Source organism: Numenius arquata, chromosome 6 (genome assembly GCF_964106895.1).
Source record: "Numenius arquata chromosome 6, bNumArq3.hap1.1, whole genome shotgun sequence".
In the NCBI taxonomy this organism is placed as follows: Eukaryota; Metazoa; Chordata; class Aves; order Charadriiformes; family Scolopacidae; genus Numenius; species Numenius arquata.
In genome coordinates, this window is record NC_133581.1 from 65,916,767 (window position 1) to 66,022,887 (window position 106,121).

The window sequence follows — 106,121 nt, forward strand, 5'->3', positions numbered from 1 at the left end:
AGCACTTTGCCACTAATGTTTTATTGCTTTTAAAGCACTTCACAGCCTCCCTCTCTCCGTGTCTCCCCCCCCACCTTCTTTTTCATGTACCGAGATGTTCTGCAACTTCCAGCCAGGGGCTGAGGCAAACCTGCCGTCCAGCCCTCAATCCTCCAGAGCCGAGCTTCACAGGGGCTTGGCATGAAGTGAGACTGGTCAGCCCATCGCAGGAGCAGGGCTTGAAGAGATTAAAGACCAAAAGGCAGCTCCTGGGGAAATCGTTCCTCTGCTTTCCATCATCTCCTGGGTCGAATTCAGCTCTGCCGCTCTAAGCATCCGTCAGTAACGGAGCAAGCCCCAGCCTCACTCTCCACAGGGAATTATTTCCCTGTCCTGTGTTAATTTTCCATCTATTTTCTGGGGTTTTCCAAAAGCAAGGAATTCTTTTTTTTCCCCCAGGTGAAAGACTAGAGGAGATTTCCCAGGGAAATCTTGCGGCCGTTGCAGGATGCCCACCCCCAGCAACAGCCATCCCAGCACTGCCTCCCCACAACACCCACCCAACTGAAAAGTCACTAGGGTTTACCTTCTAAAGGCAAAATAAAAAACAAATATTCCTTAATCAAGCAATAGTATTAACCAAAAAGACCATTGTCATGGGATAACGCTATCCCTGACTCCCCATAAATGCAGGGAGGCGCAAGGTGTTTATTTCCGAAGGCAGAAGAAACGAACCCTCCAAAGGCTTCTATCACAATGACATAATTTCCATTATACCCTGCGACTGGCGGAGATGTAATCGTGTCACTTGATGGATGGCGGCGTACGAGAGTGCCAATTGTATTATTGACCCGCTGAGCCCGGGCTGCTCCTGAGCATCACTTCCCTTGGCCAAGGAGGGATGGGAACATCGGATCCACACAAGCGCCTTTTGAAGGTGCATGAGGCTTTTTCGAGCCTATTTCTGGTGGAGGAAGGTTTCTTTTCACGGCAGCAGCCCTGCCGGCTGGGGCCCATCGATCTTTAACGCCCCGTTAAAACGTGCCCTTTCTGAAAGGACATGTGGCAGGCACAGAAATTGCAAATGAGGTTGTTGCCACCTGCTCCCGCAAAATGCAAATTATATTAATGCAGGACAAAGGGACACCTCCACCGCAGCCGGCTGATGCCGGGAGCCCCTGGGCTGAACCAGCGCAGCACCGATGCTCCCACCAGCCCACGGTGACCGGGGAACAGCATCGCTCCTGAGCACGTTCGGGTCCTGCTGGGATAATCCCTCAAGGTGGTCCTTCCATGGGATGCATTCGCCTGTCCCGTTGCTTGGGCTGTACAAACTCATTAGCAAATAAAAAAAAAAAAAAAAAAATTTAAAAAAAGTTCAAACTAAGATATTTACAGAATCGTAGAATTGTCTAGGTTGGAAGGGACCTTTCGTATCATCAAGTCCAACCATAATATTTATATGTCACTGAAATTGCTCTTGTTGACGTAGGAGCAGCTGGCGTTGCCACCGTGAGGATGGCTCTTCCAGGCATCGAGTAGCACGGTCAGCACCCAACTCTGCTCCACCAAGCCCTACAATCAGGCAAAGCATTAGGATATGTTTTAAACCCCTCGTTTATGACTGCTGCACGGTCAAGGAAACGTGGCAGTGGTTTGGCTATTTCTGGGGAAGGAAAAAAAAAAAGTCCCCATCATTACATGGGCACTCCAGCAGAAATCACCTCCGAGCAGGGCTCAGCCTCCCCTCCTGCAAACCATCCGTCCCTCAGCACATGGGGTCACTGCCCAAACTTTTCAGGCCGGCCAAAGTCCATCACCGACTTCACTCATCCACCTCCTCAAAGAGGAGAAAGAGCCAACGGTGACCTGCGTCCCCGGGACCGCACCGGTCACGTGCGGGGCAGAAAAATGCAAAGCACAGTAATTATCTGTTGCAGAGCCCTGTTAATGATTAAGTTTGGGAGACGCTAACAATCAAGCCTATTGAAAAGACTACAAGGGTTTCAAAGTGTTTCCTCCGAACCATGTGACGGCAAATTGTTCGGAGTAGACGGCTCTTAATTCAAATGCTCGTTGTCATGGGGACGGGATAACACCCCTCCTATTCAAGGATGCCACACAAGAAGCCTACTATTTGCTACAATAGGCTTTTTAGTTCAAGCTACACTTTATAAATAGCCAAAAAAAAAAAAAAAAAAGAAATGGAGAGATTAATATCGGCGCTGACCTTCAGTAGCCCAACCAAGCCCAAGGGCCAGAGGGTACCAGGGCCAGAGAAGAGCTGCGAGCAGCACACGGATGGATGGACAGACGCGGGAAGGGGGTCGCTGTGGCCCGTGGTCTCATGGCGTTGATGGGGCTCAGCCATGCGCACGTGGGCGGGGAGTTTCTTTTTAATCCCAAAATGTCACCAGCGAGGTCGCCTCCTCTTTGTGCTGGAGCCGAAAAGCAGCCTAGACACTGCCAGGCATCAGCAGCCGCCAGCTCCTGAAGACCTTCATGAGGGCAGGAGCCCAGCCCCAGCAGGGAAACTCAGCTGTCACCAAGGACCCTGAATCTGGAGCAAAATGCCATGAGGGTGTTCGTACCAGCGCAGCCTGTTTCATGCATCAAAACGGTGTAGGTCTTGCTGATAAAACATCTGCTCTCTCACTAGTGTTATGGATGGGAGCAGAGGCCTGGAGGTGGAAAAGCAGCTCCATGGTGCAAGGGGAGGAGGAGACAGATTGGATCTTCATATGGTCTTCACATGGAACTGGGGTTACACCAAAAAAGATCTTGGGAAAATCAAAGAAAAACAACAGCCAAGCGCATCTCTTAACGGCATCCTGAGCAGTGTCCTGGACTTGCTGGAGCTGTGTGTGACTTGTGTTTCTATCACGTTATCTTGTAGCCCTACTCCCCTCTGCAGAACCCACTGTACCCTTCTGCCTGTCCCTTCTCTCTTACATGGATGACATCTCTGCCATGGATTACAGCCAGGCACCAACCAAAGTGCTACCAAATTCCAGGATGGGGCCAAGGACAACCACTGCCAGCTGACATTTGAAGGAAAGGCAACGTTCCTCCTCATTGCTCCCACACATTCGTGAACAGAGACCCACCTTATTCCCTGAGTGCAAACAGGACTCTTGCACCACCTGAACCTGCCACCAGCCTCCCCTTCCGGCCCTTGCCCTCTTCCACGCTCCCACAACCTCTGAAAGACTTCTCTCCCCAAAACCCTTGCGTGACAACTACTTGTCCTGAAGACATGAAGGCCCATGAAAGAACTGGCTCAGCTCCTTCCAAAGCTAAGCATCATCAGACCAGTTCTCATCACCCATTCCATCGCATCTCTTCCCTTCCCGCATGTAGCCCTTTGGAGGGCTCTCAAATAGCTTACAAAAAGCCAACTTCACCCAACGCCTATAATTGTTGGGACAACCGACTGAAGCAGCACACACGAGCCCCGAGAAGATTTCTTGGTGTCTGCTAACAACAACCTGCTTCAAACTCCTTAGGACCCAGAGCGGTGCCTGAACCCAGCTCCCAGCAGGGAAAAAAGCAGCGCTCACTCGCCCAAATCAAACCCTGCCACAGGGAAATCGCGAAGCTGAAGCCTTCAGGCAGGTTCTGCTCATTTGCTCAGAGCTGCCGAATTTAGGGCTAAAAAAATCAGCTGTGGCATCAGCAGCTGCTGCATGAGCCCTTCGCTCGCCTTCTGCTCACAGGGGCCAGGGAAACATTTGTACTAAATATGAAATCAGTTCCCAGGAGCTGCTAAAACATGCTAGGAATTTCTGGAACAAATCTTGCCGGCTTTAAGAGCTTTGTTCGCGTTTGGGGTTGCAAACACAGGGCCAGTGGTTGCACAGGATTTAACGGTGGTTCGCTACAAACGCGTGTGTTTAATCAGTGCCTCTCCTTGCCTTGGGACACCAAAGTTAGGTGGGCTCCAGGAAGGACTGGATAAGCTCATGGATGGTGAGTTAATACATGGAAACCACATGTGGCTGAGGACATCCCATGCTGCAGATGGCCACAGCTGGGAGAGCATTGCGACAACCTTGCCCAGCCCTTGCCCTGTGCTGGGGCAAAGGACTTGGAGGGCTTTGGTTCCCACCCTGCCTGAAATGCCCTTTTTTTTCCCCTTAGGTGAAGCACGAAGCCACAAATCTCCTTGGGGCTGGGAGATGCGGAGGCTGAAGGCATCTCTGAAAGCAACCGGGGCTTTACGCTGCAGGAGACCACAGGCTACGACAGCTTTATTGTTTCCCCTGATGAGGAAGGAGGAAAAACCACCACCTTCTTGCGTGGGAGCAGCGCTGAAGGGGGGAGAAGAGACCTGCCAGACAGATGACTCATTTCCATCGCCACCTCCTCCTCTAGTGCTAAGCGTCCTCAGAAAAGGAGAACAGGAGGCAATCCTTCCCCTTCAGGCTCCCACTTTGCCTGCGAGAGGAGAGGAAAAAAAAAAAAAAAGAAAACACAGAAACGTAGCCAAACCCCCATCCCTGCGGCCACCAAGGACCCGTGCTGCTCCCCAGACTGAGCAGTGACGGGGCAAAATCTCTCAGAGCATCACCTACACGCACCAGCGTCACCCTCAGGTGCAGGCTTGGACCACATCAGCTACCATGTAGCCACCCCCGTGAACTTATTTCCTCCACAGCAGCATCCCAAACCACGAGGATGTGGGGACAACCCTGCTCGTGAGAAGCACCATGCCCCAGCCCCCCAAAACCAGCTCGGTAGCGACACGTGCTACAGCAGCCTCCAGTGCGGGCTCCATGCCGTGATGCATCTCCAAGCTGCTGCGGGTCGGCTGTTGACAAGGAAAATCTTTATGCTCGTTACCAAAACAACTGGAAAAGGCAAGAGGAAGGGTCACGCTTGCTTCATCTCGCAGCCCCAAGCCACCGAAGAGCAGACCTGACCACGCAGGCAGAAGGCTCCCGCAAAGCCAAGGCTGCCCTCACCGCCTGCTCCCACATCTGGTAACCAAGCAACTTAAAGGCAGGTAGGAAGAGATGCGAATCATCCAAACCCGCCTAAAACTGGCAGGACACACGCCACCGGCCCTGCCTTGGCTCTGTGCAACCTGTAAATACTTCAGACGCACGATATTAATTAAGATGCTCTTCGCTAAGTGTCTACGCTGCAGCTCTGGGAGACAAGAGGTAGGAAATTGCGCAATTGAGGTGCAGCATTTTTAATCGCCCACAGGACCCACCGTGAGCCATCATGGACAGAAGAACCACATGTACACAGTCTGGAATGTTTTCTTCTGTCCAGTACCAACCCATTTTAAAAGTCTTCCTACCGACAGGACACCTCATTCTCCCCAGTCAGCAGCAACAAGAAGAGACTCCCATAAAAGAGGGGGGTTTTTTTTAGTGGGAGAAAAATGATGGAAGTGGGGAAAAAAATAAATGAGAGGGAAAGACTGAATAAAGTCAGGATGTAGCAGTTCGAAGCCTGTGTGGTCTATGCAAGTTTGGCTGCCTTAATCTGAGGAGTCTTCTCCGTTCCACGAGGCGCCCATCCCTCTGCTCACAATGTACACAGTGCGTTTATTATGCAGCCGGTGAGCAAATGGTAACGGAACATTTTAATCAGATTTTAACAAAATTAAAGTCCTCGCTACCCGAGTGGGAGAGCAAGCTAAACACCAGAAAGGAAGGTCTAACCTGCCTTTCCAGCCTGCTAAATTCAGGTTTGCTACGTGAACAGGCGGCGCTGGCCCTGCTCCGGTTTAGACGGCAAAACGATGTGTCCCCATGTCCTCATCCCTGCATCCGTCCCGGCACGGCCCGATGGCCAGCAGCGAAGGGTTTCTGCCAAGAAGGATCCCCTCCATCACCGCACACTCCCAAAGCCCACACCTCCCACCGCTGAGGGTTGCCCCCAACACTTAATCCCCCTTTCTCTCTCTATTATTCCATCCCAACGAAGGCGTTTGGCGCTGGGGGAACGGGGGGGAGCGGAGGAGGAGCCTCCCATTTCCAAGGGGAGTGATTAGTGAAAGGTTTTTCTATTACTGGGTTATCCCTCCCCATTTTTTTTTCTTAATTGAGGCGGTGCACCTCCATCCTCTAAACTTCAAGGATGGCAATAATTAGCACAGCTAGTTCTTTATTACTCTCATCATCTCGCCCCTTCAGGAAGTACAAGATCTAACGCACCAGCGATGAATACGAAAACCGGCTTCACCAGGCACAGGCTTAGGGACCCCACGAGCCGCCCCGCGATCCTGTAATGAGCGGATTAGCACAGAATACATATGTGGCCCTTTAAAAGAGGATATTTATTAAAAATACATCAATATATCACTGCTGTGGCATACAGGCAGCTTATTAACAAGAGACACCCCCCCCCCCGAGCTGGCTTTTGTCAGCAGCAAACAGAGCCGCGGAGATCAATAGCGGCTCCCGTAATTAAGGGTAGACCTCTCGTTAACGCTGGGTGCTATTACAGCAGCCTATTGCCAGCCACGGGGCCAGGAGAGCCGAGACAACGGCAAAGGCCGATCCCGAAATGTGGATTTAGGCAGTAAAAGGTGAGCCTGTAATATGGATCTCAGGCAGAAAGTAAGAAAAAAAAAAAAGTCACGCTCGGGAATGTTAACGGCTAATTAGGAACTGGCGTTCCTCATCTTACGGGTTAAATACATACATATATCATAGGATCATAGAATGGTTTGGGTGGGAAGGGACCTTTAAAGCCCGTCTAGTCCAGCCCCCCTGCCATGAGCAGGGACATCTTCAACTAGACCAGGTTGCTCAAAGCCCCATCCAACCTGGTCTTGAACCCCTCCAGGGATGGAGCAGCCACAGCTTCTCTGGGCAACCTGGGCCAGGGTCTCACCACACTTAGCCTAAAAAAAATTCTTCCCTATATCTAGTTTAAATCTGTCCTCTTTTAGTTTAAATCCATTCCCCCTCTTCCTATGGCTCCCCTTCCTGATCAAGAGTCCTTCCCCAGATTTCCTGGAGCCCCTTTAGGGACTGGAAGGGGCTCTAAGGTCTCCCCAAAGCCTTCTCTTCTCCAGGCTGAACCCCCCCAGCTCTCTCACAGCCTGTCCTCACAGCAGAGGGGCTCCAGCCCTCCCAGCATCTCCGTGGCCTCCTCTGGATCCCATCCAACAGGTCCATGTCTCTCCTGCACTGAGGGCTGCAGAGCTGCTGTACTCCAGGTGGGGTCTCATAGATGATGCATTTGATGTATATGTGTATATATATCAGATCAGAGCCCCAGTTGGCACACGATGTGCATAACACACACTCACGGTGGGACCCTCTCCTCATCTCAGTCCCAGAGCGTTTGCCCCTTTCCCCATCTGTAAGGGATGAAATTCCTTCAGCTTCCAAAAAGGAACCGAGACACCGGTTACACAACCCTGCAAACAGAGACTTGCCAAAAAACCATCAAATACCGTAAAGATTTACGATAAACTCGCCCCAACCGGCAACAACAGGAATCCGAGAGCAAAGAAAATTTGGGGACGGTTTTGTCTTTCTGCCTGTACAGCCCCCCCAGTGCCTGGCAGAAACAGGTATATATGTATTTAATACCCCTGTGTGCTGCAAAGCTCCTCACAAGACACCTCTGGTGGAGCGGGCAGGGAGCCAGACCGAGAGCACTCTGCCACACGTTGCTTGGGGACACGGTGACAAAGCCACACGCCGGGCCCCCTTTCCACCCAAAATCAGCACAGAATCCAGCTGCCCTCCCCAGCAAAGTAGGGGGAAAGACAACGTGGGGTGTGTGCACGCGTATATATATATATATATATATATATAAAGATAGACATAATAATCAAATATACATATTATACACATATATACACACATATATAGAAATTTGCCTTCCCCAGAAGTTACATTTTCAGGCTTTTTCCCTACAAACACTTATTAAAAAGAGGATTCTCCCCCCGTGCCAACAACAAGTTGCTCTTGCTGGTTTTCCCCATGAGGTATCAAAAGCGCTTTGGGAGGAGGGAGGTATCGGTTTCTCCTCCTTTCAGCTGGGGAAAGGTGAAGCTCAGGGTTACGGAATGCCTTGCTGGGTTGGGAACGGGGACAGATCCCGCTGCTGTCGGTGCAGCCACCGGGTTGCACGGTCTCCTTAATCCGAGGTTATCACTCCACCGCAGGAGCAAACTGGAGACTTAGGAAAAACATCCTATAGGGAACAACTTACTGTTCAGGAGTCAAAGTCCTGCTGTATAAAACTAGGGACAAAGGACATAGACTGGGCAGCTTGCACAACAACTATTTTTTGCCAGGTTTAACAACTGGTTGAAGGCTGGTGGTCCCATTCAGACTCGCTGAAGATCCAGCAAAACACCTCAGCGAGGCTGGTGGGGGGGGGGGGAAGCAGCATGTGAAATTTCGGCTGTGGTTCTTCCTCGGCCAATTTACAACTGCATCCATTGAATTAATAATGACCGGCCAGGACCAGCGTTGCTGACACCAACCCACTCCCACTGCTCCTGAAATATTTATTGTTTTTAAAAGAACTATATCCCAACGCCTGGTGCAGCTCAGGTTGTTTTCTACAGGGTTGGATTAGGACAAGCCTAGTTGCTTAAGCAAGAGATCAGGTCTTCAAGAATGGCCCCAGGCAGCATTAACGTACCGTAGAAACACATCTGGCACTGAATATAAGCTTTGAAACGGTCTCAGGCTATTTCTTCTCTGTGCTTTAAGCCCGCTTGAGGAGGTGCTGGTTTTTTTACCTAAACAGGTCCTGCAAGAACATCATGAGAGTAAAACCCATGAACTTCCCCAGGCCTTCATCAATCTCACGGCTTTTAGTCCCACAGCAATATCAACGGGACCCACGGCTGTATTTCATAGAATCACAGAACAGCAGGTGGGAAGGGACCTCCAGGATCATCTGGTCCAACCTTTCTTGGCAAAAGCACGGTCTAGACAGGATGGTCCAGCACCCTGTCCAGCTGAATCTTAAAAGTGTCCTGTGATGTATCCGAGGGTGACTTTGGCAGTAGAAAGAAATGCTGACGGCCAACCTGGAAAGCAAAAGCCCACTGGGACCTCTCGGCACATCTGAGCTGGGTACCTACCCTAGACCTCTAGAAATTAATAGGATGAGATCTAATAGAGCCTAAGCTGTTTGCTGGGACCCCATCCCTTGTCCAGCCGAGCATGGAACGGGACTGCAGCCAGCGCTGCTCATGGGGGGGGTCATACGGTGGTTCCAGGGGGGGTGAGGCTGAAGTTTAGGGGTTTGGGGACGGCAAAGCTACACAAAAGCAAGCGTTAATGCCCAGGGACACGGGGTGTGAGCCTGCCCTTTCTGCAGAGGAAGGGTAAACGTCTGGCCTTCGCCCCTGCGGTGCAAGAACAACGCGGATCATTGCAAAAAAAGGAAAAAAAAAACCATCTTCAGCAACACAGAACAGGCCCCGCTCAAAGGCCCACGTCTCCCCTCAGTTTAATTAGCTCCTCAACCATGCAGAGCCAGCTTCCCCAGGCGCCTAAAGATGTATTTTTAGGTGCAACCGCTCCAAAAATAGAAGCATCCCTGCAGGAAGCTGAGATCAGCCACGGAGGAGCCCCGTGCAGGTTCCACCATGGGTGCACCAGCCGAAAGCACAACCCCTGCCCATCCCAAGCACGGGGGAGATCAAAAAACGGGTTCCCTTCCAGCAGGGACCTCAGGACCTTCTCAAACATACACTTGCAGAAATAAAAATGTAAAAATAATCAGTCCTTTGTAGGGATCTGGGTCACATCCCACCTGATCCACCCCAGAAGGACCACGGTTTCTTTCTCCTGGACATCTGCTGGATGTCACACACCAGCGCTGACACCCAGCAGGCAGGAGGTGCCCGGCAAAGGCTGTGGGCAGCAGCAGGACATCCCTCATCTCCGTGAATGATGGAGACAGGCTGAGAGAGGAAAATGGTCACGGCTGCCGGGTTCGGGTTCTTTGGCAAAACTGTTATAAATAGTCATTGCAGGTATTTATCAGAAAGAAAGTGTGTTTTTTTTTCTTTCCTAGAAAGAACATCAGACAGGAAGGAAAAAAAAAAAAAGAAATATAGAACTTTTTTCCTCCTCTTCCAACAGAAAAGGGGAATTCAATTTTTTGAAGGGCTGGGGATGGTCTAGGTGTTTTGGCAGAGTCATTTGTCATTTACAATGATTTTCAGTTGACTTTTCTTTAAAACAACCTCACCCTGAGTAAAAACCACGTGGGTAAGTTCTTTGGTCCCGACTCTGGCTTTTGTTTCTTCCATAAAAAAAAAAAAAGAAAAAAAGAAAATGGGTTTTGGGGAGACAGAGTTTCGGGGGAAAAAAGCCATTCCAGCAAGCTGTGGCATGATTTCTTTCCCAGCTGCTGCGCCCAGGGATGGTGGTGACACCTGCCCCTTGCCAGGGTTTTGCCACTGGTTTGGCGCCATGCGCTTGGTTTGGGGGAATGGCTGGTGGCTGGGAACAAGGAGAGGTGGGTTTTAGAAGGGGACACACCATGGACAACTTCCTCCAGTGCTCACCTGAGCAAGTCCTGGCATTCCCATGGGTTGTCCCTGTATTTCTGTTCCCTCACATAGACTTAGAAAACTCCTCAAGGCCTTTACTGACCTGTTTGTTATGGTGGAGACTCACAGAAGACAACATCCAGATGAAGCTCCGACTGGCTGAGGGCCACCTCTCAGTTCTCTATTTCCTGCCCCGGCAACAGACAGAGCTCTTAGCAAAATCAGCATCATTTGTACCTTCAGAAGCTAGTTTAGGCTTATTTTAAGCAAGTCTGGGAGAGAAGATGCCCTCCATGAAGACACTTGACTAAACCTCCTCCCTCCAAGGAGCACCCATCACTCCCCCCTGGCCACCCCAGGACACTATGGCAGAGGAGCCCAGCCAGGGTTGATGTGGGATCCACAGGGATTTGTTGGAGCAAGAGAGATCTCCAAAAGGAAGTGAAAAAATACTACTTTTTCAGCATTCAAGCTATGTCCGTTTCATTTTTAAAGCTTTTGGAGACTTAGCATCCCATAGCATCACCAGAGGCTCTTTGTCCTCAAGACCTATCCTCTCCAGCCAGGGCACAGGCACGCTCTGGACCCACGGATAAGAAGAGTTCGCAGGAAGATGACGTTTAACAAAACAAATCTGAGCATATCAAAGGGTCCAGGCGATGAAGCTCCTGCATGGTGCCGCCCTCACTTACCTCAGAGCTGGATTGCCTCCTGGTTTTGCATCCTGGCTAAGTTTAGCCAACAAAGCAGGCAGAAATGGTGTTTCTCCCCTTCTGGATGCACCCTCAGTAACTTCCACCTGGCCAGCAGCAGCTCTCCCCACTCACAGCTTCCACCAAGACCTGCAGAAGAACCCCCAGTAGGTCCCCCAGAAGACCTTTCGCGTTGGATCCCCTATTGCCCAATGCGAGAGGCAGAACCAGAAGAAGATGCTTAGGAGACTAGAACATCTCTCTTAGGAGGAAAGGCTGAGGGACTTGGGTCTTGATAGTCTGGGGAAGAGAAGGCTGAGGGGGGATCTGATCAACTCCTATAAATACTTAAAGGGAGGGTGTCAGGAGGATGGGGCCAGTCTTTTTTCAGTGGTACCTGGTGACAGGACAAGAGGTAACGGGTACAAACTAGGACTTAGGGAAGTTCCATTTAAACATGAGGAGGAACTTCTTCACTTTGAGGGTGGCAGAGCCCTGGGACAGGCTGCCCAGAGAGGTGGTGGAGTCTCCTTCTCTGGAGACATTCAAAACCCACCTGGACACGTTCCTGTGCAACCTGCTCTGGGTGACCCTGCTTTGGCAGGGGGGTTGGACTAGATGATCTCCAGAGGTCCCTTCCAAGCCCTTTTCATTCTGTGAACTCTTCCAAAACCAGCCTGGCAAGAGCCTGGGAGCCCAGCAAACGATTCAAGGAGATCCCCAGCTGACTGCGAAGGGCACTGCCAGCGCTGCAGAAAAGGGCCAAGATCACACACCGGGCAAAGGGGACATGGGGACCACGGTGGCGCAGACCCCCAGCAGCCCCGGGGAGAAAACACCGCCTCGTCACTGCAAAGGGGTTTTAATAGCAAAATCATTTGAATGACGCGGGGTTGAATTAAAGTTGCATGAGATTTCTTTTTTTAATCACAATAATAAACAGCCGAGTGAGTCACTGCCCGAGAAAACCCAACAGCAGCCACGAGATGAACAACTCGCTGCTGGCGTCCGCTGGATCCAGCTGGGGAAGGGTGGGAGGTTCGTGCTTGGGGAGGAGGGAAGGAGGCAGCCCAACTTCAGCGGGAGTAAAACAGACAGCTCAGAGCCTTCCCCCCCCCCCGGCACCTTCTCATTTCCATTTCGGGGGGTGTGGGGGGGGTGATGAAGGGCAGGAAGCAAGAGAAGCCCCTTCCGCAGGCAACTCAGGCTCAGCCACACCACGGCGCAGGAAGCTTCGCCTGGCGCAAATCACACCCTGGCCTTGCAATTAAAAAATAAAAATAAAGAAATAATATCCCTTGCCGGCATCCGAGCATCTCCGTTTGGGCTTTTTTCCAAGAAAAGCGTCTCTGTATCCATTAGCTATTGTCTCCCTCTAGCGCGGGCAGAGACCGAGCTGCCTCCTGCCACGGCTCCCGGCCTGGCTGGAAACCAAGGGCTGAAGCTCTGCGGAGAAGGGGGGGCTTGTGGTGGGGTGGGAAAACACGCCACGTACCAGCTCTACCCTTGCTTTGATGAATCAGCTTCCCACACACACACACTTTTTTTTTTTTTCCCTCTCCTTTTTTCCAATCTTTACACTGTCTCAGCAGATGCTCAGAGCAGGAGGGATCTTTTAGTGACCAAATGGGCGAGCTAAAGCCTTCCGAATTTGAGAGGTGACTCCCAGCTCACGGGCTGGAGAGGACACCGAGACGGAACAGCATCCGCGCCCCTTCCCGCTGCTCCAGAGGAACCATCCTAACCTCTCTTCAGCCTTCGGAGAGGGGATCAGGGTTTGCTCAGCTGGGCTTTTCAGGGGATCTTTTTTACAGCTGCCTTTAACGCCTCCCTGTATCTCCTAAAGCAAAATAAAAAACCTGCACTTAAATTTCGAAGTGCAAGGTCTCGCGTCCTCTCCTGTGAGGATTTCTTCCAGGAGAGAAAGGGAATGATGCCGCAAACCTCTCCCCTTTCAAACGAAACGCTGCAGCAGCACCTTCACCCCCTGCTCTGAAGCTTAATCCCCTGAAAATCCAGAGCCCGGAGACACGGCCAGGTTTCCATCTCCATGCTCACCCCACCTTCGCTCCTCCGAAGGCTGCACCCAGAGGCTCTGCCATCCCTTCCAGAAGCGTTTCTTCCTTGTACAAGGCACCATCAGCATTGGAAAACCCAATTTTTAAGGAAAAAGAGACATTCCTTTACCTAGAGACCCCAGTTTTCACTGGGCATCACCCATGCCAAGCTCCAGCTGGGCTGTTGGAGACAGAGGCAGGATGAACACAGCAGCTCCCAAATCTGCTCTGCCTTCATGGCACCACACCGGGGACAGACACAACCCTGCTCCACTCAGTACCTATGGAACCTGTGTCCCACCACCAGCTTTTTCAGGGTCTGGCAAAGCAACTCCCCCACCCAAACACAAGGAAGGAGGTCCACCATGGAGGGAAGTCACCAGTGCCCATCTCTGCACGCTCTCCAACCAGCAACGCACACAGCAAGACAACGTGCAGGAAGGTCCCAAGCACCCCTAGAGCAGTTTACCCACAGATATTGGGAGCGTTGTCATCTGGTGAGCCCAGGGAGGATGAGAAACAGCTCTTTGTGAAGATTCCCTGCTGTCCATTGCCCTTATCCAGCAGGAAAAACGAGAGAAGCAAAAAACACAGCCCAGACCAAGATGCACAGAGGAGCCAAAGGACAGTATCTGATCCAGGAGAAGGTTGAGCTTCCACCCCATCACACACTAGAACGCAGATACTACAGCAGGAACTCAGGTCTGCTCTCCCACACAACCACCACCTGCCCCCCCCACCACGTATTTCACTAAGTGACAGAGCTTCAAAGAGGAGCTTCCCAGCTGGGGTGGCCACAAGGACTCTCCAGACGGGCAGGAGCCCATCAGAGCAACACCACAACACCCCCAGCCCAAAGTGCCACCCCTGAAGCTCCTGGGTTATGTTTACAAACAGTTTCCAAACGGTCAAACCTGCACGGATCCATTAAGCTGCTACTTACCCAAAAAACAGGGGTCCAGAGATCTGCCAAAGGATCAGCCTCCAACCATAACCCAGGCAAGTGAGGAGATCCTCCAGGGTTCAGGTTTTCCATGTTGCAGGAAACGTCCCTGGCACTAGAAATGTTTCCTACTTCACCTATAAAAGTTAGACTAACAGCATTTGAGTTTTTACTCGATGAAGTCACATCTCCAAGGAACATGACAGTTTTAACGGCTGCTGTTGGAACCCAGGGGTTTTAGCTTTTGTGACGAAACACGGGTTTTTCGGTTTTCTCTCCTTCTTCTGAGCTATTTCATAGCTCTCAGCAGGACTCGCATCATCCAGGAAACCACCGCGTCCATGCAAGGAAGAAAATTCTTCTCTTCGCCTCCAGGCTGGCCAAGGGTAGGTGGGTGACAAAGGACAAGAATATTAACAAAAATCCCACAAAGGCGAGTGTGAAAAGCTGAGAGTGAGCAGTTTGAACCATTTTACTTCTACAATCAATTCACTTTGGCCCCTGTTTTGTTGCCTTCCCTCAGACAATCATGTCCTCAAGTGTTATCAAGAACTGAGCAACATCATCTCACCTGGCTTATTGGAGACTCTCCAACAGAACTGAAGGGTTCCTTAAAAACCCAAAGCAGAGGAGGGCCCACCTGACCTCCCCAAGCCCCCAGAAGAATCCCTGTCCCATCGAAGACCATCCCTAGATTTGTTTCCACTGAAGAACCCAGTAACAGAGCACCCAACCCCACACCCACAAACCTCTTTCCACCACAGACTGGTGGCCAGGCAGGCTGGTCCAACCCAATCCAACATTTCTAACTGTTCCTCCCTGATTTTTTCCCCCCAAAGACGATACATGACATGGAACCACAGTTCACGTGATGGTTTGCTGGGGATTTCTTGTGCTTTTTTTTTTTTTTTAAAACCTTAGTGCCTTTTCTTTAGAAGGAAGACTTGCTCTGAAGTTTTCAAACACCCCGCTTTGCCTCTTCTCAAGCTGGTACCTCCTCCTCCGCCCAAAACCAAGAACAACCTGATGCTCCTTTCAGGGAAGGCAGAGGTGGAAATCTCACCTGAGTCATCCACATGCAGTTAAAAGAAGAGAGCAGGAACACCTTGAATAATAGCATCCCTTTATTTGCTGACACCATTACAAAAACTGATTACATTAGCAACCAAAAAAAAAAACCAAAAAAAAAAAAAAGAAAAACAAAAAAAAAAAGGAGTGTTTACTTGAGGTTGAAGTCAGAGGCAGCTAATCCCAAAAATGTAATTAAGTAAAACAGTGTACAACATCAGTATTAAAATGTTATATCCCATTGGTGACTTTACCACGTTGGAGTTTTCTGAACAAGTTTTATTGAGCAAAATAAGATAAAAGATTATGTGTTTACTGTCTCTCCAGGAATGTAAAGGTCTAATTATCCAAACAGGTTTGTTTTTATTATAAAACTAAACTCTGGAGGTGTCTACAGAGTTGGGTTTTTTTTTTTTCTTTAAATCAGTAGTCTAACAAGGATTAGAAAAGACAAAACTCTGTTCAGTGTTTCTGACGAAGTAGAAAGGGTGAAAACATAAATAAGGCTTTAATTTGGCAAAATATAATACAATGCCTTCTGCTATCCTCAAATTAACGATTCCCCCGTGACTTCATTCTGCAAGAGAAACAGAAAACGCCAGGTCAGCCCAGCCGTCTCCGAAGGGCAGTGTTGAAGCAAATCCGCGCCTCGCGCCAGCCGCTTCGTTAGCGTCGGCTGCAACGAAGCCCAGGGGAACGAGACAGGGTGGTGGAGGCTGAGCAAGAAGAGCCTCCCGGAGCAGAGACCAAGGCAGAGCCAACGCTTTCCTCCCACCTGCACCAAAGCCTGTCCTACCCAAATGGCCTCACCCCACCACGAACACCCCGTTACCGGCCCTTACGACCAGCTCTGCTGCCTGCGCAGAGGCAGCAGCAGAAAAAAAAAAAAAAAACAAACCTAAATTAATAACAAACTAAGTCCTCATCCTCAGTAGATGAGGGGAAGTCCTAACACTTCCTCCAGCAGCTCATTCGGTGCCTCCCAAACCCAGTGGTTCACAACCCGCCTTCAGACCCCCCCTCACAAGCTGCAGCAACCTCCTGAGGAAGTTCAGCGTCTCGAGTTTATCCGACCGTTCGCTAACTTTGGGTCATTTAAGAAGTTTATCAGAATGATGCAGTCAACCACAAAAGGCCCAGGTTTCCAAGCTGGCCGTATATTAAAGTAAAAGCCTTGTTTGTGCGACTATAATTGAACGAAGAGTTCATGCCAGACTGATGCTGCGGATACTCATAGCCCCGTGACCACAGCAAGCCGTTGCCGTTAACTCAGCAAAAGCCTAGCAGGGCACTTGATATCCTCCATCCCAAAGCCATCCGAGCATGGAAGCGTAGAAGTTTTGCTTGGGATGAAGGAAATAAGGCACACGCAGAGAGGAGAAGACTTTGGGAAACCTGCTGCATGAAGCAGAGGCAGTGGAAAGGAGGGATGAAGAGTTACGTGCCCGGAGAGTGACACGGGGACATGAGATTAGTCCCATCTAACTGAAGTATAGATCCAGAGAGGAACAAATCCAGGGCCTACTAGAAGCTTTTGATGATTTGCACACGGGAAGTCTCAGATTTTGACACCTGACTTGTTAAATCTGAACAGGGTCCCACCATCATACACCAGTGTCCCTCCTGACAGCCACCCAGTTCAACTAGATGGCCACCAGCCGTACCTACCTACTAACTGGTAGTGTTCTCGTCCCTTTGACAGCATTTGGCTTACTGACACAAGCAGCTTCTTGAGATGACCTACATCCTGGTTAAGATTCACCGCCACATTTAGTCTTTTATCAGTCAATTCCTGGAAGAAGAAGGAGGAAAAAAAAAAAAAATCATTAAAAACTCATTTACAATCTAATTACCAAGAAAGCCTAGAATTAGATCCTCTGTATAAAATTACAACTCGTCGCACAGATGGGAACAATTCTTGTAAGTCAGAGGGTTATGGCCACATTTAAAGAGAACATGGTTCAAAGTCAAAAAGCTGTTTCCCGTTCCAGGGAATTACCTGCACACGCTGAAAATGCCGGCGGGAGCATCCCTGACCTCCAGCTCCCACCCTCCCTGCCCGGGACTCTGCTTCCAGGAATTGTGCTCATAACCACAGCTGATCCGGCTGCAGAATTCATTACCCCAGGTCCCCACAACCCTGAAAACCCCACATGGACGAAAGCACGTGCTTCACTACACAGACTAAGCTCAGGGGGAGGGACGACTTCTGACCCCCGCAGCTGTAACAACAAGGCTGCTGGACCACCAAGGTCTGCAGAAGGATCTGTTGGATGGTGTCCTCAGCAGTCCGGAATACCCAACACAAGGCAGCTCCAGCTGTGAAACCATTTGAAACAGCTGGATGGAGACACACACCTTTCCCCACCCACAGCACAACACCGGTGACTCCTGTTCAGGCTGGGGACGTGGGCTGCTTGCCCACCAGTTGTCCCACTGAGCCCACCCTCTGCTCCAAGCCCTCCTAGAATTCCTGCTTGCCAGCAACACCCAGACTTGGATGACAAAGCAGTCAATACGAAGAATAGGAAAAAAGAAAGCTACCAAGAGCTAAAACACCAGTTTCCTGTGCTGAAACGGAAATGCTGAGCTCGCTTTTTTAAACAAAAATAAGTGCTGGTTTGTTTTTTTTAAAGGAGTTCAACAGCTTATTAATAGGGAAGTGGCACAACTCGAAATGGACTCTTCCCCTCTTGCCCACCCTCCTCCCCGAAGTCGGTCTTGCTGAGCTAACAGTGATATAATCCCTGTTTTATTACCTTTATTGATTAGCTCCTCTAGAGACGTACAAAGGACTCCACATCTAAAACGCATTACTACTCCTTATTCAGCTCATAATACGGAGGCGCAGATAACCCGTAGGAGAGTTTTCCCTTGCAATTTAACAGCTAAAAAATCACAGAATCATCCAGGTTGGAAGAGACCCTTGGGATCATCGAGTCCAACCATCTACCCTACACTACAAAGTTCTCCCCTATACCATATCCCCCAACACCACATCTAAACGGCTCTTAAACACATCCAGGGATGGTGACTCAACCCGCTCCCTGGGCAGCCTGTTCCAGTGTTTGACCACTCTTTCTGGGAAAAATTCTTTCCTAATGTTCAGTCTAAACCTACCCTGCTGGAGCTTGAAGCCATTCCCTCTTGTTCTGTCATTAATTACCTGTGCGAAGAAACCAGCACCAACCTCTCTACAGTGTCCTCTCAAGTAGTTGTAGAGAGTGATGAGGTCTCCCCTCAGCCTCCTCTTCCTCAAACTAAACAGTCCCAGCTCCTTCAACCGCTCTTCATAGGATTTGTTTTCCAGGCCCTTCACCAGCTTCGTTGCCCTCCTCTGCACTCGCTCCAGCACCTCCATATCTCTCTTGGATTGAGGTGCCCAAAACTGGACACAATACTCGAGGTGTGGCCTCACCAGTGCTGAGTACAGGGGCACAATCACCTCCCTACTTCTGCTGGTCACGCTATTTCTAATACAAGCCAGGATGCCGTTGGCTTTCTTGGCCACCTGGGCACGCTGCCGGCTCATATTCAGCCGCTTGTCAATTAGAACTCCCAGGTCTCTTTCTTCCAGGCAGCTTTCCAACCACACTTCCCCAAGCCTGTAGCAATGCACGGGGTTGTTGCGGCCCAAGTGCAGAACCTGGCACTTGCCCTTGTTGAAACTCATAAGCATTGATTTTGGCCAAGCAAATAAGCAAATCCGCCTCGGTGCCAGCGATGCAGAAGAACCCGATTCTCAACACGAGCAGAGAGGGGTTCGCCAGCGCTCAGCGTCGGCCAGCCCCGCTCCACCGAAAAGGGCTTTTGCTAAAGGAATGAGACTGATGCAATAAACGCTGTCGCAAACCTCTCCCTGGAGTTTCAGGGAAATTAGAGGGAGTTCAGAGAGGGCCACTTCCCCAGCTCCCGGTTGGATGGAAACGCCGCTGGACTCGCCGCAGCGCAGAGCGGGCAGTAAATCAAACTCAACCACCTGCGCCATTACGGAAATCACTTTGGGCTGAGGCAAGAGAACAAAGCAATATATTGCAAAGCTCTTACTTAAATGCAACTGGTAAACATTTTTCTGCTGTAAAAAAACATTGGCAATCTGTATTAAGGTAGTCTTAACCTGTTTTACCCTTATTAAAGTAGAAAATCAGGTCCGGCAAGACGGAGGCTTCGCAATCTCATACGGATTTGATGAAAGTGGAAAGGCAGATGCAATTAGCATCCCTGCAAATGAACAAATCGCAGCACTGACCAACAGTGCTGGGCATGAAAGCGCGTGTGCATTAGGGTGGAAACCACCACGAGCAGAAGCAACGAAGGAGCCTTTCAATCCACTCTCAGCCCTCATCTCCGGGAAGAGCTCTTCTCTCCTCCTTATTTGCTTCCTCCCCCTTCTGTTTTGTGGCTTTGCTTATATCAGGCAGTGTTTACTCATGAATTATAGGCATCCCCAGCCCTCCTGGGGCCAATCCCGACCAGCTACCGATGGATTTGGGCTCAACACAGCCATACAGTGGCTTTTGCTAACCTTACGCAGTCCTTGCTGCGCCCCAGCCCCAACCTCTCCATGACTTGGGGGAAAGCGTGTCTTGGGGGTGAAGAGAGGAAGAGGATGGTAGAGGGGAACCCCCTGCCATCACAGACCCGGTGGCCAAGACAGATTCCCCTCCGCCATGCTTTACACGTACGGCAGTTCCAGTTTTCAGTGACGCACACACAGTTTTACACCGAGATGCGGGGAGGGGGGGGGGGGAAAGCACATTAGATTTCACATGAGCCTCAGAATAAGTTTACTGCCTAAGCAAGCTGCTGAATATAAATGACTTAAAGCATACTAAAAGTCACCCTTTAGTCATCATCTAGTCCCACCAGTGACAAGGAAGCTGATTAGAAAAACCAAACGGGCTATTTTTGAATAGAAAGAAAAGGAGTCTAAAGAAAACACCCAGAATGTGTTTGAGGGTTTACACAAGCATCATTTCTCTATTTTGTGGGTTGGTTTCAGTACCCAGAAGGAACAAATATGCTCATTTTCGAGCATGTGTTTTCAGGTCCTTCTTAAAAAAAAAAAAAAAAAAAAAAAAAAAAAAAAAAAAAAGAGACACTGTTGCTAAGTGGAAGTGGCTGGAAGACTTTCTTTTTTTAATCCGAGAGCTATTTTAAGCTGGGTTTTTAGGCTTCTGGGGAGACAGCTTTTTTTTTTGGTCAAAAAAAAAAAAAAAAAGCAGCAAAAAGGGCTTGGGGAAGTAGATAGAGAAAATGTTCTAATTCCAGCCTCCGCCAATGGCTACCTGTCAAGAGCGCTGTTTAGACAATTAGTGTATTTTTACTAATGAAGGCTTAATTACAGGTTTATTAGGACTGTTTTTCCACACCCCTCTTCAGAATAAAGCAATGGATATTCTGGAGGAAACCTGGTTAGGGTTCCACAACACGCCCACGCAGCAGAGCAATGCATGAGCCAGAGGGCTTATGCAAGTTAAAGCTAAAGCAATTAAATTAAACCAGCACACTCAGGCCACCGCCGGGCACATCTAATGCCACCCGCCTCAGGAGGGCCCACCAGTGCCACCAAATGCCACGGCATCATTGTTCTGATGTACCACCTGGATAAGCCATAAAGGCACAGCAGAGAGCAAGCAGTTGGGCACTGGTTTGAGGAGGACTTTTCTTCTCCAGCCTGCTGCAGACAGGGACACAGGGCACCCGATTGTCACCGTCACCGGCTGGTCTCCTGCTGGCAGCACAGGAGAGGGCTCGGCAGACCTTCCATCCCTCCAGCTCTCAGGGTTGAGATATCCATGGTCTCACAGGCCCAGCTGCATCTCTGGCTGAGACGCGGTGAGCCCAAAACACCAGGGTCGATCAGCGTCCATGACTGATTGCTCTGGAAAAGCCATTTCACTTCTGCTAATGACTACAGAGGCAAAGGCTTTTCTACAGTGCTCCTTAGAGGACTCCGAGCTTCCTCTCCCCGCTGATGAAGCTACTTATTTCCAGCAGCTAAAAGGAGTCGATATAAATTATTTGTCCTACCAGCAAGTGCTCCTCTCCCCCTCAACCGACAGTGTTTCCTTCCACTCTATCCATCAGAAGGAAACAGGTAATGAGTTCCATTGACACCACTTAACCATGTAAAATGTGCTGGGAAGGCACCTGCTTTAGCCTCCCCATTCCCAACTGCTTTCTGGAAAGCTGTTCCAAAGCTATTTTGAAGCTGGTGTGAAAGTTCTCACTTCCAGAGATGGGGAAACCCAATTACGAAGCCACAACTCAGCCACTTGCACAGGTGGTGTCATTTCAGGGCCAGCACTGGGACTACCAGCTACACAAGCAGGTCCGCAACCATCCGTGCAAACAGTAGCCTGCAGGATCACCTGAGTTGCCTACAAGCATGAGAACTGGCCACCCCAGAGTCCACCCAATTCCAGACCCTGCAACTGCAATGCCATTACTGGAGAATATAAAACCACCATCGGTCTGGAGAGTCACCCACCCAGGGCACAAGGCAGAAATTCCCAAGAGCCAGGACCAGCTGAAGTTGAATTCTGGCACCTACCCATGGCTAAGGACAGGCCCACAGCCGCAGAGGACCAGAAGGGTCAATGCTCAAGAGACATTCTCTGCCTTGATGTTACAAGGCGTGCAAGACTGCCTTCTTTCTTCAGCCTCACAGATGTCAGCAAGTGCCAACCCAACAGTTTGTATTTTAAGCTCATTTAGTTATCAGCAGATTTATTTTTAGCTTCTCCTCTTAATGGGACAAGTCTGGGGATCTTCCCACTTTTGCCCAAACCAAACCAACAACCCACTGGAAGCCCAGATGTCACATCCAGAATCTCTCCCCTTCCTCCTTGCAAATTTGCGCCATGGGAAAGAGATCATGATCCAGATGACTGCAGAAATTCCAACGCATCCTCAGGATTCTGCTCCAGGACACCACCCTGACAAGTTGTAGGACAGGAAGTTTCACCGAGCCTTAATTTACCACCAGCAGCACGTGTCCTGTTCCTTCACCGGACCTCACTTCCCAAAACTCACACTTTTGAGTATGAATTTGCATGAGATTTGGGTTGCCCCTGAGCAGGGGCTCAAAAACCACTCACCGACTCTGTGCAAACATCGCTGTTTTCAATAACGTTGGCATCCCCAACAACTTTTCCAATTTCTCTCTCAAGAGATGCCAAAGACTCCTGGGCCTGTAGGAAAGAGGGGTGGGGGGAGAAAACAAAACAAAAAAAAAAAAAGAATGAGGCACAACAATTAGCAAAGACTGAGAAGAAAAAACCCCATCTCCCCAAGAGCACTAGAGACACAGGAAATCCTCATTCAGGAGGAAATCTGTTTTATGCCAGATTTGCTCAAGGGACCGACACATTTGCCAAGATTGACATGTCTCCTTACAGTCAGGACGTTGCATGTCAGCCTGCCTGCATTTGAAAGTCAATTCCACGGGGAAGCTTTAATAGTCTCACGTCAAGTTATTAGGTAAAAAAATCGTGCAGCAAATTTTTTGTGCAAGAGTAACAGCACCGGCAGGTCACCAAAAGCCTAATCATAGATCTGTGTTTATAGAGAACATACCACAAACTGGGGACATCAGCACGGCTCACTTCATATGTCAACACACAATATAATTGTCCCGAGTAAAATGTTTTAAACACCTAATTTGCAGCAGGTCTCCTTTGTCTTCTCACCTCCTAGAAGCGCTTTTGTGATCATCTATCCCTCATCCCAGGACAAGACCTGCCCCACCAGCAGCTCTCCCCGCTCCAGCCCTGCAAGAACTCAGTCCAATTTCCTTGCTACGCACCTCCCGCCGAAGGAACACGGCGTTACACAGCCTGGAGCCAGAGCTCAGCCGCTCTGCAGGCTATTCTTGTCTCCATTTATCAATTCTTCTCCCCCGAGAGGTTCGTTTCTGGGGTGACGGACAGCACCGAGACCTCTCGCGCTTCAAGATTTCCCACCCCAATCCATCTCGCAAGAGCGGCCATCGAGGAAGAGCGGAGGTAACCCACCTGCTTGTCTCCTCGAGCTCCACAGAGCCAACTTTATAACGATTCACAGTCTCCTGGGCTATAACCGATTTGTAACTACGTGCAAACGGGCAGATGGTTTGTAAACCAACTCGTGACCGCTGCCCTTCGAGACTGGGTTTAAAAGCTTCAGGCCGCAGTGTGGGAGGAGGGCTGTGGGATGGGCTTTTTCTTAGGCTGGGTTTCTTTAAGTAAAGAATTATTTGTCAGCCCCAAATCACCACTTGTTCCCATTGGCATAAAATTATCACGGGCAAGTGATTCCTTCAAAAAGGCTTACTAAACAGAGCTGTTTGGTGCGTTTTTCTCATTTTAACAGACATGCAGATATCTCGCATGAGCTCCAACACCCACAGTCCCAGTCACCCGGGGAACCGGGGAGTGAAGTAAGACACCCCACCAGGCAGGCAGTCTGCTCAAACCACCACGTTCTCCAGCAGTGCGAAATTACAGATCTTGAAGGTTTCCACGACATTTAGACACGCGACTGAATTCAGGGTCTCTTCTTACCTTGGGCAAGTCACCGGCTACCTTCTGTCTCTCGTTCTGATCAACTTTGAGTTTTGATAGTGTTTCGTTTAGCTGCGTTTTCAGCTGCAAAACAGTAACGAAGAAAATCAGTTTCCTTCGCGCACACGCGCACACACACACACAGAGATTTCATCTGTCTGTCCCACGGATTAACCCAGTGCACAGTGACTGCCAAGGGAGGAAGATTACTAACAATTATTGCACACACTGGATTAGTTCAACACGTATGACGAGGTTTACAAGGACAGTCAAGGAAGAGAGACTCCATCTGTGAAGATAAACGTGAAGAATGGAAACTACAGAAGAAAAGACATGGTTGGCATCAGCTTGATTGCAAGTGGTTTTGACTTTTTTAAACTGCATTGCCAGTGGGAACATTAGCAATACTGGAAGCAGGTAAGCCTTTCCAGCGCTCTTATCACCAGTCAGCCCAGACTTCAACTTAATTCACAGCAAATACGCAAAAGCGTAGATTGTCATCTTCCGAATTCGGGCTAAACAGTCACTTCACTGCTGAATAAACTGAAAAGCTCTACTTGTCATCTTAATAAAGCACCACTTACTACAACTATGTTGACTTAACCAGTCTGTTAATGTCACATCAAGGCATGACTCACCGACAGGGGCATATTAAGTTGTCGATTGTGTTTAGAATCAATCCCAAAAAGTGAAACTATTTCAGTCAAGAGGGATGAATTACTTTGTACTGGCTGCCCTTAAACTACAGCCTTCCAAAGGATATAAACATTTTTTTTAAAAGAATATTTTGATTGCTCTTCACCAGGGCGTACAGAACCAGGCACAGCACTTCAGGCTGGAGCCTCAAAGAGGAGCACTAACAAGAAGCTCGAGTGCCAATTTTGTTGGATTTGTGCCTCTGAAGTGCACTGTGCTCGTGTTCACTATTCCTCCTGTCAATCTTCTCGGGAGCCGGCAGGGGATTAAAGAAGCGAACAATGGGCTACTCAGAGCCCTGAATTCTCACAGATTCCAAACCTGCGCGGTATATTTGGCTCACCCCCGGAAGGTTTCCCGGCTTTGGAGGCCCCTGGACCCTGGTTTTCTACATTTTGGGGAAGCACTGTTGAGCTTCAGCTTCTCTCCTTGCTCTCCTTTTAAATTAGCGGGAGAGGCTTTCAGAAATCCCATTTCTATGCCTCAACCTCCTGCAAAAGCCACTCACACGCACTGGACAGCATTCCCCAGCCATTTGCACGAAGGTAGTTGTTTACCACCTCCTCACGCTCCCACCAGCGCAGCAGCATCATCAGATTGCAGTCAAGCGGCCCTAGCAGGGAGCTCGGCTTTTCAAGCTTTGGTTGTTACAGAAATAATAGATTGTTGCCTCTTAGATTCAAGAGGTTGGCGTTTACCGATTAACTCCAAGATACGCATTCAATCCCCATTCCCCTTGCTCTCAAAACGAGAGGCTTTGGATGCTGAGGCAGGATGCTAATCAATGCTGTACGAGGCTTGCCAAGCATACTATTAACTTAAGCAGATTGTTATTGTGGTGGGTTTGTGGTTGTTTTTTTTTTTTTTAAATCAACTATTTTAACCCAGTTACATTAGTGGCAGTACCCTGGTGGGATCAACAGTTCAGCCTGCAGTGACAGGTTGTCCCATCAACCGCTCTAAAGCCCAACAAAGACACGGTGAGAGAGACGACCTTCCCCGATCCGGGCTCAAAAGCGAGAAAGCACCGTTGGAAAACAAGCGGAGGAAGGATCTGGCTGCTCCTGCAGCCTTAAAACACACATCACTGAGACAAGTGAGAAGCGAGAGGGGCTCAAACTGGAAAACCATGCATCTTTGGGTCTACACGTCAGGCCTGGGTTAATCCAACTCCTTGAGAAAAGCTGGTAGAGGAGCATTATTGGTATTTCTAGCCAAACACGGAGCACGCACTGAGCCAGCAGAGCTGTTCAGCCCCATCAGGATGCCAGCTGCTGAGCGGCTGGATACTCTGAATTCATCTAACATTGGTTTGGGCCAATTTCTGTACATACAGAATGGATGAAAAAGGCTCCGCACAGTCAGAGCACGGGTACCACAGTTGCATCCTCAAAAGCTTTGGGGAAAAAAACCAACCAGAGAATAAATTCCTCAAGTTAAACCAATGAGAGCGCAACTTCCGTTGCTCCAAAGAGATTATATTTGCTGTTGCGTATGTCTAACTCCGTAAGACATTGATTCTCAAGAAGTTTCAGGAATGAAAGTCTTATAGACTTTGGGGGAAAAAAAAAAAAAAGTCTTAAGAACGAGACATGCTATTGTTAGGAGCAGAGAAAGAGACAAATTGTAAAAGTCAGACTACATAAATGATTGCAATGGACAAAAATATCAAGCCGAAGAGGTTAGCAGAACAGACAGGATTTGAAATAAGTCTCCGCTTCATAAGTATGCTGGGAACCTAGTTCGTGCCCAGCGGAGAACAAGCTTCTTACCAAATTTAACTCTTCATTCTGTCTTACTGCTTCAGAATATGAATCATCAAGTTTTTTCTGCAATTCAGTCAACAGATCTTTGAGCTGAAATGAAGTTTAGAGTTTTAGGATTTGTCTCCTTAGGATGCCCACTTTTCTTCTGCTCAGTTATTAGTGTGCCGCTCTACCCTAAGGTCACAAGCATACAAACTCCTCAGCCGCAGGGGCTAAGCGTTAGACTAGTTTGCCAGCCAAATGGTAACCAAACAAAAGAAAAAAAAAAAAGAAAAAAGCCCAGTTCGGTCAATTATGTTTACCTCTCTGACTTCTGAAACATAAGTGGATCGTTCTATTTCTGCCTTTTCTAGTTCACTTTCCAAATGTTCTCTCTCTTTTTTAAGCTAGAAACAGAAAAACAGAGTTAAAATAGATGTTTTCAGTGTTTTCTTGCAGTATCATTTTCTTGATTTATTATTAGCTCTAAATTTCTGTCAAATACTCCACCACATTTAGAGAGCATTTCAAATCCAGTGATTGCACAGCCCAGCTTTAAACTGTTACACTTCAAAAAGATAAAGAATCAAGCCCAAGACTGTCAACAAGCTGTAAACTGCTCAGTCTCGCAAGGGAAGTGCCCCAGTGGGTGAGGACTGGTAAAAACCAGGACAATTTCCAGTTCCCAGTTTCTCTGCTTCATAAAAACACTGGCCAAAAGATTTCAGTTTAAACTGCAGCACAGGCTGCGCTGCTTGGAGAAGTCCTAGGAAGTTTAGTTTTACAGCATAAGCCTAAATCATGTTTTAAGTAACAGAAAGCTTTAAAGAGGAAAAAAAGCCACGTGCACGTACAGTTTCAACTTCTTTGATTTCTTCCTTTAACCTCTCTACCTCGTGCTCCAAAGAAACGACTGAAGAACGCATCTGCAGGTTCCAAGAAAGAGAAAGATATCATTTAGTTGGGTTGGTCTGACACAAACTCACCATATACCCGCAAGGTTGCTCCTACGATTTAAAAATGTTAAGGATGAAACCACAGAGACTGAATAAAATAAAGATGCTCATGCAAATAATTCAATATACCGAGTCTCCATTAGAACACCTTTCCTACCTTCTCCCAATGCAAGAAGTTTTTTTGATATATTTAGAGCCCAGATGCATGAAATATTTGGAATATAAGGACTCAGCCAGTTGTCCATGAGCCATGGTAAGAAAAATATCTTTCCTAGACAGGGAAGACTGTCTCCATCCATGTACTATATGTAGCCAAACCCAGCATATTTAGCCTTATTAGAGGCTGCCTAAGTGCAGCAGATGGTAGCACATCTACAGTTCAAGATCTGACAGCCTTTTATAAGCCCCTCAAACAAGATGTTTATAAATCATCTGTTTGCTCCAGGCTCATACTCCGGCAATCAAATTTACTACTAAGCAGAAGTATTTTAGAAAAAAATTTCTTTCGAAAGAGCAGTTTGACCTACTTTAATTCTAGATTAGGAAAGAAACATAAAAGGCTTTTTTCTTACCACTTCTGCTAGCAACAGAGCCTTCCCAAAAAGGAAAGCTTTGCAGGCAATTTCAAATATAATTAGTTGATGGTAATGGGTTAAGCACTATTTTAACAGCTTCCAAAAAATTGTTATGATCATATGATACTTAAATTTTAGCACAAAGAGTCTGTATCTGTTCGCAAGTGGGCTTTTAAAAAACCAGGTGTTTAACAGAAACACAGCCTGAGTTGCCAGGATCATAAAAATACATATTCCTGGGCACATTAATGGGACATATGTACATGCCTGAATCTTTGGCTTCCTGTCCTGTCGGCATTAGAATTACTACACGCTCCTTGGCTGCCTCCTGCATCACCTGCAAAGGACTGGGACACTGCCTTGTCATAATAATCAAAGACCTTATCTCTGCGCTGCTCATTTGTTCTCACTGCTCTAAAGACGGCAACAGGAATAGCCACAGAAGACTAAAGAGACCAACAATTCCTCCCCTTTTTAGGTTTTTAAATGGGAATACGTTCCTCAAAAGAATAAAAGTCACTCTTAGCATAAAACAAGAGTATCAGAGCACCAAAAATCCTATTGTTATAAGGAGGGATTATTCCTTTTATACTGGTTGCAGACTTTACCTATTTCATCCGCTGGTCACGCACACATCAAACCAGGCAGCCAGGGCTGCTCTGCACCCGCTCAAACACCCTCTGCCACTTCAAGCAGAACCTGCCTGGCTGCCCCCCCAAAAAAAAAAAAGCGGATCTTCAGAAATACCTGTTTAAGTTCTTTCTGTGATTCTTCAACTTTTATCTTCCATTTGCTTTCTTCCTCTTCCACGCTCCTCTGTAGCCTTTGTAAAATCCCCTCCTAAGAAGAGAGCGGGGTTTGAAAGCTCAGAGCAGAAGAAAGGCAGCTTGGAACATCAGAGGACACGGCCAACCGGGGCGTCCTGCTTACCGTCTCCGCCAGAACCGATTTGTATTTCTCACACTCCAGCTGCAGCAGTATGTGCATCTCCTCAGCCTCCTTTAACTTCTGCTCCATGGCCTGGAAGAGGAGAAAAGGGACCAGAAGAGTCACGTCTCAGCTGATGGATCCGAGTTCTATTATTTATTTCAACAAAGCAGCTGGGATCATTCACGTTGACATCTGTCTTTCCAACAAAGACAACAGCAAGTGCAACATTCACCTACAACACTCAATACTCAATCACAAACTTTTTGTGAGTTACCGCAGTAATTCTGAAAAAAAACCCACAATTACTTGGGTAATTTGGGTAACTTGGGTAAAAAAAAAAAAGGGGACAAGGATTTTAAGTTTCATGAATGTTTTCACAACTCCACACAGTGCTTTTCCAAAACACAAAGACATTTCTGAGTTTCACGACAAAAATACCTATAAAACAATTTTCTTGCCGCCTGTTTGTCAATTTGACCTTCCCAATCCAGAGCACAATTTGCAAGATTTATACCGGAAAAATACACTATGCCACACACAAGGAAACTGTCCAGCATTTGTGCCTACCTTAACGTCTTCAGATCCCAAAGCCTCTCTCAAGTATTCTTTAGCCATCTTTTCAAACCCACAGATCCATTCGCTATGACTCTGTTGGGAAATGCACTGGGTTAAAGCCGAGAATAACCTCAATATATCGAATCTTCAGGACATTTGCTTCCCAACTGAGGGCTTACGGAGGTCACAGGGGCTTGGAAGTGCCAAAATACAACTGGGTGACAGAGGTCTCCCTGCAAGTGTTGGGGCTCTACAGAAAGTATTTGAAGACTTAAGGGAATCTTTTCCAAAATCAGTTTAACTGAGCCGTTAAAGCAGATGCCAAGTAATTCTAGGGACCTCGCTAGGAAGACTGAAACCTTCCAGAAACAGTCTTTTTAAAGACTATTTCTAGGTCATCAGGAGACTAACTTTAGCACATTTGAGAATACTTCTCAGTATGAATATTCAAAACCTCTAGATGTTACGAATCAAACGCAGGCCCCGTTTTTCCAGCCTCACTTCCCATCATTCGCATAATCTAAACCACTAGAACCCAGCGTGCTTCCCTCGCAAACAACCGAAAGCCACCAAGAATACAGAATTGGAAATCGGTGGTTTTCAAAAAGAAACTTTGGGAACAAAACAACCCCTCCTGAATGGTGTTAACCGGCACCGAGGCAGCGCCCATATCTGCCCCGCAGGCAGGGAGGATGGATCTCCATCGTGCCAGACAGCAAGCGAACACGCAGCAGACCTTATCCACCTCCAAACGCTTACTATCTCGGTTAGACACAAGATAACACCGGCAGATTAAACAGATATTGGGATGGTAAATAAAAAAACCCAAGATAATAGCTTTTTGTTGTTGTTCTAACACTCTTCTTGAAGGAACTGCCTGCAGTTTTGCCTCTTTGCTGCTGGCAAGTACAGGTATCACCAGCAGAAGACACTTATGTCCCACTGCAAAAACCCTGGGGCAGAGGGGACTGTGGGGAAATAACTCCCAACTGCCCAGTGCAGCAGGACCAGAGCTCCCCGTCCCCTGGCCACAGAGCGGGAAGAGCCCCTTCTCTTACCACGTTAGAAGGAAGAGAGACTTTAGGAAACAGCTTCTGGAGCAGCTGGCGCGTCTCCACCTCGGCCGCTTCCAAATGCTGCTGCTTCTCCTAAACCAAGAGAAGGGCTCGTGTGAAATTGGGCAACACGCTCCACAGACCTGGCAATAGCTTCTTCTACACCTAAAGTAACTTACTTAAAAAAAAAAAATTACTTTCTGGGTTAAGTGAGAAAGGCTCTATAGTCTCTAAAATTGCCAGTAAATTGCTTCAAAAAATTGACATTGAATTGCTTCAGAATTTGGCCTTCATGTTTGTTCATGCTTTTAAGGTTTTATTTTCATTAAGTTCTCCTCCAATCTAGCCTGTTTGTACAGAAATTGCACCATCATTCACTTTTTCACAACACAACACCCACTACACTGTGCTGAGAAACTGCATCTACGGATCATACTCTGCCCTCAAGGTGAGCGATCTCAAACCCAAGAAATTTGGTCAATCAACAGTTTCTTAAAAATCCATACTTATTTTAAGCAATTTTAGGTGGGGAAAAAAAAATCACCATAAATTAACGTCGCCACATCAAAACCAGATCATTAAAGTCAAAAGGAAACTTTTGTGTTGATGCACATTTGAACCAGGCCAAGAAAGCAAGACTGTATCATCTAAACATTACTTTGAAGAACTCAAGAGAGAGACCCCTTTACATCCTCCTTCCCCAAGCTCGGATGCAACGGGAAATAATTATTAGAGCTGTGTGACGATCTCCAGGTTTTCTTTGTCATTGCTCTGCAAAGATAAACGCACCGAGCCAAGGGTACCACAGATCCATCGTTACGTTTATTTAGCATTAAAATCAGCCCAGTCACAGGACATTTGCTTGCTGTGCTGGTGGCAGATTGGTTTAATTTAGCCATACGACGCCCAGGCTCCTGTATAAATTTAAATGCAGAAAGCCTGAAACCCTGCACAGAAGGCAGCTTTCAGCAAAACAAAAAAAAAAAAAAAAAAATCTTTTACTATTATTAATATTTGTTTTTTTGTTTTTTTTTTATTTTCTTTGACATCAGTGTTACTGCGCCTTTGCTGCTCTGAGTTCCTCTGCTGCAAGAGATGGGCGGCGTTAGTAGGTTGAGATTCAGAGACAGAAAGGGAGAAGAGACATTAGGTTGGGAAGCTGTGCTAGAGGGGTGTTAGTCTGCAGCCATTTAGGAACCACCGAGAAGTGGCAAATGATGACTCGGATGAAGTCGTCCGACTGCAAGAGAAAGCAGGCAAGCGTTAGCACACGGCAAAAGCAGGACCACAGCTTCTCGGGGCCCAGCAGAGAGCGAAGACACCTCCAAAACACAGACACACAATCCCAAACCAGAGCTCCTCTGCTTCTAGCTACCCGACTGGGGTTTTTTTAAATCATTTTGATGCCTTTTTTATTTTATTTTTTTTTCAATTCTGCATAGTGACAATTAACACCAAAGCAGGTTCAGAGCAAACGCAAGCTCCTTTCAGAGCAATTCAACCCCCGTATCGTTTTGAGCATCGGCTCTGACGGGACCTGTCGAGCTTCATATGCTTCCAACGGAGGGAATTCACAGCTGCGGTGACACCGTTTTCCTGAGGAGTTCCCAGGTTTTTAAATAATAATCTAGTTCTAGCTCTTCACGGGTCCGATAAATTTATTCAAGCCCAGTAGATGAAAGCAGATGGCTCACCAGCACGGTTTTCATTCTAGAGCTCCCCACAAAGAAAAAAAAAAAATTCACGACAGCTCTAACAATTATGCAAACAAATCAAAAAAAAAAAAAATCAGCATGCCCACAAATTCAAAAAGAAAAAAAAAGAAACCTAAAGACAACAGGAAGAAGCAGAGGTGAGAGTATATGAATGATCACTCAGAACAGACTATATTTAAATTGCAGTAAAAGTTAAATGCCTCCGTTTCATTTAAAAAAAAAAAAAAAACCCAGCTGCAGATCTGCTTCTAGCTTAATGCATCGTTTCTAGCAGTTAACATTACAACCTTGGCAGTCTTGTTCACTTTGTCCTGCAGCAATTTTTCAGTTGATGCCAATGCTTCCATTGCTTTCCAGTTTTTCTCCCGAAGGTCCTAATCATTTTTAGAAAGAATGATTTCAGTTCAGCCAATATTCAAACTGTTTCCGCTTTTACTTCAGAGCTATATTTCGCATTACATTCCACCATTTGCATTTAAATGCTGGTTACTGCAAGATGATTTTGTAAGATGACATACACTAGCAAAAACAAGCGTGATGTTCAAAGTGTTTGAATGAAAAAAGGGGGGGGGAAATATAAAAATATGCCAATTTCTGCCCAACCTGCCCCCATATCCAAAATTGATCCGAGTTTTTTTTTTACTGCCGAGCGTAGCGCTCCAGCGACCCCACACTTTGACTGCACTTGTAAGAAGAAAAGAGGGAAGTTTTCAAAAAGTAGTGAGGAACACAGACACCAAACCACAGATTGCACAACAGAGTGTTAGGCATGTCGCGTTGCAGACCCCAGCATGGACCCCGGTATACACATGGAGGTGCACACATTTATGCCCCTGATCTCACAACCAGATCTAGCGGCGTAAATCCTTAATGCCTCAAAGCCCAAACCTACTACGCCAGCGCTGATTTTTCCAAAACACGAAGCTCAGGGCTTTGGTTGGCAGCATTGACCCCGCGCAGCTATCTCCACTGCCGACCAAAGGAAACTGGTTTGCTCACCAGTGTCATCCTGGGAGATTTTGGGGGTTTCACCAGTGGGGAGCACAGCCCGGCCCCGCAGGGAAAGGCCACCATGCTGCGCTCCTGCATCTTTCTTGGCGAGGTCATCAAACGTGTACTCCACGAGACGTCAAAGGCAAGCTCAGGTAGGAGGCCGAGAGCTCTTATAAGAAGAGACTCACAGCTCTTATCTAGGCAGGATGATGGGCCTTGTGGGGAGGAGATTACCATCCTTGGGATTTAATTTTTTTTCCATTCCTCGGAGCAATCTGCTTTAGCAAAGGATTATTTTTGAAAAGCTCTACGTTTTTAATTCACCAAAGTGGCATCCCAACCCTAGCGTGTACCTACACCAGTTTGACTTTCCCACTTCCAGTTGCCTGCTTGTCCTAAGGGCCGTTTCTCAGGACATAAAAACAAGAGTGGATAAAACTGCGGTGGGGAAAACTGGGAGCTATAGGCATGGTCTGCCTTTAGCAGTAGCCAGATTTCTGCCTGCACCACAAAGGGTACTCAGACCTTGGAATTCCCCAGGAAACAGGCACACAGATGTTCTACCCTTCCAGCTCATCTGTCTTCTGAAAATACCCAGCCACTTTCCCTCTATACTTTATTTCAGCTCTGAAGCAACACTACTTTTAAGCAATAATGCTTATCGAATTGGATTTGTATGCTATCAAAGAGAGACAGGTGAGCCCTGTATTTTAACAACTTTTTTCCACATAACTGAAAAGATGCCATTCTCTTGCCCTGCACAGGTAGTGTATTACAAGGAGGTAACTTCACAGCTCTGTGATGGGAGATACAACCTTTACTTCTACCCACAAATCTTTACTTCCACCCACAAACAACCCATGTGGCACCATCAGCAACTGCTGTAAAGGAAAGCCCATTGTCCTTCACCTCCTTCAGAAGACCAGGATTAGTCACTTGAAGGAATGGGAAGAACCAGACCTGAGACCCCTGAAGGTAATGCCTCCTCCCATGTCCCTACACAAGGACCGCAACTCAGTCAGAGCACAGCCCCCTTCATCCTCCCACCCTCTTCCCCCAAACCCCCTCTCTTCTTGCCTCGGCAGAAGATGTGTTTCTGAGCAGGGCTATCAAAGCTTGATGTGGCCCCCAGCAAGTCTCCTCCCTCTCATCAAATCTTATCAAAAAGCTGACAAAAATTAGAGCAGTAAAATAAGATAAGCTTAGTCCTCCCAAGAAAAGAGGAGAGGAGTGTCCAGGGGACACAATGTGGCAGACAACCCTCAGAAACATTTTCTAAGCAGAATGCCCTACGCGTTGAGGAGGGCTGTGCCCACAGGTTTGGCTGTTCTTTGGGGTTGGGTTTTTTTTTTGGGGGGTGTGGGGGAAGAATTTCCTTACATTGTTCTTTTTCCTCTGTTGCTCAAAAGCATTTCTCTGAGAGGCGAGCTCGTTTTGGAGAGTGGCGATTTCCTTCTCTTTCCCTGCAACCCTGAATTAGCAAAAAAGAACCATGAACAAGTCAGAAGACGTTTTAAGAAATTTCAAGCGAAGCACTGACACCCATATATACACTGTATACATACATACACTAACTTTCCTTCCTTTCCAGTAACACGCTCTCTTTGAAAAAGCTGCTCTCAACTGACTTGGCAGTAAAACTTGCTTCCTACTGCTCTGGGAACCGCAGGCTGCCAGAGCAAAGCCCATTGTAAAGCTGTTGTTTTGCCTACAACAGGCATCTGCACACATTTATCAAGGCCAGGGAAAGGCGACGCATTAGAGGAGGATAAATCAAGCCAGCCCACGCCAGTACAACACCACAAAACGGGGCACTGCCTGCTGGATAAGAGCATTCTCTTTCAAGCACCCAGTCCGCAATTTATAAGTCATTTAACTTAAAAGAAAAACAATTCAGCCAGCCAAAAATGCATGACAGTGGCAATTTGCGTAGCGCAGTATAAGCCGGCACGGCACGAGCTTCCACATAGCTCTTTAGTGCGCTTCAGCTCTACATTATAACACATTTTTACCCCTGAGATTTTTCCCTGGGAAGAGATTTCCACCAGATGATTTTGTAATACGAACAACCCTCTACTAAGTTGAAGTTCCAGGAAAAAAAGCCTGTCACTTTTGCTCGAAACACCACAATGTAACTCTTCAGACATAGAGCTGAGCTGGCACGCGTTTAAAATTCAATCAATCATGGCTTGCTTACATTGCGGGCACAATATATTGCAAGCATTGTCTGCAGAAGACCGCAGCTGAGGATATTATCATAGAATGGTTAGAGTTGGAAGGGACCTTAAAGATCATCGAGTTCCAACCCCCCTGCCATAGGCAGGGACACCTCCCACCAGACCAGGTTGCTCCAAGCCCCATCCAGCCTGGCCTTAAGCACTGCCAGGGATGGGGCATCCACAACTTCCCTGGGCAACCTGTTCCAGTGCTTCACCACCCTCACAGGAAAGAATTTCCTCCTAATATCTAATCTAAATCTCCCCTCTTCCAATTTAAAACCATTACCCCTTGTCCTGTCACTACATCTCCTGACAAAGAGTCCCTCTCCGGCTCTCCTGTAGGCTCCCCTCAGTACTGCGAGTAGAATCTCTATGTTTGAGTTTTATTAGATATTAAAGATATTTTTTACTGGCCACTTCTCACTCGCTGATATTGTACGTTTGGCATTTATTTCGTCTTTTAAATTTCCCGAGCAGCGAGTGAAATGAAGCGCTTATGTATTGCATTCAACTTGTGGCAGTACTCACACTTGCAGAAGCTCCTCGCTTTGGACAGCCAGAGATGCCTACAAACAGACCAGAAACTCGTTAGGAGCAGCTCAGCAGCAAGGAGTGATGCAGAAGTTGCGATGTGCCTTATTAAGCAGGAATTGCTGCAACACTTAAGCAGCTCTCTCAGCCTTCGAGGGAGTCACATCCAGCCTCCTTTGGCCAGAAGAACACTGGCTGCGAGACAGCGTGTAAAGACAGGGGTGGAAAAAGCTAGACAAGAACACAGGAGGCATAAGAAAGAGCACAAGGCTGCAAATTTACACAATAAAAGGGAAGCAGGAACAGACAGGCAAGAGCCAGAAAAGTTAGTTTAAGGCAACCCAACCCTGAAGCTGTCCCTGGATTTGCATGGTCAGTGCAAGGACTGGTTTTCCACGCCATCCATACAAGCTACCACCACCCCCTTTGACTTCACTCAGTAACACTGCAATCAGAAGCTGTACCTGTTTGCAATTCTCCTGCTTTAATTCTTGAATTTGAGCTTTAAAAGATTCGTTTTCCTTTTGCACATCCTGTTGAAAGAAAGAGAGGCAATGTATACACACGTATACATACAGATGTACACTCACAATACATACCCTCCGTACACCACAAGGCATTTCTATCGAAACTTTACCTGCAATTGTTTGACTTGGCTTGCAATTTCTCTCTCTTTTTCTTCCACTACAGCTTTCAATTTCTTCATTTGTTCTTCTTCCTCTTCCAACCTGCAGAGATGGTTCAGAAAGAAAGAAAAAAAGGGTTAAAGTAAGAATTTACGCTAAAAAGGGGCTGACACTCTAGCTGGGACAGTTTTCAGCAGCAGCAAATACATTTCGTATGCTATATATAATAATAAGCCAAAAGGAGAGCACACACTCAAGGACAGTGTGCTGCACTATGGCTCTAAAATCAAGAAAACTACCAGAAATACATGCCAGCTGCAAGAACATGCATTGCAAACCCTTACCTGCTAAAAACCGGCCTGAAGGAAGCCAGTCATTTCACATGTCTATCAACAAACACCAGTCACAGCTGATCCCAACAGCTTTCAGAGCCAAAGTGGGAGATAATCCATGGATCACCTGAGCAAATCCTGGAAGCCACCTGGCTCTGAAGGCACCAGGGACACTGCCCTAAAGGTGAAGCTGCCTCAGGTACCATGTACCAGCTGTACAGGAGCTCTGCTGGGAGGGCAGCACGTTACAAGAGCTGCATTGAAGACAGAGCCCTTTTTGGCACACTCTCGTCCAACCTTCCTCTGACTTCGAGCAGCCAGACAAAGCAGAGTCAAAACAGAGGGAAGTTTGGCAGCTTTTCTCCATAAAACAGGAGCTGGAGAATTGGCTATTCCGTCTCAGACTGAAAATGGCAAACTGTATCTGTTCATTGCTTTTAGCAACTCAGCCACAGGCACTTAAATCCACACTCCTTTTAAACACGCTAAAACAGAAGGAGAAATTATCGCTGGAGACAAGAAGTAGCAGCGATTTCACCAGTTAGTAGAGCCCTGGGTGATCATTCCCTTCTGCAAAGCGTATGAGCATTACTACTTGGGCACTCCAGGCAGGGACGCCAGACGCTCGCTGTTATACCCGGCAGCAGACACGCTGGCTGTTGCACGTCCATCGGCACTAACAGCTTATTTTAGCAGAGGCCATAAAATTCTTGAAACCAACTCATACATTCCAATTTAAGATAAACGCCAGCACTGAATGCGTATCCTCAGCGGGCGCCCGAGAAGCTGCTGCTAAGCATACTCACAGGCTCTCCAGGTTCTGGACTTGGGATGCAGCAGGTACCTGAAAAACAAAAACAATTCCCAACCTCATTTTTATGGCACAATAAAGCTTTCAAATTAACAGCAGCTCTTCGCATGAGCAGGGCCACCACACAGCTCGCAAGATACTTGCCAAAGAAATACCAGGGATTTTGCATCAGACCTTGCTCCAAGAATATCTAAACACATAACGGGTTTTAGAAGCACAGCTTACACCAAGCATCCCAAACTTCACACCAGCCAATTTCTCTCCATTCCACCTTCCCCCTGGGGTAAAGGCCTGTCTAGACATCCACCCAAAATGAGAGTGCAACTCAAGTTTCTCCCCTTTATCATTGACACAAGTCCAAGCCAAGCTAGAACACCACCTGACTGGAAAAATTCTTCCATTAAGTAACACCTGGCTTCAAGGATGTCCAGTTCCCTGTTCCCAAGTCCAGTGCAGGAAACCAAAAGCCAAAATAGTCCAGGCAATTGCAACTTCTGCACCAGGTAAAGGCAGGAGGGAATCACAGCAAAGCCTGACCACATCAAGGGGGGCTGCTACGTTCAGTTACAGGAAGAGTTCCTCCATGAACACAGCCCTACAGAGACACTACTTCAGTCTGGCAAGGAGGTACCTATGACACAGCTACAGTTCTGTCTCTGAGCTTCAGAGTTTTCAGACCACCAAAGCTACTCGTTATGCATAGTATCCAGGTTAAAGGAAAGCTCTCAGAACTTGTTATCCACTTAAAGCCCGTTTTGGATGAACACAGTTGGACTAGCGAGCTCTCTGCACCGTAGACTACCAGCTTAGTCAAGCAGGATTTAAAATAGCTCTGTAGGTCGAAGCCAATGCAAACCCTTTGTGAGAAGCAGAAGACAAAAACCAACACATTCCAGTTCAATTAGCAGCACTCCCAAACCACATGCACTCTGCAGGCTGTACCTGTTGGAGCTGTTGCAGGTTCTGCTGTTCTAACTCCTGAACTTTACTGGTTAATTGTGCAATTGTATCCTTCTGACCCTTTGGACAAAAAAGAGCAAGTTTAGAAGCGTAAATGTAAATTTCTGAATTTCCAGAAATACTGCAACAGAACTTATTTCCCTTTAGAATACCAAGGGAGCTTACCTGCAGCCATTCCCCTTTCTTAACAATCTCTTTCTCCTTCTCTTCCAATAAGGCCTCCATGGTTTTCACCTGCTTTTCCTTCCCCTTCAACCTGTATCATTAAACACACAGACACGCAACATAAACCCTTGCTCTTTCATCCATCTGGAAAAAAAAAACAGACATCCTGTGCTTTGCAGCACATAACAAAAGCAGCATATGTGATCAAAGGCATAAACACAATTCACCCGCTAAAAATCAACGTGTGAACACTTCCACTTCAGTCTGGGTTAGCAGGAGATGCCCTTGATCAACAGTACTGCTCATTAAGTGAAAGCAGACAAATTCTGCACCGACATATATTGCAGGGATTTCACACACATGCGCTCTCCTCATCTAAAAATACTCCCTTCTCCCTCCCCAGGTGGGGACTGACGACCATGGTGGCTCAATTCCACCTTACCCACCCAGCTACAGCACAGATATTACACCAAAGCAGGTTTGCCGTAGTGCCTTGCCTACCTCCTTCCATCCTGATTTGAATGTGATCTCTTTAATTAGGATTTAATTGGGGGTCGTGAAGCCACGCAGCACTTCGCCTTGTTTGCTGTCTCAGACAGGACCAGGCATTTCTAATAAGGCCACACGTCTACTAAGACCAGTGTTAACAGCCTGGATCACTTCACGTGAAGCGCAGACATCAAGGCAAGAACATTTTAACTTAAAATAGACGGAAGCAGGGAAGCGAGGGGTGCGCAGGGCAGATGAGACACGTTAACAACCGTACTTACAGGGTCTGAAGTTCTTTGACTTGGGATGTAATCGACACCTAGAGAAAATAGTCAGTACTTGAGTTCAACGCACATGGAAAAGACACATAAATGCTATAAACTGCTCTAGGGAGAAACAGGGGAAAAAGCCATTAGACATTATTAAAATAGGCACAATCTGTCACAGTTATGTAAGCATAAACATGCTTTTTTTTTTTTCTTGGTGGGAAAATACATTATGAGAAGCCAAGTGTCTCCACTGTTTACTTTCTCCACATTTAAAATGTGACTTTCAGAGCAGAAAAGAAAACAGTGCAAATGGGAACACAAGCAGGTCCACTGGAGCACCATGAGAGACACAGGAAGAAGCAGACACCGATGATGACAACCATCTCCCCAGCAAATGCAGCTCAAATCAAAGAGATCATCCCTGGTCATCTAGACATTTGCACAAGCAAGTGCTTTTTAGATGTTCTCTGCAATGTCAGCACTCCCTTAAATTCCCATTTTAAGGCTGAACAGGGATTGAAGAAACAGGGAATATTCCCTTTGAATTTTGTATGAAAGCCTGGCAGTGGGTATATGTATAGATACTGGCTGTCCAAACAGTTTGCTTAGCCCTCTACCACAACACGGCGGGAGTTTCCACATTCCCAAAAACCTCTATTTTGCTTGCAGGATACCAAAAGCTGCATATACACCACCTCTGGAGCAAGCATCCCTCACAGGCAGCTTTCCAGAGACAGCGACTCTAAACTGCATTTTGTTCTGGGCTGTGTGTCAGCTCCAGGGAAGGAAACACACACACAAATAATTCCTCCAGTTCCTGGGAATTTGCTTTGGAGGAAAAGCCCAAGACGGAAATGCATTCTATGAAGTTTTGCCTAAAAAGGACAAAACTTTAACACTAAGGAAAGAAGAAAAAGGGGGTGACGTGTTGGAATGTAGCTAGAAAGCCTGAAAAAAAAGTACAGACCAAAGAAAAACACCCCACACAAACAAGCAAGCAAACTTCCTGACAGCACGATGGATTAAGCCACTGGCAGAAGGGGCTCCCTAAGGAAACGTGGGCTCCCCTTGTTTCGGATGCTAGACAGCACACATGCCAAAAAAGCCAATACTCCTCCATTTTTGCACTCCTGACAGCTAGAGTGAAACTCAACCTGCCAAAAGACAGGCTTTCTTTGGATCCTGGAACGAAAACAGTCTTAGTTTTATCCGGAAACCAAATCCTATTTGGGCCAGTAGCATTATTCTAGCAACACAGAAAGGGCAACAAAAGGAGAAGCACCTTCAGCACTTGAGAATTCCGAGGTGCCAGCCTCAAAGGATGTCCCAGGGTTTCGTGTTTACTACAGGGACAGTACGTACCATGCCCAGCCAGAGCTAATGCTACAATGCTTTAAATTATAGCAATTCTTGCCAGATTACATACTGAAACCCGAAAAAGCTCAGGCATTCAGAGAAATGTGGTTTCTGAAGGACAGCAGTAGTTATACTACGTATTTACAGCTATCCAAGAATAGTGTAGCTCTACCATTAAAAAAAAATTTCCCTTACCCAATGACATTCACCAGTGAAAGAAAACACACTAGAACAGAAATGAGTGAGCAGCGCATCCAAGGCAAGGCTGTTTCACACTTCTGGGACTAAGGTATTTTACCTGTTTTTCCATCTCAAGCTGGGAATTTCCTACTTCTTCTTTCAGAGCCTCTATTTCCTGTGTCAAAGCCTTTTCAATGACAAAACAGACAGGATTGGACAATGGAAACACAAAAACGCCACAAAAAATGGATGCTACAAATTCATCCCTCTAGAACGCCATGCAGTAACGAGTAAATGGCAGTCAGTGGCATCGACACAGAGAGGAAGGCAGGTATTGCAGAGACAGATACCTGGACAGTCTTCTCCTTGCTCGCTACTTTAAGGATTTCAGCTTGTAGGAGTTCTTCTACTGATTTTATTTTTCCATCCTTCTCATGGATCCTTAAAAAGAAGAGAGGAACAACATTAGCTGGCTGGACAAAGGCGCTACTTGAGCAAACACCCGAGCTTTGGTTCTGTATCACATCACACCGCCCCCCTCTGGAACCCACAATGGCATTCCATTTGAGGAAGAAGTTCTTTACTCTGAGGGTGGCAGAGCACTGGAACAGGCTGCCCAGAGAGGTGGTGGAGTCTCCATCTCTGGAGACATTCAAAACCTGCCTGGACACGTTCCTGTGCAACCTGCTCTGGCAGGGGTCTGATGATTTAGTCTGGCAGGGGACTAGATGATCTCCAGAGGTCCCTTCCAACCCCATATCATTCTGTGATTCCATTTGGGATTGCAGATGCTATCTCTCACCACAATCCCAAATCCAGATACAACAAACAGAAGAAACAAATACGAAGAATAAGACTGGGAATAGCACAGAACAAGCTGGCTGTACACAATCAGTAGTTCACATGCTAAATAGATAATATTACTGCCTAAAAATGAAAGTTAAGGTATCAATAGTCCCTGGAATGACACACACACAACTTCAGCCTTCACTGGACGTTCCAGCAAAGTATTTATCAACTTCAAATACACACACACAGAGCAAACAAGCTCACTCCTTTCAGAGTGCCTACTGAAGAAAAACAATTATCTGACAATCCAGTGCAATTCCTCGTCTAGTCAAAAGTAGGCTTATGAATTTAATTGCTTAGCAGAGAAGCAACTGGATTTTCAGAAGGTATTGATCTGACGTGATGCGTTTCCAAAGTGATAACGCTTCCTGCCACACACACACACACTTCACCCAGTTAAAAGCAAATCATTTCAAGGAAGCAAAAACACTTGTAGTCACGGAATAAAGACAGTCGGAAATAACAAACAGAAACAAAAACTGTGCAATAACTTACACTTTCTGGAGTTCTTCCACCAGTGATTGGAAGGAAACCTGTTCAAACACAGAGCTATAACTTAGAAAAACAGAAGAGAGCAAAACAAGCTGCAAGTGTTGAGGGGTAAGGAATAGGGAGCTCCAGCTCCCTAGCACTGGGTAAACTACGTAGCAGCCTAATGATTTTATCTATTAGCCCTTGGTCTCCAGTTCCTGGCAAACCGATAATACCAAATCTGCTACAAGTTCCATGAAAACAAAAGCAAACCCATGCCATCTTTACCAGGAGAGGCCGAGGTTCAGGACCAGCGCCTGACCAGCCAACCTTTTTATACTGGCACTACTATACACTTTGCCACAGCCACTGTGCTCCTCTCCCATAAATGATTTTCAAGAAAATAAGTGCTCTCCTGAGCTGTCCACGCAGAGCTGGGTGTGAAGGAAAGGCAATTCCCAATCGGCACTGAGCGCACATCAAAAATGATAATACTGCGTGACAGTGTCACTGAACACAGACACAAACAGAGGGGGGTTAAGTCACACCTGCATAAGTGTAGATTAATATTAGCAAGCTCAAATACACATAACGAAGCTGATGCAGTACGAGCTGCCTACAGCCCTGCTTGCTGCACTCAGCTTCTGGGGGAAAAAAAAAAAAAGATAAAAAGCAACCTACAGCCATTTCAGTACGTGGCAAACTCAAACCAACCCAGAACCGCCGCTGAATTGGAATCTTTACATCTGCCACATTTCTGACACTTACGCAAAGGAGGGATTTCACAGAAGCATCAGCTTCCAGACCAACGCTGGAAGAAAACAGGATGCTTTGCCAACGGGCTTCAAAAGACATCTTCACCTTTTTCCCTTGACTTTCGCAACCACAGCAAGATTCTTTTAGATTTAGTTCAGGTGTAATAAAAGTTTTAGATGAAAAGTACTACCTGCTCCGATTGCTGAATTTGCAGACTTTGAAGTTCTTTTCTCAAGGATGAATTTTCCGTTCGCAGCGCCTTTGAAAGCAGACACACAGATAATGAAAGACTCATTTGCTGGGGAAAAAGTGTTCAGCTTGATGGAAAAGTCATTTCTTTTAGAACAAGCGAAAGACTTTGAAAGCCTGAAAGAGACCCCCCCCTCCACAGCAGCTGGAGCCAAAGTATTCAACAGACTAATTATTTATTACAGACGATTCAGAGTGGACTTCAATCTATAGCAAGCTGGAGCCCAGGGAAACATCTTTGGCTGTTTAGCAGCCTGTCAGTTTGCTGGTGTGCAAGCACTCCCCAGTACAGGGCTCCCAGTGATGCACCTGGAATTTAGGGACATCGTGGAAGTGAGCAGTGTGTTGGCTGTGCCCAGGTAGACAGGACACAGCTTTCCAGCAAAATCCAGTCGAAAACAGACAGGGATTTTTGTACTGGCTTTCCAGATTTCTCATCATTAGCTCCCTTACAAACAGAACGGGAAGGAAACACCTTTAGCATCGCCTCAGAAGTATGACTAGTTTATAATCCATTTAACCCTTCAGATTACCAGCTCAGCAAGAAGATACAAGAGCCCCATACTGCCAAGTTTTTACAAAACACCCTTTCCTAAATACAGATTTGTTGCACATTAGACTAAACACACAGCTCTGGAGATGTATTCCCTTTATTCCAAAAGGCACCAGGCAAAGATCCTAGCAAAACCCACTCTAGACTAAGCAGAGAAAAGCACTTACCGTACACCATCAATGCTCGTGCTTAGTCTGTCTTACCAAGAATGTTTTAACCTTGTCTCCACGAGATGCTTTTCCTATTTGAAGGGAATGATCTCAGACCGCACTATGAGCACTCAAACATGCACTTTGCTCAAGAGCACTTAATCTCTACTTCACCATAAAAAGAGAATATGACTGATTTTACCTTCAGCTCCTCCTCTTTATTGGCCACCTGTATGAGTCCTGCCTCAAGCAGCTCTTCAACTGTCTTGATTTTATCATCCCTCTCTCTCATGCTGAGAAATCAAAAGTGAGTATTAGGAAAAAGAGAGTTAACTTTTGAAAACAGTTTATCAACAATAACCCTGCTGCCAGAAAAACTGGATCTTTATTTTAGTCTCCGATTCAAAAGAACAAAGTTTCTTACCTTCTCTCCATCTGCTCTAACAAGTCTTTATTCGCCTAGGAAAAAAAAAACAGAATAGGGTGATCATCGATTGCATCAATAATGGTTTGGCATTTTAAAAACAGAAATAACTGCAAAGCATTAACTTAAAAGAGAACCTTGGTTACCACACTAATCCAGAAGGGAAAATAAAATAGGGGCAGAATGTCCTCATAGTGTGTGTGTGTGTAATATTGATGCTGGAAAGACGTCAGTCTTTCAGGGGAGGTACAGATCCAGCCCAAAAGCCTTGATGATTTTCCACTGATGGACTACAGGAGTTCTGGTGACAATATGCTGTGGGACACAGGGTCCCAGTGAACCTAGGGAGCATCAAGCACAGTGAGCACTATGTGGCATCTAATCCCTAGCAGCTAGCTCAGTCCCTGAAAAAGTCTCTTTTGAGCGCTTATCAAAACCACAAGCTCCACCTGAGGCTCACTCAGCAGAACATTTATGATTTCTCAACAACATCACATTGTGGGAGACCACCTGAAAAACATAAGCCAGCTACCAAGAAAAAAAAAAAAAAAATCAGCCCCACTATTTCACACAAGGCAGCAAATCAGCCAGACCCAGGGGAATAAGGCTGCAAATCTGGTTCTCTGCCAGAAGAAAGGGAGCTGCTCCAGACAGGGAGCTGCTGGCTAACAGACACGGGTGCAGAAAAGGAAATAAGTTTCCTGTCCTGCAAGTCTTTTTCCAGTGTTTCAGGAAGTTTTCCTCATTCCACAAGGGTACAAAGTCAGGGGTGTTCACAAGAGCTCTCCCAGGCAACACTAGCAAAGGAGATGAGGCTGTGCAACGCAAGAGCTTTGAACCTCCAGCATCCTGGGCAAGTACTGGTCAGACTGGCTGCAGTAGGTGTACCACAGGCAAAAACACAGAAGAGGAGGGACAAAAAACATCACCACGTCAGTGGTTTTCCCATTCCACGGGTCTGTTCTTTGGTTACTACTGGTTGGAGAATTCATTCCAGGATGGAAGAGAACAAGTAGGGTAAAGATCTTACCGTGGTCTCCCCAGAGCCCAGTAAGAGCCCTCTCTCCCCTGGAAAGGCTGGTTGCTCATGGGATATTTTATTCCCCAAAATTGCCATTAAAATCCCAGGAGGGGTTGCAGAAATAAGTTTTCGCTTGTGTTAAGCTAGCATTCTTCAGGGGAGAAAAAAAAAGTAATCAACATTTTGTTTGGACACTCTTGACTAGGTCTAGAAGACAGCCTTGAACCCTCCAGGGAAGGGTAAGTTCCTAAAAAGCAAGAGGCTTTGACACCAAGCAGCTCAGCCTAGGGCCAGCTTAAAAAAAATACTGAAGTTGAAAAGAACAGAAGATATTTGATACAGCCTCAGTGAACACTTGCTATACCTGCTCTGACAGGAGAGTCTGCAGCTTCTGAACTTCAGCTTGAAGACTTGCGTTTTGATCCTTGAGAACCTGGAAGGAAATTTAAACATTATACCAGTTCAGAACTGCAAACCCTAACTAAGGCATTTTCATTGTGGCAGCGAGTAATTAAATAGCACAGAAGTCGTTACAGAGAGTTCTTTGGAAGCTACGAGACTACAAAGAATGCTTTCCCCTTCTTCCTTGCTTTTCTGTATTAATACTTTTGTCCTTGTGTTCCCATGAGAAATTCAGCTGTTACCATCTTTATTCCCTGGCAGAGGATCAGACAGTACCAAGTGTGAGAGGCAAGAGAAACTGCCTTTTTCCTCCTAAAACAGTATCAGCATCATGTCAAGATAGCTGCCTCTTACAAAACGCTCATCTGGCAAAGCAAATGGTCTAGGATCACCCCTCCAGCTCTCTTCAGAACTTCTGCCTTAACGCTGAGGATGCACAGCGAGGAACCAGGAGAGAGATTTCCACAGCTCCCACACTTCGGTCCAACTGCAGGTTGGAAAGAGGCAGATGGGGAAGACAAAAAGCCGTACCGCAGACCTTGCCTTCCCTCCCACAGTCCCACAGCAGCCCTTAAGAGACTGCCTGCCTGTCTGGATTCCTCATATATATTTTAAAATCCTCCTCTATTACTGCTTTTTGTTTTACAAAGTCTTCTTTAAAGACTTGCTAGGTGGCTTACAAAGGTAAAGAGCAGGATGCGTGATTGATGCTTCAGAGCCAGAGCCATACAGGGACAACACAAGCAGGAAAGGCCAGTAATGGCAAGAATTAAGAGAATTACTCCGTTTTGAACCTGCCTGTTCTCTTTCATGTGCATGGGGAAAAAAAGGAGCACTTCCTCAGGTGGAAATGTTTAGGATAGAGCTGGTCTGGTTTACATTTGGAATCAAACACAGGAGGAAAAAGAGACTAGAAGAGCACACAGTATTCATGCTGGGGGCATGCTATGGATTTCCACAGCATCGTGATGATGACAATCTGTGTTCAGTTCCTCGGTTCACCTCCCAAGAACTGCTAGGATTGCCTCCAGATGATTTTTGCCACTGAATTGATTTCAACACATCACCATCCACAACACCTCCAAGGCCTTTTTCCTGGGTAACAGTTGCTACAGAAACCATCACTCTACAGGAAGTTCAGATTATTCCACCTCATACTCATTTTCACCACTTCATCTGCCTTTTTAAAGTGTTTCACCACCCAGAAAGCTCTGAGAGTGTCACTAACTTGAGAGGTGCCGACTTATTCAAGCCTGCCACCTCTTCCCACACCGTTTATGCACCCATTACCCAGCACATGCCCCGCTGAAGCTTTATTACAAAAATCCGCTGAAGCTGTACTCTGTTTCCTATTCTATTGATTGAGCAAACTTCTTCCCTCTTGTTCTCTGACAGCTCAGAGAAACTACAGAGCCTTGCAAGGGACTCTCAAAGTCTCTTTGAAAGTGCCACTTTAATATCCGATCCAAGTTTACTACCTGCTTGCTAACGCCTTCAAAGAGCTCCAGGAGACTCAGGAGACATGGCTTCCCCTACAGAAGCACGCTGCCTCCCCCACTAACCCACCCGCTCTGCTCCTCGCTAGCAAACCTACCAACTTGACACGATGAGATTCAGAGCGAGTGACCTTTCACCACAAGTATCAGAGGAGCAGCAGTACCCAACAGGGGCTTCAAAGGAGTTTAAAAAGATGGAGGCATCACCTTTCCGGGGAAGCAGGTCTATTTCTAACAGCTAAAGTTCAGGGGGGAAAAAAAAGCCCAAGGTGGCAGAGGGCAAGGAGGAGATAAGCTGCTCTCTGCATACGGCACCTAGAAACAAGTAGCAGCTTCGCTGTGCAAGCCCCAGATGTCAGAACTAAAAGCTCCAGCAATTTAGCTGCAGCCTTATGAGAAATAATTTGGAAGACGGTAGGAGAAAAATAAGCGTTTTTACACCTACCTTGACAGAAAAAAAAAAAACCAACCCAAAAACCCCCAAGAAAACCCGGACTAGACAGCACGATAACCCAAGCAACAAAGACTCACACCAATGCTTCATAAGTCATACTAGAAGGCAGAATGCAGGAAAATCACAATAGCTTTTACTGAACCACCTCCTCTTCCAGATTTGAAAGACCTCCCTCTTCACAACTGCAGACACCGCACGTAACTTGTGTTACTCCATCTCCTTCTCCGCTGCACGGTCTTTTGCTACTACTGAGACATCCCACACCCCTCTCGCCTTGTGAACAGAATACTGTAATTCTCCTCAACACCTGAAAATCAGTTCCATTTTACAAATCAACATTCCACTGTATGAACTGCTCCACAACCTCTGAAGTCTGGAAAACTTCCTGTAAATAGGCACAGGAACAGCTATTCTGTGTCTTACCTTGAATTCTTCCTTTGTGTTTGAAATCTGAGCAAGTTCTTCTCGAAGCTGATCTTCAAGAGCCCTTATTTTGTCATCTTTGATGTGAATGCTGAGATACAGAAGAAGAGTTAAATGTTTCCTCATCCCAGTCTTACAAAAGGCATCAATTCAAAAGAACATAAAAGACTGACAAACGTTGTTTATCACATCCCAGAGCTATTTACCTTTTCTGCATCCTTTCCAGCTCATGTGCAGCAGCAGCCTAGATATAAAGAGGATTAACACAGACTTAGGATACATCACATGATTCAATCAACCTTTCATTCCACAATATTAAAAAGCTAAAACAAGTCACTTGGCCTCTCAGCACGTGACTCACCAGCAGGAGTGAAAGGGGTAAGCTTGCCTTTAAAACACCAACATATACCAGGGCAAGCACGCAATTAGGCAAAGGGAAGAAGCTCTCAAAGAGATTCATTTGCCAACCAGGCTTATCTCTAGTTAAAACAATTCATTTCCACCTCTGTAATGAACAGACCACATTGCAGGAACAGAAGGGCAGCGCTTTGTTTGGTTCTCAAGAGATGATTATGGTGAGGCAGAGGTTTTTGTGTGCTTTCAGGTTTTTTTAGAGGGATTCCCATGACCCTTGCACGTACATGCCATGACTGTACATTCAGGCACAGCTGAGTTCACTCCTGTGAAGTGTCCTGCACTCGGCATCCTGCAAATCTAAACCTAGCACACAAATTGCTTCAGTGACTTGGATATCCAAGTAAGAAACAGATTTCCCTGGTGGAGAAGGGAGGGTAAGAAGCCTACTACCAGCTTTAAGAACTCCAGGGAATCACGTATTAGCCCGATTCTGTAATCTCACACCTTTAACATGCTTAAGCACAGCTCACTTCAACCAACGGATCTGCATTTGCATTTATGATAAAATAGGTAGAGGGAAGAGTGTAAAATTAAATATTTAATGGACAATTATTTTACCTGTTCATTTGTCAGAGCCTGTAACTTCTGTACTTCTGATTTCAGGGATAGGTTCAGATTCTGTAAGACCTGAAGGAAGGAGAAAAAGAAATACATTTGCACTCTGCATAGAGACAAGGTACATTTCAGGCAAGTTCACTCTTCAGTGTGAAAGTCAAAGTATTTCAGGTCACTTTTGAAGGAGCCTAGAGGTTACAGCAAGGAAAAACCTCAAGCTTTCTTATCCACAGTTCCCAGCATCAAGCATTGGCCTTGCCTGGAAGAGCAAAATCAGCAGACTCGTAGCCAAAGGAGCTGGTTCTAGATCCAGCAGCCTTGAGGGCTTCATTTTGTACATGCAGCCAATGAGCCTCTCCCTCTATCAGCTGGCATTCACACAGGCTTTTATTATACCTTGAGCTCTTCCTCCTTGCTGGTTAAATTGGCACGTTCATTGCCTAATGAGTCCTCCATCTGCTTTATCTGTTTGTCCTTTTCTGCAATCCTGCACAAATGAGAAATGATGAGGTATCAGTACTAAAAAGTCTGGGATGCAAGTGGTACAAAAGCATCAGGCTGAACACAAGATACACGCTGGCCCTTAACTCCAGCTCCTGCTCTAAATCCTGCTGACAACACACTTTGGGTCCAAAAGCTTTTCCATACGTTTTTAAATGCTGTTTGCTTGCCAAAAAATTTATGGGGACATTCTCTAGCTCTGAAACACAACCACTACCCCCATCTCCCAAAGGGAGAAATCTCCTGGCACAGCCACACAAACCAAATGCTAATAGTTCTCGTGGTCGTGCACATTCCTGCACGCTGCCCTGGACCCTGCACACAGGCAGCAGTGAACAAGAGAGGAGACATCGCCTTCTGTGTAGCCACGTACAAGGAACTCCAAACCTGAGGCCAGACACGGAAGGGAAATCCTCAGGAAGCAGTTTCCCAGCCGTTAAGTCAGTCTCGTGAGAAGTTAAAAGCGCAGAGAGCAACATTTCTTTCACCAGTCCCTCCCATACACACCGCACGTGCATGGAGGAAAGGTGGCACGCACGAAAAGCCAGTAACACCTCCCAAATACCAGAGGAAATGAATGCTCACACTTTGTGTAGTTCTTCTGCCAGGACTGAAGCTGAGGTCTGCAGAAGGAAAAGAAAAAAAAAAAAATAAATAGCTGAAAGTAAAACAATTCAAAGAATCATCATCTACAGCGAGCCAGAAGCAGCATTTGTAAGGTTTGTCTAGTTATTTTAAACTGGCACAGGACAATTCCAACTATTTCCTGGCTAAGGAATACTGAAGGAATACCAGCACATATTAACGTCCCTTCCGCTTTGTCCTAAGGCAACATGAAGGGAAAAAATGAACCTTCTTATTTGCCCTTTACCAGATTCACACAAGCCATGGGGATCACCAGCACTTGTCTCCCAAGGATTAAGCGCTTTACGGGACATTCTGCTGAAGAATTTCAAAAAGAAAACCTTGCACAGTGCATTAGGACTTGTGTTAGGAACAGAGACAGCAACATAAATCCAGCAAGTGGCTTTTTGTCCTCCCTGGAAAAAGCCTTTTCCTGTGTGGTCACACACAGTGGGGCAGGAGACACCCATCACACCGGTTATCGAGGCATCGAGGGACCTCTGCAGACTCTTTCACCTCCAGTTTGGTAGCACCTGTGGTAGAACCTTATGTTCTTTTGTGCTTCAGATACATGGTTCTCCTTATCCAGCCTTACCCTCTGCCAAAATCCTGCAACTCGCAGAGTTTGTGCCCAAGGGACCCTACAGCAATTCCTATACTGCCTTAGCCAGATCCTACCACAGAGAACAGCATCAGAGAGGAAAAAAAACCGTAACAATCAAAGGGAACAAACGGTTCCAGTCCCAGAGGGTCTCCTTAATGACCACAACAGTTTCATCAACCCTGATGCCCAGCACAGTATCCAGTCCAACCTCGCCTCCCCGAAGTGCTCCATGGTGGAAAACCGACCCTGCATTTTCATGGCCAGAGAAAGCCCACACCTCCTTCCAAACAGCCTCCTTGTGTAACCCAGAGCAAAAAAAAAAAAAAAAAAAGAAAGTAAAATTTCCCTAGGGATTTACATTCAAAGCCCTTTTAAAGGACTGGGATGAAAGGAGAAGGTCACGAAGATGCTGTAAATTCAGAGTGTCTCTTTCTTCACTGCTCTCCCCACCCAAAGGGTGAAAGCACCAAGCTCGTCAAGCAAAGCCCGATGACACATTTTCAGCCTGACATTGAATTTAAACTACATCTGGCACGCTCATGATTAAAAACACAGCACCCAACTGCACAGGAACAGCCTCCACGTGTGCCCACTTGAGCAGTTTGGCGTTTTGGGTTTTTTTGGGTTGGTTTTTGTTTTCCTTTCCACACAGAAATCACCACTGGAATGAGCAAACAGGTTTATATGGGAGTCACCATAAAACGCTGTTTCTCAACCCAATGCACAAGGGAAAAAGTATGATCAGGAGGTTCACAGGACTGCAAAAAGACCAAAAAACCACAAGACAGAATTGTACACATGCAAAGTTACAGAAAACAAGCATTCAAAAAGGTATTCTATCCTTTGGTTATGAACAGAACCTGCCACAGGAGGAAATAATTGGATTTTTTCCCCCAAAAGGGCAGCAGAAGTCTAAGTTTTAAACCAGTTTGAGAAACATTAGAAAAGAGGATGCTACTAAGTCTTTGCTTTCAGCATCTCTCACATCCAGCTACAAAAAAAAAAAAAAAAAAAATCCGATTTTTAATGAAAGTTCACAATTCAAGACTACAAAAGAAAGTCTGAGAACATGCTGTACCTGGGCTGCCATTTGCGAATGAAACTTCTGAAGCTGAGCATTCAAAGCATCATTCTGCTCTATCAGCTCCTTGTAAGAGAGCACAGAAAGAAAAGCAGGCTGAGATCTGCAGCTGGTCAACTTTTCCTAGGATTAGCTCTGAGCCATGATTACGTTAGTAAGAACAGTTGAGCATTTACATGTCAGATGCTTGTCAAAGACGCCGGTTTTCTCCCCACTAAGATCAACCAGTTTAAGTGGAAGCGCAAGAACCTGTTCTGTATCAAGAGAAAAATATTCCCTGCCCCACCGTACACCATTTATTTTGCCTGAAGCCCTCAAGAGCTCTGTCCACGCTGCCTGTCACTACATGACACCAGGAGAAGAGAAATCACTCTAGAAGAGCTCAAAACATCAAAAGGTACGTGGCTGCTCTTCCAGGGTGTTCCCCAGACCACGGCATCACTTCACAGCTTGGGAAACTGCCTGGGTCAGCACATTTTCCTGACTTTCCCGGAGCGTTTCTCAGGTCTTGAGATGGCCCCAGAGCTCCTCCCAGCACCACACGCACGGTCCCACCTCATAAGCGACGATACAGAGTGGCACCCAGTTTTCTCATTCTTTATTCAGTGGGAAAGCTTTACTAAAGCAGCATTTCAAGGCTATTACTGCATTTCCGTAGGCACAAAGCAGGAGGAAAAAACCCAAACCCTTAAGATACTTGAGCAACACTACCTGCACCTGCATTTGCATGGAGTCCTCCGCAGTAGCTCGCTTTTGCTCAGCCTCCATCAACTGCAGCATCCTCTGCTCCAGCTGCTGTTTTGACACCATTGTATCAGTAAGTTTACTGTGCAAGCTCTGGATTTCATTGTCTTTGGCCACAAGCTTATTCTGCACATCTGTAGCAGAAACGTCAGGGTTTTAATTCAGAGGTAAATATTTAACTTTGGGGGAAATAACTTTCATTGTAAACAGGGAGGCTGATTAGAAGCCTCATTCCATCAAGCCAAGGTTCAGCTCTCTCATCAACATACTATTTCCCCGGGGTGCTGAAGCGATACTGACTTCGCCTGAGCTTTAAGTCATTTACTCCATAATTCCCCCTTTTTTTTTTTTTGTTTTACAAATGGCAACAGCCAAATGACTGCAATAAGTGTTATTTGGGAATTTCGCGATACATGCCTTGTTGTGCTGCTTCGTGTTCCGCTGTTCTTTTCCTGAGATAAGCCTGGATTTCTTCCCATCTTCTCTCTGCATCCTGCTGCTGGACCTTCACATTGAAGAGAGAGTTGATGAAAAGAAGTCTAACTTTTAATTTATTTTTTGAAACATTCAGAGCGCATCTCTTCGGTGCTATTCCCAAAACATATGGCAATGAAGTAAAATTGTTTCTTGCTTCCATTAGGGCACATCAGAGAGACAGAGTGCCCTGTAATCCTCCTCCCAGAGTAGTTTAGCCTATTAATTTGAAAGGCAAATTGTGACCAGGATTTCATTATAGTCTCTTAACAGGATGGTTTCTGTAATATGAAAGTGTAGCATCTTTGCCCTGCAAGTTCAGAATTAACACTAGAAGCCAGACTAGCCACTCATCACATAAATCTGCAGCTAGTAATTAAAATATGTCTCAACTCTAGATACCAACTCTCCACCTGCAAGGGCTAGAGGCAGGGAGAACTCCTGGTAACTAGGACTTAATTGCAAATGTGAAAAAAAGTAATGAGCTCTGGATTGGCAGTCTCGCTCAATAACACTAGGTTTCTCTCCTGAACAAAAAAATATTAATATAAAAGATCTTTTCTTCCAAAGAAGAGGAGAAAGATGCATCCAGAAGCCAGTCCATTTACATTTTAACTCTTAAAAAAAAGTATATTTAAAAATTTAAACATATATTTAAGCATGTAGTTTCAAACAAATAAACAAACCCACACAAGGAAAACGTCATCTGGATGAACTACTCCAAAATATCAAATCTTGCTGGAATTGTACGCTCACAGAAAGCACCCTTGGAATCATTACGAACCCCTCCCGGACCAACAATCAGACCGGGACCTAACAAAAGGTCAACATCGCCAGTTAGGTTTTTTAAATATATTTACCTGGAAGGGTAAGTTTCACTTCACAGAGAGGTTTGTAATCACTCAAAACCCAGAGTACTGAATAAAAACATTAAATAAGCCCATAGGCTGGCTCAGCCTATCTGAAAATAGATACTTGCACGTAAAAAAATGACAGAGAGATTTAGTGGCCGGGGAAACAGCTAAAGCGCTTCTCACACCCCTCACATCCCGCCTGAGTCAGAACTTGGCTCAGATAAACCCTCAAGCACCACTTGACAGGCAGAGAAAGCCCAAGTCACCTTTAGCTGAGCAACCGCCTGCTCCGCGTTCTTCTTCTGGAGCTCCTCTTGCTGCAATTTACTGCTCTTCTCTCCCAGCTCATTCACCAGCCTGGCATAATCCTGGCGCAGTTTGTTCAGTTCAGCCGACTGCCTAAAAATAAACATTTTCACAGTTTCTTTTTACAAGAAGCATAGGCCATAACAACAGCTACTCAAGTATCAACACAAAGCCCTGCATTTGCAGCCAGTAGGGCTGTACTGGGTGGGTAGGTTGGTTTTCCCCACTTTGCTTCATCCTAGGAAAGGATGAGGGTCAGGGACTCCTGGCCATCAGCACAGCAGAGACAACCCACTGAGTCAGAAACAAAAGGTCAGCAATAAGCCACGAGCATCAGTTCCTTTAAAACGTTTGCAAGCTGATGGGCAGAATTTGGACAGGGTTATATGAACTAGAGAGGTTCAGCATAAGGAAAAGTCTCACATGGAAATTCACATTCCTTTCCTCTTCCCATAAAGGATTATCGAGCTCCAACTTACTCAAGACTATTCCTCCTGGACTCCTAACTGCGCATATCTCTTCGGACCATACGTTGCCTCCTTGACTTATCTATTAACTTATGAAGGTAACTGAAGCACTTTCTCACTTAGGGAGAGAAGGGGCATTTGTGTAGCTCAAGGGAAGAATCCTAAAACGCTCCCCTTTGCGTCTAAGCAAATAAAAAGCACTTTATTTTTATCTTTGAGTTTGCCTGAATTAAGGCTTTTTCAAGATAACTAAGAGATAATGATGACTTATTTCTACGAAGAGGGCACCTCTAAAATATCAAATATCCTATTGCTCCTTACAGCGACCTGCCCCAGCAATACACGTGCTCGGCAGCGCAGAAGCTGTTAACAGAAAGGGCCACAGAGAAGCAGCACCTCTGCAAGAACAGCATAGCCAGGAAAGCAAGATAGGGAGCCCTTTCTAAGTCCTGACAGTGGTTTCGACATTCTAGTCCCCAACAGTAACAATTCAAATATCTGAAAGCATATAAAGGTTTTTGTTTCTCTAGGCAGAAGCTCGCCGGCAGCAATTCACCCGTCTGACTCCGCACCTCACCGGGGCGCTCAGCTCTCACCGCAAGAAATACAACCCTCTCTGTCATAACTCACAAAAGACAAAACCTTGAGATGCCTTTTTGTTTCTCCAAACATTTGCAACACCAGCAGATAAATCCAAGTGCCGCCCCAGCGGTACCATTAACTGCAGGGTGTTGATATTTTATTTTGTTCTTATTGCAAGACAAAACTGATTTATAAGTTTAGAGCTGTTGTTCTCCCAAGAGGCCAGCGTCAGCACTTCTCCGAAAGCCCCAGGGGAAAGGAGACATTCCCTGCCAAAAACACCCAACTGTGGCTGAGCACTTCTGCACTTTTCTGTTAGAGCCTCAGCACCCACACTCCAAAAGCCCAGGCTTCAACTGGATATAAGACAGTAATTTGTTTTGAAAGCCTTGGCTCGATGCAAATACAAATAGCTGCCTCCCCAGCCCAAAATAACTGCGTTCCTAGTGTAACCACAAATTCAGAGACAGCCAAGGAGATGGAAACAAAGGAGCAGAAGCCAAAACAACTCCTCGGGGAAGGCTTAAAAACACACAGAGCTCCGAGGAGCTGCTAACGTACTTGCTCTCCATTTGATTGGTAGAAGTACTGACAGCATCTCTCAGGATACCATTTTCCTGCTTCAGGTGGCTTATTTCTGCCTCCATCTGCTCACGGAGTTGCTGGAACTGATGGAGGAAAAAAAGATCAATTCTAAAACAGATTAAACTAAGGAGAAGTAAAAAACCCAATAACTTGTAACAGTAGGTGAGACATCATCATAGTTTAAGTAAATAAAACTAAAGTGGATTTTTTGGAAGGGGGCAGCTTTACTTCCTTCCCCACACCCCGACTCTTTAATTAAATTGTGCAACTCAGACCTTCTTGCTCAAATAAAAGCACCAGTTTCTTTTTATACCAGAGTACCAGCTGTGCACCAAGGCAATTTTTTTGTTTTTAAATAGTACACAGATAGTACTTAGGATACCAAATGCTCAGCTGTATAACTTTAGATACTTGTCAATAACTGGATATCAATAAATTACTTTTCCAAAGGGAAGTAATAGAAATGCACCATGAATTAATATTACAAGTTTACAAAGCCTTTAAACAAAGCAGAAAAAGTATAAAATAACTAACAATACACAGATTAAAGCACGTAAACTGCAAGCAAAAGGCTAGTCCTCATCTAATATCCTGAAGGCAAGATTATGAAATAGATCCTTTATTTAGGCAATAATATGCTTTGGTGGCATTGTGATGGTTCCAAACTGAGGCAGAAAGAAGCCCTGATAACCCAAGGCTACTTCAGAAGGGTGCAAACAAAAATAAAAGATAGGATTTAAAGGAAAAAAAAAAATGGACTGCGCTTATGCAGGTTACATCACAGCTGGTCTTACAGCCCAACAGCCTGCTCCGAAAATCCTCCAGCACAAACACCTGTAATACCTTCTTCCTCTACTGGTGCCGGTTTGTAGTTATGGCTGACACCATTTCCAAGACCCAGTTTCATCAATTGGCTGACTCACACAAATATTTAATATAAAAAAAAAAAAAAAATCCTCATTGGTACCAACTGCAGCAGGAGACAGCCATCCCTTGCAGGGCAGCCACTTCCAGCTCAGCACCAAAGCATGTAACAAACTGCTCCTTGGATATTTATTGGGGGTTCTCTTGGTTCCCCTTCTCCTCCCCCCTTTTTTTTTTTTTTTAATGCCAGGGCCACAAGCCCCACGTAACTGGAAGCTCTGACAATTAAAATTTCAGCTTCTCTGCAATGCTACAGCACATCAGCAGGGGGAGCAGACCCAGAGCCCTGATTCCTCTAGACGCATCCTTCCTCCAGCCTCGCTACTACACCAACATTAGCAAAAGCCACCCGGTTGTCCCCAGACCTCCTCCACCCTCCTCAGCCAGCAGTAAGACCCTCTCATTATGCAGTTGTCTATATAGATTCAAAGGAAATGGTCTCTGCTCCGGAGAATGCAGTTCTGTTCCAAAACTGCAGAGATGCTACTCTCCAAAGTGCCCAGGGAGAAGAATAGAATTAAAGCAGGAAAGTTCACATGCTGGGCTTGATGCTGTGACATTTATATAGCAAAAAAAAAATACCAGACCGTCAAATTTAAGCACCAGTCAAGTTGGCATAAGAGGGTCCATTTGTCTTAAAAAACTTTAAGTCAAACTTTTGAATCTGATGCAACGAACTCTCCTGAAGTCACTCTCTTTCAATGCAACATCAGGAGACAGTAACAAAGGTTTAAAAAAAAAAAAAATTTGCAAGTGTCTGCCCTTCAAGTATTTTCAGCAATACAATCTCCCAGGCAATGATATTTCTTGTATACTACGCTATGTTGCCACTCTACACTATAAACTTTTTAAAAAATGAGATTTATCAGCTGGTAAGTGACTAAAAGCATTAGTGGCTCTCTGAAGCTGAGTATTTTGATTAGATTTTACACTTTGAGCAACATTTCAGCAGAATACCATGAAGCAAAAGTAACTGGATCAGGGACCAGCCGCCCAGCTAGCACTGCTCTTTTACAGGCTATGAAAGTCACCTATGAGAATATTTTGTCTTTCCTTTAAGTCAGGAAAATGACTTAAACACGAAGTTTCCCCTCCTCAGGCAGACGTGTTACACCCTCAGCCACCAGCACATCGCATTCAACCCTCAGGGTAACCAGTAAAGCCAGTTTCTGCGCGAGCAAACACCAAATACTGCACCCTGGCTAAAGCAGAGGCTGATCTGCTTGTGCACGAACGTCAACGCCAACCGTTTGGGCAAAAGCATTTACCTTTATCTTCATCTGCTGAGATTCTTGGTAGCTAACGTGTATTTTGCTCTGAAAAGTGCCGTGCTCCTTTTCCAGCACGTTGATGCGCTCTCGCATTTTCGCTGTAAGCAAACCGTTTCTCTCCTTTTCCGCAACCAGCTCCTTGGGTGGGAAGTGAAAGGAAAAAGGGAAAGTCGTCAGCTACTGCTTCTTTCTAGAGTCTAATAGTGTTTCAGGATAACTAAAAACATATAGCAAGTGTGCATCAAACCAAATTCAGCATCACTCTTCGCTCCAAGGAGTTACAGCATTAGACCTGACCAAACTTCCAGCACCTTTAGGAGGATTTAGGATCAACATGATTTCACATTTGTTAAAAACAAGGGTTGCCAATTTTGAACACTGATCTTCTGTCCTCTCAGAAGAGCTGGAGTCTTATTTCTATTGAGTCTGGTCAAATCCCACAGTGCTAACAATTAAAACCACGGATATCACACAGGGCAGAGCTTAGATTTTCATCCCAAGTTTAACAAAACAGAAGAACGCAAGTAAAGACCTGTGACAAAAGAACAGAACATTTTAAAGCAAGTAATTGCTTTGTAGCAGGTTGCAAAGCCAACAGTTTTGCCAGAGGAGATGGGCTATTACTACCCAGCAACAGCCAGAGGAGCCCCGAATCCCACCAGCACGATGCCGCGTTACAGCTTTCAAATGAAAATACACATCGCTATTTAAATTAATCATTTATTAGCCCAGATAATTCAACCCAGACACCTGAGAAATCCATATTGCTCCTCTGCAATATATAAATGCAAATATAAATGCACTTGCTGCAATAAGCAAAACCACAAAGTGCAGCTTTCAGCAAGCTCCCGCGGCAGAACGAGGTATTTACACCATCTACCTTCCAGGTTATCTCCGGCTACGCAGCTCCCTACCGTGCCAGAGAGCCTCGACACATAATTTAAGTGCTTGAAATTATTAGCCTGACTACCCTCCATCTCTTCAGAGTAATTACAGCTTCTTCCACATTTTAATTTAAGTAAAAACTATTCTTCCCCTTAGATCCAGCTTAGTCGCTTCAGGAGGCTGTTCCCCCTGAATAAGGGACACGAGTTCCCAAGCCCACGTTCACGGAGACATTTAGGAACCTGAGTCACGCCAAAAGTTTTAGGTCACTTCTGCAAATACAGTGTAAACAGCTTGACACAAAGACTTCTCCGTGTTACGCTACAAAAATAAGGATACCAGGACGTATTGCAGCTTCCTTCTGCTCCTCCACCAATTCCACCATCCATCTGCAGCCCTCGCTGACCCAGAGAGCCCATGGGGGCAGCGCTGGAGATCCCGGGGAGATTAACTTTCACCTCCCTTGGGTTTTGCCAAATACCTCCGAGGCCAGGCACCTCCTGCTCTCATTTATCCTCTCCAAGTTATCATCTTTATCAACACCCCTGCAAGAACATCTCTACACCTTTTGGCAGTGTTTTCAGAGGAACACGTTAATTAGAAGGTAAGAACTTTTTTGTCAGTCAAGCTGAGCTTTTTCCCGACACTCTGGCACTGTAGCAACTTTGCTTTTACCCATTTTCTCCCAGCTTTCAGGAACGCATATTCATTTCTCCTTCTCCCTTTTCTCCCCCAACTGAGATGGCAAAAAAAGCCCTGAAGACCCCTACTTCTCTGCAGAACCCACTTTGCCTTCACAAGCACAGCTTTGCAGGTGGCTTTTCCCCAACCACATCAACCTCCCCTACACCCAGGCACCTTCATACATTCCCTCCGCTTCTTCACTAGTGGATACCCCCCCCCCCCTTCATCCTGCAATCCCGAGCCAGAGTTTCTCTTTCACCCTCCAAACACATCACAAAGTCCTTTCTCCCTATACATTGACTATCCCAAACCCCTTTATCAAATATCCACCCACCTGTGTCCTGCCAGGAGCTCACAACAGAACCCACTCCCTTCTTTCCTTCTCATTTGCCCATGGCTCCCAACTCCCGTGTCCTCTGGCCACTCTGCTCCCATCTTTAGCCACCCAACTTTCTGTGCCCAACTTTTATCCCACCTTCCTTTGCTTAAAGCCCATGTGCTTCTGAACTAGCCAAAACACAAGAACCCTCCCCCCAAAAAGCCTCCAATTCACTCCGTATCTGCCTAGTTATTTGTCCTACCGTAACTGCTTTCCTCTGAGATCTTCATAACAAAAAAAGAGAAGAGAAATTTCATAAACTAGTCTTGACAGCAGCATCAGCAGCCCTGTAAATCTAAAGCAATCAGAGCAGCAACTCCAGGGGCTAAGCAGGCAGCTCTAGCCTTCCTCTAGCTTCCCTTCTTGAAGAAAACTGATGGTTCTTGTGCCCAGAAGCACACAAGCACGTGAATGCTAGAACAGGGACCAAATTAAAAATGCGATGCAGAACAGGTGATTAATATTTGCATGCACAAAACCATGCGATACTCGTGGAGGAAGTGTTTTTAAAGTAACCTTTTGAAAAGAAAAACAGTCTCAGCTTAAAAGTCTCGGTAAATGAACTCTCTGGAAAAACTACTGGAAAATAACTCCGCATAAATACATTAATAGCATCATAAAATGAAACACAGTGTCTCGGTAAGCTTTCCCAATATAAAAAAAACACTCCCATCTTTCAATTTATACTAAGCTCAGCGAACAGGCATTTGCTGGCTGCTAGTCCTACAACACCCCTGCTCCTCTCCTACGGCTCTCTATATGCAAAAACCTCTTTATATTTACCTGGGTGAGCTGCTTGCACTGCTCCTTCGCAACGGCCGCCTCCTCCTTCACGGCAGCCAGCATTTTCTCTTTGTCTTGGAGCTGATGTACAGCTGCAGCCGACTCAGCCTTGCTAGCCTGCAGCAAAAGTACATAAAAACGATGGTACAGGCCAGGAGCACTTGCAGAGCAGACGAGCAGGCAGCAAAGCAAATTTGGGAGGAAGGAACAGCCCCTCCTGCCCCCAAATCGCCCGTCTGCGTGGCGTACGCGGCATCAGCGGTACCCAGTTCTGCTGCTAATGGATCCTGCAGCGCCCATTTCACTAGAGAAGGAAATGCATTTTCAAACATACTGAAACCATTTAAGAGAATAAATGGGCTCTTAAGGTGCTTCCACGTTGGAAAAGAGCTGCTGTGGTGGCGCTGGGGAAAACAAAGAAGAGCCATTAAGAGAAATAAAGGGGAAAAGACGCAGAGATGCTGAATCATTCAATAACTGAGGTTGGAAGGGACTTCCAAGATCACCTGGTCCAACCCGCGCTTGAAGCGGGTATAATCCAACCAACATCATCCCTGAAACACCTCGCCACAAAGGGAAAAAGGGAACGCTGATGTGGTCCTCTCCTTCCATTTCACAGGAGAGCCTCCAGTTGTGGTAATTACATTTCTGCTGGCACACTGACACACAAAGTTCCAGAGATCCCACAGGGAACAGCACTAAAGGAACGATTCCCATGGCCCAGCCACTTCTGTACTGGCTCTAAAATGAAGTAACTGTAGGAAGGGACAAACCTTCTAAACGTCTGTGCTCAGAATTCTGATAACTGAAGAAGCAAAGAAGTGTCAGCCCCATAAACACACCCTGAATGTGTCTGGAAGTTCTCCATTCGTGGTATCGTGTACGTATGCAGTACAACACACACTGCCGATGTCTTGTACGAGCTACAGCTGGGAAAATACATTTCTATCTACAGAAATGTACATTTTTTTTGGTTGTATACAAACCCAGGAACCCATTTTGATCCTAGAGGTTTAGCTTTAACACCAAACCTTCCTTTAGAAGAGAAAAATAGAGCAAGTCAGCTGCTGTTCCAAATAAAACAGGTAATGCCATTGCGAGGGTACCACTGTTGAGTTTTCGGTCAAGCACTGAAACAGAGGCCCAGAAAGAACGTCAAGTCTCTGTCCTTGAAGGTTCTCAAGACCCAAATGGACAAATCCCTGAGCAACTTGCTCCGAATTCAACGTTGACCCTGTTTTGAGCAGGCGGTTGGACTGCATGACCTCCTGAAGTCCCTTCCAACCCCAATTATGGGATGTGCTACTATATTGCGTTACTTGACACACATCCAGTTCCGCACTTCTGTTCTGGTACCGTATCTGCAGAAGAATACAGAACTGCGAGACTTCGAGCGTGACAAACAGGATGTTACAAGCACAAAATGACACTCATTATGAGTCATGGGAGGGAGGAGTAGGTATTTGTAAGACACTGGTGGTCACCACTCTCTTCTGTCTTAATACAAACATTTAAAAATAAATAAAGAACTGCTGAGCACTGGCACAGGTTGCCCAGAGGGGCTGCGCGGTCAGTCCCTGAAGGTTTCAAGCCAGACTGGATAAAGCCCTGAGCAGCCTGGACTGACCTCAGAGCTGGCCCTGTAAGGAAGAGGTTGGACTACAAACCCCCTGAGGTCCTTTCCAAATCCAAACTGCCCTACAAGCCCATGAAAAATATCCAAAGGAGTCAGAAGGCTCAAATTTATAGACTTGTAAGATGGAGACACTTGCAAAACACAGAATTAACTGATCAAGTGCGCAACCACAGCAGGTTTTTCTAAATTTCTACTCTAGTTTATCCCATTTACATATATGTGAAAGATCACTCCCAAAAGCCACCAGACAGCTTGTCCCCACGCCAACACACGGGTGGCAGCTGCTGCCCTATGTTATATACCCCCTTCTCCGTGGTTCTGTCTGCTCTTTACGAGCGGTCGAAAGCCCGTCCCGCCAGCCCATGGGATGGCAGATGGCACCACGCAGAGATCTGACAACTGCTTTCCGCGTGCAAAGCCAGCGCCGACCAGCTGGAAAAAAAAGTCTTCCAAAGACAGGATGCAGAAGTCACAACAGAACATCGATACAGCTGATTTGACAGCATCTCTCGCAATTTCTGCTTATTTAACAGCCTTCTCCCCACCCACAGGCACTCACCTTTTGCAAGACATCATGAATGGCTCCGGATTTTTCCTTTAACACCTCCACGACGCAACGGGCCTCATCTTCAGTGAAGATCATGTTCTTCATGGCCATTACAAAGTCTTTAAATTTTACTTCAGCATTCTCTGCAACACAGAAGGGAGGATATATTTACTTTGGACTCCGTACAGAATTATTTATTTTGCCTCGAAACAGCATGTGATAGGGTATCATTATGCATTATATTTAATTTCAGGCTGAAATGCCAAGAAGCAAGAGGTCATGAACATTCAGCAAAAAACAACATATCTCCAATTTAAATCTGATAACAATCTGCCAGCTGACAGTTTTAGGAAAAAAAATATCCCACCACTTTGTTTGTACAGTTGGTAACATTTATAGCGTTGCTAGCAAGGAGACAAAGCATAACACAGATTTTGGGGGGAAAAAAATAGGATGAATGTGAAAACTTGAAGAGGCCTTCCTAGCGTATTATGACAGTAATTCAAAATGAGCTCTCAATTTAAAGGACAGCCTGGCTCCACAAGCAATATGCAAGTGACAAGGTAAGGAATTTAAGAACTGGCACATTTCTGATTAGAATATATGAAAACCAGAAAAATATTCCATCAGTCTAAGTTTGGAAATGAACTGCTGCAGAAGGAGTTCAGCAGTAGGAAGATAAATAAGTGTTTAAAAATACATAAACAAGGAAACACAATTTAACTCAACTATGCTCTTGCAGGAACAGTTGTCCATAAAAACCAGGCTACATCACACAGGTCATTAGGTGGCCCCCTAACTTAAGGAAGCAGAAGCACAAGACCAAGGCATCCAGTATCTCTGTCAAATATTCCCCAGTGAACAAAAGTACATGACAGGGGAGAAGAAAAAAAAAAAGCTTAAAAGTGATGCTTGGTTCAGAAAAAAAGTGTTCCAAAGCTCATGGAGAACCATCCAGGTTTCCCACCACACGTACTAAAAACGTGCCACACAAACCTAAACCTCTCCAAAGTTTGAAAAATGAATGAAGAACAAAAAAGTGCTGGTGATACTAAGCCCTTCAGAGAAATTACCGAGCATAAAAACAAATCACTGAATAACAGAGTCCAGGGAGGTGGGGAGGAACCATTGAGAAATTCTAGCACGCTGTCTCCTCATCCTAAATCCAACTTAGTCTTGGCCACGGGCTTCAGATCACATTACTGCTGCACTGACATCAGCAATGATGCTGTTACCAGGAATATGCCAAAATCCTGGGAGCGGAGGCCGGATAGCCGGGAGTCTACAGCAGCTCGGCCTGGACCAGCTCCCTGAAGCCAGGAAGATCTTGCCCTTGGACCCAAGAAGCTTACAATTAGAATAGGGGAAGATTTCTATATCGGGAGGGCAAATCCCAGCTGACACAGGAGAATTAGGAGCTCATATAGAAGGTTACAGCTTGCAGAGGAAATGAGAAGGGACGGGTGCACATGAGAGGCTTTGATGCTGCAGGGCACAAATGCACAACCATTGAGCCAGAAGCGCAAGGGGAGCCTCAGGCAGGTGGGAACCCAATCCAGGTACCACAAAGAGCTGCCAAGAAGCTTTCAAGTGAGCATTTTAGAAGACAAGTCTAAAAAGAGGAGTTTCAAAGAGTGTAGTCAGTGACCAGGCAGATAATGTTGGAATGCAAATCCTCTATACAAACCCGAGTCAGTCACTTGGCTTCTCCTCTCCAGCTGCCCACAAATTTGAGTGTTTCACTTCATGGCTCACCAAGTTTGGCATGTTTTGAGCAGGTTAGTGGCCTATTTAAAGTTTCAAGGTGGGACACAATGCTCATGAATTACTCCAGGCCTCCACGGGAGAGTATGAAGGAAGCTCCCCTGTCCCAACCAATTCCAACTGCATTAAAAGGAAAATTCAAACTCTTCCTGGAAACTGCCAGATACGATCTCCACCAGCAATTTGCTTCGGGCAAATCCATGCTGCAGTCAGAGACACACACAGACCCCAAAAGCCCACGCTGAAAGCTCCAGAGTCCATCACCATTAGCGATGCCTGAACTACCTACTGCAAAACTAGCTCACACGCATCTGCGTGGTCTGGGATCACCTGTTCCTCACTGCGAGGACACAAAAGCCTACAGTCAGCGTTGAAAGGATTCAGATGGCTCAAAGCCCTTTCAACAGTGCCAAAGACAGGGGAGAAACGAGCACAGATAAGAACCAGTGTCCTGCAGCCACAAATCTTTTCCTCAAATCACTTCTTCCTGGCATATAAGAGAGGATCCCCCTCCTTGTTTATGTTTCCAGATAGGCTACGCCAGAAACAGACTGCATTATCACTTTCTTACCTTTATCTGTTTCATTCTTCAGTTTCTTGCCACTGCTCTTCTGGATCCCCTCATTCACATTTTGTTTTGCTACTTGAACCACTTCTCGCTTCTCCAAAGTGCCAGTGTCAGAATTATCCATCAAAGGGATATAAGTAGTTGCTTGAATAAGAGGTTCATCCACCAAAACTGTAACCAGAAGTCCACAGGATGGGTTAAAGCTTTGCAATAATTAACAGCAACATTTTTAGAAAAGGTGCATAACATACACGAGAGTTTGATTAAAGCATCTCTACAGCTACTTAGTTATACTCTCTGTTTCTGTTATCCTTCACAGCTTAACTCATTAAAGCTCTTCAGGTAAGTTCATTAAATAAAGGTCTCTAAAGCATAGTAATTTAATAGCTTCAATTAAATTTCTATTTCCAAAGCTGCCTTTTAGCATTTTAAGAAGTAGCAGAGAAGAACCTTTAGATTTTGACTTTCATTTCACTTTAATGAGAAAGTTGCACATGGCATCAATGAGACGGGTTTACTCGTGGCTGCGTATGAAATCGTTCAGCATCCCTGAAGCACAAGTATAATAGATTTTTGCCCCTATTCCATTAAAAGCTGGTAACTTAACTGCCAGCATTTCCACCCAGATTATAGCACCAGTGAGCTAAACTATTTAAGGCAGAACACGCAGTAGGGACAGCAATCAAGCTTATTTCAACACGCAGACTCAAATGCACTTAATGAAGATATCTCATCTGTCAGGGCAGGCCTTAGGCAATATTCTGAGAGGTACCCAGAGGTACTGGCCGACCACTGTACGAATGGGGCTGCGGATCAGCCTCTGCCCAAAGAGCTTTTCAGCCCGCATTGCTGAGACAGAAGCAGGGGAGGGGAGAGGAAGAGCGACAGAACAGGGCCAACACACAGCCAGTAAAAAAGCTGGATTTGCTGTTTCCCAGCACCTGAGCTGCTGGTCCACACTGCCTGTAGGACCCGAGACATTAGAGAATTGAATCATAGAATCATCGAGATTGGAAGGGACCTTTCAGATCATCAAGTCCAACCATCAACCTAACACTGCCAAAAACCACCACTTTACCATGTCCCTCAGCACCATGTCTGCCCAGCTTTTAAATATCTCCAGGGATACTCAACCACTTCCCTGAGCAGCCCATTCCAAGGCTTGATAACCCTTTCAGCATAGAAATTCTTCCTAATACCCAATCTAAACCTCCCCTGGTGCAACTTGAGGCCATTTCCTCATTATTCATGGAGCTGTGCCACAGCAGGAAAGCTCACTGACCCTTCCAGCCCAGACTGAAGGGCTGATGGACCACAGATGCCATGCAGTAGACCAGAAAGAAGAAGAACTGGGTGGGATGCAAGGTTTTAGGCATCAGTGCAAGATGAATACACGTTTCTGGCTGCCAGAGAGCTGGTTAGAAAACACTTTAGTATTCTGGCTGCTGTTAAGGAGCAAAACAGGCTTACGGACCTTTTGTGTCACCTGCTGGAGTCTTTCCACTTAAGAAGCCCACAAACACCTGCACAACAAGCTCAGAAGTGAGGAGAGCTCTCCTCTAGCAGAAATATCCACCACCTAATCCACTTACCACCCTCACCTTTCCCCTTCTTCTTCTTCTTAACTTCCCCTCGTCATTTTATTCCTCTTCTTTCAAAAGTCTATTTAATATCAATGAGACATTTTGCAGTGTCAGTAACATCCCAAATCCCCATAGTACTGCCTTGGCTGATCCGGATGCCCACCACAGCTAGTTTTTGCTCCATCACTTTGAAGAGGTGGCTTTAAAAGAAACGAGCTTGCTTTCAAATAATACACGAGCTATTTCCGTGTAGCACTGACAGCTTAGCTGTAATGCTGGCTGAGCTGGTACCGATGCTTATTTGTGTATTAGCCACATAAAAGCAAGCTTATGGTCCATAAAGTGGTCCCTCAAAAAAGGGCAAAGCACAAAAACGTCCATAAAAAGCAAATCACACACTAAGTTCCCCATCAGTAGGTTTCCTGCAGGTATAATTTGTAAGTTTTTCAGTTGTTATAACATACAGGAAACATACACTACTTGGAATCCCACCAGGGTCCCAAGAACCTAATCTGACCAGGGCCCACAGCTGATCTGGACCCTAATGACCTGAGCAAATCATAAAGGAAACAGTGACTGACATTGTCTACTCCGGGAGCAGTCCACCAGCCGCCAACTTCTTCCTAGCTGTCCCAGTAAAGAGGAGTTTTGAGAAGCTAACAAGGTGGCCTCATAGAACTTCATGGTCACGCTCTTCCCAAAAGGCCCAGACACAAGGGCACTCATTGTAAAAAAAAAAAAAAAAAAAAAAAAAAAAAAAAAAGAAAACCACACACACACAACCAAACACAGAGGGAGACTGAGCCAGCAGGAGACAAGAAACTGCATCTTGGCAGAAAACGAGGGATGACGAACAGAAAAGGCCTTGACAGCAAAGATGAGCAGTTTGTGTTGGAGCAACAGCCAGCTAACAAAAGGACAATAAGAGAGGAACGTGGTCAAAGCAACTGGCTAAAAAAACTGCAGTCTTGTTCAGGGCGGATGATTGCAGCAGCTCCAGACATGCCTCGCTCAGAGCAACTTAGAGCCTGCCCAGCTTGTACTCTAAGCCAACATATTACTCCTCAATTCAAGCGTGGATGCTTGGATCCAAAAGGGCCCACAGAAAGGCGCACATCATCCCGTGTATTTCATAAAATATCATAGGATCTCAGGGTGAACAATCTTTCCTACCTGGAATTCCTGCTTTTTCAAATTTAAACGGGAGTTATTCCTCTGCAAGTTTCTTTTCCAAAGGAAGAAAAACTAAAGTATGGATGGCAAAAAGGTTTAAGGCTCAGGATTATCTGCACTAAGTCACAGACTGTATTCTCACCGTTATCAACTTTCTGCTTCTTCGCAGAGACTTTCTTCTTTCCTGATACATTTTCTTGCTTTATTTCTTGGTGGAGCAGGACTGGGTCTTGCTTTTTGGCAGGGGATACAACAGAATCAGTCTTACTATCTTGATCATCTGTAACAGACAATTAAGACAATATGCTCTTCTGGATACTCTCATCATCACTTTCAAATGAGTAAATCTCTAATAACCACCGAAGTCCATCCCCGGAAGAAACCCGCGTATTTTAAATCGGAACACGAAGTCATTCATATATATGTACACACACACACACACTCACAAAGACATACAATTCCCATGTCAGACAAGACCCCAAAGCAATAGGAAGGGTTTAGGAGTCAAGAGCCACAGCACCGAGTGTTTTGACAGACAGGAATCTTATCTGCAAGAAGAACATACGGCAACACAAGGAACAGTTTAACAAATCCAATCCAGGTTTTACTGCGACAGAGCAGAGAGCACGTGTTACCCGTATCAGTTTCTCATTTGCAGGAAGTATTTTATTCCCCCTCCATGAACCCACCTGGGTATTTTACACATACACCCCCAATAGCTACCAGGACTGTGAGAAGCAGAAAATAAAGTGTTTCACATTAGGGAACTGTTCTTTTTTAAAAGTTGTTTCTAGTGAGAAATTTCTTTATCTTTTTGGACAGCCTGTGCTATATCATATTCTTGTCAGAGCCGACACACACAATTCAGGGTTATGGTGTTAGCTCCTGTAATCAAGGATAAGAGTTAGTTGTGGCTGCCCTCAGAATAGTGCTTGCAGACCACATTTTAACCATGCCACAGAGATTTTCAGAGAACACCCACAAACAAGATTTTTTTTTTTTTTATAGTGGGTGGGTCAGTCTTCTCCCTTTTTTAAGAAAAAAATCCACCACATCAAGCAGCAATGTCATCCTTTTCCTCACTCCCTGCAGCAAACCTGTTACACCTGCCTCTCAAAAGGGTGATGTGCAAACACTTGGGTTTTCACTTATTTCTGAAACTAGGTATTTTTATACTTTCTTAACTTCTACTCATAATTAAACACACTGAGACATGTCAACTTCTGCTGAGGATACGGTCAAGACAGTCACAGGCAATTCTGACTACAGTTTTCTGCCTGTTTTAGGTTGGATGTTTCCCCTACAATGGCTGGACCAGTTTTAGCATCAGTTCCACTCAATTATAGAGATGCAGGAGGTGGGAAGCAGCTGTAAGTGCTTCTTTCCATGAATCAGCCACTAAACACCTCTTTATACATTAGGCCTGCACTTAAACTGCGATTCGTTTTGCACAGTCTGCAATGAAGTTTCCCTGGATGCCCTTCCTTATCAGAGCAACCACTCTTAGGACTCCACTTTGTCATCGTTTGACATCAGAATGCACACAGCAAACATCTAAATCTTCTTTCAGGTCATCAAAATTTTGACAGCTTGAGAGCAAAGCAGCCAAACCACAGAGCAAAGCTGAGATAGGATCTACTCTGTTCACTCAACAGTCCTTTAGTAGAAGGAAAGCAAGGATGGGAGGAGGAAAACCAGAGCATTGCTGCCAGATGAGAACAGGGAGAAAAACGTAATAGCTCGTTAAAAGGGAAAGGTTAGAAGTGAGCTTTGCCCCATAGAGATCAGGCAGAACAGTCGTGAGAGACACACTCTGTGGCCTTGCAAAAAGCAGAACACGGTTTTGGCGTTCTGTGCAAGAAGCATATGCAACATCAGATACCCATTCCATTTTTCTGCTTCTTCTGCCCAGGCTTCTTCTTAGATGCTGCTGATTCAGATGGTGGAGTGGGCTGTTTTGTAACAGGGACTGGTTCTACTTTCTTGCCTGAAGACTTGGATCCTTCCGACTCCTTAGTTACATGATCATCTTGAACGGCCTTATGCTTCTTCTCCTTCTTCTTCCGTTCTCTAACGCCGGTAGACGTTTCGGTCACGCTCAAGGGAACAGGAGTGACCTGCTCTTCATCCGTACCCAGGGCATCAGAGAGCTTAAAGTCCCGAGGTGCGCTTTCAGAGTCAGACTCGTGGATGTTCCCGTTCTGAGCTTCTTTCTTCTTGTTCTTCTTCTTCTCCGTTTTCTTTTTATCAGTCTTGGTAGGTGGAAACTTCAGGTCCCTTTTCTGTTTTGCAAGGACTTCATCATATAAAGTTTCTTTCATGAAAAGCCAGAAGAAGAGGAAGATGACTGTAATAACCACGGCAGGAATGAGGATGATAAAGTAGGTAGACTCGTAAAACTCCATTGTGCTTTTTCTTAGCTATATTTAAAAAAAACCTAAAGGGGAAAAAAGAAAAAGAAACAAAAATTAGGTTTTGAACAGGTTCTCCTCGATATTATTTCCCCCACCAATTATAATAATAAAAGAAGCTTTGTCATGGTTTTAGAGAAGCCTTAAAATAGCTTTTAATAAAATTACCAAACTGTATCAACCATGGAACAACTTCTGGAGTCGTTTACCATTTGCTTCAAGGTTGTTAACTGGGATAGGAAGGAACCGCAGTTTACAAGACTGCTGATCTTGGAAGAGAGCAGTTGTCCTCTTCCCTTATTTTTCTTCACTTTCCCCATTCTTCCTAAGTGAATTTCATAAAGTTTTTGATTTTAGAAATACATGAGACAGCACTTTCAGAGGCTGTGAAATAAGGACCAGTACATGCAGAGAAAAGCTTTTTTTTTTTTCTGTCGTAAATCAAATATAATGAATTTAAGATTTTTATCTTGGCAAGTGGGAGTTAAATTTCAACTTCCTTTTGTTCCCAGATTTATGACAGCTTCAGAAGTGGAATGAGGGAAGAAGGGAGAGGGAGCCCATAAAGTCAACCATAAAGAATCAGGTATTTTCAAAACTGCTTTTTGAAGTCTAAAACCCAGCTTTAAACGCATGGAAATTACACACATTTATAGGAAAACAGGGGGATCTGTTACTTATTTTGTGCATGTAACAGCGTACAACTTCCAGGGCACTAACAGACCAGATGACTCCATGATAATCTCCTGAAAACACTACTTATGCTCCAAAGCATTAAATTATTTTTTTTTTAAAAAAAGCAGGAACCACAGAGTTAAAAAAACAAAATTAGAATGAAGCTAAAAACCTAACTGTGGGGCCAAGACAAGCCAGATCTTCCCATTTCACAACTGATCACTACAAACAGACCTGGATTTTTGCAGAAAGAATCACAGAATGGTTAGAGTTGGAAGAGACCTTAAAGATCATTCAGTTCCAACCCCCCTGCCCTGGGCAGGGACACCTCCCACTAGAGCAGGTTGCTCAAAGCCCCATCCAGCCTGGCCTTGAACCCCTCCAGGGACGGGGAATCCACAACAACTCAACAATGGAATTCAAGTCCTCTCCAGACTGTTTGTTCCAAGCAAAGGCCAAAGAAAAAAAAAAAAAAAAAGGACCAATCATTGAAAAAACACAATCAAAACTGTAATTAAGCAAGTGCAACTCAGTTTAAAAACTACCATGGAAAGCACGTGCTTCAACTACATTTTCCTCTACACAAGAGAAGACAACTCTTCAACTCAACTTCCCTCGGGAGACCCATTCTCTTAGGGATGAAAGGCAAGGGATCTCACCCAGGTTGGGTTTCCTATAGTCTTTGTCACCTTCTCCGCAGCCACTGCCCAACTGCGGCATCCCCCAGCACAGCCAAGACATGCAAAGGTCCCCAAAAACACTTGGAGAAGCTTGTATTGTTAGTGACTTCGGGCCGAGCTATACATCAGTCTGTCCTCCTGCTTCTCCCCAACCAAGGTGAGGATGAGAACCTCACATAGGCTTAGACACAAGCTAGATGACCCCAAAAGAGTAGAGGGAACTGCTCCGCACCCTAAAGCAATATTGCTTGGAGTATTTCCACTGCTGCTTAGAAGAAGAAAATAGATGTGGCTACTGAGGGCACAGGAAATAAAGCCCCCGTAGAAGCTGCACGGTGCAGGGAGAGGACAGGCTCTCCTTGCTTCTGGGCAGACAGAGGATTACTCTTTAAATACTTGACAGTCTTACATTTAAGGTTGTTTTAGCCCAACTCCTGGCTGGGCTGGAAGATGCTATCGTAAAGTGCCATCCTGCCACGGTGGCGAGAGCTTGGTGTGGAGCCTGGCTCTGGCTCAAGAGGGAAGAGCTGTTACACGTTACAGCTTCTTCGCGTAGTTTGTTATAACAGAGAGGAGTTGCTGTGATAATATATTTGCACAGCGCATTGAGCAGCACAGAAAGCAAGGAGTGGGAACTCTTAATTTGGCTATTAAGTCATCCAAATAAAAGATTACCATTTCAATACACTAATTATTCGTCAGTTGTCTTAACGTTAAGAGTCTCCTCCCAGTTTATAATTATTTTCCGCGTACGCGCAGCTCGCCGAAAAGGCTCGGGTCTAGAATTACATCCAGCACAGAAAGTTTCAGAAAGGCTGAGAGGGATGGGAGGAAAAGCTTGTCTTTTGGGAAGAAAAAGCCCAGATGCTCAAAACTAAGCTGGAGCTTTCAAAATGATTAGTTGCAGCTACTTGATAAAACCAGCTTCCTGCACTAAGTGATCTAATATTAGTCATCTCTTGAAGGAAGCAGATCTTGAAAAGTTGTCTCAGCCAAAGTCAATATTGAATGCTTAGGGGAGAAGCTAATCCCCAAAGTAAATATGTAATTAAGCAGATTTTTCACAAATGTAATTAAGTTGATCATTATTACAATACATCACTGCAACAGTTACAATACCTAACCACAAAGAGCCCGGAGCAGCCCACCTCTGCCTTGCCGGTATTAGGAATACTCAGCTGGCCGTAAATTCATCCCGTTCCTTCAGCCGAGCTGGGAGGATCTCACCCTGCAGCCATCCCTATGCATTTCCCAGCGCCCGACACCAGATGCTCAGCTCAGCAAGACACATGTTGTAGAAGTTCCGAGACATCAAGCGTCAGGAGGCGTGATGGTCAAGGCAGGACCGTGTACAAGCAGAAAGTGACTGTTGTTTCGAGCCCAGAGAGGGTAGACGCGTGGAAAAGCTTCAGCTGCTTTCAAGAGGAGTCATAAATACATAATTATAACAGCGAGGCCGGGTGGGGAATAGGGACTGGACACGATGAGGTCTGATCTCAGAGCTGGCCGAGCACCACGGGCTCCGCCGAGCCTCCGTCCACCGCCCTGCTCCCGGCGCTCAGCTCCAGTCGTGGAACGGCATCGCTTGCACCCTACAGCCTGGAAACGTTGAGTTTCAGAGCATCAGCAGACTCCGCTGCTGCCCCCGTCCTCCTCTCGCTCATCAGGGCGAAGCGGAGCATGAGGCAGATGAAGGCTTCCACCCCAAACACCGATCAGACGCACGCAGATTCGATCTCTGAAGTCCTACGGGGAATTATACATCCACAAATCCAGCCTTTCACATGGAAGCAGGGTTTAAAAAAAATAAAGTAAGGCCTCAGAATGGAACTAGAACTGATTAAATACACCCGGGAACGGCAAACAAGAGCTCTGCTCTGATGGTTATACGCTCACTTTCCATCTCAGCCCACTATGAGCAAGGGCATTTTAAAAAAATCCCTTCCAGAAGGACAGCATTGCTGCTGGTTTGTATGCAGAACGACGAGATGACATCCTTCACCATCTGGCCCTTCTCAAGACATCTTTACGAAGTGGCATCCCTGGCACAGGGTACAGTGGCACAGTTTCGGCTCAGTTGTCCTTCGACAATCTACAATTATTTAAAAAGTTTCCCCGTTCCCATTTATACTTCCGTATTACATTGAAAAGCCATCTAGGAAAAACCAGAAGCAATCTACAGGGGGAAAAATCCCATGCCATACAAAAAGGAACAGGACAGGGAAGTTCCTTTTATTAAGCCAGAAGAAAGAGGTGATTAGAGAGGTGATTCTGCCACTTTGCTCTGGTGAGACCTCCCCTGGAGTACTGTGTGCAGGTCTGGAGCCCTCAATATAGAAAGGACATGGACCTGATGGAGCAGGTCCAGAGGAGGGCCACCAAAATGATCAGGGGGCTGGAGCACCTCTCCTATGAGGACAGACTGAGGGACCTGGGGTTGTTCAGCCTGGAGAAGAGGAGGCTCCGGGGAGACCTCATAGCGGCCTTCCAGTCCCTGAGGGGGGCCTACAGGGAGGCTGGGGAGGGTCTGTTTACAAAGGCCTGCAGCGACAGGACGAGGGGCAATGGCTTTAAGTTGGAGAAGGGGAGATTTAGATTGGATATGAGGAAAAAGTTCTTTACCATGAGGGTGGTGGAACACTGGAACAGGTTGCCCAGGGAGGTGGTTGAGGCCCCTTCCCTTGAGATATTCAAGGTGAAGCTCGACGAGGCCCTGGGCAACCTGGTCTAGTTGGGGGTGTCCCTGCTGACTGCGGGGAGGTCGGACTAGATGACCTTTGGAGGTCCCTTCCAGCCTGGACCAACCTATGAATCTATGAAAGGGAATGCCACATTAACTTTAAAACCTCCGCATACCAGCTTAACTGCTCCTCAGGATCTAGTTTTACTATTCCTCCCATTCTTGTTAGCTACGGAAACCCGAGATAGCCTCACAAAAATATTACTTCTTCCCCCTAGAAGTGTTGCAAGGGGACTCTTCTCACTCACAGCCCTCCCTCGGACAACTTTTGGTGGCAGCTGCATCAGCTTTACCCAGCAAGGCACACCCCGGGGAAATTACACGTACACACCCCCTCGCTGCTGCCAACAAGAGGCACGGAGACTTCGGCTACATTTAAAGTTCAAGGTATTTAGTTAAATACTCACCTTTCATCCATATTCGGTATTTATTAATATTTAACCTGATATTTATGGGGCACATTTCTCGGAGCCAGGCTGCCCAGCACCCCTGCCAGCCTCCCCACTTGCAGACATGCTCCCGTCTCCTCCGTAAATTCAAGAACTCACAACATCCCTTCAGTCGTTCCGAGAAAGGGGAACAGACCGCATCTGTCCCAGCCCGCGCGCAGACTCGCTTACTCTTCCCATCCCGCCTTTAACAAAAGAATCGCACTTTTGTTCCCCGAAACGCAGCCCGTGCCGCAGAAAAATAGCCATTTCTGAACTCCAGCATTATCGCCTGCACCCGACTTCCTCTGCCCCGCGTTTTGTAACACACCCTTGGCTTTTTGCATTTAAATCTCAAGTTTCACCCTGCACAGATACCACATTTCACGGGATATTCGTTCAGTTTAGGTCCAGGGGATTAGCTTACTTGAGGAGACAGAAATAAATTATAGCTCCAGCTGGCTAACGAGTCACTCGTAGCTTGGCCCCAGCACGTTGGAGGCACGGCTTCTATAAACGCTCGGGTCCCAAGACACACATGATCTCTGGGGATTTGTGCCTCTTCGAAAAAAAAAAATAACATTAAAGAATGGAAAATATAGGTACCAAGGTAATTTAAGAAAAAAAAAAATACTAACCTCTTTAAGAGATAGCACATATGATTTAGCTAAGGCAACGGCTTCTTTAATTGGGGTATTTTCCCTGGGATTTTCTCAAGCTGGCAAAGCAGACATCCAACAGTGGCTAGGAACACAGCAAGAAGTCTCAGAGGAGTATCTGTATCCAATAAATTCCTTAAATAGATAACAATATTTTTTTCCTTAACCTACACACAGGTAGCAACACGCTCTGTATCAGGCGGCTGTAAAGAGGATCCTCCTGGGAACAGCTTCATTCCCAAACTCATCTTCCCCCAGAGCTCTTAGGATGAGGATGCCCAGCAGCTTGGGCTGGACAAGGCAACTAAACCCAGAGCTGCCACAGGTAAAATATAAAATTAAACAAGATACTTAGCCACTTCTCATTCAGTTGATGGGAATGACCAGCTCTCTGTGACTTCATTCATGAGCATTAAATAATTAAAGCACTCTTGGGCTCAAGCCCTAGGAAGGAGGGCTGCCAGATAAATCTAAAGGCAGTTCATTTAACATCAGCATTGCTACAGGATGAGAAAAATCTGCAGCTTGACAACTTTGTTTGGTTTGGGTTTGGTTTTTTAAGCAGCCCTATATGTCAAGGAAGAAAGAAGACATGTTCTTCATGCCCTAAGATAAGAGAGGACAGCAGAGCTTCTGCGAGGTGCACCAAGAGGCAGCGAGTGAAAGCTGAGCTGTCAGAGCAGGCAGGGATTTCAGTCCATCAAATTAACTCCAAGTTCATTAGCACCTGGCTAATTTCAGCAGGTGAGCAATGCTGGGAACAAAGGGAGCCCTGGCAATGACTCAATGTTCTCCTCAACCTTCCCTTTCCAAGGGTTACCCATTCCCAGAAACCACACTGCCCAGTGAACACCAGTGAGGAGCCGACTACACCTGGACACTGGTTTTAAGATGGGAAAAGAAGATATTACATATAAATCTCACCTGCCACCTAGGTAAGGAAAAAGGCACAGCTCCCAGTAAAATCACACACAATCTTCTTACAAGTCACTTAAATTAGCACAACAAAGAGGTGCGCATGGAGCACCCACCACCTAGAAGAGCTAAAGATCTAAACAACCCTGCCAGATTTGACCCAGACGGCAAAATTTAACCTACTTTTTTTTGTAGGTTTTTTTTTTTTTTAAGCTCTACTTTTATAGCTCTATCTCCATGCTCTGTTTACAGAAGTCCTTTCAAAACTAAGGCTGGGAGTTGGGGGGGGGGGGAAGCATAACAAACAGCAGCTCAAGCTCCGAGTCTCTTTCATTTAAATACTTGCCCCGACAGCATGATTTATGCAGCAGCAGGAGAAAGCTGGAGACACTCGAGATTACAGACTGAGCCATTCACGTATTAAAGTTCTCCTCTCCGGGAAGTGAAGCTTCAAGTGAAGCTCAACAGCGCTTGACACCCCCTACAAAGTGCTAACAGCAAGAGGAGAAGGAGACTTGTCAATAAATCTTGCTCTTCTTCACTTGATTACGCTGATACAATTAAGCCATTTGCAGAGCACAATCTCAGCGCTTCAAATACCCTCTAGGTAAATATTTTCCATTCCAAACATGCCGCTGTTTGTACCATCTGTTGGGCTCTGTCTGCTTGATGTTAGTTAACACAGACACGCTATTTATTAAATTCCAGAGAGGAGTAGCTTTGCTTCAACAAAAGCCTTTACTTTTAGGGTGGTTTTGTTGTTTTTTTTTTTAATACATCTTTAAAGCCAACACCTGACAAATTGCAGCAGCGGTGCCCAGAGCAAGCCAGGAGCGCAATATGGCTATAGAAGGTAGACTTGGCAGATGACCTTGCTCTCGTCCAAGCACCTGGCTACCTCCCGCAAGGGTTTGCAAGGAGCAGGCAGGAGGCTTCCACCACAGCCCGGTCCCTCCAGGCAAGTTCATACAAGTTTCAGGGATTCACCAGGCGGCAACTGATGCCCTGAAACCACCTGGGCTGCGGGATGAAGCCCAGAGTTGGAAAGCGAAAGAGGAACGAGCAACCTCGAATTTATCTGGGGATAAAAGCATGCATGTTGTTGGCACGGAGGGTGGAATGGGATGGAAAACCATGCTCTGCTCTGCTGCCCAGCAGCTTGGCCCAATACCCCGACACCACACAGACCCCTTCCCACCAGCAACCCACAGCGTTCACCGAAGCATGAGCAAAGACACCGATACTGCTCAGGAGACCAAAACATTTCTTGCATTTTATCTGAAACAACTTGCCCTCACAAAACTTCCCCATCTTCTAGCCCCATCGGGGGCCAGAAGAGAGCGACCTTGGCTCCACCAGACTCCAGAAACTGCAAGTTTTCACTTAAAATCACTGACTTTTAACACACATCTATTCTCCCCGAAGTCCAAAGATAACAAATTATCTTTACACTACCTTCTTCCAAAGTGCCTATAAAGAATCAAAGGCTTCTTTCTTTCAAGAGGAGGGTCCCGGAGGAGAACGGTGCCCCGAGAGGGCTCTCGGCATTAGGCAGCAAGTCCATGTCTTCCCATCGCTATTTCCAGGGAGTTCCCGAGGCTTCCTCGGCTCCTTCCATCACACACTCATGTACAGACGTGCTCTGCCCACACCACCGTGAAATCATTTGAGAGGCATTTAAACAAGCTCACGCTCTTTCGGGTAAGCATTTCCCTTTCCCCGCTCCCTTTGCAAGCAGAGACCAGATCCAGTATTTGCTCTTCAAATCACCGCTCGCAGAGAACTGGGAAATGATACTTCTCAAAACGTGAAGGGAAAAAAAAAAAAAAAACCAACACGCTCACTGCATTCTCCTCACAGAGGACCAAAGAGCAGCAAATTCTAAACTAAAGGTTCGACGCAGACGCTGATTTTCTCAGCTCGCGGCTTTGCTCACATCCCAAGCGGCTGGCGATGGCAGCCGAGGTCGCTCACGCAGCAGCCCCAAAAAGAGCCAGAAGATCCCCAGCTACATCTGAGGCTTGAGAGATGGGCTCGTGCAAATCGCATGAAGTTCAACCAAGCCAAGTGCAGGGTCCTGCACCTGGGACGTGGTGATCCCAGGCACAAATACAGGTTGGGCGGAGAATGGCTGGAGAGCAGCCCTGAGGAGAAGGACTTGGGGGTGTTGGTGGATGAGAAGCTCAACACGAGCCGGCAATGTGCACTGGCAGCCCAGAAAGCCAACCCCATCCTGGGCTGCATCAAAAGAAGCGTGGCCAGCAGGTCACGGGAGGTGGTTCTACCCCTCTGCTCTCGTGAGACCCCACCTGGAATACTGTGTCCAGCTTTGGAGTCCTCAACACAGGAAGGACATGGACCTGTTGGAACGGGTCCAGCGGAAGGCCACGAAGATGATCTGCGGGATGGAGCACCTCCCCTATGAAGACAGACTGAGAGAGCTGGGGTTGTTCAGCCTGGAGAAGAGAAGGCTCCGGGGAGACCTCATAGCAGCCTTCCAATATCTGAAGGGAGCCTACAGGAGAGCCGGAGAGGGACTCTTTGTCAGGAGATGTAGTGACAGGACAAGGGGTAATGGTTTTAAATTAGAAGAGGGGAGATTTAGATTAGATATTAGGAGGAAATTCTTTCCTGTGAGGGTGGTGAGGCACTGGCCCAGGTTGCCCAGAGAAGCTGTGGCTACCCCATCCCTGGAGGTGTTCAAGGCCAGGCTGGATGGGGCTTTGAACAACCTGGTCCAGTGAGAGGTGTCCCTGCCCATGGTAGGGGGGTTGGAACTCGATCTTTTAAGGTCCCTTCCAACTCTAACCATTCTATGGTTCTATGATCTGCTGCTTTCCGCAGCATGGGGTACATCAGAAGGCACAGTTCAACGGCAAAAAAGAGCACAAGTAGCCACATTAATCCAACATGAACAATTCTGCTGATGTTAAGGAAAGAGGTCAGAAGAAGCCAGGCAGCAGTCAAAGCTAACTTCTCCAAAGCTGCCACACAGACCCAACAAACCCTGCACCTTTTAGCCACACTTTAGAAAAGAATTAAGCTTACATTTCTAGTAGTCTCAACATACCGACTTGATTAAAAAAAAAAAAACAACCTTGGCTGTTCTCGCCAGGACACTGCCATTGCCATGCGTGGCTCTGGCAGGTTTGCTCAAGGTGTGACAATCCATTGCCACAAACCCAACATCGATTAACTCCTTAGTTCTGGTGCTGCCGGCAATGCTAGGACCTGGGGTTTTGCCCAGGCCCTATTACTGCAGGATTACATACTAAAAATAAAGAGACAAAGCCAGCAGATTAGTGGCCAAGGCTGAGTTTAGATGACCAGCCCGAGCAGCAGTTCTGCACATCCTGGAGTTTTTGAGCATCAAGGAGTCTCCCACAACACGAGCTTGTCCAGGAGCAGGAGCTGGGGGCAGATTGAAGCCAGGACTCTTGGCTCAGCCAGACAGAAGCATTAAACACACACAGCCGCACCTGAAATGTGTCCCTCCTGGACAGGAGGGAGGGATCAGGCCATGCCTGTTTTGTTATCCTGATGAGCTGCCTGGAAAGTTCACCGAGGTTTGGAGAAGCCAAGTCAATCCAACGGTCCTGAGCAGCTCGGGTTTATCACACACAAAAGCCATTTACACAAGTTTAAAGCCACCACGCGTTCCCACAAAGGCTTTTTGACATGTTGTGGTCTACTCTAAATATATATTCACAGCAAAATCTTTTCCTTGGATCCACAGGAAGCCTCAGAGCACAGCTATCATCCCCCAGAACCGGGGGCAGACAGGACCCGGCAGCTCTGGTGCAGAGCGGGCTGGGATCGCTCGGGGTTTGCCCCAGGCTCTTTCAGTCATCACGACATCTATTCCTAGGGCACAGGGTTTCTGCACAACCATCCTTCAGCTGGGCTGACGGAGCCGCTCCTCACCCATCTCATCCCCTGCTCCATCTGCTGACATAACCCCAGGCAGCGTCGTTCCCAAAGCTGGCTCACCCAGAACAAGGCAGGCGAAGGGTCTTGGGGCATCTTCCTCTGACACGGCTTAATCCTTTTCTGACACAGGAATAAAGTTGCACGAGTATAAATTGCATAAGGACATTTACTCTGAGACTTCTGCACCTACTCTTGCCGTGCTCTATTACTTTAACTTGATTAGAAGCAGCTCTCCAGCACCCACAATAGTTACACAACTGACCCCCCTCTGGCCACAAATAAGGCAGAGCCTAAATTCCAAGTAAAAAAGTTTTAAGATCACCTCTTGAGAAATTTGAGGCTGCCACAGCCCTTTCATCTCTTTACACCCAACTCAGTCTCTGCAAGCACGGAGCGACAGAGGAAAGCAGGTAGGAGCAGTAGCTTCTCAGTACCCAAATTCCTCTCATACTTTCACAGCAATCTGCAAAGAAAAAACAGCTGGAATGAAACCTTTTCCCAGTGTATATAGTAAATATAGCTATCTAAATATACATTCCTGCATTATGTATTCTTGTTTATATTTTAAAAAATAAATGTAAAATAAGAGGAGAGAGAAACAAAAGAAGAAAAGCCCCTCGGTCCAGCTTTTTTTTTTTTTTTTTTTTTCTTTCCTTAGCAGATTGCTGTGAAAGTATGAATGGCATCCGAGTACTGGGAGGCTAATGCTCATTTTTAAAAAAAACAAGCCAGGATTTTATATACAAGAGCTTCAAATAGCCAAGGAAAAGACCCGAGTGTATTATCTGCCTATGCATCCCAGAGGAGGTAATTACCTTCCCCAAGCCTCGCACGGCCCCACCAGCACTGTTTCTTCTCAGGCTTCCTGGCAGGAGCAGCGCTGCCGCCCTTGTCCCACCTCCCCAGGCAGGGGACAAGCCGTCCCCCGCTTCCAATCCAGGCTAAAGCAGATGTCCTCAGCGCCAGAACGACAGGAAAAGCGCCACAGATTGCTAACGAGGATGGCATTTTGTTTAGGGGACATACTTCTGAAGTCTGCACATACTTATGAAAAGGTCTGTCTTGACTTATTCCTCAATTCTCCAAATTTCTATTCAATTTTGCCCTTAACCACATTGGTCAGACGATAATTTGACCTACTCTCTTGAGTAGTTTCTCCAGAGACACGAGAAAGTTTTAAACCTGCCACTTGCTCCACGGGTCTCCAGACCACCAGGTACTAAAGCTTTTCTCCAAATTTCTCGCCAAAGCAGCAGCAGAAAAGAAGAAAATGGGGAAGGAAAAAAAGAATATCCAGCCTTGAAGGGTCACCAGGTCATTCGGAGCAATGTTTAAGCAGGTCTGTAGAGCTGAATTTATGAACCTTTGTACCTCCACACCCCGATGGCGCGGAGGCTGCCAAAGCTGTCCCACAACCGAGCCAGGTACAGCCCAACAGTGTCACCCTGGGGCTTTCACCAAGTTTTCCGGCCACGCTGAACGAGGTCTTGCAGGAACTCGGGGTGCACGGAGGTGATGGCACAAGGGGAAGAGAAGCAGCCTCGAAATAAACGAGAGAATCTGGAAATTTTCCTACAGCAATGTATCACTGAAGTTTTCCTGCAAGAATGTATTAAATTCATGGTAGGAGTATTAACCTTGTTCATATTAGAATTTCTTTCCCCTACAAAAATAAATCTGGCAAAGATATTCTTAGTATGAATACCAAAAAAGTGACTTTATCCAGACTTATTTTTAAATGTCTATTTAATGGATTGAGAATAGAAGTCATTTTTTACCAATAAAGACAGGTATTAATCCAGGAGAGCTTATTCAGCACCAGACTTCTTAACCATACAAGATCTTACTGGAGTATGTACCCGCAGTCCTCTACCCCATTGCGAAAGGAACAAAGGAAGAGGAAATGACTAATCAAAGCACCAGCGCATTAATATATTTTGGTATGTGGAAAGGGAAAATTGTAGCGTGTATTTTTAACATTCCCTAACAGGAGAAGGCACTGCCATACGTACGCCAGCCGCCACGGAGGCTCAGCAGCTCCCAGGAGGGGGAAAAAAAAGGGTGGAGTTGTGTCCCAGAGAGTTCTGTATTTTCCATTTCCCAGCACGAGCTCTGCTGGAAGCGTAGCACAATGTGGTGCAAGTGTGGCTTCGAGTTGGCTGACGATGTCTTTGCCTAACGATGTGCCTGGAAAGGAGGCAGGGCTGGGGCAAACTGCGATGTCTCAGTGATAATCAGGCGCACTTTGACTCGAACCGTAGGTGAAACCCAGCCTGGAGAGGTGTATCGGAGGGAAAAGGTGAGTTTCTTGGAGCCGCTGGCAAGAACTCCAGCGAGTCCCACCGTCACCCAGCTCTGCTGAGCAAGGGACACCCTCACCCACGGGCTGATAAGAGATAAGGGGGAAGCGAAGCCTCTCCCTGCCCCGGGTGCCACCTGGCAAATCACAGCTCACCCACATGCCATGGAGCACAACCCCATCCCGTGCCTTCCCAAGCTTAATTCCCAGACTCCTCAAAGCTCTCCATCACCTGTACACGCAAAGGGACTGTGCTGCCAGCAAGACACTGCACCTTCAAGTTTTTTTCCTCGCAATTACTTTGCCACTGGTGTCCCAGTATAACTGGATTTAATAGGTTTTTAATCCCACGCTTCCCCCATGGGAAGCAGGTCTTTGGGGCAGCCATGGTACCACATTTGCTCAGAGCAACGGGGCAGAAGCCTGGAGGACTGCTGTGATAAACCCAAAATTAAGAGCTTTCAAAGCCCTTCCCCAAAAGAGATCAAAACCAATCAATCTAGCAACAGGTTGCTCCGGTCATTTGTGCAGAGGGATGGCACAGCACAAAAGCGTTGCTCGCCCAGTAAGAGAGGAGCTGGACCAGTGCCTGTCCGCCCGGCTGCAATTGTTCCCCCACTTCATAATTAAGGGCTACAATTCACCCTTCTTCTAATGCCAAACCTCCAAAGACCCATCATAACAAAACCGTTTTAAACACTAAATGGGAAGCTACCACTGAACCAAGTGTAATCCCTCGGATCCCCCCGGCTCCAACACTGTTAAGCGTAAAAGATGGAGAGAAACTAATATTTAATGTTCTTGCAGAGGGATTTGTAACCAGCTGCCCCGTACACAGTCAGAAGCCTGAAGCTTAAGCAGGTCTTTACCCTGGTATTGCAAAATGACAACCCCGGTCATTCCACCACCAAAATTTTTCCCATTATTTCTGCTCAGTGTGCTGTTCTACACAGCTATACAAAGAGATTGGACCACTGACAACAACAAAAAAAAAAAAAAAAAAAGGAAAAAAGCGCTTCGTTAACCTCTCGGTGACTCAACGATCCTATTGTTAAAGGGCAATGGACAACAGGAGAAGCTGACAGCAGAGGGATGCTCTCCTCTATACGAATGCCGAGAAGAAAATGAGATTGACCCGTGTCGGAACCAGGCTGCAAGTTAAAGGAGAGTTGTTAACTCATAGAGGGAAATCAAAATTCATAAGCGATTGTGAATCATATCAGATCTAGACGCTTTCATGTGGTTTCTTCTAACTACCTGAAGTTTTAAGATACTATTTACTGCACATATTATGTCTAAGCAGTTGAGTGATTTCAGTTTTCTCTAAAGGGAAGGAAAATGTCATCATTTGATGATGTTGCATCAAAATTACTGTGAATGTGGCACAGACCTAGCTAAACGAGAGCATCAGAAAGCAGCGTTTGAAACAAGATTGCTGTACTCCATCATTAGGATAAGTCTTGATAATTCTTTCAGCTGGAGAAGGAGATGAAATCAACAGGCAAAGACTCTTCTCCCTTCTCGCCACATACAGTACAGTGAAAAAAAAAAAAAAGTGGAAAAAAAGCACCCATCAGTTAAACTCTCAAAGTTCAGAGCGGTAATAAATTTTCAAATATGCCAAGAGTTTAAAACTCAGGGACATGCAGTCAGTTCTCAACCCCGAGGTTTTAAAAGAGCAACTTCAGTTTAGGCTAGCCCCTAGGAGGAATGCAGGCTCAACATACAGAAGTCGAAGTTCCTATAAGTTGACAGAGGCATCATAAATAGAGTTATCATAAATAGAGTTATCATCAACACGCACAGCGCAAGGACCAAACTAGGTCTTGGAGAGTACTACGAGCCTCCCCGGGCTGGAATTGCCTCCTCTTCAGCCGGCGCAGCCAGGCAGGCACTGCATCAGAGTGTCTAGTTTTTGCTTTTAATACTGTATACTGCAGCTGTGGTTCAGAAAGATCTAAAAAACACTGGAAAAATCCCAACTGCTCAATCCCGGGCTTGAGCAGGCATGAGCTGCTCCCCTCACTTCCCCCTGAGCACGTAGAGCGTCGCTGCTCGGAAAGGCACCGGAGCGAATGGGGCTGTACCCACCAGAGCGGCTTCCTCCTGCTCCCACCTTGCAGGGTGGAGTTCCAGCCAGAGGACAATGCTGGCCTGGGAACAAATGGGCAGTAAGGAATGCATTTCGACCGCAAGGCGGAAAAACACCCTCAATCGTCAACCCAAGGAGGTGCTCAGGGCTGGAACGGTGAAGCCGCAGCCCCAGGATAGAGCGTGGGTGCTGTATTTTATTTCACCTGGTCATACAGCAGCAGAAGACTCCTACTCACCTCTCCAGCCACTTCGCTACAGAGGTGAACCAGAGCCCTAGGACTGCAGGGAAGACATTTTAACTGAGACAAGAGGCACCTACCACTCTTTTCTAGCAGCAATCGGAGAGTTTTAATCCATAGTCACCTTAGGAATGACACCTGCAAAAGAGGGTTTCTTTTTTTACAGCTGTGCATTAAGTTTAAAAATCATTAGCCAGATTAAAACACTGTTCATGCCGTATTTATAAAACCCTTCGAACACAGGGAACATGAAGAGGTACGTTCAGGGCTGAATTTGGACCACAGAAGCTTCTGCTGATGACGGGCCTCCTACACCACTGATATTTTGACTTTCTGCTCCAGCACAAGTTTGCACCAGCCAAAGGCTGAGCAGGCTCCTCCATCGCCAAGACCTCCCCAGCAGACAGGAGATATCTGACTGCTCCATAGCAAAGCTGTCCTTCAACATCTATCCTCAAGTATGTTACCACACAGGCATAAAGATAGCACTTCCATATCCAGGCTAGATCCCTTATGCTGTAGAACACGGTGCTGTTGATAATCTTAGAAATCAAGTTTCAAAATTATTTAGGAACAGAACAGGCTTTAGGAGCAAACCCTACAGCATTGGCACCGTACAAGTTCATAGATTCATAGATTGGTCCAGGCCAGAAGGGACCTCCAAAGGTCATCTAGTCTGACCTCCCCGCAGTCAGCAGGGACACCCCCAACTAGACCAGGTTGCCCAGGGCCTCGTCGAGCTTCACCTTGAATATCTCAAGGGAAGGGGCCTCAACCACCTCCCTGGGCAACCTGTTCCAGTGTTCCACCACCCTCATGGTAAAGAACTTTTTCCTCATATCCAATCTAAATCTCCCCTTCTCCAACTTAAAACCATTGCCCCTCGTCCTGTCACTGCAGGCCTTTGTAAACAGACCCTCCCCAGCCTTCCTGTAGCCCCCCCTCAGGGACTGGAAGGCCGCTATGAGGTCTCCCCGGAGCCTCCTCTTCTCCAAGCTGAACAACCCCAGAGGGGTAACTGGTAACCCCAGTTACCCCAGAGTATTTCAAAGTATAAATTGCATTATGAGCTGCAACCTTTAACTCCATTTAAAAGCACAACGTGAAGCTTAATAAATGACTGTGGTTGTTTCCCTGCTGGGACAGGTGAAGTGTTAAGAGGGTCTCCACTCTCCTTCAAGACACTGCCTGTAGCCCGTTTATCAAGGGCAGCACTAAGAGCTCACCTCGTCTATCCAAAATACCTCCTGCACTACGGCAGGGACCTCACCGGCCGTAGCTCCACCGAGATACCGTCCTTTCAACTCCCACGCCTGAACGCTAGCATCACACATTCCTCTCCATAAGGTTTCTTTTCACCTTGTTAACCTCTCCGTGCTTCATTTCACAGCCCGCTGAAGGTATGACACACAGTCAGTGTCACCTCAGCGCACAGGCCCTTCGGGATCCAGGCAGGCAGCTTAAGAAGGTCACACACACTCAGGAACCGGTGCAGTATTTCAACAGAATCCAATGCAATATTTGCATCTTGTCTTAAACACCTTGAGTAGGAGACTAAGCTCCCTTCCAGCCTCAGGGAAAAGGCTCCAGCTCCTCCATAAACTCTCTTAACACACTTGACTCACCGCTGGGCCGTGCAGTGAAGGAGCTTTCTTTTCCCACCTTCCTTGCGTGGCTGGTGATTCCCCAGGTCGAGCGACGCTGAGCCTTGCTGATGTTCCTCTGAGCAGCAGCAGCCCAGCAGACCCTGCAACACTCCTTTGCCATACTGGTCCCAGTTCCACAATCCAGATCACCGTGTAACCCCAGATACAGTGTAATGTTGGGGGGTGGACAACAACACAGAAGAATCCCCCCAAAAGATGTGTTCGAAGTGCATCTCCAAGGGTTTTCCTGGTTTTCTCCACTTGTGACCATAATGACCAAGCTTGCTAAGAGTTTTCTAAAGGGACTTCAAGCATGCATTTCACCGTTTTCAGAATTTGGAGTGCAAGTCAATCCCCCAACATCCCAGAATTCTCCCCCCAAAATAGCCTCTAATACATACACCTCTAACACACACCCCCCCGCAATGCACTAAGCTTTACCGATCAGCGCTGATCTGAACTCGAGAACATGCCAGGTTGTTAAAAAGACCTAAAAAACACTCAGCGACAGAAATGCCAAGTAATTGAGGTCACTTCTCTCATGCTTCTCTGGGTTCTCACTCCTCTTGCTCTGCTGTCCCACAATCTGCTCCTCCTTCCGCGTGCGAGGAGCGAAGAAACGCTTGTCCGCACCGATTTACCTGCCTCTAACTTCGGTTACGCCTCAAACTGTTACTCCAGAAGCCTGTAACGGGGAGCGGGGATTAAGAAATCTACTTAGAAATAGGTACACCGGACTCGAAGCCAAGAATTTCTTCTTTTGGCACACAAGGGGCACGGAAAAAAAAAGGTAGAAACTGGGAGATCGAGGCGGGTGGGGGCTGAAAAGGGGCAGGCTTGTAATGGAAACACCTGACGAAGAATTTTCACAAGCCTTTAAAACTTCTGAAACCCAACCCCTTCGCTAGCACTTTTCCCATGCCTCAGACTGTGGAGCGCGTTACGCAAGTCCTAATTGTGCTTCGGCAGCCATCCTTCCTTCCCTCCCTCCCACGATGTTCCGCACCTCCCCGAATCCGTGCGCTGAAGTGCACCGAGGCGGAGAAGCAGCGTAACCAGCGCTTCCCATAACCTGCCCGGTGTCCTCCCACCTGCACGGGGAAAGCCCACCTTTGTCGGGCATCTTGAACCAGGCTCTGACCTATTAAAAAGCTACTTTTTGTAAAAACAGATTTTTTTTTTTTTTTTTTTTTTTTTTTTAATGCACACGCTAAGCTGTAAAGAGGTTTACTAAATTTAGCAGGCAACCCAATCCTGGCGGTAGGGTAACACAGGCTGTAGATATGGAAGTGACCTTAGGTGAAGGTAATGAGGGAGGGCTGTCGGTGCTCCCCGCTGAGCTGCCGTGGGAAAGCCCAAAGCACCCAGTAAAATCCTAACACAACCTCCAGAAATCCTCCCTGCAGCTTGGTGGTTCCCAAGGTTTTGAGATGCTTCCTCTGCCTCTCTCTTCTGGACAGTGCTTTTCATGGTCCACGCTAGGACAGGCTGGGTGAGGACACCTTCTCAGATTCTCAAGCTCCAGCAGGGTAGGTTTAGACTGAACATTAGGAAAGAATTTTTCACAGAAAGAGTGGTCGGGTATTGGAATAGGCTGCCCAGGGAGGGGGTTGAGTCACCATCCCTGGATGTGTTTAAGAGCCGTTTAGATGTGGTGTTGGGGGATATGGTGTAGGGGAGAACTTTGTAGAGCAGGGTAGATGGTTGGACTCAATGATCCCAAGGGTCTCTTCCAACCTAGACGATTCTATGAAATATTAGGGCAAACAGTTCCTCCTTGGTCAGAGTTTGAACCTGGAGAAGCGAAGCTTTGATGGACCTCCACCACCACCACCGCTGTAAATATGAAACAAGGCAGCGTAAAGAGAAAAAGACGGCGGAGTCCTTTATCAGTCCGTCACGGCTGAAGGTGCACACGCTGCCAACAGGTATTTACACAAGCAAAGGTTAGTAGGTGTGACACAGGATACAGCAATCACTCGTAAACTCCATTTTCGGCCAGTTTCCTAGCACCGCACCCCACTGAGAACCGCAGGCACTGCCTGGTCCAGGCTGAGTCTCCCCAGAGGCCAACAAGTTAAAGGAGGCAGAAAAATTCCCACCGAGCCCCAGGAGAAAACGCCTTTCTTTGGCACCGCATCGCTACACTCTGAACATTTCTGACTTGAAAATGCCCTGTGAATGACCAGCTGGGCATGACCTGCTGCAGCCCTGGTGCTGCTCTGGGTTGTACCTGGAGCTCAAAGGGAGAAGGGTAGACAAGATGCTGCAGGTGGTTTCAGGTACCTGTTTTTAGGTCCATGCACAGCATTGCATTAAGAAAAAGGTGATACCTACATGAAAGCCAAGCTGGGATGTCCCCACACAACATAAGCAACGACTTAGAGGACAAAGCAATGCTAATCATCACAGCAGCCTTTCAAACTGGTTTGGGAGGCAGGAAGAAACAGTGCTTTCTGGGACCAGGCTTGGCTTCCCGCCTACAGAGACCCTGAAAGGAAGACACACACAGTAACAGCCTCGGTGGCCACAGAAGAGTGGTTTCCCACTCACCCACCAGCGAACTGCTGGCCCAGGAGAGCCTGGGGGCCAAGTCACAAATGGGACCAAGAGAACAACCCCAGCAGCTGCTCTGCTGGTGACCTCTTGGCATCTTCAACCACAGGCACTCAGCCTCAGCTTTCCCTTCTGTTAAATGGGAGAATAAGTGCCCTCCATCCTGCCTGCACACCAGGGCAGGTGGGCAACACCATGCCAGAGCCTGGTAGAACGACATCCACACGAGCTGAATGCAAGTCATTGGCTTTAAGCCACCCAGCACTCTCCACCAGAGGCTCAGGAACCATCCACTTCCTCCAATAAATTAGGGGGTTTTTTTCTTTGCACTCACCAAGTATGGACTTTACAACTTAAAACCTAACAGCAAGCAGGCAGAGGGGAAAAAAAAAAAAAAAAAAGGTAGTTGAAGTCAGTGGTCAGATTAAACCAGTAACAATGAAATTACCAGCTGACTGATATTACAGGCTCTCTTATCAGTCAGTCACAATCCGGTCCAATCCTGGCGCGCTCCCCAAAGAGCTGCACCTTGTGCAATAGCTTAGTCATCATCTTCCTTGACAGCTACGCACTTGCAAATAGATTACGAGTCCACTCACATTTTCCCATGAAAATTTTCCCCTCCACCCTACTAGAAGCAAGCCGGGAGCGGAGCGCTGCGGGGCTGAGGAGCAGGCAGCTTGCCCCTGCGCAGGGGAGGAGACACTTCTTTTATCTCCCGGACTCAACAACTTCCTTCCTGTGCGGTCGCAGACAGACAAAAGACACCTTTTCACATCACAGGCAGGAACGAGATGTACTGAAGTTTCCCACATCCCTGAAATAAAATACCCTGCTTACCATCTTCAGCCCATACGGGAGAGTGGGAAAGCAGAATTAAGCCAGCATTTCTGCTACAAGAAACCCCTGCAGAGTGGGATGTGGAAGCGAAAGGATGAGGAGCCCGAAATAACACAGGTTGAGTTTATATCCCTCTGGCAGGTGACACAGCTAAACGGAAGATGATAACACTGGACGGAGGTACTTCCCCTCCGCAGGATGAGAGCTGGATTGTTTTTGGAAGCGCCACGAATCACAGGCATAAATATACCAGGCTTTAAAAGCCTTTGACACCCACGTAATTCTGAACTCCAGCTGTATTTTCCCTGGGTCATTCAACACATGCTCTGGACACCGGTCAGGCGGGTACAGAAGGTTCGCTATTCAATTAAAACAACATCAACACACCTCTTCTGAGACGGGAAAAGCCCCCCCCGATGCTCAATTAGTCATTCAGCTACAACTTGAAGGAAACCAGGAGTTTTTGCTCTATTTCCTCAACTTTACAGCATGAAAGGGCTTAAAGATGTTTCCTGCAGCAGGGGAGCGGTGAGCGATGTACCGGCTGTTCTCGAGTGCAGAGCAGTGATTTGCAGGATTGCCTGGCTGCGAGAAGATCCACCCTGGGCAGCGGGATCAGCCAGGAGGAAGGGTGCCCAACAGGAAAGAGCAAAAACCAGCAAGAAATGCTGTTTTCCATAACTTACTACCACTGAAAATCCTGCGCATCCGACAGCGGCAAGGAGCTGTTAATGCCAGCGGAGGACCGTGCTATTTATAATAGGGATTATTAGCGCAAGAAAATGAGTAGCTTGCTCACATTACTAATTTACAGACACTTTCTCCGAGCCACAATGCAGCCTCGGTGATCTACAAGCAAAAGATGAGGTTTCGTTTGAAGAAGAAAAAAATGCTATTCTTCTAAATACGCCTTCTTGGGAAGAAAAGGGGAAGGAACTTCATCTACTTCTTCTCTTCAGTAACGGGAATTTAGAGCTGGGAATCTTGATAAGCAGAGCAGCCACAAAGCACTAACAAAAACAAAGAATGTGGCAGAAAAGGAGGAGAGCTGCATGGGAGTAATTATTTTTACTTCTGATTAACCCACAAACCTCACAGATCCTGTCCCTTTCCTCTCCCTCCCATCCCCCCACCCAATGCACAGGCGAAATCCAAGGCCTGAAGGTCCTAAACGACTTCTTTGCATCATATAGTTGCAAGAAGATGAGACAATATTCTTTATTTGTGTTAGGAAGGGTCAGAGAAGCAGCTTTCCAGAGTTTTCACATGCAACAGAAACTGTTTCTCTTTTTTCCACAGTCCCCAAGAGACTTAAAAAAAAGAAAAACCACCTTTAGCTAAATGGGAAGCATTAAAAAGGATCATGAGATTTGCATTCTTTAGCACCTCAGATTACTACAGTTTCCACAGCCACGACTTCCCCTTCCAACTCCCCACCAAGCTTCAGTTAAAGAATTTGAGTGGATTTGGGTATTTCTCATACCAAAACACCGGAGCATCCGGACCGACAAGACGGCACGGCAGCAAAATTTATGCATTCCCAGGAGATCTCTGTTTAATTTTGCTGCGTGGATAGATCCTGCACCAAGCCTGCACGCTGCCCAGGACCTATATTTAGGGACTGAGCTGACCTGCAAGTGCCCCCGTAAGCTCATTTACTAAGATTCACTTATTCATTCTAATATAATCTAATTAGACTGCAGCACTCCCGCACTCGGGCACGGCAGCGACCGCGAGGGGACGAGTTCAAATGCAGGGAACCTGGCCCAGATGCTACTTTAGTTCTCGTGTGGAGGGGGGAAAAAAAGCCCTGGGAGAAGAATGGCAGGAATTGCGGATGCCTGCACACTGTCTCCCTCCTCGGAGCAGCACCTGGATCCACTCCGCTTCTCCCCCACACCAGTTACAGACCAGTTCTTCAATGGGAAGAAGCAGGAGAGTCAGCATCAATGTGTGGTGCTTACCGATGCCAGGGCTGCTGCTCCCACCCCAAACTCATCGGAAATAACAGCCACGCGGGGCAAAAAAAAGCAGGAATTCAAGTCTCTCGGGCAGCGCCCACACCAGCAGGCACAGATGCGTTCCCAAACTAGAGACCACAGGCATCGGGCTGGAAAAAGCGCCAACAAGTCCACATTGCAAGAAATTACTTTAAAAGCTCCATTCTGGCAAGAAATAGGAAGATTTCAAAGCTCAGAAATACCCCCCTCTCCTGCAAGCAGCTGTAGTTCAGGCATGCGAACAGGAAGAAGGTTTTTACATTTCTAAAAACATAAATAAATACTATTTTTTAAAAGGCGTCGTTGTGTTTTCCTTGCTCGGACATCTTGTGTAACGATGAGAGGAGAAACAGATTCCGAAGAGTCATGAGCTGGTAATTCTCCAATCTATCATCTCCGTAGTTTATGCAGAGTCATTAACAAGAAGTGATTTGTCTGGGACAGATTTAGCCCAGCAACTCCCTGTCTCGTTAGCCTCAAACCATCACCCGAGGACTGTCAAAAAGTTTGAGAGCTTAGTGCAGCGGGGGTCCCCACTAGTCCCTAGTCTAGTCCCCCTCATCCCAAAAAATACACTTCTTTTTTTTTTTTTAAAAAAAATAGTCCAATCCTACTGTTTTGCCAACACAGAGCAGGAAGTTTAAAAGCTAAACACAGATGCATAAAATTCCCTTTTTATTAAAAAGGTTTTGATGGGTAAAGGCAAAAGGGTTTTTACTGACAGGGAAACCCTGAGAATATTGACAAGAGAACAACAGGAGGAGACTTAAAGACTCCGACTCGTTTAACCTGTGGAAACAAGCGGTCAAGAGGGGATCCGATTGCTCCCTCTAATCACATCAGGGAGGGAAAACAACCCTTTAAACCAAACAGCAACACTAGAACAACAACAAGTTATACCAACCGGCCATAAACACCGCGAGGATGGAAATTCGGCGATTGCTCCAAGATTTAGCTCCGACAGCTCTCCCACGGGGATGGGGGCGAGGAATAAATCGATGGAGTTTCACCTTAAAAGCAGTTACTTAAAGAAAGGCACCCACAGCACGGACGGGGGCTATAAACGAGGAAAACTAAACTTGATCGGGGGCTCTCTTCCGCTCTCGGGTTCTTATGGTCCCGCTTCTGCCGCGGCTTTTGGAGCAGAGAGCGGGAATGAAGAATGTCTTCTGCTTCTCGCCCACCCCTCCGGATGGCGCAGGGCCGGGGGGTTAGGGGGGGAGATATTCATTCTATTTCCTCAGGCACATCGCCGGGGTATGATCAGGGAACTAAACTTGGGCGCTGAAGCTCTCGAGAAGTCAATGGCGAGAGGTGGGTGTCTTGGCAGCCGCGGGGGAAGGGATTAGGAGCAACCAAGTTCGATGCTTAAAATAAAACACATGTCCTCTCCACCCGTGTCCTTACGCTTAAGGGTCCTGGCCAAAAACGTATTTAATCTATACCCACCGCCTCTGAAATTCAGGGGGAACTTCAGTTTCTGAAGGATTCCGTTAACCCTGGGTTTACAGCGCCCATGACCAAGCAATGATGAGACACTTTTGAGCCAGAACCGTCAAATCCCCAAGAGCAGGAACGGACGATGCGAACGAAAGCTGGTAGGTGGCAAACCTGAGTAACGCCACGGTTTTATACAGGCTTGAGCGAGCCTTTCCCTTTTCTTCAAGGGGTTTCAAAAACGGAGCAGTCAACCTTCAAAGTTATCTGTAACAGGGGCTTTATGGCAGCGGGGGATAAAGGATCAAATTAAAAAACTAACTGTCTTCCTCCTATCCTACTGCTGCTGCTACTTCAGAGAGCAGGAAGCATCTTCTTGAGACTGGCTAGATAAAGGGGGGGGGGTGTGGAAAAAAAATTTAAATCTAACTAAAAAGCTATTTGGTAATAACTCTAACAGAGAATGAGCGTTTCTATCCAAACCCCAACCTTTCCCCGCTGCAGTTACACACGCAAGTTATTTTAATCACAGCGCGCAGAAAGCAGCATCAGCATATGAGGCAAGAGAAAAAATATGTGGTAAAGCGAGTTGCATAGCCTGTTCGCGGGCAGAAATTACAGCGCAGTTATAGGGAAGAAGTCCACGAGGGCAGGGAAACGCTTCCAGCCCAAACCGAACCGGAGGACGCGAGCGATCCGCCGAGAGAACAGGCGAGAAAAATACACGAGAGGAGGCGGAACGTGGGAACCGAATCCCCCTTTTAACTTTCGCAGCCATCTATCCAGGCTTCCCTGCGAAGGGATTTCTGCCTTGTCATAGGTAAAGGGATGTTAAATAGAACTTGTCGGTTAGGGCCGTGGCATTGGACACACTAAAGGAAAGAAGGAAAAGAAAAAAAAAAAGAATTTTGAAGTGAAAAGGACTACAGCAGAGTATCAGCTCAGCTCCCCTTCCACAACTCACTCCGACGAAGCAAGAAATCACCTTCTTTGAGTTTTTTCACGAAACACAGAAGAGCCTTTGGGGAAAGGAAAGGTTACGGACTGATAAGCCTAAAGCACACAGGTTTATTAGAGAGTAGCATTTGCCGTTGCCTAATGCAAACAACAACAAAAAAAAAAGATGCTACGCTACGTTCTTCTTAACAGCCACCTATTTAATTGAAATCCTTCATCAACCGGAATTAGTCGGGTGCAAAAGATGTAGCTTTGCCACCTTAACTTTCCCTCCCCCACTGTTCTTCCCCCCCTTTCTCATTTTTTCCCCTGTACCGGAGGGCAGGGGCGACTTTAAAAAGTAAAGCCCCCCCCCCGCCAAACGCATCCTGTGGACGTGGGGAAAAAGCAGTACGTCCCCGCCAGAGGAATAAAAAAAAGGGGCAGTTTATTTTACCCGGCAAAAGGCAAGGCGTCACTGAAGTTGGCCCGAGCGCCGCAGCGTTGGGTCCACGCCGAAAGCCACGGGGAAATTCTTATTAAAAAAATCAGATTTTGGAGAGGGGGTGGGGGTGGGTGGGGGGGTAAATGATGACTTGGCCGCCCCTCACAGATGGGTTCCTCTGGAGAGGGGCAGGTAACGACGCAGCCCTATGGAAGAGGACGGATACATCGCGGCGGGGGAGTTTCTCCGTTTTACCCCATAACTTGGCTTCGGGAAGGTGACCGGGAGATGCGCTGGGGAGGCACCGATGGCCCCACAGGGGCGGCCACCCCCCGCCCCGCGGCCGCGGGTGAGACCGGCGGTCTCCCCCCCCATCCTCTCCCCTCCCCTCCCCGGGCCTTCTCTCCCCCCCCTCAAGCCGGCGCCGGGCCGGCCGCAACCCGCCCTCCGGCCCGCAGCCCCGGGGCCCGCCCCGCCGCCCACCTGCGCCCCGGCCACGCCGAGGCCTAGGCCCGCCGCCCCTCGCCGGGCAGGCCGCGGGCAGGCCCCGGCCTCCTCCTTCCGCGCCGCCGGGCCGGGGGGGCTTCCCCGGGCGGGACTCACTCACCGTCAGGCGCGGCGGGCCGAGGCGGGCCGGGCCGGGCCGGGCCGGGCGGAGCGGGGCGGCGGAGGAGGAGGAGCAGCAGCACCAGCGGCGGCGGCAACGGGGAACCGGTGCCTGCGCGGCGCTGGCGGGCAGGAAGGGAGGGAGGGCGGGCGGAGGCGGCACCGCACGTCCGCCGCGTCTGCCGGCCCCCCCGCCCCGTTAAAGGCGCGACGCCGCCTCCCCCCGCGGGGATCCCTCTCCCCCTTCCTCCGCGGCGGTCCCCAGCCCACCCCTACCGGAGCCCGCCCGGGCGTGGGGGACACCCCGCTGCCCCCCCCACCGGAAGGGGGGGATGGCCAACCGGGACCTCCTCCCACTCGGGTGTCCCACGCGTGAGCGTACAGTCACCCGGAGCCTTCCCCTGTGATGGGGGATGGATCTCCAGACCCCCCAAACGCGGGGATCCCTCCTCCAGACCCCTCCCACGCGGGGATCCCCCCCCCCCCCGACTCCTTCCAAGCGAGGATCCCGCCCTCCAGACCCCCCCCTTACGCAGGGACCCCTCACCTATTCGTGAGTCTCACCCACCCAAGCGGGTATCCCCAGGGATCTCCCCACCCATGGACAGGGATCACCCACCCGGAACCCCTCCCACAAAGGGATCCCACCCCCCAGACCTTTCCCACGCAGGGATTCTCCCACCCAGGTTTCCCACACGTGTGGGTACATCCACCCAGACCCCACCCATGCGTGGGAATCCCCCCCACCCCCAGACCTTCTCCACGAGGGGATCCCCAGGGATCTCCTCACCCCCGCATGGGTACCGCCTCCCCCACTCAGGGATGGCACTCCCCAGACCTTCCAAGCACAGGGATCCCACGCCCGCACACGGGGACCCCCCACCCTCCTTAATTAACCCCCCCAGCACCATCCAACTCCCACCTCACCCCTCTCCACCTCCTTTCCTGAAGCTGGTGGACAGGCGTGGGGTCCCCACCACCTCCACGGGGACATGAAGGATACCCGCCACACACAATGACCAGAAACGGGGGGTGTTGCCCCTAAATTTCCCTTAATTGCCTTAAAACTGCCCGGATCTGCGGCGTGGAGCCTCACCAGTCCGCAACTGGGGGGAGCTTAACTGGATTTTTTTCAGCTCTGACTTCTTAAAGCTCTGATTTATTTTTCTTCCCGGGACGTGGATCCTTCCCGGGGAGGATGCTTTCCTCGGGGTGGGGGGGACACACACACAAATTTCTTTCACCTGAAACAGTTTGCGCATGGGACCAGCAGCCGGCCACGGATCTGCGGGTACCCACCGGGGTCAAAACCGATGCCCTGTCACACAGGTCCTTGGGGACAACCAAAGAGCGCAAGAAAGAAGCCACCGAGAGCACCCATCCAGCTCCATCGCTGGGGGACTGACGTTAACTCCCAGCTTCCCAGAGTCCCGGACACCGATGGGAAAAAGCAAACTCCTGCGCACAGGAAAATTCAACCGTTTTTTTGGCAGCAGGAGCGGTGACAAGGACAGCTGAGCCAGCGGTGGCTGCGGGTCAGTGCCGACGCTGGTCAGGACCAGCATCCCCAGGACCCTGCAACTGGGAAGCGGTTGGAAAAAGGGAGTTATCCCAGCGAAGGGGGGAAGCTGGCGTCACCCCAGGGCTTTGCACGCACCCTCGGGGCATTTCTACAGACCCCTGGTGTCTCGGAGCAGCAGAGCTCAGAGAAAACCATTTATTGACAATTTATTTGGCTCAAAGCGTATCTTTGAGACATCAACTGCTCCGCAGCGTTCCCGGAGCTTCCCTGGTTCAGTATCTCCCGGCCGGTGACTCCGCTCTCGGAGGAGGAGCACGTGAGCCGGCCAAAGGCGCCATCCGCATCCTGCGCTTGCGAGGTGCAAATTGAAGGCCGAATCTTGCTTATATTCGTCACCGAGGCAGCTGCAGTGGTTGTGGCGGGGGTTCGGCAGCAGCAGATTTTGCCGGCGTTTAATTGCTTTTTGTCCACAGCAGAGTTTTCCAGCAGAACCAAGTCGCCGTTTCCCAGGAGCGGGAACAGATTTGCCACCCCGCGGACTGGGAATGGGGAGGGGGGGGCAAAAAACCTGGGGCCAAGAGCCAGGGAAGAACGTAAGGAGGGACAGAGCTTGCCCCTCCTGCCGGGAGCTGAGCAGGAATGGAAGAGCAGAGTGGAAATCCAGAAGATTTTTTTTTTTTTTTTTTTTTCTTTTCCTCCGCTTTCCAGGACTGGGAGGTAATTTCCCCGCTGTCCGGTCACTGCGTGCTCAGAAGGGATGTCAGCCGAGAACGCACCACTTACAACCAACTCAGCAATTTCTAGTCCTTTCGAGATTTGCCACAAAATCACAGCGTAAGGCGTGATATAAAGGACCTGAAAAGGCTTTTCAATCACGCGTTGCGTACCATCGCCCAATACGTAAGGCAATAAACCGTCTGGATTACGTGGACGGAGAAACCCGGTGGAAAAACTGGCCGGAGAGGTATCATAGAATCATAGAATCATAGAATGGCTAGAGTTGGAAGGGACCTTAAAGATCATTGAGTTCCAACCCCCCTGCCATGGGCAGGGACACCTCCGCTAGAGCAGGTTGCTCAAAGCCCCATCCAGCCTGGCCTTAAACACTTCCAGGGATGGGGCATCCACAACTTCCCTGGGCAACCTGTTCCAGTGCCTCACCACCCTCACTGTAAAGAATTTCTTCCTTATATCTAATCTAAATCTCTTCTCTTCCAATTTAAAACCATTGCCCCTTGTCCTGTCACCACTCTTCCTGACAAAGAGTCCCTCTCCGGCTCTCCTGTAGGCTCCCTTCAGGTATTGGAAGGCTGCTATGAGGTCTCCCCGGAGCCTTCTCTTCTCCAGGCTGAACAACCCCAGCTCTCTCAGTCTGTCTTCATAGGAGAGGTGCTCCATCCCTCTGATCATCCTCGTGGCCCTCCGCTGGACCCGTTCCAACAGGTCCATGTCCTTTCTATGTTGAGGACTCCAAAGCTGGACACAGTACTCCAGGAGGGGTCTCACGAGCGCAGAGTAGAGGGGCAGAATCACCTCGCGAGACCTGCTGGCCACACTTCTCCTGATGCAGCCCAGGACACGGTTGGCTCTCTGGGCTGCCAGCCCGGCAACGCAGCCGGCCGGGCTAATGATGCTGAATATCCCCAACCGCAGGGAGGAAATAATGCAACCAGTCACCGAGATCCCGGTCACATTAGGCAACCGCTCGTGGGGAAAAAAAAAAAAGCCACAGGAGCCCCGAGTCCTTAGTTTCGTCAGGAATTTTGCTTTCTCAGATCGCAGGGAAAAAGCCTTCCAGATCTTGTAGATTGAGAGAAGGCCCGAGAGAAAGGAGGCAAGCTGGAAGTCATGGGAGCCGGTTATTGTTAATTTAGCATTTTATATAAGAACGTGAGAGATCCTTATCAATGCCAGAAACGAACGCCCCGCGAGTTTCAACACCTCACTGGTTCCAGCTGGGGAAAAAAAAAAAAAACCCATGACCAAATACTGGATTTTCTCCCCGTCTCTCTTTACTTGCCTTCAGTTTTTTTACAATGTTTACGAGCCCGAATTCTTACAATTGGTAGGGAGTGGAAATTAATAGATCGCACGCACGTGTGCGAGAAAGATTTCAACTGCTGCTAAAGGCTGTCACAAAAATGACTATAATTTTCTTCTCGGAGTAGTAAACTAGGAGTAATTCCACTGCGGAAACTTGAGCTACATGGAAAAAGATGTTTGATTCAACCCAACTGTAAGGGAATAAAAATACATCTGTCCTAAGCAGCATCTGTCAGCAGAAATGACGCTGGAAACTCTTGCGAGAAGAATAAAAGCTGGTAATAAAAAAAGCCAACGATCTAAACCATGACATTGTATGTGACCAGTGTAAAAATCTGTCAGGCTAATACGAGTTTCCGCATAATCCATGCGCTATCACAACGTATGGATGTTTTTAATTAAGCCGAGATGATCACGGTCACATTTTGTACTGCTGAAGATCCAGCTAACAAAGTGAATTGTTAGAAGCTGGTTCAGAGCTTACTGAAAAAAAAATAGATGTGTATTTATAAAATACATTCACCTTCCATTTCTGGATTTCACCATTGTAACAGAGCACCGAAAAGCCCAAAACAGGGGAGTTAAGACTCTGCTGTTCAATTCTGTCATGTTCCAAAAAGACCAACAATGAGCAGAGCCATTAAAGACACCCAGACAACCCAGTGCCCATCCCAGTGACTGATGTTTCCAGAGCGATCAGACTTAAACCATGATTTCTGCCAGTTTTCCTTCAGCCTCTTCACTCCTCGCACGGGCCTGGGACTACTTGCTCTATGCGTTCACACTCGCAATGAAAAATGGAAATCCCCCAGGACATCCCAATGGGAAACCCCTTCCCTTCCCTTCCCTTCCCTTCCCTTCCCTTCCCTTCCCTTCCCTTCCCTTCCCTTCCCTTCCCTTCCCTTCCCTTCCCTTCCCTTCCCTTCCCTTCCCTTCCCTTCCCTTCCCGCTGTTCCCATACCAGACACCCAAGCTGCACGCATGCCCGCTCCCAAAACGCTGAGGTTTATACCCAAAGTAGCAGCAGCACCTAAATCTTTGCAATATCAGGTCCTGCCACCGATCTGAACAATCTCTGCTCATTTTCAAGTCACTAATTATTCTTCCACCGGTACGGCATGGATTTCATTAGATTTTCCTCCCAAGGAGTTGAATCTTGACCGAGAAGGAACAGCTACAGCTGGAAGAGCTCACTGTAAAGGAAAACCTATTCGCTGTGGCTCCGGTGGGTCGTCAGGTCTGGGCCATAGAGGTGGAATTTAATTTCTAATCTGGAGATTTCAAGCCTTCAGTATCAGATCCAGCTAAAGGGATCACAGGGAAGCCGGGCAGAAAAGCAGCTTTCCAAGCAGCACAATAATAACCGTGCTCCGAATTCACACCGGGGGTACTGTTTCAAAGCAAGTTTCGAGTGTTCTTCCTCTTTCTTGGTAGCATCCCAGCAGAAGATGATTTTTTTAAGAGGTGGGTATCATGAAGCGAAGCAAGTGAAGGAATGACACAGGAAAAAAAAAAAAAAAATCCCACGTTTGCAATGCCCCCGCTGAGCACAGACCTGTGACTCACCTGGAAATGGGGAGCAAAGAGAAACGATACGCAGTGAGACTGGGGGGGGGGGGGGAAAGAAACGGGAAGTCGGACAGACCTTCTGCTCCAAGGGCTCTGTCAGCAGGAGGATAAGGTGTCCCACCGCTGAGGCAGCCGGCAGGGCTGGCTCAGCACGTTTCCCTCCCTGCAGCCGGGGAAGGACACGGATGGAGCTCTGCGGGGCATCACGGGAACGGCGTGCGTCAGGAGGTGACAAACTTCTAAGGAAACGCAGGGCAAAGGGGCCGGTGGCCCATCTGGGTAAATCAAGAGCGCAGGAACCATCCCAGCTGCTCACGCCACCGTGGAGTGAGTTTAATATTAAAGTATTTTGTCTGCAGCTACACAAGGGACGCGGCCGCCTGCCTGCTGTAATGAGTGTCACACCAGAGGGGATCTTTGTTCTCCGGTCCCCACTTTGCCACCACCTGCAGTGACAGGCACCCACGTCCCAAGGGTGGCTGGAGACTTGGAAACGTTTGCAAATCCTTGGGTCCGAGGAGATGTCCTGCGAACAGCGTAAGGATCGCTGGTGCCCCAGGGATCCAGTGACAATTGCCTGCGGTGTCACAAACTCCCCGTACATCCCTCTGCGAGTTGCTGGTTTAGCTCCTCATACTTAAAATAAGCCAATATTCTCCTCTTCGCCTATATATCCGATTCTTTTAGATACCAACAACCATCTCCCCAGTGAACCATCTGCCCACATTGTATCTAGACTGGTAAGACATCTCCGGGTTTCTATCACACCACTCATAAGGCCTGGAGGACAGAAGGGGTTAAGAACCAACTCAAATTCTCTAGGGAAAACAGAAAGGCACAGGAAAAGAAGCCAATTCAACTGATTTTACCCAAAGGGACAAAAGGAGGTTTAGAAGGTCCTTTATAAAACGTCACAGAGAAAAGCATAATTGTCCTACAGGGAAAAACATACCCATTAACAAATTAGGTGAGAGTGGAGTGAGATGTCAGAGGTCTGAAGCAGCCGCATTCCTCAACGCCTTTAAACTGTCTGTCCTCACACACTTCATTTGTTTCAGATAGCAGCTCTGCCCACGCCAATTTGGGGGTAAAGAGGACTGTAAAAATACCTGGGGATAAATGTGTGTATTTTTAATGTTAACGGCCAAAACCTAATGGATCTGAGCAACGCGATTTGGGTTTTAGAAAACAGCCAACTTAGGACCTTCACAAACACACGCCCAGATGGGTTCTTAATTTTCCTCGAAGCATTGCCGACAGATCTCAGCATCTCTACCTGAGCCCCGTCAAATGGTCCGAGTGGAAACAGAGCCCGGGGGAGCTACTCTGGTGTTTACAAGTTGGGTAAATGCCCACTGAAGGGAGGCCAAAACAATCACGGCATTTAATGATTTCTGACAGGTCACAGATAAGTGAACCGAAGAAAATAAAGGAAAAAAATGACACCTTCATAAGGAAGGGCGCTGTGACAAGTTAGCTTCTTCCACAGCCCGCAGACACCAACAATACATACAAATATTCCATAATATGGGGAATATTTAACTTGGATTGTATGGGAAATATTAACTTATATTAACTTCTGTACACTGACCAAAAAGTTAAAATATAAGAAAGCACAATGTCCATAATCTAATGCCATAACCTGATCCAGGGAAAACTTATTAACAACATAAAATGCAAAGAGAGCAAGGAGGAGTGAGGAAGACCCATATGGGGGGGATGAGGCTGGATCCCTGGCTGGATTCCTGCTTGGCTGGGATGAAATGGGAAGAAGTGCAGGAGCACACGGCGGCAGGGCTGGGCAGGGGCTCCCTCGTCACGGCCAAACTAACGGCGTTTATGGGCAGATGAGGGGCAAAGGGTTAGAGCGACAGAAACACGACTGTGCTCACAGTTAATTATGGGTGTTAAAAGTACTAAAAGGTCATGGCGGGGGGGGATCGGAGCTTCTGCTGACATCTGGCAGCATTTTGGGGAAGTCTGGTTTCTCCTGAGTTGACTCAGGAGCGCTGATTTGCTCGCCGTTAATTGGAGGAAGAGGTAATGAGAACTGACTAATCGCCGAGCTGCACACCCTGCAGACTCATTCCGGTGTCACTCACTATATTTTGCTGATCACTCAGACAAAACTAACTTTTAGGGGGATTTCGGTGCCTGGTCAACCCCCCTCCTTGGCTCACTGTATTTGCATAGTATTTAGTTGTCCTCCCCTATATAATAAGCTAATAAAAGCCCTAGTGGTGGCACAGCTCAGCTGACACAGCGGTGAAGGCATCACAGAATACGCTCCGATTCCTGGAGAGCTGGCGCTGAAGGTCCCAGACACACTAATGTCATTGCTCATGTCTGCAGTGTTACTGCGACCCCTGCAAAATAAATTAACAGAGGTCCGTTAGCGTCTGCTACACGCACACACCTCTGCTTTTCTGTGCAAACACGCACAAGTGTTATTACTATATTGTTGGGTTTTTTTCCAGATAAGGCTTAAAGGATCAGTATTTAATTGCAGCAGTGAGTTCAAGATACGAGACACGGTGTTTGCGTTAGAGCGATTTGTCACCAAACTTGGAGGGAAACAGCAGCAGTCAGATGATCCATCGCGCGCTCACCTCATTTAAATGCAATTCAATTTAGGCAGCCCATTTGGCACAAAAATTAGAGAGATGACTTAACAAAAAGCCCGGCAGAATACTTCCAAACCCAGGTGTCAGACCTATTTGTGTGTGACATTCAGGGAGGAGCCATCCAAGAAAGCCTCTAGCCATTAATTGCTAGGTTGCAATTAAGGTGGCAGCCAATGTTTAAAGCCCCCTCCTTCATCCCCCCTCCCACCCCCCCCCTTTTCTGGCCATATTTTAAATGCAACACAGAATGAAAAATAAAAATAGAGTGATGTGCTCTCCCCCACACCGCAGTGCAAGGCTTAAGAGCGCGGCTGGGTCGGGAGGAGTGGATTTCTATGCAAACACCACACAGAATGCCTTCGTTTAATCAGTGTGTTGCTTTGCACAGATAGGAAAATTAAATGAAGTTAACTGTATAGTTTTCAAGTCACCATTCAGCCTTTCAGTTGAGACAGATGGCTTTTACTTACAGTGCTTCCTCTGGCATTCAGCGGAGGATTTGGCAATCCTCTCTGGGTCTGGTTCTCAGCAATTCTCTGACATGGGGGCAGTTAGTGTCTTCATTGCACATAATAGTGCTGTAGAAGCCAGAAAAAAATGGCTCTTTTCTAGCCAGTTTACCCCTTTTCCATCTGACAGAAGTGACTTTCTTCCCTGGTCCAGAAGTCAATGCACGCCGAGCGTTGACCTCACGCTGGTCGTTGCCAGCAAGGATAGAAGGCGGATACATTAGCAGAGAAATGCTGAGAGACCACTAATGTTTGCAAAAAACTATCCAAATCCCCCATTACTGTCCTTTCCAGGGAAGAAGAGAGCCCCAGTTTAACCAGGACAAAGAAGAGGCAGCTTTACCACTGTGCGACCTGGGGCTGCATCAGCTGATACAGGAAGGGGCACAGGCAAACAGGAAGTTGCAGCCCTTCTTCCCATCTCCCAGAAAACCTGGAAAACTGAATTATTCTGACCCAACTTCCCTAAGAGGTTTACTCCTGATTTACACATGGGCAAGTTAGACTCAACTATCAAACCTAATGGACCTGTTTCTGTTCATATTTACACCAGCATAACCTAATGATGATACGCTTCGCAATTCGCAATTAAAAGTCAAATTACTCACTATTACTCACTGAGTAGTCACGGTGTCTTCTTCCCTGGCAATAAATCCAGTATCTGCTGATGCTGACAAGCATTGAACAGATCTAGAATAGAATATTATGGGACAAATAAGTATGAAAGAGTGATGGTCACACTTGTCAGACCGAAGGCGCTCCAGCATCTACCTCTGAGTTGCCTTTTGGGCTGCAGCTGCTTCTCGAGAGCCTCGTCAGCTCCACACAGGTCCTTTGCTCTTGCAGAGCCCACTGACCTCCCCGCAGCTCGCCTGCTCCTCTCTCTGACCCCACTTTGGGGTCCTCCTCAGCACCTCCCTCTATTTACATCCCTGGCAAGAGGGGACTCGAGGCACAGGGACCAAAACAGGGCTAAACCAAACAGAAGGGATCACCTTCACATCAAGACTTGGATTCTGCTGTTAACAGAGAAGTGTAGAGTCCTGGGGTAATTGGAAGGTGCTACGTTCGGAGACATCTCATGCGTAATATATCGCTTTTTTCCCAGAACACAATCCTGCTCTCGGTTGCTCTTCTACCTCCTCTAAAGGCAGGGCTTTAATGTTGCAGGCAGTGAGGGCACCAGGAGATGCAAGCTACACCCGGGACAATTACAGCTATAAAAGTTTAGCATAAAGCTCAGGAGAGCAGAAAGCAGAACGTTGTCAATCACGAGCTTTTAATTCTCAAACTGGCTCCTGAAAAAGATAAGACAAAGCCAAATCAGAATGACCAACTTCAAAGCAGGCAGCAAGGCATTCACGGCATTGCTGGAATAGAAGCAGCTGCTGAGAGCACTAATGAATAAAGCAGGTAGAGCTTCCTCACTGACTTGCTCCTTGTCCCTTCCAGGTTTTTGGAAGTCTCCTGCGATCAGTCCCGTCCCATAACCAGGTTACGGCATCCAGGTAACACAGGAATGTCTGCTAGAGAAACGTTTAAGAGAGCGATACAGGAATGCTAACAGGAGCTCTGTGGAATAGTCTTCTCCAATTAGTTACCCAAGGAAGAATGATGTTGAATGACTTACAAAGAACACACAAAGCACTCACTGTTGTACTAATCATCAACTTTCTAAGTAAAATTAGCCAATTTGCTAATTAAGACTCATGACAATCCATCATTACAGTAGTAACTATGCACTTGAGTGATTCATCACCCCGTAACCGGCTCCTGCCGCTCGGGGACGTGCGCAGGGGCTGCCTCCTGCTCGGCTCCTTCCCTGCTCCGAGCGGTCCTGCTCCTGAGTCACCTCAGCCTGGCCTCAGGCGGTTGGTGCTTCCCAAAGGGAAGAAAAATCTGAAAAAAAAGGGAGGAAAAAAAAAAAAAAAAGGCAAGGTTTGAGACAGAAATAATCTTTTTTAAGCAGAGATAGGAAAACTAGTTGCCCTTTCTAATGTTATTTGACCTGGATGATCAGAAACCCAGCAGGTAAGTCTCACGAGTCCCAAGTGATACATTTAAAATTAACATCTGTCCAGCTGATGACGGGGGTCGGAGTCTCCTGCTGAAGAAGGAAGGAAGAACACAACCTCGAAGCAG

General features: G+C 47.0%; 1 protein-coding gene across 1 annotated transcript; it reads right to left on the reverse strand.

Moving 5' to 3' along the window:
• Window positions 1–15,274: 15,274 nt before the first annotated feature.
• Window positions 15,275–95,833, reverse strand: KTN1 (kinectin 1). Its single transcript, XM_074148569.1, has 44 exons — window positions 95,714–95,833; window positions 70,059–70,613; window positions 68,319–68,456; window positions 65,424–65,591; window positions 63,101–63,231; window positions 60,906–61,022; window positions 58,172–58,312; window positions 55,956–56,062; window positions 54,306–54,438; window positions 53,129–53,216; window positions 52,679–52,845; window positions 51,965–52,033; window positions 50,244–50,281; window positions 49,554–49,644; window positions 49,161–49,229; window positions 48,392–48,429; window positions 48,186–48,276; window positions 45,775–45,843; window positions 44,390–44,424; window positions 44,168–44,258; window positions 43,205–43,273; window positions 42,283–42,320; window positions 41,289–41,379; window positions 41,057–41,125; window positions 39,415–39,452; window positions 38,645–38,735; window positions 38,462–38,539; window positions 37,515–37,552; window positions 36,388–36,478; window positions 36,215–36,283; window positions 35,748–35,785; window positions 34,381–34,471; window positions 32,295–32,381; window positions 30,296–30,385; window positions 29,250–29,330; window positions 28,683–28,772; window positions 28,500–28,592; window positions 27,076–27,147; window positions 26,545–26,628; window positions 26,249–26,332; window positions 23,781–23,864; window positions 22,338–22,430; window positions 16,903–17,026; window positions 15,275–15,811 (listed from the first exon to the last, which is right to left on the reverse strand). The coding sequence occupies exons 2-44, from the start codon at window positions 70,579–70,581 to the stop codon at window positions 15,807–15,809; spliced, it is 4,092 nt and encodes a 1,363-aa protein (XP_074004670.1). The 5' UTR covers window positions 70,582–70,613; window positions 95,714–95,833; the 3' UTR covers window positions 15,275–15,806.
• Between the last annotated feature and the right edge of the window lie 10,288 nt (window positions 95,834–106,121).

What these genes read in the sequence shown, in the direction of transcription:
- KTN1 (XM_074148569.1), bottom strand. Translation starts at nt 70,581, where the DNA reads ATGGAGTTTTACGAGTCTACCTACTTTATCATCCTCATTCCTGCCGTG. An exon ending in GAAGCAGAAAAATGGAATGG is followed by an intron (nt 68,457 to 70,058) that starts GTATCTGATGTT and finishes TGTCTGTTACAG; the next exon opens with ATGATCAAGATAGTAAGACT. An exon ending in ACCTGCAACAGCTCCAACAG is followed by an intron (nt 37,553 to 38,461) that starts GTACAGCCTGCA and finishes TTTGTTTTTCAG; the next exon opens with GTACCTGCTGCATCCCAAGT.